Below are 144,179 nucleotides of genomic sequence, written 5' to 3'. Positions count from 1 at the left end.
ACATAAGAGCAGGAATTTAAAGTGTGGTAAGAAAAAATAAATAATCCAAATGCTCAGTTGTTGAAACCAACCAAGATCTCTAAAACAGAGGACCTTTGGTGGGCGTGAGGGGTGGGAGGAGTGGCCTGGCTCTTTATTTAGTCCTGTGGCTGGCAATGAGTTTATTCAAGATAGCCATCTTTGAAGTGGATGCTTCTTTGAAGTGGATGTCCTGGCGATCAAACCTTCTGTCAGGCACTTGCATTACAAAAAAAGAAAAACCTACTTTGGGGCTTATACTACACCATTTTAACCTTTCCAGTGTTTCTTTTCCCTTGCATGGATCCAGCCACCCTGGGAAGGAAGGGAAGGCGGAGTTAAACTTTAAAACTCTTATATTACATTCATTGATATTTGGAAATACTATATTTTGATAGAGGGACCTTCTAAAGACTGAAATAGAATATTAGCAATATAAACCTTACATGAAACTGAATAAATGAGGTCTTGGCATAATACTTTTGAGATACTAGAAAACTCTAACTTCAAGGCTCAGTGCACAGAAATCCTGTAGTGATATTGCTATGAACCCCTCAAATATACTGGCAGTTATGATTTCACAAGGACTCTCAAATTCACCCTTCCTTGCTATTTCATGGGTGCCACTCCATCAAAGCTTTCATCACACCCTTACCAGATTATTGCTGACACTTTCTGGCTAGATCCCACCCTTCTAGATCCTCCGGAAAACGAAACTCTTTCTCAAACCCTTAAAAAAAAATGTTGCTCCACAACTTGGGAACTTCCCATGGTTTATCCAGTCAATCACTTTGCCAGTAGGTTGTAACTCCTTCTGGTATCCATCTGCCTATTTGTGTCTCTCTAATGATAAAACAACAATTTCACAGATGCAAGAATGGTAAGAGTCACATTTTTCTTTTCTTTCCCCTTTTCTTTCTACAGATAAGCAGGGCTTGTATTTTCCAGATAAGTTGAGAAATATTTTCTGTATTTTCATACAGAAAATGGTTGTGCTTCAGAGAGACAAGCAGCTTACTGGCAAGAAAAGCAGGGTACCCCTGCCAACGGTGGGTAGCCAGAGCCTTGGCAATCTCTAACAACTATGGACAAGCCAGGGACCTGGCCAGAATTGAGAAACCTGGGAAACAACTAAAGTGGGGTTTGAAGTTGCAAACAGAACCATTATTTGGCCCTGGTTATCTTTTTTATATACCTGTGTTTAAATATAATTCATACAACCCTAATCACAACCTTCGACTTTCTGTCTTGAACTGATTTTCTATTTTTATCCTGCAATATTCTAAAAAGGATTTGAATCAGCATGCCTAGGTGCTTCAAACACAGCAACAATATGAACTTGTACTGTATGTAATTGAGGAAATTGGGAATGGAGGAGAGAAGGAAAATAAGAGTAAGAAGGAAAAAAAAATTGAAACCAAGGTGTGGTTATTACACTAGATGTGGACTCTAAGATAGGGTTAGTTGTCAGAGGCAAGTTACAGATTTGGATTTTAAGGTCCTTGGAGCCAAAGCAAAGAGGGAAACAAGATTAAACAATTCATGGAGGAGAGAATATAAAAACAAAACAGTTTCTTTTGATAAGCACAGCTATTCCCTGATGGCAAGGCCTGATAGACATTTCCTCTATAGTCCTACAAAGAGGAGAGATGGAAAGCAGTGACACAGCTGTCTTTAACATATCCCTATGGTAAATGCAAGTTGCACAAGACTTAGAAATCCTGTTTCTTATATACTGGCTGAAGGGCAGTTCAGCAAAAGCAATTTTGAATAGTAAAATGATCAACATGAAAATCCCTTGAGCTCACTTAATTCAAAGATAAAATCTAAAGTATCCAAAACACTAAATTAATTGAATCTCCTTTAGACATTCTTCCATAAACATTTCTCACAGATGGGCAGCTTTGACGGTCAGCTGGGCTTCAGATTCTCTGCTCTGCTGGCCAAGGACTGGTCCAGATGTTTTGACAGTTTGCTCAGTCACTCATCTAATCTGTTCTTATAAATGAGTTGTTTGGCAGTCTGTATACCTGGTCTGAATTTAGGCCGAAGGCCTAGTAGTTTTATCTAAGCTGGTACACATATGAGGATGAGCCAAACAGAGATGAGGATGCTAGGTTACACAATTCCAGGGGCATTATTCACACTATATTCTAAAATGGAGCTCAAGTCTATGGGATATTTTTACTAAGGATAGTTTTATTTTTCAGTAAAAATGTACATAATGGCGAGAAGGCTTTTATGAGATGAATTTAAATTCATCTAAGTTTTCAAAGGAGAGCTCACTGGAGGTAGGAAGTGTAGTGGTTAATACAATGGGCTTTGGAGTCAGAGATGGCTGGGTTCAAGAATCTGTCCAGTTCTGTAGCCCTGGGTGTGTGACTTCACCCTTTTGAGCACAAGTTTCATTGTCTGTGAAATATAAATAATAATAACTAACTACCTCACAGGGCTATGAAGGTTAAATAGAAAATGTATGTGGAGCATTTCACCCAGTGTCTGGCACATGTAGTGTTCCATAAATGGAAGCTAGTCGTATTTTCATTTACAGATATCCCTACATTTTACATCCTCAGCTGCATCTTTGAAGGATCTAGAAATATGAAGAAAGATGAAGAAAACAAAACAGATTGGAAGAATGCATTTGGGTTTTTGGATTAATTTTTAATATTTGAGGTTGGTGAGATTTAAAAGCCTCATCATTATAACCAAACCAGGCTGGGTAACTAAGTATTTTTTTCTTCTTTCTTTTTCTGATATAAAGTGTGGTCCTTAGTGGAGCTATTGGGTAGGTAATGCTGGATGGTCTCTTGGTTGCAGGGTCTACTTTTGATGACCCCTTTTGTCTTCTGGTTCTTTTCCTTCTGTGTCCCATGCCTGGTCCTCCCATTTCCCAACTTGGAAAGATGGGTGTCACTCTCCACTCTTTGCTCACTCTCAACCCCCTCTTCAAGTAATCACCATCTCTGGTCAGTTACTATGGACTCCATCGACTTCTTTCCATCTGGATTGTACCACTCCCATTCGGGCCATGATTATGTCTCTCCTGAATAACTGCAATAGCTTCTCCAGTCTCCCCCCTTTGACCATGCTCCATCCTTATGCAACACACAAATATGTCTTCTAAAAAGCAAATCTGATCATATTGTTTTCTTAGTTAAAACCTTTCAATAGCATTCTGTTGTTCTCAGGATACAGTTGTTACTCTTTAACATGGCTTATAAGACCTTTCTGATTTGGTTCTTACTAAATTCTCCTAAGGCACCCTTCTCTTTGCCTCTTTCCTTATGCTGGGAACCCTTCTCTGAGCTTCCATTTGCCTGTCTGACTCCTCTTTATCACGCTTGTTACAGGCTACATTATGTCCCTCCTTCCAATTCATATGTTGAAGCCCTAATCCCCAGTACCTCAGAATGGGACTGTATTTGAAGATTGGGCCTTTAAAGATGTGATTAAGTTAAAATGAGGTCACGAGGGTGGTTTTTAATCCAATATGACTACTGTCCTTATAAGAAGAGGAAATTAGGATACAAACATACAGACAGAAGACCATGGAAAGACAAAGGGAGAAAATGACAACAGAAAAGCCAAGGAGGGAGGCCTTAGTAGAAATCAACCCTGCTGACACCTTGATCTCAAACTTCTCGCCTCCAAAATTGTGAGAAAACAAATTTCTGTTGGTTAAGCCATCCAGTCTGTGGTACTTTGCTCTGGCAGACCTAGCAAACTAATACAAGGCCTCAGCTGAAATGTTCTTTCCCATCCCATCCCCCCACCTGCCTCAGACATCTGTGTTTCTCTGTTACCCACTCCTGTAGCACTTTGTAATTTCTCTATCAGACCCTTTAAAACAGTGTATTAGAATGGCCTGTTTTTCTTTTCTTTTTTAAAAATTGTTTATTTTGCTTTTATGTTTTTGGTCTGTACTGTCTAAACCATAAGCTTCATAGGCAGGGACTGTGTCTGTTTTGTTCAAGATTTTTTTTTTTTTAAGATTTTATTTATTTATTTGACAGAGAGAGACACAGCGACAGAAGGAACACAAGCAGGGGGAGTGGGAGAGGGAGAAGCAGGCTTCCCGCTGAGCAGGGAGCCAGATGTGGGGCTTGATCCCAGGACCCTGGGATCATGACCTGAGCTGAAGGCAGATGCTTAACGACTGAGCTGCCCAGGCGCCCCTTGTTTAAGATTTTATCCTTGGTGCCTCACATAGTCTTACACTTCTGGGCATTCAATAAATAGTTGAATGAAAGTAATGAATGAATTGAGGGTGATTAAAATCCTGGAGGTTAAACTAATGTTAATCAAAGGTCACCTAGACCTAGATATCCAGGATGTAATTTTTGAGTGTCAGAGTTGTTTAAAAGAATGTTAACCAGGGTATAGTTCTCAGCACAAAGATAGAAACCATCCCCTTTCTACCACTCTAGTTATAAAGCAATGCTAAAACCAAATGGAAGACAGTGGAAGATGACATCGCTGAATGAAGCAAACCACTTTATAATTCCAAATGGAGCTAAAGATAACTGATTCAGATATAAGAAGAAATATAAAGTGGCCTGTAGGTTGAAATCAGACCCAGATTCAGGGATGACGGGTGGGTTCTTATCCTTCACATTCATAATTCTTCACTAGGCATGCCTGGGTCAATTTCCAATCCTCCTTCTAAGTACCATTGCTCTTCCTCATCTAACCTGCAAGCCTATGTGAGTAGGTGGGGCTGTCAGACAGCCAGAGCAGAGCCTGGAGACAAAGGGTGGAGTCAGGAGTTATGAAGTAGCCAGACAAGGAGTCAGGACAAGTAGTCAGACCGGAATTTTACCCAACCGGTTCTTGATGACTCACTTAACCTGTGAACCAGGACATTGGAAACCTGTATGACATATTCAAGTTACTTCCTGGTTCTGCTGTCAACTGTGGGGAGATAGTACACTTGTAGTACAATCTCCTCTTTGGATCAGCAATTAGTGTACCTCTGATTTGCAAAATGTATTTACTAAACATATTAATATCTGAGAATTAAAAAAAAAACAAGTAGTGTATTTTCTATGGGATAGCCAAGAAATTTAATTATTGTAAACATGTCTTTGGTGAGCAAAACAACTTAACCAGGGCTGAGATTATCTCAGCAGATGTTTCTTTTCTTTCTTATTCTTGTTGTTGAAGATCTCTGCTCTTATTTATTTATTTTTTTAAAAAGATTTTACTTATTTGAGAGAGAGTGAGCACACAAGCAGGAGAGGAGCAGAGGGAGAGGGACAAGCAGACGCTGTGCTGAGCACAGAGCCCCATGTGGGGCTCGATCCCATGACCCTGAGATCATGACCTGAGCTGAAATCAAGAGTTGGATGCTTTACTGACTGAGCCACCCAGGTGCCCCTGCTCTTATTTATTTTTAAAAATCCTTTTGTTGGGGCACCTGGGTGGCTCAGTCACGTAAGTGTCTGCCTTCAGTTCAGATCATGATCCCAGGGTCCTGGGATTGAGTCCCGAGTTGGGCTCCGTGCCCAGCAGGGGAGACTGCTTCTTCCTCTTCCTCTCCCTCTGCCCCTGCTCATGTGCTCTCTCTCTTGCTCACTCTCTCTCTCAAATAAATAAATAAAATCTTTAAAAAAAAATCCTTTTGTTGAAGTATAGCATATAGGTGGTGCACAAATCATAAGCTCAATAAATGCTTTTGGTTTTTCAAATAACATTATTTCTCTGATTATGAAATCAATATATGCACATTGTGGAGATACTTTAAAATATGGAAAGAAAATAATTATCATTAACAATCCCACTCATGGAGTGCCTGGGTGGCTCAGTCGGTTAAGCGTCTGCCTTCAGCCCAGGTCATGATCCCAGGGTCCTGGGATTGAGCCCCGCATTGGGCTCCCTGCTCAGCAGGAAGCCTGCTTCTCCCTCTCCCACTCCCCTTGCTTGTGTTCCCTCTGTCGCTGTGTCTCTGTCAAATAAATAAATAAAATCTTTAAAACAAAACAAAACAAAAAAAACAATTCCACTCAATACAACCAGACAGGGATCCTTTTTAACATTCTGGTAAGGAAATTTCCAGCCTTTTTCTATAAGCTCTATTCAAATATGTACTTTATAAAATTGTAATTGCATAGTTTATACTGGGTTTACTATTTTTATTGTGACTTTTTCCCTATATCATCACATATTCTTCTACAGTTTGACATTTAACAGCTGCACAGAATTTTATCCGGTGATCTTACTCTATTTAAATAATTCTCTATTATTGAACATTTAGGTTGTTTTCAATTTTTGCTAATATAAATAATGCTGCATAAACATTGTTCTATATAAGCTCCTGCCCACATATATGATAAATCAATAAATGATTAGAGGATGTTACTATTCCCAATTTCCTTGGTGAAGATGATCAAATGCCCTGATTTTGTGTGTTGGATTTAGTTTATGTTTTCAAGTCCTAGGATCCTTAGTATTATGGAAACACAGGGCCACAGCAGAGAAATACTCAAGTGAGGAAAGTGGTTAGAAGTAAAAGTGAATTTACCAACTTATTTCAATTGGGATGCTAATAACAGATACAATTTTTTAAAAAATATTTTATTTATTTATTTATTTGACAGAGAGAGACACAGCAAGAGAGGGAACACAAGCAGGGGGAGTGGGAGAGGGAGAAGCAGGCTTCCCGCGGAACAGGAAGCCTGATGTGGGGCTCGATTCCAGGCCTCCCAGATCATGACCTGAGCCAAAGGCAGACGCTTAACGACTGAGCCACCCAGGCACCCCCAGATACAAAATTGTTTAAGAAAGATATCTGAGAACCTATGTAAATACTGAAAAATAAAAGTGTGGCCAGATAATATTTCAGGTACTTACCTATGTTTTTACTATTCTTACACTTTTCCCTGCCCATTCAAGCTAGTGGTCACCCTGTGCTTATCCATCTCTCAAAGAAGGGATGTTACATGTTAGAAAGCAGAAGTCTGAAAGGCTTTCTGGCTTCTAAGAGATTAAATTTTAGAATAGAGAGCAGGCAGGCAAGGAGTCTGTCTGAAATTGTAGTGAGACTTCAAAATATTGTCCTGGCTAAGGGGAAGGGAAGTGATCAATGAACAGAGATCTCTGGGGGCTTGGAACAAAGGAGGATGATAGCAAAACTTTAAAGAGGAAATAGTTTCAAGGTGCATTTGGGCATATGGATCCTACGCAGACTTGCAAAAGGATTCCTGTGCCTGGGTGTGAGGCAGGAGCAGAGAGGTATGCTTACCAGAATGGAAGGCATCTCCACTGTAAACTGGATACACTTGCGAGTTGGAAGCAGACTGTGACTCCTATTCCCCATCTTTGGCACCATATAATGTTCTGAAACAATGGCATACCCAAAGTGAGTGAGGGAAAATAATTAAGCCAAAGAATTAAGGCTGTTTCCCTGTGAGATGAGAGCTCAAAACAGAAGCAGAAATTGAGAAAATCAAGTTCTATTTCTTTAATACTTGGGCTTATAGTTTGAGATTTATACATACTATAATTTCTCTATTTTCTGTAAAAATTAATAAAATAAAAAAAATCCTAACGAGAGTACTAATGGGAAGCTATCATTCTCAGTTACACTGCTTCAAATTCAGATATATATTTTTATGAGGCATAAAGCTTTATGGGGGTAGAGTTGTAGGATACAATTCATGCAAATTCTGATAGTATCATAGAGTTATTTAGAAATATCTGAAATTCCTTCATACTGTTTCAAAGGAATGAAGTAGTGATTTGGGCATTTTAGGAATTGATTTACAGTATTTAGAAACTTTAAATTTTTCTTGAGAACTTTAAAAGTAGACTTTAGTCTTTTATATTAACTTCCAGTGCAGATTAATGACGTCACACATTTTACAATTCAGTAAAGTCAAATAGAGGCTTAGAGTCTCTAATGCTCTGGCTTAATCTAAGAGTTAAGGTTGTAGTATTTAGAGCATGATCTCTATTCTCTCCAGTTATCCTTCAAAAATCACATTTCTCATAACTGGATTTGTGATAAGGATTGGACAGAGAACACTGCAGGTTATATTATCTGGTAAATTCTCAGTGGGCAACTTCACTTTCAAGCCTTTTCACTTAATTTGATTGGCCAACTAACTCTCAGGGGACTTTAATTATTCAAACATAAGTGACCTAATGCTTTAAAAGGAGGAGATTTGGAAGTGAGACAGAAATAGAGACAGATATGAGAGGCAGAGAGACAGATAAAATGAATGGATGAATGGGTAACTGCTTTTCTAGGGAGGTCTGAATTAGAGTCTTAGCTCTTCCTTGGTACCTGCGTGACCTATGCGACCCGGGGTAAGAAACTTCTAGGCCCGGATTCCTCATGTGCCCCAAGGGTGCTAATAGTCCCTAGTGACTTCAGAGGGTGGACAAGAACTTCCTTTTTTCTTCTGAGCCTCCTTAACAGAGAAATATGGGAGATGGGCCATTTTATAATCCCTGTCTCTTCCCAGAAGAAGTGGGTTGTTTTTGTTGTCGTTATTTTTTCATTTTTTTAAGTGGCAGAAAGATACTTTATTGAACCTCCCCAGTCCTAGTTCATGTTCTGCGTAGTCTTGGTTTCTCTGAGATGCCCAGTCCCCTGGGCAGCGATGAGACCCACTTTGCGGGGGAGGGGGGCATCTTTGAAGATGGTATCAAGTTTGCCGATGTGCTGGTAGTTGCCACCTCTGAAGGGATGCTCCACAGGGTTCACGGCCACACCCCGCATGCGTGGCTAGCAATTCCTCTTCTCCTTATACTTGTGGTAGGCACAGTGTATTTCAGGATGGGCTTGTAAGTGCGGTCACCTCTGGCCATTACACGGGCCACAGCTCTATGGGCTGAGGAGATGACCTTCTTGGAGCCCGAGGGCAGCTTCACATGGGTCTCCTTGGTCTCAGGTTGCGGTAGGTAACAAAGGCGTCGTTCGCGGAGGCTCGGGCCAGCTTGCCTCCATCACAGGCTTCTCCTCCAGGCAACACAGGACAGTGCATCGTGTTTTCAGGAATGGTGTCCATTGGAGGCATATGGCCGATGCTGAGCTGGGCCTTCTTGCCGCGGTACACGAACTAGCTAACGTGGATGTCCTCAGCCGTGAAGAACAGCTCTGTTTTTTATGGGGTAGGTATGTTGGAGGACCCCCTTAGCACCAGGACTGCCTCCCCCTGCGGTGTGGACGACGTGCTTCCGGACGCCCTTGGCGTAACTGTGCGGCCAGCGACGTAGGTGCGCAGGCGCACACTGCCCTTTGGTGCTACATACGCATGCCCCGTGGGCTAGTGATTTTCTGATTCCTTGAGGGCACACGCTGCTTGGCGTGGCTCTGGGGGGTGCTTCAGGGGTATTCGTGGCCGCCCAGGCGCCCCGCTACGGCCCAGGGACGATTGCTATTCCTCAGAAGTTTCGGGGCTTCTTTTAGTCATGTATGGATTTAAAAGCAGGTAGCTTCTTTCCTTCTCCATACAGTTTGAAGATATATTTTTTAAAGATTTTATTTATTTATATGAAGGAGACAGACCACGGGGGGGAGGTGCGGGGACAGGGGGAAGGAGGAAGCGGGAAGGGGTAAAGGGAGAGGGGGAGGGAGAAGCACTCTTGCTGAGAACGGAGCGGATCCTAGGACCCTGAGATCATGACCTGATCCGAAGTCAGGCTTGATGACTGAGCCACCCAGGCGCCCCCAGTTTGACGATGTTTTGCACAGACTGACCCTACTGAGGGTTCCCTAAGTTTTGTTCTCGGAGCTATTGTAACCAGTTAGATGGTTATCGAGTTGATCATATCTGGTCTCATAGTCTTAGGTGCCAGGGGAGAAGGACAAATACAGGAATTCTTATTCCCTCTCATACTTTGGATTCTGACCAGGTGGAAGAAAGGACTGAGAGGAAGTCAAGTGGAGGTCATACCTGGAACTGGTAGTTCCACGAAGTAAATGGTAAGTTTGGCCACCATTATTTAGAGTTCGTGGAAAATTGTTGTTCTTTAATAGCAGAAAGGAGAAGTGAGGTTTTTGGAGGGCTTCCCGACTTGGAATTTTCAAGTATAAGCATCTGTAAGGCAGCGATCTTTAGATGTGTGAAGACAAGTCTGGGAATCTCTGTGGTAGAGGAGGAGGAGGACATGTAAAGTTTGAAAACCCACGATTGTATATACGTTTGGAACACCAAACATTACTATTATAAATAATAGGAGCTTCATAAGAGAGGTAGCCTTTCTAATTCTTTCTTTTTTTTTTTTAAGATTTTGTTTATTTATTTGACACAGAGAGAAAGCGAGCGAGCGAGAGAGAGCACAAGCAGGGGGAGCCAAAGGCAGAGGGAAAAAGCAGGCTCCCTGCTGAGCAAGGAGCCTGATGCGGGTCTCAATCCCAGGATCCTGGGATCATGACCTGATCGGAAGGCAGCTGCTTAACCAACTGAGCCACCCAGGTGCCCCAGTCTTTTTAATTCTTATTTAATGGGTATGTGTGTAAGTAAAGCTTGAGAAACTGCTTTAGGCTGTAAAAGAGGGTACCAAAAGTTGTAAACGAAGTTTAACCCCAGAGTTAACTAAATAGGGAATCAATAGCAGTTTAATTAACAGACCTAGCCAGACCCGAGAGACAGACCATCCAGCCAAGGGATTGCCAATAGCTCCAGGAGCCAAGTCCAGGCTGACAGCTGATTTTTTAATGACCTGCTAGCTAATAATGGTTTTTACATTCTTAAGTGGTTGCAAACAAAAGAATAGTAATATTTCATGACATGTGGAAACTACGTGAAATAAAAATTTCAGTGTCCATAAAGTTTTATTGGAGCAGAGCAATGCTCATTTGTTTATTGTTTATCCTCATTTGCTGCTTTTATGCTTCAGGGACAGAGTTGAGTAGTTGTGACAATATATAGTCCATGAAGCTTAAAGCATTTATTATCTGACACTTCACAGAAAATATTTGCTGACCCTGTTGATCTTGCTCAGAAAGAAATTAAGGCTCTGTAAAGGTAACTGGCTTGCTAAAGCTCAGATGGTTAAACAGTAGTAGGTTCCTAATATTACTCATGGTATCTCTTTTCAGTGTCTTTTTAGTTATCATTACTATGTCAGCACTTCTCCTCTCAACCTTTTCTACCTCCTAACAATTTTCTAGAGCATATCCACAACTATATTTTTGACAGACAGGATTTGTTTTGCTTTGCTTCAAATGCCCTTTTAAAAGATACTCAGCATTTTGCTGACCTTTCCAACTAAGTCAACTTGTGACCTGCCTGAAATGTTTTTATAAATTAGTTTCCAATTAATCAGAAGGCTGTTAATACCTTTAAAGAACTTTGTAGATAATTAGGAGTCTATTGCCACCAAGTGGCCAATGGCATGTTGATTATGCTTGCCAAACTGAGCCATCATAGAATTATCAGTGTTACAGGGTCTCCTGGTTGGAGGAGACCTGAAATTCCAACCACTTAACAATAAATTGTTAAGGAGATCATAATGCAGTCTAGTCAATTGTTAGAAATAAAAGTAGTTTTTTTTTTTAAAGGTAAGCATACATACTTAATTGGTCACTTTTTTTTAAAGATTTTATTTATTTATTTGACAGAGAGAGACACAGTGAGAGAAGGAACAAAGGCAGGGGGAGTGGGAGAGGGAGAAGCAGGCCTCCCGCCCAGCAGGGAGCCCGATGCGGGGCTCGATGCGGGGCTCAATCCCAGGACTCCCGGATTATGACCTGAGCCGAAGGCAGAGGCTTAACGACTGAGCCAGCCAGGCGCCCCTTAATTGGTCACTTTTAAAGCCACATATATAGACATGCAAAATTACAAATGCACTTTGGTGCTATCCTCAGTCCTCAGTTGTCATTAATCATAGATAAAACTGGCCCTGCTGTTAGACTAATGACAACTTTCTAACTCAAGCTATTGTCAATTAAATGGCCCTGAGAGGTGTTTTATTTTTATTTTTTTATTTTTTAAAGATTTTATTTGTTTATTTGAGAGAGAGAGAATGAGAGAGAGAGAGCACGAGAGGGAAGAGGGTCAGAGGGAGAAGCAGACTCCCTGCTGAGCAGGGAGCCCGATGCTTCGGGGCTCCATCCCAGGACCCCAGGATCACGACCTGAGCCAAAGGCAGTCGCTTAACCAACTGAGCCACTCAGGTGCCCCTTTTTTGCCCATTTTTATATTGGGTTTTTGGTTTTTGTTTCCTTTGATTTCTAAAAATAATTTACATGTAAGGGGTATTACCCATTATCTGTGATATATATTGCAAATATTTTTCTTGCAGTGAGTGATTTGTCATTTGACTCTACTTTTGGTATTCTCTTATGTGATGTGAGTTTTTAATTTTTTTTTTGTAGTCAAATTTATCAGTATTTTCTTTTACTGAATCTGGATTTTGAATCAGAAAAAGCCTTTTCCCACATTCAAGTTGTAAAAGAATTTACCATTGATTTCATCTGGTATTTATATGATCTTTCTTTTTTTTTTTTTAAAGATTTTATTTATTTATTTATTTGAGAGAGAGAGAGAGATAGCAAGGGAGAACATGAGTAGGGCCAGGGGAGAGGGAGAAGCAGTCTCCCTGCTGAGTAGGGAGTACGATGTGGGGCTCAATCCCAGGACCCTGAGATCATGACCTGAGCTGAAGGCAGACGCTTAACCGACTGAGCCACCCAGGCACCCCTGATCTTATTTCTTACTTTTAGAACTTCTTATCCATTTGGAGTTATTTTTGTGTATGATTTGAGGTATGGATCCAATTTTATCTTTTTCATAATGGTTATCAAGTTGTCCTCACACCCTATATATGACCCAGTGCTTTTTTGATACCACTTTGATCACATTCCAAATTTCCATATGTACATTGATTTATTTATTTGCCAGTACCAAACTTTATAGAAGTTTTATATTTTGATATCTAGTACAGCTACTTTTCCCTTATAGTTCTTCTTTTTCATTTTTAAAAAAAAGCTATTCTTGCATGTTTATTTTTCCATATGAATTTTAGTATCAGCTTTCTAGTTCTAGAAAAAAGCTTACTGGTATATTTTTGAAGAATCTTATTTAATTTATAAGTTATCTTAGGAAGAACAGATGTCTTTTTAATATGAGTGATCATATTTAAGAACATATAATGTCTTTCCATTTGTTCAAGTTAATTTGTGGGTGTTTCAAGAATGTTTCAGAGTTTTCCTTATGTTGATTTTGCACATTTCTTGTTAAGTTTATACCTTAGAATTTATCTTTTTTTTGGTTGCTGTTGTAAATAGGGCTTTTTTCCTCCATTATATCTTGAAACTGATTCTTAGTGTATCTAAAAGGCTGTTGATTTGTGTATATTAGTTTTATATCTTGCTAACTTTAGAATTCTTTTATTATTTGGTTAGTTTTACCATGGATTCTCTAAGATTTTGTGTATATACAATTATGTCATCTGTAGGATGCTGGGTTCAAGACTGAGGTGTATACATTTTATTACATTCCTATATTTTTGAGTGCTTTTTTTTTTACATAAGGAATAGGTTTTGAGTTTTGTCAAATATTTTTTCAGTCTTTATGGAGATCATCATATGATTTTCCTTCTTAGATCTATTAATATGGGGAATTATAGTAATTGATTTTCTAATAATGAACCACTCTTGTAGTTCCTGGAATAAATCCATTGGACATGGTGTATTATTTTCTTAATGTGGCATTGGATTCTGTTTACTATTTTATTTTAGAATTTTTGCATCAACATACATAAATGATATTTTTCTGTCATTTTCTTTTTTTTTAAAAAAAAGAATGGGAATGCAAATTGGAACAGCCACTCTGGAAAACAGTATGGAGTTTCCTCAAAAAATTAAAAACAGAACTATCCTGTGATCCAGCAGTTGCACTACTAGGTATTTACCCAAAGGATACAGAAATACTAATTCGAAGGGGTACATGCACCCTGATGTTTATAGCAGCATTATCAGCAATAGCCAAATTATAGAAAGAGTCCAAATGTCCATTGACGGATGAATGGATAAAGCAGTGGTATATACACACACACAGTGGAATATTACTCAGCTATAAAAGAATGAAATCTTGCCATTTGCAATGACATGGATGGAGCTAGAGAGTATTATGCTAAGTGAAGTAAGTTAGAGAAAGACGAATACCATATGATTTCACTCATGTGGAATTTAAGAAACAAAACAACTGATCATAGGGGAAAACAAGAGAAAGGCAAACTAAGAAACAGATTCTTAACTATTGAGAACAAAATGTTGGTTACTAGAGGGGAGGTGGGGGGAATGGGTTATACAGGTGATGGTGATTAAGGAGGGCACCTGATGTGATGAGCACTGGGTGCTGTATGGAAGTGTTGAATCACTATATTGTACACCTGAAACTAATATTACACTCTATGTTAACGAACTGGAATTTAAATAAAACCTAAAGATAAAGAGAAACTGAGCCTGGTACTTTTTGTGAGTAGTTCTTTGAAGAGGGAGAGGGGTAGGAGTGAAAGAACAGACCATAGCCATTTCTCATTCTGAGTCTCTCAAGCCAAAGCTGGCCTGCTGATGGGATGAGGAGAAGGTGTGATCATTAAATTGGATTTGAAATTCAAATTTTACTAATAGTAGAATTTTTAATAAATAAAAGTGACTGGAAAGACATAGATTCTGCCCAAAATGTTGTTTAGGGGTGGGAAAAAAAGATTCAGCAAAGCCTGGTCAAAGGCAGTGAGGGATGGCAGAAAAGCAAACTATTTGAGTACATAGCCCATTGTGTTTAGAATGTGTGATAAACTGGGTGTATTTGGTAACCAGAATGGGAGAAGTTAAATTTTTTTGTGTGCATCAATATAAGAAACAGAGATTCAGAAATAGAAAATTTAGAAGATTTTCTGTACTTTATTTTTATTATGTTCAGTTAGCCAGCATATAATGCATCATAAGTTTTTGTTGTAGTGTTCAACGATTCATTAGTTGCATATAACACCTAATGCTCATACCAACACGTGCCCTCCTTAATACCCATCACCTGGTCACCCCAACCCCCCACCCCTCTCCCTTCTGTAACCCTCCATTTGTTTCCTGGAGTCCAGAGTCTCTTATGGTTTGTCTCCCTCTCTGGTTTCTTCCCACTCAGTTTTCCCTCCCTTCCCCTGTGGTCCTTCACACTATTCCTAATGTTCCACATATGATTGAAACCATATAATAATTGTCTTTCTCTGCTTGACTTATTTCGCTTAGCATAGTCCCCTCCAGTTCCATCCATGTCGATGCAAATGGTGGGTATTCATCCTGAGATACCATCTTACACCAGCTAGAATGGCCAAAATTAATAAGACAGGAAACAACAAGTGTTGGCGAGATTGTGGAGAAAGGGGAACCTTCTTACACTGTTGGTGGGAATGCAAGCTGGTACAGCCACTCTGGAGAACAGTATGGAGGTTCCAAGACGTTAAAAATAGAGCTATGCTACGACCCAGCAATTGCACTACTGGGTATTTGCCCCAGAGACACAGATGTAGTAAAAAGAAGGGGCACATGTACCCCAATGTTCATAGCAGCAATGTCCACAATAGCCAAACTGTGGAAGGAACTGAGATGCCCTTCAACAGACAAATGGACAAAGAAGATGTGGTACATATATACAATGGAATATTAGCCATCAGAAAGGATTTTCTGTACTTGAAACTAGAGATTGATAATCTCCCCTACCTCTCAGGCTTTTCCTGTAATTCAGTCATTCTCCACTAGGTGGCAGCAGATATCCTGGTTATGCTATCTACAAGCTCAAATTTTAATTTTCTGCTCAGATTTCCTTGTAGATTTTAGCTGTATATTTTTCAAATAAAAACTAACAACATCATTTGAGTTTTTTTTAAGGAAAGACCTTTTCTTTTTTTTTTTTTTTAAAGATTTTAGTCATTTATTTGAGAGTGCTCACATGAGACAGCAGGAGAGGGAGAGGGAGCGAGAGAAGCAGACTCTCCACTGAGTAGGGAGCTGGATATGGGACTCTGATCCTAGGAGTCCGGGATCATGACCTAAGCCGACGGGAAGGCAGCCATTTAACCAGCTGAGCCACCCAGGTGCCCTCATTTGAGTATTTTAATAAAAACTTTAAGTATTGCTTTAATGCAAATAGGAAATGTTGATCAATCATATTTTTAAAAAAAGTCCAAGAGGCCAGCTACATAGAAGTGTTTTTCATTGTATTGCTAACTGATCCTTTTCTTATCTCCTGACTGACTAGAATGATATTAATTCCCTCTGATGTCGTTTTATAGTAATATGTCAATGGGAAATGGCTGGCACAGTTCTGAGATCAGTTAAATTGGATAACACAAATTTATTGCAGTTTCCCTCTGCTACTGGTTCTAGGATGTTGGGGTTTAGGGAATAATTTTTGTCTTTTTTTTTTAACTTGTCCATAAGTTTCCATTTCTTATTTTCAGAGTTTCATTTTTATCCTTCTCTTGGCAAAAGCAAGAAATGAAAATCTCTGACCTGCTGAGACCAAAAATCCCCATTCTACCAGGTTACTTTCTTCAATTAGAGGGCAGTAATTTTCCACTGATTCATAGAGTGACATCACTTTTTTCCCATCAGCTTTCTAACTGGAAACTCATTTAACTACTTTACATATGATAGTACTTATCTTGCCATATTCTAGCCACAACTCTGAGTTCCTACAAATAATTTTAGAATGTTCTATACAAAAGGGCGTTTTAAGCCAAAATGTAAAGTTTCTGAGCAATAGTTCAACAAACATTTATAAACAGTTCTAAAAAATAAATTCCTAGCTTTTTATTACAAAGTTGCTAAACGTTCAGAAAAATTGTGCAGTAAATTATTCTGTACCACCACGCAGATTAAATAATATTTTGCCACGTATTTAAATATATATATCCTTTTTTGGTGAAACATTTTGAAATTGCAGATACTGTGACCATTTACCCCTGAAGAGTAGAGTCACATCCCCTAAAATGAGGACATTCTCTTACATAACTGTGTTATTACCCCTAAGAAAATTAACAATACTTCCTTAATTTTATCTTATAACCAGTCCATATTTACATTTCCCAAATTTCCCTCAAGTTCAAATTTAACACATTATTTTTGGTTGCTGTTTAGAATATTGTAATTTAGAAAGGTTAAAAAAATTTTTTTTAAATAATGATACTGACGTTTTGAAGAGACCAGGACAGTTGTTTTATAGAATGTCCAATATTTTGGATTTGTCTAACTTTTCTTTTTTTTTTTTTTTTTAAATATTTTTTTAAGATTTTATTTTTTTTTAATTATTTATTTATTTATTTGAGAGAGAGAGAGAGAATGAGAGATAGAGAGCACGAGAGGGAAGAGGGTCAGAGGGAGAAGCCGACTCCCTGCTGAGCAGGAAGCCCGATGTGGGACTCGATCCCGGGACTCCAGGATCATGACCTGAGCCGAAGGCAGTCGCTTAACCAACTGAGCCACCCAGGCGCCCCTGTCTAACTTTTCTTTATAGTGTCACTTGATTCTAAGAGTATCTAGTCATATTAATTTGATGACAACCCATTCGTATTATCATGTGAAAGTTTTCAGAAGTTGCAGTGGTTTGAAGCCACAAAATGATTTTACCTACTCTTCTGTCGTTCTGGAAGACTTGCAACCAGCGAATGTCAGAGCAGGAAAGCCAACCGCAAATGACTCAGTATAATAGATTCCTGTAACTGCTGTATTGCTGCTGTAACAAGTTACCTCAAATATGGTGGCTTAAAGCAGTGCAGATTTGTTCTTAGCATGTTCTTAGATCCCAACTAACAGGGCCACTTGCATGAGCAAACAGAAAAACTAGAGATACCGTGGAATGTTTGGGAGTGAGGAGAGTGCATCACCCACATTAAGGAACCTGCAGGACAGAGGTCCCCAGCAATGGAGGGGGTCTCTAAGGAACTAGAAATACTCATGAGCGAGAGTAATCTGAAAACATCTGCTGGATACCAGTCAGTATGGGGACTTCCCTGCCCAGTTTACTTTTTTCTTCCTCTCTGTGCCCCATCGTTGGAGAGGATAGCCATATGTGTAAGGAGGAGAGGGCATAGCACCTGTGGGATAAATAGGGAAATGGCTGACCATAGCCCCTTCCCTACTAATGGCTTCTCTCTCTGCAAGAGGCCTGAGCTGAGGAAAAGGGAGGGGGACAAAATTAAGCCAAGAGCTTGACTCTTAACAAGAAACTAGACATTTGAACTACTGATTAGGACCTCACATCACCTAACAGTTACCAGAAAAGTCATACCCAAGTTTTTCACTTAGAGAAAAGAGAACTAGCTCTATGGAGCAGATTTAGGTGAATAGGGAAACAAAAATAGTTACTTTAGGATTATATCCCGTGAGTTTTGCTTTTTTTGATATGATTGTTACAGTTGTAAAAGTTCAGGACATAGATGTCTGGTGCCTTAATTAACATACTGGGGGAGAGGGGAAACGTCAGGAGACTGGAAAAGAGATTGAGGGATGCTAATAATATTGTTTGTTTTATATTTGGGTTAAAATTTACTTACCCACATCTGTATAACAAAGAAAGTGTGTTTTAAAATTATTATTATTTTTTTAAGATTTTATTTATTTATTTGACACATAGAGAGAGATAGCAAGAGCGAGTGAGAGAGAGAGAGAAAAAGAGCACAAGCAGGGGGAGCGGCAGGCAGAGGGAGAAGCAGGCTTCCTGCATGAGCAGGGAGCCCGATGAGGGGCTCGATCCCAGGACCCTGGAATCATGACCTGAGCTGAAGGCAGTCGTTTAACCAACTGAGCCACCCAGGCGCCCCTAAAATTATTTTTTGAATGTTTTACCTTCCACCTGATTTTTTTAAGTTTTTTTCTTTTTAAGATTTATTTATTTATCTTGAGAGAGAGAGTGCACACAAGTGGGAGGGACAGAGGGAGAAGGAGAGAGAACCCCAAGCAGACTCTGCAATGAGCGCTGAGCCTAATATGGGGTTCAATCTCATGACCCTGAGATCCTGACCCAAGCTGAAACTAGGAGTCTGGTTCTTGACCGACTGCGCCACCCAGGCACCCCTAAGTTTTTTTTCTTTTCTTAAAGAGGACGCGAGACAGCCTAAGCATGGGGGGAGGGGCAGAGGCAGAGTGAGAGAATCCCAAGCAGACTCCTTGAGTGGCTCCATGGCAGGCTCCACACAGGGTTCAACCCCATGACCCTGAGATCATGACCTGAGCTTCTGAAATCAGACTCTTGATTTCAGTCTTAACAGACTGAGTCACCCAGGTGCCCCACCTTCCACCTTATTTAAGATCACTTAATATTGGCCAGGATGTAGGGAAATGGATTAACACTCTTTCGTAGCTTATCCAATCAAGAATTCTGATAGATTTAGCTCAAGAGCCCATAAGTGATTTCTTCTCATCTACTGTCCACTATAATCTTGGCTTTATCAGTCCTTAAATTGTAACTAAAATACCACAGGTAAGGCTGTGTTTCTCTTTCCCTCCCTCCCCCTTTTCGTCCCTCCCTCCTTTCAGTGCTGTTATATAGCATTGCAAAAGAAAGAAGCAAGCAGACAATACTCTATTTTCCTTCCCTGTGTTTCCTCTTCTTCCTTTTCAATGAAACTTGAAACTTCATTTGTGTTATTCTGTGTGGACCAGTATTCTGTGTCCTGCTCTCCCCCTTAACATTCCTTCTAAACTTGATGATGGGTTTTGATACAGTACACATACTTGTCATATCTGTTGTTTGTGGGCTCTCCCACAATAGGATTATAGTGTAATTTCCTTAGCTGTGCCCTGATATTGGGCATCTGGATTCTTTCCTGTTTGTGTCCCAGAACCTCAGCAACGTGTGTCAGTGCTCCCTTGGGTGCAGGCTCTGGGCGTGTGGCTCAGGTGTGTTCTCATGTAGCTGGAACATGGTGCTGCTAATTAATTCATTGGATTATTTCCTTGGGAGTGTATACATAAAAGAGAAATTATTGCCACAAAGGCTGAAAAAGATCTTTATAAAAACTGTTAAACCTTTTGCCAAAGGACAATCCAGAAAATGAACCAGCCAGAAGTTAGTTTACCAAAGGGATAGATCCTTATAGAGGATGTTGGAAGATCCAGAGGGACTGGTCTTTCATCAACCTCCAAGAAGGTCTTTCTGATATGCCTCAAGGAATTACTTTTCGAACTTTGTTGTAAAGGTCTTAATTTTATTTAAATATTTTTGCTTTTCGACTAAAATTTTAGCTGTTTGGCAGACTCTCAGGTTCTTTTTTTTGAATGTTTGGTGGACTGATTTCTCTTGTGACAAACTGGGGCCGGTCAAATCACTGAAATTCTGTTGTGTGATTTTTTTGGCTGATGAATTCTTTCTTATTTTTTTTGGCTGATTTTTTAACATTTTCTATTGAAATTTTAAAAACTTAACAAAAGTAGGAGGAGTAGAAATATGGAGCCCCATGTACTCATTACCCAGCTTCACAGCCATTAACTTTCTGTTGTTTTTTCTTTTCTCCCTATATGCTTATTTCCTCCTCATGTTGTGATGTTTTATTTTATTTATTTATTTTTAAAGACTTGTTTTAGAGAGAGAACGAGAGCACGTGAGTGCGGCGGTGAGGAGGGGCAGAGGGAGAGATTCTTAAGCAGACTCTGCTGAGTGTGGAGCTGAACGTGGGGGCTTGATCTCATGACCCTGAGATCACAAACTGAGCTGAAAACAAGGGTCGGATGCTTAACCAACTGCACCACCCGGTACCCGAACACATTGTGATATTTTAAAGCAAATCCCAGACATCATATGATTTCACCCATAAATACTTCACCCTACATCACATCTTATTAAATGACCACAGTGCTTATGGCAAAGCAGGAGAGTTAACAGTAAGCAAATTTGGGTAAAGGGATATGCGTGGTCTTTGTAGTACTTATTTTTACAAATTTTCTGTAAGTTTGAAATTATTTCTAAGTAAAAGGTAAAACAAATAAAACAAAAAAACCACCCAACCAAATGAAAAACATGACCATGATGATATCACATTGGATAATCCAAGAACAGTTTTTTCTTGTTTTACTCTAAACCATGCTCTTGGAAAGAAAGTGAAAAAACTCAGATAAATATTAAAAAGAAAATAAAAATCACTCATAATTCTAACACCCAGACACAATCACTGTTTAATGATTATGTATTTTTCTCCAGGATATTAAACAGACAGATACACCCAAAATATGCCTATCATTTAGAAAGTCAAATAGTCTGATGGGCTTATAATCAAGCACATAATTCCCATCATCCCGTGCCCTCCAGTCTCCCCACCTGAAGTACTTCTTGTGTGCTCGCTCTTCTCTAATGGCAAAATACCAGCTGCAGCTGTTTTCAGAGTAGTACCTCCTTATCTGTCACAGCTGTTAAGATGAAAGGGAATCCTGTTTTTCTTGCTTTTTCTCAGGAGAATGCGTTTTTCGTTTTGTGTTTGATCTTAAAAATGCTCTGTTTGTGGGCACTGTGTACTGCAGATTGGCTTGTCCATCATCCGCTTTGACCCCCTCCTAGCAGGTCTTCCTATACTGTGGAGGCTGGACAGCAAAAGCCACATTCCCAGACTCCCTTGCAGCTTGGGTTTTGCACATAGCCAGTGGGAGGCATGGAAGGTTGATGTGAATGGAGCCAAGCACAGTGGCAGAAGGGTTTGGTTCCTCCAGCTGCAATGAAGAATCCAGTGTCCAGGTCCCCTGTGCCATGGGTGCTAAGTGGAAGGCAGGAGAAGTAGTGAGGTTTTTGCCAGAAGAACCCCATGGAGGGATTAGATATTTCTCCTGGCTGCATTGTTCCTGATTGTGTAGCATCCCAAGCTTGGATTATCATAAGTTTATAAGCATCTTAATATCCTATAACAGATCTTTTTTTTTCGCTTAAACTAGCTAGAATGAATTTTATTGTGTCCAACTAAAAAACTTGATAGAAGAAATTATTGAACTCTATGAGACTTCTTGAGATTCTAAAAGCAAAACCTCCAAGCCTTAGTCATCTGTGGTTTTAATGATTTTATATATTTTTCCTATACTCCTGAAAGGGGAGGGATACTTTTACATTAGTTATTTTATTTGGCAAATAACCAATTATGGCAGGTAATATTGTATCCTCTTTACATAAGAAACCGAGACAAATGAATTTGGACATTAACTACTTCACCTAAGGACATATATAGTTTATCTGTTATGCTGTTTAGAATCCCACACCTGGTGTTTCACTGCTCCAATACTTGACCTATTCATGACTAACAATAAAAAATAGTCCCTAAGAGTCCTGGAACCAATTATAGCGCTAGCAAAACTTTATAGGAGTGGCAACTGACCTAACTGGGTGATTCTTATCTAATATAGTTTGCTTATCGGTTTAAAACGTCACTCATGGCAATTTTAAATTCTTTTCTTAATTTTTCTGATATCATTTTGTGCTTAATGTACAAAATGTGGGAACTACAGATAACTCTAAAGAAGAAATGATTAGTCCACCACAAGCTGCAATGTCTATTATTTGAATGTTTTTCATAGGTCAGATAGAAACAAAACATTTAAAGAAAATTGGGAGGTTTTGAGCAATAACCACATCTTTGGGTTGATGTCAAGAACAACACATTCTTCCAAAAACATTTCCTGATATTTCTGTCAGGGATCAAATCCTGTACTGACCCTGAGGGTTATCCTTGGGCTTTGATCTCTTGCCTATTTCCATTATACTCACAAACATTTGCACTCCATGTGCTGGGAACTCAGTCCGAGAGTTAATTGTTTTATTGGTTCTAGCCTTCTACTCTAGCTAGTTATCCAGGTAGCTAGTGCCCCAATTTCAGAGGAAGACAGCTGGTAATTATCTCTATTGCTCCCCCACCCACTTCCTCTAAGCCAGCTCTTGGTATACACAGGTATCCTTACTTCCACTCCGAACTCCCCCCACTCTTGTGCACGATTCAGGGGAGGGGACGGATGTGGTGGTCATTCTAGCACAGGAGGTGGTCCCCTTTGCCCACTTGATGCCTGGGTCACAGTTGTCCTGCTAGTCCCTAAATATACCTTCTGCTGGTTCTGCCCAGTCTCCTGCCCCTACTTGGCTTCTTCTAGTAATTCTCCACTTATACCCCTAGCTGAGTGGCTCCCCTCAAGGCGAAAACTTTTCTCCCTGTCCTTGGAATGCACCTTTGTTCCCGTGACTCATCCTACCCTGTACTAGTTGTATTCTTGACCCCTACCTCACTCCGTGCATGATAGCAAAGTTCTCGTCCAACTGCTGGTATTTCCCCATGATCCAGGACAGGAAAGCTAGGGTTTCCTGGACACCAGTGATCTCATTACAACAACTTTCTTCCACCTTCAAGATACACCTTTATCTCCAATGGACTCCTAAAATGACCATCCAGGCTCAGACCAGCGGTGATTAACCAGCACCCCCATTAATGTTCTGTTGCTCTGCTAGCTCAGATGTGTACAAATGCAGGAGATAACAGAGGAAAACTGACTCTGTGCAGCACTAACCCACAGCTTCTAGGACTTTAGCCAGGCCTGGAGGATAAATAACATTGCCCGGAAATGCAACTTTGGGAGAAAGACGGAGGGAAGTCTGATTTCCCCAGAATTGAAACTAAGGCAGTTAGACAACTTCTGGGGATTATAGGGACTTTCAGAGTGATAATGTTACATGCTGATTGTTACCTGTGAAGTTCTCATGTAAATTATTAAAATCTTCTAGGGAACGCTTTCATTTGAGTGAAAGTCCTTCATAACTATATGATTCATTTTTATTTTCAAAAGAAAGATAAACAGTTTCCCATTGCCAGTGGACTCTAAAGAATCTTTTAAAAAAACTCTTGACTGACTTTATACAAGAGAGAAAACAAACCCTCTTTTGTTGAAGCCACTGTTTTTCCAGTTTCTGCTACTAACAGATAATAGATTGAGAGCAAATGGCTGTTAATTATCTAAAACTGAAACCCAGAAAGACTAAGAACACAAGGTTTATACTTCCCCAAATAGATTTGAAGGAATAGAATATAGGACAGAACTTTCTTTAGGGAGGAAAGAGACAGAGCTAGTTGGTGGGGAGAGCCCTAGAGTGAGAGCAGGTGGATCTCTGAGAAAGGCCTTGGCCTGTTCCCTGAGCTGAAAAAGCTCAGGAAAGGGAGGACAGTAAAAATGGATTAGTTTTCCGTTGCTTCTGTAACAGTACCACAGACTTAGTGTCTTAAAACAACATACATTTATTATCTTACAGTTCTGAAGACCAGCAGTCCAAAAAGGCTCCCAATGGGCTAAAATCAACATTTTGACAGGGCTGGTTCTTTCTGGAAGCTCTGGGGAGAATTTGTTTTCTTGCCTTTTCCAGCTTCTAGAAGCTGCCTGCATCTCTTGGCTCATCGTTCGCTTCCACATTCAGAAGCAGCAATGACCTGTGGAGTCTTTCTCACATCACATTATTCTGACACTGATTCTCTGCTTTCCTCTTCCACTTTGGAGGAGCTGGTGATGACATTGGGCCCCCCTGAATAATTCAAAATAATCTCCCCATCAAGGTCAGTAAGGTAAGCAACCTTAATCCCATCTGGAACCTTAATTCACTCTTGCCACATAATTTATCATCATAGGTTCTGGAGATTAGGATGTGGACATCTTTGGGGGGCTGTTACTCAGCCCTCAACAGATTCCTGTACAGATTTGGAGACACGTGCTCTGTTTTCCCTCTGGCGCCTTGAAAGCCAGTCTCCATGAATTCTCCACACCAGCATGGGGAGGCAGCAGTGAAGTAGAGGTCAGGAGGGAGGGGTCTGGGAGCTGCCTGGCTGTCCCCAGGCCCCGGTGTTCTCTATTCAGCAGAAAGCTGGCAGGCCTGGGAGGAGCCTAGCGGTTGGCACCAGGTAAAGCAGCTGTGCAAATCACCATGGATCCCATGACTGGGGACCATATGGGGATGCCAGGCCTCAGAGAATGCCAGTGGGGAGGCGTAACAATTACTGAGGGCCCGATAAGAATGTTCTCAGAGATGTCAGTTGGAGTTGCTGATGTTTGAGGAACACCACCTCCCTTTTCACTAAAAGCCCTCATGGAAGAGGGAGGGAAGAAATCTCTGAACTGAGCCCTGGAAATCTGAGTTGATTCAGAAAATTCCGAAGTCGCTGAGAAAACCCCAATTTAATTAAGATGAGTTTCCTGCACCAGGCTGAATGGGAATTTGAGATAGAGATGAAGTTGTTACAGAAAAATAAAATTCATGTTTTACACCCCTGATTTTGTCTGAGAGTTGTGCCTGCAGCGTGTAAATGAGGACAACGATGTCGAGTCTCCCATTCTGACAAGAATATTGGGAAATACTACTTCATTTGTAAGCACGTGGTGAAATGGAACTTAGTGTAAATGTTGCATGTTTTCCTTGATGCGCCTCCTCCAGATCAGCAACATGGGTGAGCTGCATGTTGAAGGATGAGTGTGTGACATTGTGCACAGCAAAGTAACTTTTTCTACATGGCTGTTTTGACACATAAAAACCAAGCCCTCAAACTTTTCACCTTTCTTTTTTTTGTTTGTTTTTGTTTTAAGGTGAAGTAAAATGTCAAATATAAGTCTTCACTAAGCTCTGTGCCCTGCTCAGAGGCATGACGAGGGCCGGAGGAGCAGGTGGGGCCCATGGCTGGTGCCCTTCCTGGCTCGGGGAGCAGGTACCTCACCAGCATCTTCCTGTGTGAGCCCTCCTCTGTGTCTTACGGTCACGCACCCACATGGTGCCCTTGAATGCCTTTTCAGCCAAATGAACAACCCTCACATCAACAAGTTACTTTAAAAGTCATGGAAGGGCAGCCCTTTGGAAGAAAGTGGTCAGAGGAAGAAGTCAGCAAGAACTGTGAAGCTGAGGCCTCACACAGACTTAATTGCTATATTTTGGCTTTGCTTAAGAGCAGCATTTAGAGTGATCTGAGAAACTACTGCCAAACTTTTGATGGTCTTCCCTTGGTGCTGGAACCAGAGAAGCAGAGCATGGGGACCTCTGGGGGTCTGATTGACTTTTTGGCTTTGTCACCAGGAGCTAGTGTTGCTGGGACTGACCCCTTGAACTGGGTCCCAGAGTTCTTGGGGTTATTATGAAGAAAGTTTTTGTCATCAGTGGGCTTGTCATTAAAATCTGGGTAAACAAATAAGGTTTGTTTTATATTCTAAGCAAGTGAAAAAAATAATTGCAATGTCAGTAATAATATTAACTAATATTTATTGAGTGTTAACTATGTGCTAGGCACCATGCTAAAGTACTTTTACATACATTATCTCATTTAATTCACATAAGCGCTCTGAGGGAAAAGAATGATTATTACCTCTGTGCTAGAGACAAAGAAACTGGGGCTTAGCGAAGTTAAGGTTCCCTGCCTATGGTCACCCAACTTGTAAGTGACTGGCTTGAACTCAGGTCTCTCTGGCCTCACAGCCTGAACTCTCAGAAGTATGCCATTCAACCACTTTAACCACCCATGGGCAGATTCCCACTGCCGGAGGGAATACATGTCTGGCATTTGGTGTGTGTGTGGTCGGGGGCGGGGAGGTCCTGTGAGAGCTCTCTCGGAATCACATTTTCTTACCCCAGCAACTGGTAGAGGCTAATGATTGGAAGCTTATTCTCCACAGGGTCAGGTGTGGATCTGGCTTCAGAAAGCCTTGGGGGCAGGATGCGGGGAACTTCTGGATTCCTGGAACTCACTCGGGCTTAGCTCATGGAGGTGGGGGTGGTGGGGTGGGCAAAGCTGGGTAAGGCGCTAGATAATACTGCCTTATATTAATCAGACTGTGACTTTTTTTTCAGTTTATATTGTCCATGAACTATTATAACAGAAGCATTTTCTTAAAGATAAAACTACATATTAGCAATATGAATTACAGATACAGCTCATTGGATTCATGCAGTCCCTTCCCAACAATTTGAGGTGATTCTTGTGATCCTGGAATCTAAACATGGCATCATTATCACATTCTTGACCACATGCAGTTGGTACAGGAGGGATGCTAACCTTCTAGATGTCACATGATAGCAGCAAGTAGGAGACCAAATATCTTACGGTTTTCATAAATAGGAGGAGACATGTTCACCTTATGGTTTTGAACATTTGAAGTTCTTCCCATTGTCAAGGTGCTGGACAGCACTGGTGACATTCTGTCTTTCAGACTCTTAAATCTGGTGGTGGCCAGTCCGATGTTTTGTCACTCTGCACACTTCTGTCTCTGGGCCAGGGTGTCTGCAGTGTTCAGAGCAGGCATTTCAGTGCTAAGAAAGAAAGGAGGGAACAGGTTGCTTACAGGCTTGGTTTCATCTCTGGGCTGTTGGGTGCGATAGAACAGAGGAAGAGAACAGAGAAGAGACACGAATAGCAAATCTTATTATGGTGTTCTCAATACTGTGACATATCCAACCACAGAATCACGTGGCTCTTCTTTTTTTTTTTTAATTTTAAAGGAAACATTAGTCAATTCACTGTTATTTCCAACAGTGCAACTGAGTTTGAGGTGTTTGGTGTGTCTTATGCCTCCTTCCACAGACGAAAGGAGTCGGGGGCGATTCCTCATCCCTGTCAGAGGACACGTTCCCAGGAAACCTGTGTGGATCCTCCCTGACTGGCCACCTTCTTCCATTTTACGAACGCAGTATGTTTTCTGTGACAGTGCTGCCTGCACTGCTGATGACAAAGCTTTGGGAACTGGACACGACGAGTGCCGGGGCCATGTCTTCAGGGTCTTCCGTCTCGGGTCGGCGGTCCCCCCCCACAGGCCCTTGTAGGCCTGTGTCCTGCACAGTCAGTTCTGAGTCTGTCTCCCCGCACTGCAGCGGGAGTAGTGCCTGGTGTCTGGTTAGGGTCTCGTTGCTTTTCTGGGCCTCCAGGGAGTGCTGGTGTGTGGAATTCCTGGGAGCCATGGCACTCTTCCGAGGCTCATCAAAGCTCAGTGAGAAGGTGACGGTGCCACTGCCGAAGATGACCTTCTGCTTGCATCTGGGCTGTGGCCGTAGGGTCAGGGGTTGCCGTGGCGGTGGCTCTTGCTGGGGCAGGGCCAGTGGCGGCTGCTGCAGCTTCTGCCTCTCAGGCTGTGGGAAGGGGTCTTCACTGTTGCTCTTGCTGCTGATGGAGGAGGAGGGCGTGGAGCCCGTGGAGCCCCCGAGGCTGCTGGACCGCTTGCGGGAGACGTTGCTGCGGCGCAGCGTGGCCCGGGCTGCCACCTTGAAAGCATGAGCAGCAGTGCTGCAGCGCACCTCCTCGATGGTGTTACGGGATGGCTTGACGAGGATGATGTAGACCTTGTTGAAGAAGATGCAGGCCAGCAAGCCAAAGCTGGCTGCCAGGATGGCGATCACTTCCACAGCAGAGACAAACTTGCCGTAGGTGCTGGCGTAGGCTGGAATGAAGGAGATCCAGACAATGAAGAAGATGAGCATGCTGAAGGTGATGAACTTGGCTTCATTGAAGTTCTCTGGCAGCTTCCGGGACTTGAAGGCAAAGAAGAAGCAGATGGCAGCCAGCAGGCAGGTGTAGCCAATCAAGAAGCCCAGTGCCATAAGGGAGCCCTCATGGCATGTGATAAAGATGATCTCATCCTCCAGCTCATGGTTGCGGTAGCTTGAGGGTGGGGCGGTGTAGAGCCAGATCACGCAGATGACAATCTGCATGAAGGTGCAGAGGAAGACCAGCAGGAACTGCAGGTTGAGCCCCCACCACTTGCGGTGGAAGCTCGTGGGGATCTTGGCCTCAAACACCAGGAGGACACGATTGGTTTTCACCAGGATGCATGATATGCAGAGCACGAAGCTGATACCAAAGGCTGGCTGGCGCAGGCGGCATGTCCAGTCCTGGGGCTCACCAATGAAGAACAGGGAGCTGGAGAAGCAGCAGAGCAAGGAGAAGAGGAGAAGGTAGGAGAGCTCTCGGTTGGTGGCCTTGACGATGGGTGTGTTACGGAACTTGATGAAGACACCCAGCACGAAGGCTGTCAAGAAAATGCCCAGCACGGCAAAGAGGGTGAGTGCAATCCCAAAGGGCTCTGTCCAGGACAGAAACTCAATCTCTTTGGCAATGCAGGAAGTGTGGTTTTCATTGGACCAGAAGTCATCGGGGCACTTGTCACAGGCACTTGCATCTGTAAATTATTCCAGGGAAGAGTGTTACTGTGTGGCACAGACTATAATTTGTGAGTGTGAATGTGGTGGTAAGGGTATACAGGTTATTGGATGTGGTCAATGTAAATTTTCTTTGTTGATGAAATGATTGGGATTTTTACATTACAAACATATTGAACTTTGACTTATGTTTTATAGTATACTTATTTAATTTTACATAATTATAATAGTTCTGTTATTTCTTTCCTTTGTACATGGTGGGGGGTGGTGCTACATGTTTCTTTTAGCACTACTTGCTGATGGCTTACAGCAGAGAATGATCAATCTTGCTCTACAGGTGGCTACCTACATACTAGGGGTCTAGCATCGTTCATCACCTTTCCATAGTGATTCGCACTCAGCCTGACCCATTTTGGATGTATGGATGGGCTTTGTGGACATGCCAGAGCAGACTTCCTCTTAGATCAAGGCAGAGTATCCTGCACAAATGACCTGTGCCTTCCTTACTCCACATCCGTGCCTTTCCAGTGAGGGAGGCTGCAGACTCATTCAGTCAATAGATATTTATTAAGTCTCTGCTATGTCCCAAACAGCATGCAGTTTTGGGGAGTGAAAGGAGCATGGGCTTTCAGTCAGAGATTTGAATGGGAATCCTGGCTCTGCCATTTACTAGCTATGTGACTTTGGTCAGGCTTCTTAACCTCTCTGAGCCTCAGTTTCAATCATCTCTGTAATGGAAGCAATAATCGCATTATTGTGGTGAGGATGAAATGAGAGAATAACAATAATAACAATTATAGTTAATATTTATAGAGTGCTTCCAATATGTCAAGTAAGGTTTTTATTTAACATTTATCTAGAACTTACCATATGCTATACCAATATTAACTCTTTTAATTCCCCAAACTCTATAAAATAGGTTTTTTATTCCCATGTTATAGTTGAAGAAACTGAGGCACAGGAAAAGCATAAGTAAGACAGCAAATACAATGCCAGGCACCCAGCAGGCAATATATCACGGCCTATTAACTCTGTAGTCTGGAACAGACAGAACTTTGTCTATTCAGCATTACTGAGCTGTAAGAAAAGGATTACAATATTGGAGAGTGGTGTCAGAGTAAAAGAAAGATGTCTAAGCTTTTATAGTATTACAAGACATCTAATATTTCTTTTCTGTCCCCCTCAGTGCCTGGCCCAGTGTGACCCTCAGACATACCTTGTTAAATGAGAAACTGTGCTAAGTACCTTCTCAGCCTAGCCCTTTCAGGGACTTCACTGACCCCAGGGCCCCCAAGTGGACCGAGCCTTGCATTGTGTCCATGAGGGCATGTTCCTTTACCTGTTTCATCACTGTACTCCCCATCAGGACACTCCACACACTCAAAGCAGCAGGTTGGCTCCCCCTCAATGATTCCTTTCCTGGTCCCTGCCAGGCAGTCTCGGCTGCAGTTGGAAAATGGCACCTGAAGAACCGAGAGCACAAAAGTGAAGGGCTGCAGCTGTGGGATCAGTTTCACAGCTCCTTTGACGTAAGTACTGGGGAGGAGTTTGTACACAAGGACCAGTACAACAGACTTCAGGCCCATTCCAGACAGGGGAAGCTCCAGAGATCCTTGTTCCTGTTATCTACGAAAGGGAGAGATGTCCATGGGCAAGAGGCTGCGCATGCACGCGCGCACACACGCGCGCACACACACACACACACACACACACACACACATTCATGGGATTCTGGGAGGATTAGTTGTTGTGACTTTGCACAGTGACCAAAATCCACCTTAAATAATCCCCCGTTCCATTCCCTCCAAGTCCCAGAATGGCACACCTGTTTACTTTCCATGGAAACAGAAGTTTAAGACAAACTAAAAGATATAGGGACATGGACCTACACACAGGACATTACAAGGGGGAGATGCTGAGATGAGGAGAAGTTTGTTTGAAATAAGACTTTGAACTTTGCAGTGAATTGCAATTCCTGCAATTTTATTTTAGGCTTTATAGGGAGACTTCTGAGATACTTGCCATCATTCAGCAAGGCAGGCAGGACAGGCATAGAGGGGTCAAAAGTAAATGAATCAGAAAGATATGTCAGGCAATTACTATCCAAAAGAAATCTGCAATAGCTACATTAATTTCAGATAACAGAGATTTTATTTGTTTGTTTGTTTGTTTATTTATTTCCTTCCCTAGTGGACTTCAGGTGCATGGAATTTGATCATAATCCTTGTTTTTTTCCCCATCATTATTTATTCATGTTTCAATCACTTTTATTCAGTCATTTTTAATGATTACCGCCCAAAACAAAAGCTAGGACCAGAATAACCTACATGTAACTGTATGCTTTCCTCCACCCCTTGCTCCCCACCCCCCCACCACATAGTCATACCCGAGATGACCACTATTCTGTGTTTACCACAGGAAAATAACACTAAACTTTCAAGGAACAGATGAGTTTAATCTTATGTGACTTCTGTCAAAGGTTTAAAAAAAAAAGAAGGAACACCCTCTAACTCATAAGGCCAGTGTAACCCTGATTCCAAAACCAGGCAAGAGCAGTTTGAAAAAGAAAAAAAAAATTACAGGCTTATCTCACTACTTTGTCTTCAGAGGCATACCTGAGTTGAGGATCTGTGTACAAGTAGTTTATAAAGAAAGTTCTCTCAAGGGGACCAGGAAGAGAATGGAGCAAGTCAGACACAGAAGGGAACAAGACAGCAAGGGTGTGATCTTGAGCAAAGACCCTCAAGAGAGTAGCTTCTGCCTGATCCCACAGGAGAACTCTGGACTGTAAGTTGTTCCTCAGAGCTGTCCTGACCTGAGGAAAAGGGAGCCAGAGATTTCATACTTCCACACCACTCATTGTTAAGGGTCATCTTAAGGAAATGTAAATTCCTAGGCTCTTCTGCCTCTCTGAGCCTGTGGGCAAAGTGGGTTCCATTAGCCTGCTGGTAGTCTCCTGAAAAAGAGTGGTGAGTTTTGGTTATTGGAAGCAAAAATATATAGAAGTCCTGGAGGTATATATAACGTATAGGAATCTGAAAGGACCTGGAAAGAGTACAACTATTTTTTACCACTTGAAAAAAGATGAAAAATACTAAAACAATTAACAAACTCAAAGGACATAAGACACAATATATACCATGATCATGTTGGGTTTATGCCAGGAATGCAAACAAGTTCATCATTAGAAAATCTATAAATGTCATCCCTGCATTAATAAATTAATGCAGAAAAGCCATACGATCATCAGTAGATGAAGACAAAGCATTTGATGAAATTCAACACAAACTTATGATTAAAAACTGAACTGAAAAAGGAATTAGGAAGAAATATCTTTAACTTGCAAAGGGTAATATAAAAAATTCTTAAACATCATTCTATATGAGAAAATATAAAAGCATTTATTTTAAAACAAGAATGCCCACTATCACCACTATTATTAAACATTGAGTTCATAGCTAGTGGAATAAGACAAGAAAAGTAAGGGCATATATATTGGAACGAAGTCAATAAAACTATTATTATTTGCAGATGATATGATTGTCCACATAGAAAACTTGAAACAGCAACCAAATTATTAGAAATAATTGGGGAGCTGCCCCAAGCTAAAATGCCGCAGACTTTTCTTACCCAAATTTCATTAGTTTTTCTTAAAAAGACACTTCACCTTTTGTTTGCTTTTGGTTGATTGCCAGATCCTTAAATAGTTGTTTTTGACAGTTTTGTCCAGTTTATTGCTTCACCATTTCAGAAGCTCTACTTCTGTCTCATTCCATATGATCATGTCAGATAACATGGAAGGACTCATCCTATTTCCAAAATGTCTCTTTAATAAGACTCTTCCCTTCTCTTCCCATCTACCTGCTTGGTTTGGAGACATCTTACAGAGTTAAATGCATGGAAAACAATGAAACTTCTTTGCTCTAACAGAAAAGAAATAACTGGTGTGACAAGAAGTTTTTTAAAAAACTTGAATAGAAGATGATTGGCATTATCTTCTAATGAAAGAGGGATAGAAAGGGCAGTATTGGACGTGATCTCTAAGTTTCTTGGGACCCTGGAGTCCAGGGAAAGGAAGGAAAAGAAATAATGAAGGACAGTACACATTAGCACTCTGAACCATAGTAACACAGTACTCTCAGAGATTTTATCTTTCCCAGGTTATCAACCCATTTAATCTAAGAAATTGTCCTTTTGATTTATAAGTCAGCCTTGAGTTATTTGGATGACAGGGAACTAACTCTGTGTGAATTGTCTGGGCCCTGCCTTAAATGATGTTTATGTTTGCTTAAATATTTTGCTCTAGTTGGGGAAGTTTTAAGTGAGGAAATTGTTAGTCATTTAGTCAAGGAGTCAGACTTACAAAGAATAACAAATTTTCCAATATAGTAAGTATGGGACTCAGGTTCTGAGGATTCTCCTCCGTACACTAAACACTGATGGATTTCACAGGGAACCTCGGCAGTGCAGAGTTAGTAAGTTGAGGGAAGTGGAGTTATCATTTTTCAAGTCCAGTGGTGAAGCCCAAGGCCCTCCCAAAGCCCAGCACAATTTCCTCCCCATGGTGGAGGCATCTGTTGTTCTGATGGACAGCACATACCTCCCTGGAGAACCCACTCCACAGGATTTTCTCCTCATTGATGAAGAGCCTTTCTCCTTTCTTGGCATAGACGTTGTAATATCCGACTTCCTTAAACACTATGGAGCCATCCTCTGGGGAGAGGTGCCAGTTGATGATGGAGTAGTTCCCCATCAGGTCACCACATTCATCGAAAGTCACCTGCTCCCCCATATTGTTGGTAAAGTTTAGGTGCCGTAGGTGCTTCAGGACCTAAAGAGGAACAGAGATTCTGAGAACAAGCCACAGGGCTTCCATGTATGGTTGAATATGTTGGGTACTGCACAAGGGACAGTAAACTATCTTGTTCTAACAAAGTGGAAGGAACATAACTTTTAGGAAGAGGCACCTTTTTCTAATTTACACTAAGGTACTTGCATGTGTTAGCGGCAGCCCTGGTAAGCCTTGGGCTTTACTTGGTATTCAGATGGTAACTGGGGTAAGAAACACTTTCTTGAAGTCAGGAAAGTAAAATGGGTACATCTCACTATGGCCCCTGGCCAAATCAAATCTTCTGCAGGAACATCATCAACTGGTGGTGCCCCAGGAGGGGCAGGGTTTGTAAGCCAGAGCCATTTGTGGTGTATTCTAAGATGGGTTTTGGGGAAGGAGTGGAGGCATGAAGTACTCTTATGATTTGCACCATCTTTATTCTACTGCCTCTGTGGAAGTGTCTTGCTGCCAAAGATCACAGAGGTGGTGGGTGGAAGGAAGAAATGAGGCTGTGGGTGGAGCTCTTGCTATATATGTCACATAGCTCTTGTACAAAAAAATAGTGATAATTATTATATCTTAGTAGTCATTTTACTACATTTTAGGCACAAATGCTAAATACTTTATATTCATTATCTAATCTTTACAACAAATAGTACTATCACCCCCATTTTATTGATGGGGAAAGTGAGGCATAGAAATGGAAGTATCTTGTTTAGGGTCACACAGTTAGCAAGTGGTGCAAAGCCTGCGCTCTTAATGGCTGTGCTTTGTTGTAGCATCATTAGGCTCCTGGCTTTGCTTCCTGTGTGCCCCTGACATGGATCAGGAGGAGGCAGGGGACACTCAGCTCCTTTCATGTGGGACGTGCCAGGGGTCACTGAGCCACCAAGAGAGATTAAGATACGGCCTAGCCTGTGAATGTAGAGATGCTTGCTTCTGCTGCACCTCATAAGTCACTGGGCTTTATCACTTTCCAGCTCTGAGCATGTTTCCTCACTTTTGTAAGGAGAGTGCCGGGGGGCACCTGGGTGGCTCAGTTGGTTAAGCGACTGCCTTCGGTTCAGGTCATGATCCTGGAGTCCTAGGATCGAGTCCCACATCAGGCTCCCTGCTCAGCGGGGAGTCTGCTTCTCCCTCTGACCCTCCCCCCTCTCGTGCTCTCCCTCTCTCTCATTCTCTCTCGAATAAATAAATAAAATTAAAAAAAAAAAAAAAAGGAGAGTGCTGGGCCAGAGAGGCAGCAGGGTCTCTGCAAACACTAGCATGGACTTCTCTTCTGTGGTTTGGTGGTCCCGGGAGTACATCTAGAGGCACCTCTCCCTTTTATCATTATTTTTAAGGTACCTAAAAAATCAATATCCAATCTGACACTGGGAACAAGTTTGGGTTGAGTCTGTCTAATGGATGGCCTTACTGAGGCCTAGCACTCATTATCCATATTAATATGCATGACAAACTGAGCTGACTGAGCTAGACCTTTAATGCTCCACTCCTTGAGGGCACCTTTAATGTTCCACTCCATTCCAGAACTGACACTGCTTTTTAACAGTATCTATCAGTCTTGAGTTTATTTTCAAATAAACATTTATTATAAGGAAAATTAAATGGGGAAAAGGAGTTACCTGAATTTGCTCATAAACAACTCTGGGACAAGTCAAGGGACAGAGTCTATGGGAGACCACATATGCACACAAACACACCACCCTGGGTACCTCATCTAACCTTCTGTGTGTGATTTACTCCCTTAGTGTCCTCTTTGCTACCCTGGTAGACTCTGGCTGCCCTGACTTTTGCCCAGACCTACGGTGGAGGAGGGAGTGCCTCACTCCTTGCTATCTGTTCTTCTGTTCTGCAACCAGAACTGCCTAGCTATCCTGAAAAAAGATTGAGAATGAATCCTACTAAGGATTCGTGCCACCTGTGTTCTCCAGAGCCTTCCTCAGTGGTCATCAATGTTCTATTTTTTCCTTCATTTTTACTGAGCTCTTAAACCTGTCTGCAGAAAGGTGCCCCAGATATGCTCCTTCTTTATACCTCTAGCTCTCCTTCCTTTTCCTCCTTGCTTTTGGAATGATCTGGCCTCTTCCTATACAGAGTGATGTCTGTGGTGTCACTTTTGCCTCTACCCCAATGCATCCCTGTCCTGACACAGCCTTCTTTCCCTGAGAGGAACATACAGTCCTTCTACTCTGTAAGGCTGACCCTCTCTTGCAGCACTTAGAGCCTCATTCCTCGCACCCACTCTGGAACCTTTCTGACATGGTCAATCTACCCTTCTCCATTCCATAATCATACTCTTCCCACATCCTGCTGGGGACCTGTCATGGCTCAGATGAAATATGCTTCAAACTTCTCTAGGTAGCTTCCAAAACCTTCCATACTTTGGTCCCACATACCCACCATTACTTTTCAGTGCAAGGGTTTTATCCTAATCGTACAGTTTCCATGGTCCTTTCCACAATTGTGCTAACTCTGTCTTTCCTCTGATGTGTGTAAAAGGAGATGAAAAGAGTGGAGAGGCAGGGAGCTACCTCTTAGTTATACGTCTATGTGACAGGCATTGTACTAATGCTTTACACAATATCTCATTTAATCCTCACAACAACTCTATTATTATCTTTATTTTATAGATGAGGAAATGGAGGAATAGAGAGGTCAAGAAACTTGCCAGTCATAAGCTAGGAAGTTCTTGAGCTTTGATTGAAACATGAGCTTTTCCTACTGCACCATCCTGCATCCAATATAAATTGTTTAGAGTGTCCATGGCAAGTATTTGTCAGTAATATTTCCTCATTAAATATATTTTTAAAAAGCATCACTCTTACTTGAAGAACAATTTTAAAAGCACATAAAGCAGTAAAACTAGAGTATCTAGTGTAAATTTACTTTTTATTCAGCTTTGATTCCTTGGTTCTCAATATGCCAGGCATCAAACTTCCTCTCTCCTTTTTTCTGTCTATAGGTTCTCTGCAGTGAAACTCTTTAGGCATCAGTGGGTGGATAGAGAAGGGAACAGGGACAATCATTTTATAATTAAATGGTTTTCTTCTACATTGATCAGATTGGACAGAAAAGTGACTCAAAGATCACCACTGGCTATAATCCTTTTGCATCCCATTGCTATTGGCATGGGAATGGAGATTTCTACCATAATCTTAATTTGAATGAAGAAGGAGCTAATCAAAAACCATTTTCTTAAAGTTTCCATTAAAAAACTCATTGTAAATACAAGGTGAGATTTGTATGCTCTTAGAATCAATCAACAAGTAAATATAGACTATCCACTATGTTCTGAACTAGGCTGCAGTAGTATAAGGCATAGTAATATAGTCCTCATGGAGTTTACAAATGGGTTAGGGAGATAAGGAATAAGACAAAAATATTGGATGAAGTAACAAACCATGTGAGATAAAATATAGTTAAGTGCTAACTTATGGGGTATCAGCTGTAAATACAGCTAACGTTAGGAGAGTTGGAAATTAAAAAGGACTGAAAAGGTCAATACAGGCTTGAGGCATGGTAGAAATTTGGATTGGCAAAGGACAGAAGGAAGGATGGTGTTAACAGTGAGAATAGTATGGACAAAGATCAAGTTAGGAATAAACATGAAGTGTTATGGGGGCAGTAAAGAAACCAGCTTCTTAAAATTCGTGTATGTGCTAGAGAACAAGGGGAAATAAAGTAGATAGGTAAAGAGGAGCAAAGGCAAAGAGGCTAGATTTCATTTAAAAAAAGGCACAGGACTAGATAATAATGGATTGATGAGAATGTAGAGAAATCAGAATCTTTCATACACTGCTGGTGGGGATGTATAATGGTGCAGACACCTTGGAAAACATTCAGACACTTCTTCAAAAAGTTAAAAATAGAGTTACCACTCAACCCAGCAATTCTACTCTTATGTGTCATCCCAAGAAAAATGAAAACATATATCCACACAAAAACTTGAACTCGGCTGCAACAACTTCTTGCAAGACACGTCTCTAAAGGCAAGGGAAACAAAAGCAAAAATGAACTAGTGGGACTTCATCAAGATAAAAAGCTTCTGCACAGCAAGAGAGATAGTCAACAAAACTAAAAGGCAACTTATGAAATATGAGAAGATATTTGCAAATGACATATCAGATAAAGGGCTGGTATCCAGGATCTATAAAGAACTTACCAAACTCAACACTCAAAAGCAAAAAATCCAGTCAAGAAATGGGCAGAAGAGATGGACAGACATTTTTCCAAAGAAGACATACAAATGGCCAACAGACATATGAAAAAGTGCTCCACATCTCTTGTCATCAGGTAAATAGAAATTAAAACCACCATGAGTTACCACCTGACACCAATTAGAATGGCTAAAATTAACAAGGCAGGAAACAACAAGTATTGGCAAGGATGTGGAGAAAGGGGAACCCTCTTACACTGTTGGTGGGAATGCAAACTGGTACAGCCACTCTGGAAAACAGTATGGACGTTCCTCAAGAAGTTAAAAATATTGGGGCACCTGGGTGGCTCAGTCGTTAAGCGTCTGCCTTCAGCTCTGGTCATGATCCCAGGATCCTGGGATCGAGCCCCGCATTGAGCTCCCTGCTCATCAGGAAGTCTGCTTCTCCTCTCCCACTCCCCTTGCTTGTGTTCCCTCTCTTGCTGTCTCTCTCTCTGTCAAATAAATAAATAAAATCTTTTAAAAAAAAAAAGAAGTTAAAAATAGAGCTACCCTATGACCCAGCAATTGAGCTACTGGGTATTTACCACAAAGATACAGACATAGTGATCTGAAGGGGCACTTGCACCCCAATGTTCATAGCAGCAATGTCCACAATAGCCAAACTGTGGCAAGAGCCAAGATGTCCTTCAACAGATGAACAGATGTGGTTTGTATATACAATGGAATATTACTCAGCCATCAGAAAGGATGAATACCTACCATTTACATTGACCTGGGTGGAACTGGAGGGTATTACGCTAAGTGAAATAAGTCAAGCAGAGAAAGACAATTATAATACGGTTTCACTCATATGTGGAATATAAGAAATAGCATAGAGGATCATAGGGGAAGGGAGGAAAAACCGGGAAGAAATCAGAGAGAGAGAGACAAACCATGAAAGACTCTTGACTCTGAGAAACAAACTATTGGTTGCAGAAGGGGAGGTGGGTGGGAGATGGGGTAACTGGGTGATGGGCATTAAGGAGGGCACGTGATGTGATGAGCACTGGGTGTTGTATGCAACTGATGAATCATTTAACACTACATCTGAAACTAATGATGTACCATATGTTGGATAATTGAATTAAAAAAACTTGAATACAAATGTTTATAGTAGCATTATTCATAATAATCAAGAAGTTGGAACAAGCTAAATGTCCATCAGTTGGATTAATGGATAAACAAAGTGTTATATCCATATAATGGTATACTATTCAGCCATAAAAAGGAATGAAGTACTGATACATGCTCAACATGGATGAACCTTGAAAACACGCTAAGTGGAAGAAGTCAGTCACACAGAAATATTTATATTTATAAATTTATATAAATTTGACATATTTATATGAAATGTCCAGAAATATCCAAATATATAAGACAGAAAGTAGGTTTGTTGTTATTTAGTAATGGGGGGAGGTGAGGGGAGAAGGAGTGATACCTAAAGGGTATGAAGTTTCTTTTTGGTGTGGTAAAAATATTCTAAATTGATTGTGGGTATGGTTGCACAGCTCTGCAAATGATATCAAAAACCACTTTAATAGGTGAACTGTATGGTATGTGAATTAAATCTCAATAAAGCTGTTTTAAAAAGGAGGTATGGAAAGGGATTTCAAATATCCAAATATGACTTCATTGGTGGAGCTGATATTTAGCAGCTGGAGAGACCTTGACAACAAGGTAACCATGAGCATACTTGGTGTTGAGAATTTACTAATGAGACATAGCAATTCTAGCCTCAAATGAGACAGGGAGATAAGGATAGGCAGAAAGTGAGAGAAGTACAAACATCTTACCCAGAAGAGGAAGCACCCAGAATCTTTGTGGCTAGAAATTTTATACCCAAGATTAGACAAATTTCCTCTAAAGAAGATTTATTCCTTTCTGTATCCCCAGTGATTTGTAGAGGGCCTGAATTTTAATGGATACTCAACCTATGTCTGTTGAATGTTTGGTCAATAGTGTGGGCATTAAACTAATACTGTTGCATTTGTGAGGTAATGTCAAACCATGATGAGGTTTTCACCAGTCTGAGGATAAATAAGAAAAATAAGGTCAACATGGTTTCTGTATTAGTTAAAAGAGCAAGTAGGTAGAAAATCAATAAAGATATAAAAGACTTGAACGATACTTGATCAACAGACTTGACTTAATTGATATTTATAGAACACTCAATAGAATACACATTCTGTTCAAGGGCACATAGAATATTTACCAAGATAAACCATATTCTGGATCATAAAACAAGTTTCCATAAATTTAAAAATACAAAGTATGTTTTTTGACTCCAGAGGATTTAAATTAGAAATGAGTAACAGAAAGATGTTTGGAAAATCTCCAGATACGTGGAAACCAGCAACACACTTCTAAATAACCTATAGGTTAAAGAAGGAATGAAAAGGAAAGTTAGAATGTATTTTGAATTAAGTGAAAATGAAAACATAGCATATAAAAATTTGGGGGATACAGCTAATGCAACATTTAGAGGGAAATTTGTAACACTAAAATTACTAAAGTTCTCAAATCAATGACTCACTTTCTAAGTTAAGAAACTAGAAAAAGAAGAGCAAAGTAAATTCAAATAAAGCAGGAGAAAGGAAATAATAAAGATCAGAGCAAAAATCAGTGAAATAGAAAACAGAAAAATAGAAAGTCACTAAAACAAAGGCTGGTTCTTTGGGAAGATCAATAAAATCAGTGGATCTCTACCCAGATTGATCAGAAAAAAAGGAAAAGATGCATAATTCCAAAAAAGGAATGAGAAGTGACATCACTAAAGATCTTTCAGACATTATAAGGATAGTCTGAGAATGTTATAAACAATTTAATAAACAATATTCTAAACAATTTTATGCCAATAAAGTTGACAACTTAGACACAGTCTTTGAAAGACACAAACTATCAAAGCTGTCTTCAAAGGTAACTAGAATAGCCCTGTATTTTTTTTTTTTAAGAGAGAGAGCAAGTGTGTGTGTGCATGTGGAGAGCTGTGGGGGAGGGACAGAGAGAGAGGGAGAGGAAGAGAACTTAAGCAGGCTCCACACCCAGTGGGAGCCTGACACAGGGCTTAATCTCATGACCCGGAGATCATGACCTGAGCCAAAAGCAAGAGTCAGATACTTAACTGACTGAACCACCCAGGTGCCCCAGCCCTGTAAGTATTAAAGAAATAATTTGCAGCTCAGAATTTTCCCACAAAGGAAACTGGGCCAAGCTGGCTTCACTGACAAATTCTGCCACCTATCTAAGGATGAAGTAATACCAATTCCACACAAACTCTTTCAGAACATTGAAAAGGAGGCAGTACTTGCTAACTCATTCTTTGAAGCCAGTATTAATCAGATACCAAAACCAGAACATAGAAGCAAAATTTCCTAAATGAATGTTAACTATCTACAAAAAGGAAAATACACTGTGACCAAGTAGAGTTTATCATAGGAATTCAAGGTTGGTTTATTTTTTAAAATTTTTTTATTTTTTAAAGATTTTATTTATTTATTTATTTGAGAGAGAGAGAGAGAGAGAGAGAGAGAGAGAGAAACAGCATGAGAAGGGAGAGGGTCAGAGGGAGAAGGAGGCTCCCCGCTGAGCCGGGAGCCCGATGCGGGACTTGATCCGAGGACTCCAGGATCATGACCTGAGCCGAAGGCAGTCGCTCAACCAACTGAGCCACCCAGGTGCCCTGCAACATTGGTTTAACATTCAACTACATTAACATACTACAAAAGGGAAACCATATGATCATCTCAATAAATACAGAAAAAGTAGTTGATAGCATTCAATCTCCATTCCTGATAAAAACTCCATAATCTAGGAGTAAAAAGGAACTTTCTGAATCCTATAAAGGACATCTATGAAAACCCTACAGTTAACATTATGCTTAGTGGTGAGAGACTGAATGTTTTTCTCCCAAGATCAGGATCAAGATAAGAATGTCCATTCTCACTGTGGCTATACACTGTTGCTACAGAATGGAGGTTCTAGCCAGTACAGTTGGGCTGAATTCAGCTGATTCAGACTGAAAAGATAAAGTTCTAAGTTCTATACACAAACAAAAACAAATAAACAAAAGAACTTTCAAATAAGGTGAAAAGACTTAAGATTCACTTTTTGAAAAACTTCATTGAAGACCATAAAAATTAAGGCTTTTATATAATCAGTTGTAACTTAAACCTGTTTTTAAAAGCAAAATACTTAAAATTATACTACAGGATAAAGGGCCAACATAATTTTTCCCTTTGAGATATAACTGTAACTTAAGTTCTTACATTTTGAATTAAAAAGAAAAACATTCCAGATTTAAAGAAGCAAACAAAAAATTGCACACAAGTGAATAGGGAAATACTAGAATTTGTTTTAAAATGTGCTAGAAGATTTTACTTAAGAGTGGTAGGGAAGTCATATTATAAGAATTATAGTTTTCAAAGAATAAAATGTCAACCTTGGGCACCTGGGTGGCTCAGCTGGTTGGGCGACTGCCTTCGGCTCAGGTCACAGTCCTGGAGTCCCAGGATCGAGTCCTACATCGGGCTCCCTGCTTGGCGGGGAGTCTTCTTCTCCCTCTGACCTGCCCCCCTCTCATGCTCTCTGTCTCATTCTCTCTCTCAAATAAATAAATAAAATCTTAAAAAAAAATAAAATGTCAACCTCTTCCTAGAGGGAAAAGATCCTTTTTCCCCCCGCTGTGGGGGAATATGTCTTTTGTGGTCTTTTTAGAAACCTGCAGCTAGATATTATATTTTGCATGTCATGTTTTTGATTACAGGCATATATTTAATTCTTAGTAAACATTCAAAACATGGGAAAATGGATTATAAAACTTCCACCACTTTCTTGAGGAAAAAGAAAGTTGGAATCACCATAATGTAGTAATGTTGGTGTAACAGCTGGCAGTGTCCTGAAGACAAGGGTCAGTCCCCCAAACAACTGTTCCATGTAAGACTGATGACAGAGTATGCTGGGAGGCGAAGGAAGCAGCCAACACCTGAATGTAGGGCTGACAGTCCCTTAATAGAGAGAGAACCAAAAATGCCAAAAGAGATTTTTTAAAAAAAGTTTCTTTTCTCCTTTTAGGAATATTCATTGGTACAAAGTAGGCTCAAAATTGTTTCTGATCAGATTCTTAGGAAGCCTGTGTCAATTAAAAATAATAAAATTTATGGTTTCCTTCATGTCTCAATAATCCTATTTATGCTCTTTTTTATACTCTTAAAATACTTATTGAAGTGGTATTTTCCCCATCATTTATCTCACTGTTTCAGCCCAAATTTATGAAGTCAGAATTTTTAAAAAAGATTTTATTATTTATCTGACAGAGAGAGAGAGAGAGCACAAGTAGGCAGAATGGTAGGCAGAGGGAGAGGGAGAAGCAGGCTCCCCACTGAGCAGAGAGCCCGATGTGGTGCTCAATCCCAGGACCTGGGATCATGACCTGAGCTGAAGGCAGATGCTTAACCAACTGAGGACCCCTGAAGTCAGAATTATTGTGGGTTTTTTTCACATGAGCGTTTTCTGCTGACATCTTTCAGAGCACTCACCTTCTCTTTTATCTGTGCCTATGTCTCTGTACTGTTTTGTTGTTACCCACTTAAACCCTGCCTTCTCTCAGTATTTATGATTGTCCCATTCTCTCTCTTTCTTTTTTCATTCAACAAGCATTTATTAAGCGCCTAATATGGGCCAAACAGGCACTTTTAGTGACAAGAGATACAATTATATTCAAGATGGACAGAGGGATGTTTGGTAGACTCTAATTTGGTCAGTTGTGTCCACTTTTACTGATTTGCACACTGTACTTTGTCTATGTGTCTATATATGAATCAATCAGTTTCAGGATGGTTGGTTCCCTCTGGTGATCACCCAGGTTGAAGGTAGGGACCACTGTCTTCACTGTGAAACCATTGGCTGACCCAGCAGCCGCTTAGGAGCTAGAAAGCATGTGCCCAGAGGGACAATTGGGTACATGGTTCTCTTAACAATAATCTTGGTGTTATCAGGGGAACAGACTGCCTGGGGCAGATGTGGGTTTTCATACTGGCTAGACATACGTGGGTTTTCATACTGGCTAGATATACGACTTTGGGCAAATCATTTTGGCTTCTTTGGGTCTTACTTTCCTCACCTACAAAAGAATAATACTCAAGACTAATATTTATTGAGCACTTATTATGTATAGACAGTATCCTAAGCACTTTATACATATTAACTAATGTCATCCTTATAATGAACTTATACATTTCATTATCTCCACTTTTCAGGTGAGGAAGGTGAGGCACAGGCTCATTAAGTGACTGCCCAAGGTCATACAGCTGTTAAGTAGCAATTGAGATTTAGATCTAGTTAGTTTGGCTCTAGGGTCCAAGCTGTCAACCATTACACTATATACTATCTACTCAGGTTTAGGAGTCAGACTAGATGTCTACCTATTACATTGTCTATTGCTAGTTACAACAGGTTAGTGTAAAATTTAGGTTGAGATGATGGGCTTATTTTTAAAATGGGATCATGGAGACATGGTATAATGCTTGTGGCAACACAAGAGGCCTTAATCGGAAAAGTGGTCCATACTGAACAACATCTGTCTCCATGCATGGCCTGAACTTTCGACTCCAGTGACTTTTCATTGTTTTATATTTTTAATCAACTATATTGAAGTATAGTTTACATAGGGTAAAATATGCCTATTTTAAGAGGATAGTTCTGAGTTTTGGAAAATATGCCTGTGTAACCACCACTAGTATCATCCCAAAAGGTTCCCAGATGTCCCTTCCAAGTTAGTCCCCACCCTGAGTTGGAGCCCTAGGCCACCGTGGATCTGTTTTCTTTCCACCATTAGACTAAGTGGATCTGTTTTCTTTCTATCATTAGAGAAAGGATATCATATAAGTGTAGTAATAAAAGAGTATGACTTTTTTTTTTTTTAAGTCTGGATTTTTTCGCTCAGCATGATGTTTTGGGGATTTACCTACATTGTTGTGTATTTGCCTTTGCATTTGACATTTTCTCCAAGGAACAGACCTTTTCCAAAAATCTTGTCTGTCCATCCTTCAAGGCCCATCTCAGATGATATCATTTGTTTTCATCCTTACTTCAAATCCCAACCTGCGTAGTATTGTACTGTTTCACCCTCACAGCAGGTATATAAATAAAATCATGAGTATTGAATTTTTCTAGTCAAAATTTGTACCTTGTCCATTAATAATCAATTATTTGTTTTCTAAGTCATATCTTTAAGTCATCTTTTTAGATATTTTTAATGTTTCTTTTGGCATGTTGACTTTCAAGTTTTGCCTTTGAACACTTAATTTTTCTACATTAATACCTTGCATAACAGGGAAGGTTGAGATGGAAACTGTTTCACCCTTAAAAGCAATGATAGGGAATCTTTAAATTGATAATCATTGACCCAGAAAAGAGCAACATACATTACAAAATAGCTGAAATATTTTCCCCAGAGAGAACACTCTTCTTCTGGAATTTTAAAAGAAGGCACTAATAGTTCCATTAAAAAAGAAAATATAAAATTTTCCTTGAAATTACAATCCAGTATAATATGCCTCTAAATTATCTTACTTGGGGAGAAATGTGAGAAAAATAAGAATAAATGAAGGGGAAGAGAAAGGAAAATGGCTAATGGAAAGACTTAAACATAGAAGATAATATACAGACAGAAACTAGCTCATGAAGAAAACTAAATACTGCGAAAGATGTAGTAAAAGAGGGACAGGTACTTACAACGTGCACACACTGAGATGGTCATATACTTTTATGTGGTACTATTTCCATCTTGTGGCCTTTTAGGGTATTTCCTCTAAAGGATTTTAAAGTCAAACCGTTGCTCATTATAAGCGTAAATGGGAACCACCTCTTGGCACATACTCTAATGTTTAATTGAAATAAACCAAAGATTAGAAGAGACTAGAAACCCCCTACTGTTGTCTAGGATTTCCAACTCTTACACATGGCATCATAGCACAGAGGGAAAATGGGATGGGATGTACAAAGCACCCCATCCACACAGGGGTGAATGAGGGATGGTTTACACAGATAAGGAGACTATTATTTCTTGCCCATTTCCTGTACTAAGAGTGTTGGGACAATCCAGGACCAATTTCCTTCTCTAACCTCAACCATATTTCTTTATCTACCCTCCATCTCTTCTGATTTTCACCCCAATTCACTCCCCTCTCCAAATCCCAATAGTACTCGCAATTCCTGGAAAGATCAATTCCATCTGACTTCTGTTATCACCATGGTTCTGTCATTATGCTTACCTATTTTTTGACTAGTGAGTGGTTGGTATAAGGTAGGGGAAAGTGGGAAGTATGCCTTATGTACAATCATCCTGAGAGAAGGAAGAAGGTGGTTCCACACTTCTTTACATGAAGTTCCATACAAATTTGATTGTTGGGCATGTGACACAGGCTTATATAATCAGAGTCTAGAGTACTTGGACCAGAGTGATTGATTCAAGGATGAGTTGTTGGGTTGAACACTTTCCTGCAAGGACTCTAGTTGTCAGGCCAAATCAACTAGATTTCGATTCTTTCTTTCATTTATTCTACACATACTCAGGTGTCAAGTGTTCTGGAATAGTGCTGAACAGCACAGTGGAGGAGTCAGAGTGAAGAGAGAGCTGAGGAGCAGTGAGAAGGACTTGGGTTCTTTGAGGAGGTCAGGAGGGAATTGCGTGTTGTGTGCTCATAAATTATTTGTTAATGATACTTTAAGGCATATGAATTGATGGACAAATTTTAGGGGGAGCAAAGGTCAACAAAAGAAAAAACTTGTGATTGACCTAATTTAACCAGAAGTTTAATTAATAAGAACCTATTTCAGTCAACTGAAGAGTTGTGGAAGCTTAAGTTGAGTGTGTAAGTGGCAAAAATGAGGACGAAAGAGTGGCCATAAAAAGTGTGTGTGGGAGTATGACTTGCAAAGACTTCTAGGAGAAAGTCAGTTTTGAGAAAGAGTTAAAACTTTGTGGTAGACAGTGGATACAGGAAACAAAAATTGATGGCCTTTCAGGTGTGGGATATGATCTAAGCAAAAATACTATGCCAAAACCTCATAAATGCTTTTGTGGGGAGGTGCTAGGCAGGTTGGCTTAAAGGAGAATTGAGAGAGATGGGGGTGGAATTCCAGGCTGAGATCTTTGGATTAGATTATATATAATGTACAGGTGATGGGTTTCCACGTAGGTCTTCATAATGAGAGTGAATAATTGTCGGTCCATCTCCTGATAGTTAGAGACAAGGCTTAAAGGAGACTTACAGCAAGTACACAGGACGTTTTGGCCAATGACCACATGTTATTCCTCCCTAGAGCTGCGACCCTATTTTCCTATCTGTCTCCTCTCCTGGAGGACTTGTGCCAGACTGTGTGTGAGCCAGGATGGCACATCTTAACCTGTACTTAACCTGTCAGCTGAGGTGTCTATGTGTTGGATCTTAATTTTGCCTGCTTTGTCTCTCCTTTTTCCTCCTTTTGGTAACAGCATCCTGATTTCCCTTTGGGGATCCACTCCCCTTCTTACTCTCAGTCTATATAGTTTGAAAGGATTCCACTCCTAGCTTCAGGGATGGATATGTGATTCTGGACTGGTCAATCAGTGTGGTTTCTGGGACTTTTACAGGAGATCATGGGAAGTAAGAGCCTAACAGTAAAGATTTTATGAGCCTGAAGCTACTATAGAGGCTGAAAACTGCTAACCATGAGGAATAAAGAACAGAGATGGAGATGAAAGCATCTACTTGTATCTGGAATACTTCTCCAATTTTCAATATTATGAACTGCTAATAATATGAGTTTCTTCTGTTTATGCCAATTTGGTTTGGGTTTTCTACTGTATGGCACTAAAAGTCCCAGTCTTGACTATAGCCTCCTTCTTACAGCTTTTTTCACGTATGCTGAAGCTTTGGTCTTGACCATCTGGATCTTACTTCCTTGTGTGGAGAGGAGCCACTGAAGAACAGAACTGTCAAATTATGTACTGGAAGTCTCTTTCCCCTTCAACCTCACCCTCATCCTGTAGGCTTTTCAAGAGCTGGAGTCTTCCTTTCAGGGGACATGGAAGGGAAGGGAGGAAAGACAACAGTATTTACTAAAATATTGTCCTTTCATTCCTCCCTCTTAAAACCTCTCCTTATCATTATGGCTCCTGAAGTCTTTTTTGTTTTTGACTGTGATTGGAACTCCCCGCTCCTTTTTTTTTTTTTTTTTTTTTTTTTTTTTGCTAGGGTGCAGGAAGCGGGTGGTGCAGTGCAAGGAAAGAAACTTTAAGTACCTCACAGAGATGAGAAACTTTAGCCAACAATGACATCTGAATGAGATTTTCCCTACACAAGAAGGGTTAAGAAGTACTTGTGGTCCTGGCTCATTGTACCACCCTAGACAGTCACTCCTGATCCCATGAGAGTCTCTAAAATGACTGACATAGGTTGTACATTCTTTGTTTCTTGGTATCTTTTCCCAAGGGTCTGTGGTAGTTGGTTTCTACATACACAGTTGTTGTAGTTACCATTTTTTAACCTAACTGATAGCTTAATTAGAGGCATACTGAAATACTACTATAATAATCACCATCTATTTAAAGCTTGAAAATTTATAAATTGCTCTCACATATGTCATCACATTTCGTAGGCTAGATATTAGGGCCATTTTACAGATGAAGAGACTGGCTTAAGGCAGTGGCTTGCCAGGGGTGATGCAGTTAGTATATGGGGAAGCTGGAGCTGAAGCTGGAGGCTGGGCCATTCAACTCATGTTCAGGAATGTCCCCTTCCCCTCTCCCTAACAACCATGCACTCTCTGATAGGTCAGTTTAGAACTGAGAAAAATACAAAAAGTATAAGACAAGGTTTGGTTGAAAAATCATGGTATGCAAGACATGGACAGCTATGTAGGATTTAAGTCAGGCAGACTTTTATCCTCAGAAGTTCTGTGAAATGAAAAAGATTATGATGTCTCTTTTATGTGTAATTCAAGTCAAAAATACAAAATAAAACTAAACCATAAAATGAGGGTAGGAGTTCCACCTTCACCTAACCATTTTCTATGATAACTACTTCAGTATTTCTTTTTGAAATATCCAATATCCAATCTTTTTAAGAAGAGTTTGTTTTTTTTTTCCCATGCCGTTGATTTGCTAGTGTCTTAAGCTTAGTTGGCTTACTGGGTTGTCCAGCACATTATATTGTAAATAATACTATGGTAATAGTGGCTAAACACAATAACACTAGTTTTATGCCCCTTAGTGCATGGAATATAATAGGTACTCAACAAATACTTGTTATAAGGGAACAATATCTGTAATTTAAGCATTGTAAAAATACTCCACACAGTATTAAATCTGTTCCAGGATATTTAAAAGCTTTTAGGGGCCATACTCTAGGTATTCTGAACCACTGGGCTAAAGATCCAAGGCTTTAAACAGATAATCAAGTTAAATGACTATTAATTTTGCAGAAGTCAGTTGCTCAGATGTTTGAAAAGGCAATTTGAATTCAAAGCTACGTATAGCAATGTCATTTAGATACTGCCTTTTTGAGGTAACCACTTTATCTGTCTTGCCTGGATCCACCCAACTCTGCCAAAATAGACAGTGAACTGCTATCTAAGTGAAGGATGTACCTGCCAAGCCTCAACCTTCTTGATATCTGCACAGGAACCGTTGGTGAAGAGCCCTCTTCCAGGTAAGCATGTGTATATATCTTGCAGGGCATGAGCAATGGAATAGACCGCTAAGTAGACATTGTAGGATATTCGTAAATGTGTATAATCCATGTAAGGGGTCTCCACGCTGCTGATGTTCTCATCCCCTGTACAAAGAGGTCGGAAGGCAGTGGAGCTGTTGCTTATCCTGCCACCACCTTCTTCATGACCTCTCAGGAAAGTGTCCATGGACAAAGGCCCTTTAGCACCTTCTTGGAGGTGGCAGTTAAATGTTTCTTCCCAAAACTCCTTGGCAAAACCATTGTGGATAGACTTCCTGGGATGGACTTTCTGCAGGAATTCCCGGAAACCTGGGATCTGCCCAGCCTTCAGAGCGAATCCAATGGTGCCCCCAACCACATGGAAGTACTCGGGCATGGCAATCAAGGAAGAACTGGCCCAAGCCTCACTGGCCAGCCAGATCCTCCCTGTGATATTGCGCCGGACGATCTCCTTAATGAGGGGTTCAAGGTCTGGGCCACTGGAGAAAACAACAATGACTTTGGCTGTGGAATTCTGGATCACCTCCACCACTTGCTGGATCTCTTCCTCATCAGAATACTGGGAGATGAGTTCACTGAAGTCGATGCAGATGTCCCTCTCCTCCGCTTCCTCGCGAAACTTCTCAATCCCTGGCCGTCCATAGTCATCATCAGCTGCAATTGTGCCCACCCAATTCCAGCGGAAATACTCAATAATGTCTGCCATGGCAGTGGCCTGGTGTTCATCATTGGGGATGGTACGGAGGAAGGACTTGAACTGATTCTTGTTGCTGAGGAGTCTGCTGGAGGAGGCATAGCTGACCTGGAAAGAACACAGGATGAATGAGTGCGTGAGGTACCAGTGAGGGAGGCTATGTGGAGGTGGTTTTTTGAGCATTCATGAATTTAATTTATCAAACATGCTGTTCATGGCAGTCAGGATGAAAGGGGGAAGACAGCCAGAATCTGTTATCTCCAGGGTGAGCATGAGCACTCAAGCATCTGTCTTTCAGGGAGCACCATAATTCCCAGTGGATGATTCTTCACAATGCTACCTTCAGAAATGGGTCTGGCCATAAAGTCAACCCAACAATAGTGGAATCTACTTATACTTTCAAAGAGTCTTTATACACTGTTCCATAGTCGCTCCTAACTTCCTCTGTGCTGCCTCATTGGTTATAATATATCCATGTACACATCTTTTTCCTGTTAGGTCCAGGTTCTGACCTAAACGTTTTAGCTTCCCCTTCACTATGATGAACACTTTGTCCATGACTCACTTCTGGAAGGAATGAGGTTCTTGAGAAACCCAAGGCTCTTCAGAGGAGCCCCAAGTGTCCTCTTTCCTATTCTGCCTGGTTTCTCTCTCCCAGCCTCCAGTTGTTCCCTCTCTTGGTAATGAAAGAGTGTTTAATATCTCTTGTTCTCCAGTTTTCTAGAGAGATTTTAAAGGAAACCAAGTTGAAAAAATTGGGGGGAATGTCCTTTTAATATCTCACCAGTTGAAATAATTAGTTTTCTATGTTCAGTGTTTTAAAATGAATTTTCCCTTTTTTAGATCTTTTTTTAAAATTTAAATTCAATTAGCCAACATATAGCACCATTAGTTTTTGACGTAGTGTTCAATGATTCATTAGTTGCATATAACACCCAGCGCTCATCACATCATGTGCCCTCCCTGATTTTTCCAATATATTCCTTCTTATCAATGAATAGTTTCTACATCAAAAATACGAAAGACATTGGTGTATGAAAGATCAGGGCCAGGGCACCTGGGTGGGCTCAGTTAGTTGAGCGTCTGACTCTTGATTTTGGCTCAGGTCATGATCTCAAGGTTGTGAGATCTTGCCCTGCAACGGGCTCCATGCTGGCCATGGAGCCTGCTTAAGATTCTCTCTTACCTCTCCCTCTACTCTCCCCTCTCCACCACCTCTAAAAAGCAAAACAAAACAAAACAAAACAAAACAAAAAAAACAAAAAAACCCCACCAGGGCCAACTTTGCTAAGGGGGCATGATTTTTCTGATAAGAGCTTTTGATTTTGGAAGTTGTAATATGAAATTGACAATTTTTTCTTTTATCAGAATAAGCCTCTTCTTGCTGTTATGAGAGTTCATGAGGTGTAGGTAGTTAGATTAAGTAATTTGTTGAGAGGTTATTGTTTTTACAGAGCTCTACTTGCAGACGCAAACAGCAGGCTTCTGAATCAGATGTTTGCAAATGAAAAACCTACTCAAATGTTTTGTAAATTCATCAATTATTGCTTACTTCTTCTTTTGAAAAGTGGGCTGAAAAGCACTTTAAAAGGATTAAAATTACAAACAAATATATCTACTATGGATATGTTTCTCTTAAAATAAAGTGGGGATAAGTACTACTTCATTACCTGTTCTCCCCACCAAAAAACAAAACAAAACAGAACAAAACAAAAAACCCTTAAAAGCACACAAAACTTTTTTTATTGTAAGAGGGGAGAATTTCATGAACGATTCAGAGAACTTCTAACCACAACTGTTCTAGCTGGTCTGCTTATTCCATCCACTTGGTGGCATGAGTGGCATAAGAAATACCGCTGGGCCTCTGCCCCCACGCAAGAGTGACTCCCAACTCTGCTGCAGATTAGGATTACCTCAGAAGCTTTCTAAAACTCCTGCCACCCAGGCTGCATCTCATATCAATTAAACCCAGATCTCTGGGGTGTGAAACCCAAGCATCGGTATTTTTAAAGCTCCCTGTATGATTCCAACATGCAGTCACTGCAGAGAACCACTGCTGTAGATACAAGTGACATTGTTTTGACTGAGACTTATTATGGTCTTCACTTTTGTAATTCAAATTTAGCTTAACCTCATCTTTCATCCAAACCACAAAGAATGAAAACCTTTACTTTGGGTTCTTTATTTACTTGGTGGCAATTACATCTTATGCCTGTTGGCTACAACAACTCACTTTAACTGTGTATTTAAAAAAGTTCTGTACAATATACCAAAATTATAAGATGTATATTTGCATATTGCCCAGCACATTTACTGATAAGAGCATTGTTAGATCATTTTGAGAAAAAGTTATAGAGCCAGGGCTTCCCCATGGGAAACACCTTTAATTCCCTGAAGTAAGGATTCGGGAAATGATGACAAGACTTTTTTTAGTTGCCATATGTATATAAATGGATAATGTCTATCACCAGAGAAATGGAGACTCCCAACATATAAATGTGAATTTATGAAAGGTACTCTTACAAATTTTAAATATTAAACATTGAAAATGATAAATCAATTATTTATAATTGAATTTAAAAAATTGTTATAAAGGACATTCACAATTGAGCTGATTGTCCCATCCGTGGACATTTAGGTTGTTTCCAATTTTTCACTATTATAAAATGATGTCATAGATCTATGAATATTAACATGCAAAAAGGTTTACTTCATGGGGGGAAGTATGCAACCTTGAATAAATGTTTATGATAGCACTTGTTTTAGTGAACTGTTTACTAGAATTTGAAAATACAGACATCTCCTCATCGAGGCTGAGTTCCTGCAAGGTGGACACTATTCATAGATGGTCTATAAGTATTTGTTGAATGAAATAGAGTACTTTCCATTTCTAGAATGTGCAAGACAATGATTAAGTTCCTGTTCTGTGAGAACATACACTCTGCTTCCCCCTGAGCTAAACTCTCAGCCAGAAGGTAGAGAGGTAGACTTTTAAGGGAATAGGATTAGGGACAGATATTTTGAGTTTGAAAGGTGGGATTTACATCACGTGGTCTCATTCTTTTTAGTATAGGCAGAAGAATGTCATTTACTAAAGGAAGGGAGTGAAAAATAAATAACTGAACACTTTGATAAAAAAGACAAAAAGTTTTATACACAGTATGTTTAAAAGAATTTTGGAAGAGTGTTGAAGGTTTAGTTGCCATGGTTGATGTTGGCGTCTCAGAATTCTGAAATGGTCATGGTACAGTGCCCTGACTAGTTAAAAGGTCTTCTATGCTAATGTAGAGCCGGAGGTAGGAAAATAGCAAGCTGCATGGACAGTGGGCATGGCAGCCCTTTGAGTCCTGATCCCTGCTTACACTGCTGCCCCATCTAAGAAGGCACGTATACCTGGGGGATGTAGAAGAGGCCCAGCAGGTTTGCCACTGCCGTGGAAATGCCTGAGCCAGTTGCTCCCACCACAGCGATGGTAGAGGGGATATGCTCTGAGCAGTTGCAGAACTCGTCAAGGTTCAGAGAATCAATTTTATTCTGTGCCACAAAACTCAGGGTGGCCTCCAAGGCTTTAGAAACGGTGTTGCAAGTGTCAAATATTCTGTATCCCAGTGTCATGTTGGGAAGAAGGGCTGGGCTGCTGTTGATTTCCTCGATGGCAAATATCATTGCTTGTAACCAACGAAACCCGCGGAAATTGTACCTGGAAGAAAGAAGAAATGGAAGAAAATGGGAGGCTTTCTGGTCAGTCGCTTGAGAGTAGGGACTGGGCAAAGCTGGGTTTGAATCAGGCTCTATTACTCTGGTTTCATGATCTGTTCTTTGAGACTCAGAGTTCTCTCTGTCAAATGGGGACAGTGCCTACCTCATATGGTGGCTGTGAAATGAGATAATTATGCAAAATTCTCAGAATGGTGCCTTACACAGAGGGAGTGATGATAGCAAAGACTGTTACTAGTAATAGAATGAATAATTTGTATCTGCTTCGTCCAGCAGAGTTTGAAGTTGCTGATGTGAAGTATTAAAAATAATACAGAGATTAAAAGAAAGGATTAGGGAAAATATAAGTAAGATTAGGATTTTAATAGGTGGGAGCCTAAAAATAACTTCAGGTTGGCCGAGTCACAAATTTAGATTATGACATTACTGGAGGTCAAAGGGGAAAGGGAAATGATGGGCCTCATCTTTGTAAACTAACAAACATATATAGGAGGGCTATTTACAAACAGTGGTTATTCCTGGGTGGGGGAGCAATGGGTTTTAAAATTGTGAGCTTTTGCTTTATTTATGTATTCTGTTTTTAAAAAATGAGCATGTATTGCTTTTCAAAGAACATTATTTTAAATAAATATCAAGCAAATTTAACAAAGAGAAGTAGGGTCAGCGACATAGTTTTCAGTCTCCCAGAATTAGGCTAGGTAAGTGTGAGGGCTAGACAAGTGTGCTGAATCAGTGCATCAGTGCCCAAAGCAAGAAATGGAACAACTCCGCAGGTTCCTTCTCTACCTGGTAAGTTACAGTGACTCAATGACAGGAGGTAAGAAGTACAGTTTGCTATACTCCACTGTATTGTTTAGGTTCCTAACTTTTAATGTGACATTTTCTCCTAGTCATTTTCTTTATGTTTCCATCATTTTTTTTGGTTTAGCTATTTGTTTTAAACATGCAAAGAGAGATTATAGAATATTTCTTTACATAAAACACTTATACTGCTTTTGCTATCTTTCTTTAATATAATTTTAAAAATATAGTATTTCAGGGCTTCTTGCTTGATCTTACATATATACGTAGCACACACACAACTCTGTCCAGTAGGGCACAACAAAAGGATATTTGTCCACATGGGTTATATGAGGGATATAATCAGCATAATGGAAATTCTGTACTTAGTTTTTCTGTATTCATGAGAAAATGTGAAAATGTTATCTAATTTTCCAGCTTCCATTAGAAACATGAACAGAAATCAGTTTTGTTGGTGTAATTGTATTTTTCATTTTCATTTTACAGCAATCAGGAAGAGCAGGAAAAAAATGCTGGATCCCTTCTGAACATTGCAAGTCTTAGAGAGAAAGTGGTATTTTCTCTTAGAAATGGGGTAAAAACTTGGGGTGCAGTCATGGTCTCCAATATCCTGGTGATGGGAGGTGATATACAGTCCATTCTACTCTGCAGAAGTCAGATCTTGTTTGAAGGAATTGTGCCTAATTCTAGATGCCGTATCATAGTCATGATAAATTAGGGAGCATTAGATGGAGGGCAATGAGAATGGTGAGGGGTCTAGAAATCATGTCATGAAGTAATTGTTCAGAAAACCGAGACTCAGGCCTGGAAAAGAAGTGATTCAGTGGGACATGTTAGCTGTCTTCCAATGGCTGAAGAGAGAGTTCAGTGAGACACTTAAGATAGATTCTGTGTTTTCTTCATTGGTGTCAAGCATATTCTGTGTTAAGCAGCAGGATTTCAGCCTTCTATAAGAAGGACTTCCAAAATCCTGCAGGCTGCATTTTGAAGATGCCTGGATCATGCCAACCACTGAGGTTTCTTTCAACTTTAAAATCCTTTTTTAAAAACAGTGAGAGTGACGCAGCCAACACTCAGGTATTACTGACCTTAACACCTAGGGCACTTAAGGTAAATGGGAGATTTTACTACTCAGGTTTGCAAGCCCTATAGTAAATTTCCTTCTAGGTCCTTAGTCTTTCATTCGGCAACACTTCTGCCAGATGAACAATGACAATTCAGTTACCAAGTGACTGGACACATACCCCAGCAGGCCATGGATTTTTTTTACTCAACATTTTTGACATTTTACTATTTGAAAAATTTCTTTTAGAAAGGGGTGGTGGTGGAATAATTTCAGCATGACTACCAATCACCATTTTTGAAAAGAGAGAACCAAGTTTGAAAAAATTACTTTGGGTTTGGTACAGTTTTTCTACAACCACCAGAAGAGAAGAGACTCTTTGACTTGGCTCCTTTCTTTACCTGATACATTCCACAGACTCCGGCCTTGACTTCAGATCTTGATCTTTGGCTGCTACTCCAAAATGAATAGGAAAGAGTCCCCCGAGGATAATGTCCCCTTTCTTCTGGGCTCGTTGGTCAGGCCCATAGGCAGAAGTGCACCAGGTGATTGCCAAGAAGATCAAACAACATCTATTAAACGCCATAGTTATGCTTTTTCTCCGGGGGGTGGGGGGGGGGACAAGAGTGCTGGTGGTTTGGGGGCCCCTGGAACTTTGCCCCTTGGTGCGGTTCACTCTCTGTAGTGGGGGCACATGTCTACAGAGTGATTAATAACAGAACGGAGGCTGTGGGGTTTGAATATCCATTTCTGCCTTTCCCATTGCAGACTAGTAAGGTGGGTGGTCCTTGAGTCTTTAGAAGCCACATCATGGAAAGGGTGTCTGCGATGCTTTCTAAAAGAAAAGAGACAAAATGAATTCAGCTAAGCCTAAATCCCATCTCATTATGATGACTGCAACTGACATGGCTTAGAATTTCCATTTAGAGAGGCTGAGGGGTAGCAGGAGGGGAAGGCATGACTTAGAGTCTCATTTTTATAGCACTTAATGTAAGATACAGAAAACTTTACTTGCAATATTGGAGAAGGACTGTGTTCAGTTGTGAGGCCACATTTTAAAGAGGTCATTGATAAGCTAAGGCCTCCACTGATGTTGCTGGATTTTAATTCATTCATTCTTCTGCGTGAATAATGCATGGAATTTTCTTAGTAGAAGCAGTTCCTTGCATTATTGTAATATAAATGATATTTTATTCAGCACCTATGTTCTTATAGAAAATACAGAATGAGTCCTATTTATGTTTAAATCTGGCTTTGAATAAAAAAAAAGTCAGAAAAGGCCATTTGTTCTTTATTCTTTACTATGGTAGACTCCCTTTTTTGTACCTTCTTATCACAGATCTCTGGTTTCAGTTTATAATATGACACTCCATAAACCTTTGAGGAATAGTTCTTGTAAAGGATGCAGATAAATCAAAGGTCAGATTGTGTTGATAAGGCTCAACAGCTGGATCGGGGGAAAAGTTCTTCTGTTAGGAAATCTTTGTTCTTCTCTACACTCTCTCACTCACTTTCTGGGTCAATTACCAACGATATGTTGATGTTGGGTAACTATACAGCTTCTCCTGAGTTTCAGAGCCAGCACTGAACTGTCAGCTGGCCATCTCCACCTGGATGACAGGTGTTTCCAACTTGAGAGGCTCTAAACTCACCTTCCTCCCAAACTTGTTACTTCATTGTTTTTTAATCTCAGCAAAGGATGCACCATCCACAAAAACACAAAATAAGGAGTCATCCTAGCCTCCTCCCTCTTCTCATCATTGCCTTTCATACTCAGACAACCTCCAAGACCTGTAGATTGTGCTTCCCAAATCTCTGGAATCCATCTACTCCTTTCCATTTCCAAAGCCATCTTAAGCCTGCCAGCATTTTGTATCTGGATTTCTACAACTATTTCCCAATAGGCTTTCCTGCCTCCAGTTGCATCCCTTTGCAATCTGCCTTTGCAAATCTTTGGATGCCATGGAACATGTGGTTTGGAGCCCAGGCTCTGAAGTTAAATCTGGCTTTGAATCATAGTTTCACTGTTTTCTAACATATGACTTTGGTAAAGTCATTTTCTTTGATCTCAATAAAATAAAGCATGGAGGGCCATTAACATAGTGTAATTAGTAAACTCACAGAAAATGCTAGCTGTGATCCAATTTCACTCTTGGTGATCTTCTCTTTGAACTCCATGCTCCAGTCATCCCAAAATTCCTTCAGTTCCTCAAGTGCACCAGGCCTTCTGTAAAATCCCCAGACCTCACATATGCTGTTCCCCCACCTTGGTCCCTCTGGCCTAAACTTTGCCTGGAAAACATCTATTTATCTTTCAGTTTTTAGGTGCTCATAACCACGGGCTGTAGCTTCGCAAACTGGAGCCTTTGTGTGAATGGAGGAAAGAACTCCTCTGGGCCAGACACAGCCCTGCACTAAGGCATCCATCTTGGGAGTGGAGCATAGCCTGGATCTCCACCCACACTAACCCCTCAGTTGTACAGTGAGCAACTTACAGGACTCTTCAAGGAGGCCTTCCCTGGACCCTCAGACTAGGCAGGTCCACCTGGTATAATCTTTTACATCTTGGATCTTGGAGTTCTCCTCTTAGGAGATTTTTCATATTTGACTGTAATTACATGCATAAATGTCTGATTCCAGAGCCCAAACCCTTAATCATTGTCACATGCTGCCTCTTGCCCTTTAGGCACCCCACCTCCTCCAATAGCCATTCTAGCAGAAGCTACTGGGCCCCATGTGGAAGAAGTACCCCCACAGACACTCAACATTCATGGAATTGTCTCCAATAATGTCTGAACATCCATGATCCATCCAGAACTACCTGGAGTAGTTTTCTGACTCCAGGCCTGCATTTAGATTTTTGGCTTCATTTCTTGGACCTTGGTCATGCATTCATTCATACATTTAATAAGTACATGTGTTAAGGACCGGGAATATAAAGGTAACAAACATATGCATGTTCCCTGCCCTCAGGAACTCCCAGTCCAGTAGGCAGGCACACTGGTGTAGAGGATCAGAATTTACCTCAACATTCAGAAGTGAAAAAAAAGATATTATAACTTTGGTTTCAAGAACTAAATGTAGCTGTGCTCCCTAGCACTTAGCCCAGTGTCTGCACTAGTAACTGCTAAATAAATGTTTGAATGAATGCATACAAAAAAGAAAGCACTTTGGAAGGAGACAGAAACTTGCATTTATTGGACCAGGCCTTGTGTCATGTCCTTTAAACATCCAATGTATTTTAAATTTCGCAACTGCAGTACCAACTCCATTTTCTAGATGGGGGAATAGATTCTCCATATATTCAGCTTACTCAAGTGAGAAATTCTGGCACTTGAATTAAGAATGCCTCAAGAACTAAGAATTTTAAGGAGTCCCGAGTAGTGTACTGAATTAGGAGAGGGAACATTATTACTGGTTAAGGTAGGTCACTAAGACCTGTAAAATTTTCCTTGTGAAAGATTAACTACTTGGAGTTTATTAACTTAATTAGTCCATTCAAAAGAAAATTCATGGCAAGAAGTAATAGATCAAGGAGAGATTTCAGGTCAATTTACAGCAGTTAACTCCACCAGTCTAATGCAGTCTCCAAACTGCCCTTTTTAAGTCCAATTACGAGGGCCTAATTTGCTTTAAAGCTAAATCATTCTAGATCCTCCCTCTCCCTTTCCTCCAATATCCAACCACTTTGTCCTGCTGATTCTACCATCTTTCTCCCCCCTGCCTTCCCCTTTTGACTGCCGTTGCCACTGCCTTACCCAGACTCCCACTGCCCCTTAATTTCCTTATTGCAAAAGCTCTCTTTTTCTTCTCCCTCACTCCTGTGAGGAGTGACAGAGCAGTGACAGATAGTGTCATTGATAGTGACAGAGCAGTACCAACTGTGATCATAGCACAGTGGATTAACAATTGGAGTTCATCATTGTGACTTCAGCTTGCAGGAATCAGAATACAATAGTCCTTGAAGAGTCAAATAACACTTCAGTTGCAGTATCTGCAGTGGAGACATCTGATTGTATTGCTAGTGTCTGTACTCCTTTTATGCCACACTAAAATCGTTTTTAGCTGGACATGTCGTTATCCAAAATAAAAACCATTTTCCCCAACTTCCTTTATAATCACGTGTGGCCAGTGGGATGTAAGCTGAAGTGCCTCTGGCAGCCTCCAAGAAACTGCTTAGGAGTTAGTGTTTGTCCTTTGTCCCTTCATCCCTCTTCCTTCGTTCTGCTGCATGGAGGTCTAGGTGACAGTTGGAGTCCATCATGACCCAGGCACCCTATCTTAGGGAATGATGGTACCATGAGCTGATGATTTCATGGAGCAGAACCTCTGTATCAGACTGTTTCCGGACTTTTACATGACAGATAAAAAAAGCTTCTAGCTTGTTTAAGCCATTGTTATATTTCTTCTTTCTGTAGCTATATTAACAGTATCTATCCATGAGTTGCAAGTAAACTCATTTGTTTTCCTTACTATAAGTTCATTTCATTTAAATCATATATAATCATGTTTGCCCTCCTGCAAAAAGTATTGTAAACACAAGCTGAAGCTAGTATTTGTTCTTCATCTCAATGGCAAATATATTTGGAAGAAGAAATGACCCGTGTACCACCTGGTTTTACATTTAGAAGGTCCTTGAAATCACGAGGAGTGTTGTAGTGCTAACAGATGACTGATCGTTGAGTTCCTAATCCAAGAGATGTGGGATGGAAGGTCAGGGCAGACTGGTCTATGGCTCCATAGGTTTATTAATTTGTAAATCCATGCAATTATTTATTCATTCAAAAACATTTATTGAGCTCCCCTATGTGTTAGACATTAGGGAGTGCGAGGCACCCAGGAGAGAAAGTTGAGATTGTTGTCTTCAAGGTACTCATGGTTTAAAAGGAGACAAGGATATGTATTATAGGTACAGTGATGTAAGTGCTAGAAAGAGGCATGAAGTAGGTGTTGAGGGAGTACAGAGGCAGGAGATAACTGCCAGGAGAATAAATTCAAAGTGGGGGCCAGAATCTTCCTGAGGGTATGGCCTGTCTCTTCTCATCCCTGTAGCTTGGCACCCAGCACAATGCCTAGAACTTAGTATGTGCTCCACAAATATTTGCTGAATGAAAATGAATGAAGCATGACCAGTAAAAACCAGGGGTTGGTTAGGCAATTGTAGGACAAAACAGAGAAGGGGTGGCGTTCCCAGCACTGAACAGGGAACCTGGTACTGAAAAGTGTCAATATCTGTTGAACTTGCATTTGTCCCCAAAGTTCCAGAGTCAAGGGTGAATTGACAGGATAGAAGGGCAAGGTTAGAAGGCAACATTGCAACATTTCAATTTCCATCAAAGTAAAAAACCACCTTGGCTCTTGCCCCTTGGCTTTAACATTTCCAGAAATTGTGTAACTCTAGAGAAGAATGATTTTACCTACATTTCAACCAGATAAAACCGAAGCATAGACCTCTAAACATAAAACCACTCAGAAATAAATAATAAATAAATAAATAAATAAAACCACTCAGTAAGTTAGAGGCATGGCAAGCTCAAAAACTACAATTTGTTGATTCCTAGGCTGCAGACATAAAAATTCTAAGTTGCCTAGAAAAAAGGTGGTTATGAAACCAAAATTGATTTCCAGTAGAAATCATTTATCTACATAGGGTGAGTACATTGATTTGTCTGTGATTTATTGTACTATAACCTTTGCCCTCTTTTGTCATACTGATCATAAAGAACAGTAACAGTAAGGTGCAAAGCCACCATTGCAGAAAGGTGAAATGTGTATATTTTAATGAGGGTGAATAGGGAAAAACCTGAGAAAGTTCAACCAGTAACCACAAAACCCGTGTACGTGGCTCTGGTTACAGCTTTACCTCTTGCTGAGGACACATCCACAATGTGGATTTTTATATGCACCTGGTGTGCATTTGCTGAAGAATTAGGGACATCTTATCTGTCATCATTAATGTGACCATCCTCAGGTCTGTGTCACACTTCATTCCTTCTGTATTAAAGCAAGGGACATCTTGTTTTAAAATGAGGGCCCTCTTTCAGCACTGGTGGGAACATAAGCTGCCGAGTCACACTCGGCTGCCTCCCTCCAGCCGGGCTTGCTGTTCGCCCTCCAGCTGCACAGGTTCTTACCCTCCATCTCCCTGACGACAGGTGTGACTTTTGGAGAGTCCATGCCTCATTTAGCCCTGGTAATGGCTTAATTGAGTCGGAAAAATGCAAGGACAGGAGCGTGATAAAAACCAGCTGAGCTGGGTTCCTGTTAGTCACTGGAAAAAGCTATCAAGGAAGGGAGGAGAAAGGATGAACAAGAGTGGGGAGGAGCAGCATGGGGTGTCAAGCAAAATGGGGAGAAAGAACCAAGACAAAGCAAATAAAGGAGATAAGTAGGAGAGGAAATGAACACTCATTAATGTTGTACTATGAGCTCCGTGACAACATGGCCTGGTCTGTCCCGTTCATGGCCCAGAACCCAGAGGGGCTCCATAAATGATTAGGTGAATGAATATATATGTGGGCTGCCCACATCACAGTAAACCATCTTAGGAGTTTATAAAGCTATCTCAAGAAGAAGGAAAAAGACAGAAAAAGAAAAAAAGAAATAGAATGGGAGCTGAGGGAAGGTGAAAAATTCAAGGTTAAAAAATGACGAGAAATGCTTATTCTCTGCTGTAGAGTCTTATGAGTTGAAATGTGTGCTGGCTTTGGGATTTGACATTGTCAATGCCTGGTTTTCAAAACAGGATGGAGTGAGTTCCTGGGGACACAGGCCATGAGTTAAGAAATTTCTTGTCCTGAAATGATTCCCTGCATGCCTTAAGTAAGCTCTGCTGATGGATGTGTGGACACCTTTGGACTTAATTAAATGATTCAGGTGAAAAGCAAAGACATGCAACTCATGTTTTTATAAAGAAAAAATGCCAGAGCTTCAAGTCCTATATGAAAAAAATATTTCTGTGGAATAATGTCCTGGTATTACCTTGCAAAACTGCAAGGAACCCTGATTAGCCAGGTGTTTTTCAGCCTGGTGTCCCAAGATGTGCTATTACAGTGTCCTTGGGTAAAGTAAGTTTGGGAATTGATGTACACTCTGTGCCACAAGGACACATTTGCCTCCCAAAGGCTCTGAAAAGTCCTGCAGTAAAGATAACTTTAATCCACTCATTCCCAAATTTATTTCAGCATGGAACTTTTGTTAACAATGCTGTGAAACACAGGTTTGGGAAATGTTAACCTCATGGAAAGCATAAAATCCTTCACTGGAGCTTCCCCGGTCTCTCTGGATGCATTTTTGAATGGGGAGGTATGTCTGTCCCTCACTGGGCATAGCATTTCTTGTAATCCCAGGAATGAAATTCCAAAGGGTAGGATTGGAAAGGAAGGACTGAGGGGGTGGGGGTAGATAATGCTGATGCATACTCCAGTCATTTTCTGATCTCAGGCATAGATGTTTAGGCTCTCTTCTCCTGCAGGATGTCTCTACGGCACTCAGCAAGCTTGTACACCAAGGCTCTCTCCCTCCCACTTGCAGCAACTCTGGCCTAGAATAGTGTTCTCCTACAAAGACCTTTAGAACATGCAGGGGTGTGCTGGTAAACTGGCTCTCTGGAGGCAAAAATAAAAGAGAGAGAGAGAGAGAGAAGGAAAAAAAATGAAAGAAAAAATGACCTGATTTGTATATCTGTAATGTATTTGAATATTCCCACCACGGCAGATTTCAAGCTACCAGTGATTTAACAACCAACTTGCAAAACTCCTTGCTATGTAACCATTGGCTCCCATGGGCTAGTAGAGGAAGCCCGTTGCAACATACTGTTGGGACACAGCTCCACGCAAATGGAAATACGGTCTTTGGAAAAACTGGCCCCAGTTATTTTATGGGCATTATGAATCTTCTCTTTCCTCCCGTTTCCCTCTCTGCTCCGCCTGCTAGGAAAGCTGAAGGCAAATTTGACGCCCAGTTCTAGATAACATAGAAACCAAAGAGTGCATTTTTGTGTTCTAACATTACTCAACATACCACTTTTTCTTCCTGTGCTTATTTCACCCCCATTTCCTCACCCTATTACATCTTTCATTTGTATAAGCAATGATAGAGTTAATATAAACACAAAAACAAACATATATCGGGGGTTTTGCTATGGGGAATAAGAAGCGTCCCCAGAGAAGACTCCCTGTGCAGTTAGGAGGAGGGGGTCTGGGAAAGCCATTCTTGCCTCAGGAACTGAGTGGGTAGATTTTAGCAGCTGTTTTGGGAGACCAGGTCATCAATCTACACTGGGTGTTATATGCAACTAATGAATCGTTGAACGCTACATCAAAAACTAATGATGTACTATGTATTGGCTGATTGAACATAATTAAAAAAATAAAAAATAAAATGTGGAATTTTAGAGGTAGAAGGGACCTGGGAAGCATAACTGGTTCACACTGAAACCTTCTGACACCTCCGTGTTTGGATCATGGTGGCCACTCTTATCAAGTGTAAGAGTTGGAATTCAGAACCCACAGAAAAACCTGTGTGACATTCAGCAATGAAAGGGAAGGGAAGTCATTTTCTTGTTTCCTCTGATTTGTCAGTGCACCCTAGTGTTGTCTTAATAATAGCATTTTAGGTTTTTAGGAGACAAAACTTACTTTCATTTTCAGCATAAAAACTATTATGGGAATTCCTGGAGTTTTAACTGGCCCTTAGATGCATAGAGTTGGATTAATCATATTCCTTGGTTGGTGAGATATCCTCACCATTGGTCCGTGCCTGCTCCATTTTAATTTAAGTTATTTTTATTTTTATTTATGAAACATTTTTTCTGTTCCTGTATCTTTCCCATTATTCTATCAGAGTTTTGGGCTTTCTCCCGTCAAATTTGAAGAGTTCTTTATATATTGTGGATATTAGCCCTTAAGCTAATACCACACCTTAAGCTGTGAGATATGCTACAAATATTTTCATCTAATTTGGCAGTTATTTGACTTTATTTTACCATGCAACTTTAAAAAACATTTTTATGTGGTCAAATTTATGAATTATTTCCCTTATTGCCCCTGGATTTTGAATTAATGTTAGAAAGCTTTTCCCTACACTGAGTTTATAGAGGAGCTCACCATATTTTTTCCACTTTAATTTATTAATTTATTTTCTACCTTATTTATTTATTTATTTATTTATTTATTTATTTATTTATTTATTTTACATTTAGTTTCCTGATCAGTGTGGAGTTTATTTCTGTGTATTGGTATGAGATATGGGTCTGGTTTTACCTTTGTTTCCAAGTGGCTACCTAGTTGTGCCAGCAACATTTATTAAAAAGCTCATCTTAAAATAAATAAGAAAATAAATAGCCCATCTTTGCTTCTGTGGTTGAAGATGCCACCTTTACCTATTCTATTCTTGTCTGTGTGGCTGTTCTTATGGGCAGTGGCAGCAACACCCTGTTTTTGTTTTTGTTTCTAAGTAGGCTCCACGCCCAACATGAAACCCACCATGAGGCTTGAACTCACGACCCTGAGATCAAGACTTATGCTGAGATGAAGAGTCGTACTCTTAACCTACCGAGCCATGCAGATGTCCCAGTAGGACCCTGTTTTAATGATGGGGACGCATAGTATAGTTTAATACCTGGTAGGACTAGTCTACATTTATAGTTTTTATTTCTTAGTGTGTTCTAGGTTAGTCCTGCATGCTTGCTTTTCCTTATAAACTTTGGCATCAACTTGTCCAGCTCCATAAAAAAAGCTTGTAGATATTTTTATGGGGATTGTGTTATATTGACATCTTTATGGTGTTGAGTTATCTTATCCAAGCACTTTAAGGATGCCTTTCCTTTTGTTTCAAGTCTAATTTCGTGTCTTTCAAGAGTGTTTCCTCTCATTGGTTTTGAACATTTTTGTTAAATTTATTCCTAAGTATTTAATTATCTTTGTTGCTATTATAAATGGGGTTTTCTTTACCATTATGTCCTCTAGCTGATTATTATTTGTGTTTATGGAAGCTGTTGATTTTTGTATGTTGATTATATATATTGATACCTAACTGAGAGTTCCTTTATTATTTATTAGCTCCATTGCTCATTGATTCTCTGGTATTGTCTGGAGATATTTTTACTTTTTTTATTGAGATAGAATTGACATATAACATTGTATTAGTTTCAGGTGCACAATATAATGATTTGATATTTGTGTGTATTGTGAAATGATCACCACAATAAGTCTAGTTAACATCCATCACCACACATAGTTACAAGTTTTTTCCTTGTGATGAGAATTTTTAAGATCTACTCTCTTAGCAACTTTCAAATATACAATACAGTATTATTAACTATAGTCACCATGTTGTACATTACATCTGATGACTTATTTATTTTGTAACTGGAAGTTTATACCTTTTGACCACCTTCACCCACTTTTATTTCTTTATTTCTAAGTTATTTTTAATAGTGAATAAGCATCCCAAAGAACAATAGTAGTACCCTACCTGTAGGTTCCCCTCCTGCATCCTGAGCTCCTGCGTCTTTCCCACCAAAGAAACATCATCCTGAACCACACGTTCATCACTTCTTTGCTTTCCTCTCCATCCCCTCCAACCCCTGCTTTAAAAAATCTTTTTAAATCATGATAAAGACTGGGAGGATACACATCAAAATGTTGAGTGATTTGTTCTCAGTGGTAGAATTATGGATTTCTTTCCTGTTTTGATTTTTGTTTTTGAAACTTAAAAAAAGGTATTATTTTTTAAATCAGAAAAGATGTTACTGCAAAACATTATTGAAAAAGTTGGGATATGGGGTGCCTGGGTGGCTCAGTCATTAAGCGTCTGCCTTCGGCTCAGGTCATGATCCCAGAGTCCTGGGATCGAGCCCCACATCAGGCTCCCTGCTCAGGAGGAAGCCTGCTTCTCCCTCTCCCACTCCCCCTGCTTCTTGTGTTCCTTCTCTCGCTGTCTCTCTCTGTCAAATAAATAAATAAAATCTTAAAAAAAAAAGGTTGGGATATGCTTATTTAAATTTTCCTTATCCCACATAAATTCATAATAAAAATAAGGTTGCCTAAGGAAGAAAAAATAAAAGGATGGCTATGTAAATAGACATAAACATTAAACATGAAGGTAAAACATTGCAAAAATGATTTTACTATCTAGTCATACTATATATACTTTGAAATACATTTTGAAAAATATGCTTATGGGTACTATTTCTTCATATCTTCCATTCTTTTTAAATAAAATTTTTACCTCCCTTTTCTCTTTTCTCTCTCAAACTTTTAATTGAAATATAAGACATCAAGACATATACACAAGTGAATTTTCACAATGTAAACACATCCATGAAGCCAGCATCCAAGAAACTAGATTGAGAAATAGAACCAGAGCCCCAGAGGCCCCACTCATGCCTTCTCCCAGTCATTATCCTCATCCAAGGTAACCAGTAGCCTGACTTTTACCATCACAAATCAGTTTTCCATGTTTTTGAACTTTATATACATGCAATTATGTAGTATATACTCTTTTGTCTCTGGCTTCTTTTTTTTTTTTTTCAAGATTTTATTTATTTATTTGATAGAGAGAGACAGCGAGAGCGGGAACACAAGCAGGGGGAGTGCGAGAGGGAGAAGCAGGCTTCCCCTGGAGCAGGGAGCCCAATGCGGGTCTTGATCCCAGGACCCTGGGATCGTGGCCTGAGCCCAAGGCAGACGCTTAACGACTGAGCCACCCAGGCGCCCCTCTGGCTTCTTTTTTTCAATGTATGTTTGCAAGATTCATCTATATTGTTTTGTGTAACCACGGTCTGCTTTTTCTCACTATTGTATAGTATTTTTATATGATTATATTGCACGTTATATATCCATTCCCCTGTTAATGAACAGGTTTTTTAAAAAAGATTTTATTTATTCATTTTGAGAGAGAGAGAGAGCACACAAGCAGGGGGAGGGGCAGAGGGAGAAGGAGAAAATCAAGCTGACTCCACACTAAGCACAGTGCCTGATACAGGGCTAGATGCCATGACCCTGAGACCATGACCTGAGCCAAAATCAAGAATCGGACGTTTAATCGACTGAGCCACCCAGGTGCCCCACAGTTTGGGTTTTAATGAATAGTGCTGCTGTGAACATTCTTGAATATGGCTTTTTGTGAAATATGTTGAGTACATGCCTGAAGTGGGATTGCTGGGTCATAGAGTTTGTATATGTTTAACTTAGTAGGTAATACCAAAAAGTTTTTCAAATGGTTGTAACCAGTTTATCTTCCCGTCAGCTGTATATGAGAATTTCCACTGATCCATATCCTTGCCAGCCTGTGAATATTGCCAGTCTTTTTCACTGCAGTCATCTGTTTTCCTTTTATATGGTTATGTTGTATTTACCTGTATTCTTAAGAAGCATTAAAATTTTTTAGTTGTTTTAAACATTATAAAAGGGCATCATGCTATATGTAATCTTCTGAGACTTACTTTTTTCACTTAGTATTATATTCATATGATTCACCTATATTATTATCTGTGACTATAGTTCATCATTTTGACTGCTATATAATAAATAGCCCACTGTGTGAATATATCACAGTTTATTCATGCACTTCCCCATTGATGGGCATTTGGGCTGTTTCAATGACCATGGCAGTTCTTTCCTTCAGGTTCGCTCCTGTCTGTGCTGGAATCATGGAAGAGTTCTATGAAATTCCCAACTGCTATTAGCTTCTTGCAAAATCCAAGGCCAAAAATGACATACCCCCGTCATCCTATTTTAAAGAACATTTTGCCTTAAAGTTAACCAAAATCACAAATATTTTAAAAATTAGGGCCATTTCCTTTTGCTTACTTTATCACTGCAGCAAAAGACCAGAAGCAGAAAACTCTAATTCATTTAAAGGCACAACAGAGTTGCCTTCCTTTTTTTTTCCAGGCTTAACAACCCAAATTTCTTTCAAGCCTTTCTGCTGAGGGCTATTTCATATTTTTCTAGAGATATGTTACTGTCCTGTGAACTTTTTCTAACTTCTTCATGCCATTATCTAGAGTATGCTAACAAAAATGGGACCATGCTTGAGAATGACTTGAAGTTGAGAGGCATTGTGTCCCAGCCCTTTTGTGACAGATCTCAGGACATATTTGTTGCCTTCTGTCCGTCCACACACTATAATTTGGCTGACTCGCATCAACATTCTGGTCATCTAGGTTCTCCTTGTTTTTCTAATATACATTTGCTTTCATAGTCCTTTCAGAACCTAAAAAAATCCCCAGATATATCCCATTGCAGTTGTTCCAACTGAATTTTATTTCTGAAGAACTATTGCCCCCTGTTAAATTCATTTTGATTTTTGTTCCCATTTTTGAAGGACTATGTCCCCCAGGCAAGAAATGTCAGGAGATAACTGGCCTCTCCAACTTTGTACTTGTTGGAGAATCATGAATTATCATTTAAAAACATAAATCCTGGAACATGCTACATTCCGTTGCCCCCCTGAGAAGACTCTCCCCTGGACACCTGCCTGCAGCTGTTCTGGAGGAAGACTATCTCAAAGTATAGTAACCCTTCCCCCAAATAAAGCCATGTATGTTTCCATAAGCCTGACTTTGAAGCTGTATCCAACATACGCTCACACATGGTAGAAACCCATCTAATTGATTTCCTGCGATGTGGTAAATCTCAGGCAGATATGTAGTGTTATTGAACAGATTCTCGTATCTTTCAGGCAAGGGCTGGGTGCAGGGCAGTGGGTTTCAAAGTAAAGTCCCTGGACTACCACGACCAGCCATATCATCCCCTGGGAACTTGTTAGAAATACAAATTCCTGCATCCCACCCTTACCTACTGAATTAGAAACTCTGGGGGTGGGTCGAGCAATCTGGTTTTAACAAGCTCTGTATCTAATGTACACTCAAGTTTGAGAACCGCTGCTAGACTATCGTAACAATTCTTTTAATCTGCATTGGCATAGGTTAGTAGTCTGTTCTTGGCTCTGAAAAATCTGGTTCCTAAGAATAATTTCAAAATGAACCTTTTTTTCCCAACACTATAACTTTTCTTTCTAAGCATAACCTAGCAAGGCAAAAATGCACAATAGTGTCCTGTCAAGGTCAATTTATTCTTCAGTTTCTCTGAAATTTTTCTCGTATAATAATTGTTAACATCTTGTGACAGCAGTATTCCAGGAATCATAGTTCATAAATCATTGCTCTGTAGCTAAGGTAACTTTCTGAATCTATAAAGAGTATGCATGATTTGTGAACTAGAGAAAATGGCCATTAACCCCAGATTGGCCACTTCTTGCCTTCTTTCCCAGCCAGGGGATTTATCTATCTAGTGATCACTCTCTTCTACCTTTCTTTGGCAGACTCTTGGGAGCTCTACTTTTAAACTCAAATCCTTCATTACTAAATTCCTCTTTCAAATTTGCCAAATGGATATATATGCCTTGCAACCAGGGGATTAGCTCTGGATAGGAAGGTCCAGGATCCTGTTTACATGTGACCATTAGAAGTCACTTTCAGAGGGGCACCTGGGTGGCTCAGTAGGTTAAGCGTCTGCCTTCAGCTCAGGTCATGATCTCAGGGTCCTGGGATCAAGCCCAGCATTGGGTTCCCTGCTCAAAGGGGAGCCTGCTTCTCCCGCTCCCTCTCCCTCTGCCCCTCCCCCTTGCTCGTGGTTGCACACTCTCTCTCTCAAATAAAGAAATAAAATCTTAAAAAAAAAGTCACTTTCACAAATCCCCTCTGTCCAGCACCCCCTGTTCTCATCTGCTCTCTCTGCCAGCCCTTCTGGGGGCTCAGAAAGGCCTCTCCTTTAGGAGCTGGAATGGTCCTGAACATTCTGTGATCTGTGGCTATCCAGTGTACTCTGTGTGGCTCGGCCTGCTTCTGAGCCTGTGTGAGAGGCCCCTGAAGACCTGGTCGTAGTAAGAGGAGGCCACAGAGGCCTTACGAAGAACTCTTTTCACTTTGATGCCTCCATTCCTCTTTTGAAATGAAATCCTATTTTATTCTGATTTTCTTCTCTCTTCTCTCCCTCTTTTGCTTTCTTTTGTCTTTCAGAAATTTTCAAACTTTTTTTTTTAAGACTTCTCCCAATCGCTCCGATGAGAAATAAGCTCTTTTAAAAGTAATGGTAAAGGTTAGTATGTTCCTATCTAGATATGCCCATGTGCTGACTATATTAGACCAGGAGCAAACTATGGCCAGATTTGGCCCACCTCTCTTTGTCAACATTTTATTGAAATATATGCATGCCTATTCACTTGCATATTATCTATGGTTGGTTTTATGCTACAAGGGCAGATCTGAGTAGTTACAACAGACATTGGCGCACAAAGCCTGAAGTATTTACTATTTGGTCCTTTACACAGAAAGTTTGTTGAGCCCTGAATTAAACTGAACACAGAGAAAACTCCATCTCTGCTATGACTGTATGCTGACAGCTTCGGAAATAGTTCTCTGCCTGGTGTGCACGATGGTTTCTGCAAGTTCAAAGGAGCTGATGCCATTAGACTTTTCAGTTAGAGCAATGAGTCCAACAGCCTGTTTTGTGACCAGAGGAACAGGTCACTTCTTCTCCTTGGATGCCATCTGACTCAGGAGGCATCAGGGGTCTTGTTTGCCATTTTCTCACATGAAGAGAACAGAGTGGGTTGTGTGGTAGGGACTCCCTCCAGTGAAAAAACTGCAGCTAAAGATGGGAAGTCCAAGATGAGATGCTGAATCACCAGCAGCAATAATTTTTACCCCCTTTGATGCTGCCAAATGAGTCAGTTCCCTGGGAACCGGCTGCCTTCCGATGAAGATGACCTTAGAGTATGATTGGTGTGGTTTGGTTGGGAAACAGAAATACCACTACCTCCCCTGTAGCCCAGGCATGGTCTGGGCGGGTTGGAGGCCTGAAAGGAGGAGGCCCAGCACTGCAGGTGAGGGCAGGAACGTTTGCTCCGGAGAGATCGGAGAGATTGCTTTCATTCTGCTCTTATCATTGGTGGAGGTAAATTCCCCTGCGAAGTTGTCCCCTTGCATTTCTCTCATTTTCTTCTCCTCCTCCACTTTCCAACATCCTGAGACTCAGAGTAGGGCTCTTGATGTGAGATTAGAGAGCATCCGGAAGGGGAGGGGACTTCTGTCAATGCCCTTCAGCCAGGCACCATCCGGACAGAGGGAAGGGAGGCCTGTAGGGTGCAGAATCGGAGAGGCACCGCTTGTGGCCGGCCCTTGTCCTGGCCCTTTGGGAGGAACAGCCCTATGGTTGGACAAGTGTGGTTTGTTACTCACTGCAGAGAAGTAGAGCTGTGGGTCATCTCAGAGAAGGTAGTAGAAAGAACGACAGGGCTGAGGCTTGTGTGAGGGGAATTTGGGGAGGGCATCTTAGTGACTCTTGCCTAAAGGGAAGGAAGACTAGAGTGAGGCTGAAGCTGTAACTGGTAAAGACGCAGTAGTCATCTGAGCCAGGATAGGGCGATGTTCGGTTGTTTTTGTGGTTTGGATAATGGTAAGTTTTTTCTTTTGTTAATCTGTGCTGAGACATGATTGTGGAGTGCTTTTATTTCTGTCTTTGTCCTTCACAGTCACAAAGTGGTCTTGTTTGATGGTGATGTTCTATGAAGTTGCATATATTCAGCAGGAAAACATCAAGGGCTCACTGACAGTACCACCCAGCGCCCCGGTATCAGGAGCCAGTTTTCTCTTTCTCCCTGACCAGTTAGTATCACCGACTCACTCCTTTTCACTTTCCTTAAAGTCACCAAATCACAAGATAGTGGAGCCAGAAAGGACTTTAGAATAACCATCTAGTTTAAACCTTGCATGTTTAAGTTAAGGAAATGGAAGATCAGAGATGTTGCCTGCCTTGCCAACATCACCCAGCGAGTTAGGACTGTGTCACACACACAGCATCACACAGCTGGTTCTGGGACCCATGTTTCTTGACTCTGGGAGCCCTGCATATGCTGGCCCTACCTCCTTCAGCAGCCTCATTGTAGGTGCAGGGACAGCCTATGCCACTCTCCTTCCTCCAGGCTGCCCATCCCTTCACTTCCTCCAATGGGCCAGGTTCTTTATTGTTTCAGGCCACAAACTGACTCCTCTGCCTAGAAGTGCTCTTCCCCCTCTCTGACCTGCCCATCTTGCTTAATCCATTCCTATTCATCCTTCAGGGTTGGCTCAAATCCCATCACCTCACAAGGAAGCCCCTCCTGACTCTCTAGGCCTCACTCTTCCTAGTGCTCCCTGCATCTTCCTAGCATTTCCCTGCTAGTCCCTCTGACTCTCCAGGCAGTCAGGGATCTGGTCTCTTTCACTGCCATATGCTCTGGACATAGCAGGTCCTCAATAATGAATGGACACTTTACCCCAAGCCTGGTGGAGGTTCCACCACTAGGATTCTTTTTATAGTACAATAAAAAAAAAAAAAAGCATTCTGAAATTTTTTCTTGGTGCCTCTGTATAAACTTAGAGTCTGGTTGCAAGTAAAGAATACAACAGGCTAAAGCAAAAATGCTGAGGTGTTGCAACTAGGTGGAGGATGAATTTGATGATCCCATCCCAATGTTGTCCTTCCTGTGATCACTATCTGGACATGCGGGTGTGCTGGAAAGGCCAGCATGCAGCCAGGAGCCCTTCACATCCCTGAACCAGAGGGGCGTTCCAGAGTCTGAGGCTGCTAGTGCATGATTATTTAAAATGTTGTAAGACGGTGTAGAATAGGCCGTTTGGCAAGAAAAAGGCTATAAAGATGAGATAGTCCCGACAGCTTATTTATATGGATCTCTGTGAAATGCTGATGAAAACTATGTCTGCTCTTCCCAGAAAAATGCACATCTGCACATCATTCTGTATGTTTCAGGTGTTTCATATACCTGAAAAGCAAGATTATGTGATTTGAGGTTTTTCTCCCTGTGGAAAGGTACTTCTCTGTTACCTCTGTGAAGAGGCAGGGCAAGAACGGAAGCTAAATTTCCTTATTCCCCGCCTGCTATCCTTGCCCCTAACATCAAAATGTTCATTCCATCATGAGACACAACAGGGCATAACAGTTGAAGGCACAGGCTCTGAATGAACCCGGGGTTCAAATCTCTGCTTTGACAATGACTAGTTGGTAACTCGGGGCAAGCTGTATAACTTCTGTGCTTTTGTTTCCTCATCTGTAACGCAGGAATAACGATGGTGGGGTTGCTGTAAGCATTACATTAAAATAATCTTGTAAGAACTTATTACAGAGCCTAGCACGCAGTAGACACTCGATAAACGTTAGCTCTTAACGCGATGATAGCAATGGCCCCCAACTCTCCAGTCTTACTCGAATTGAGCAGAGAGGTCACTTTGCTGTTTCTTTCTGGTCCCAGAATACACCTGGGTTAGCTCCCCCACAACATGGTGACCTTCAAATAGCAAGTGTATGATGATGAGACAGGACTGGGGCAGAAAGTCAGGCACGCCACCTAACGGATTAGAGATGCAGTTAGCATCCTGTCCACAGGGTGGATATTAGCTGTATGACACACTCCTACAGTGGGATCACCATCGGGACGTTTTCTGATGTCTCCCAGGGTGACCACAGGCCAGAGCATGACACTGAGAAAGCTGCAAAAGGTCTGAGCTGATGGCAAGGAGAAAAAGCAAGGAAGGTCTGCTGTAGATACCCTAGGGAGAGATGGGTTTCAGGTTTCAAGTGTGCAATCTCTGATCCTTTATGTATCAGTCTGATAGGTCAGTGCAACAACTTGGAATCATGTTTGTGGAGAAACCAAGAAGCCCTTTGGCTGAAAAACCCTGTTGGAGACAAGAGGAGGACTCTAAGGGGTCAGGAGACCCTGAGACCCTGGTTCTAGTCTCGGCTTTGCCACTCCCCCTGGGGGACCAGCTGTTGTCCTTCTCTGGGCTTTGGCCTCTTTATCTGTAAGAGGATTGAGTTGGGCAGCACGGATTTGGGGAGTCCCTGCAGGCGGAGCCTTAGTAGGGGGCTGGGCTCAGAGGTGGCCACTCTGCCTGTCCCCTCCCCTCGCCTTCTACGGGGGCGGGGGGGGGTTGTCTTCCCTCCTCCCTTCACCCAGCCCCGCGGGCTCAGCGACTGTGCTGTGGGGGCGGCGGCGGCGGGGGTGGGGGGTGGATAGTGGTGGCGGGAGGCGCGGGGAGAGGATGCCCCTCGCGGAAGCCGGCTCCTTTCTCCGCGGTCAGCAGCCCCCGCCGTTCGCTCGGGCGCAGCCCACCGTCGTTCCGCCCGCGCGTCCACGCGCCCGCATGGGCTAGGGGGCCGGCTGTGCTGGAGCAGAAAGATCGCAGATCGATTTCCAGCCCCAGCCCGGCCGTGGCGTCAGCAGGGAGGAGAGGTTGTTTTGACTTGCAATGCGTGGAGCTGGGGGAGAGGGCCTCTATGGCCTTGGGCGCGGGCCCCGCGGCGAGAGGGGACGCTGCCTCTGCACTCTTCTGCTCCAGGCAGGCGACTCCTGCAAAGGGCCGCCCCTGCGCGCCTCGGACCGGCTTGGGGGGTCGCGTCCCAAGGCCTTAGGCTCCTCCAGGAGTTATTAATAATTTAAGACTAGAGACACACTCTGAGCAAAATAAGACATAATCGGAAGCCAGTTAAACCCAGGCGGCACGTCTATGTTTCGTCTAAATCTGCCATTTACAAACGGGTTAACTGAGGCTCAGGGAGGGGAGGCGACTTGCCAAGGGCACATGGCCAGACTTCTAGGAGTAGAATGTGACTGTTCATTCCCTCACTTCATAGAGCTTACTTAGGTAGGAATGGAAGGCTTCTTATTTTTAATTTTTAGTGTGTAAACTTTTTACAAAAGAAAGTAAACCACAAAGGAAAGATCCATCGCGCTGGAACATTAAAATATTATGCCCAAATGATACAGAATCTAAATTCTAAATTCTAAGGGTATTAGAGGTCTCTTAGCTCGCTGCCTCATTTTAGTTATCAACTGCTTAGTATAGACACCTGTGGACACCGTCGGATGCCACAGCTGTTATTAAATAAACAAACTCACCTTAACAGAAATGCAAATGAACCCCATAAGCACACTCCAGTAGGAAAGTAGGAAGTTTTGCTTCTAGTATGTGTCCTGATTTTGAGGGTGGGGTGGATCTGGGAGAGAGAAATATAGAGGCTGGCAAAAAACGTCCAGCAGGCTTAAAGTGTCTATTTTAAATTTAAAACTGTTTACAATAAAATAAACATTCGGCATAGATTATCTTCATAGTATTGTGGGATTATTGAATTTTAACAATACTTTCAGAAAAACAGGAGTTTCTCTGTCTTGTAGGCACTTCATTGCACATAGGCAAGGCTGTGTAAATCAACTGTGGTAACCCAAAGAATCTGAGAGTTAGATCATTTATAATAATATGTGAAATATGTGATTGGGAATTCCAGATAGGATAAGTCAGTGGGTATCTGGGGATGTACCTGAGAGGAGTAGGGCACTGGGGGATGGAACACGTAGATGGGGGAGGGAAGGGAGGATACCTGCTGGGGAGTAGAGTGGGGGAAGGCACAGGAACCAGGGGACACGGCGGTAGTTCTGGTCCCCTCTTAGCTTCCTCTCTCACGCTGGTAGCCATGAGAGCAGATTCAGTTCACCCTTGCTAGGGCAGCTATAATGGGGACAACCCTTATCTCCCAGGGTTGTTCTAACAGACATGAAAGTGTCTGGTACCTCAATTCCCAATAAACAGATACATACAGCTCCTGCCCTGTTCTCCTGAGCCTCTTCCTCTCTTCTAAGTGACCAGTCCTTCAGTCCTTCCTGTCTTCGGGGTTTCAATTCCAGCCAGGGACAGATGAGTCTATAAGTAGCACACAAGATGTGCGATCTCCATTTGAGAAGCCCAAGTTCTTTCCTTTTCTCTGCATTTGGCAACACTCTCCCTCCCTCCCTCCCTTCCTTAAGATTTTATTTATTTCTTTATTTGACAAAGAGAGGGAGAGAGCACAAGCAGGGGGAGCGGCAGGCAGAGGGAGAGGGAGAAGCAGGCTCCCAGCTGAGAAGGGGGGCTGATGTGGGGCTCCATCCCAGGACCCCGGAATCATGACCTGAGCCAAAGGCAGACACTTAACCAACGGAGCCACCCAGGTGCCCCAACACTATTTATTTCTAATAGCAAAAACGGAACTCTGTGTACAACAAATGAGGATTGGCATGCCAAGATGCTACAATCTCAGAAGACAGTGCAGTCCTTAAAAACAGGTAATAGAACCACCTAAAGACTTAGGACAATACTCATGCTGTTAAATAAATTAAAAAACAGATTTACAGAACAGCATATACAGTAACCAACTGGTTTTAAAAATACGAATAGACATAGAAAGAAAAGATGGAGCATTATTAACATCTCCATGAGCTAGAGAGGGAAGGGATTCCTAGTGTTAAGCCCATAATGCCGAAAACAACCAACCAACCAGAGCAACAACACAATTACCTGAGACCGAGGCAGATTAAGTGATTTGCCCAATATCACACAGCTGGTAACTGGCAAAGCCTCAGCCGGAACCAGATTTCAGATTCCCGATTCAGGGTTCTTCCACTGGACCATTCTAATCCACTCCTTCCTCAGAGAGCTGGTGTCCCTCATAGGTATATACATTTCAAGAAGGACTTGTTACTTTGAAGTAGTCACATTGGCCTGGTCAGAGAGTCATTTAGATGCCAATAAAAAAACAGTTTTGTTTTTGTTTGCTTTAAGAACTGATAACAGTAATGTGCTCAACAGACATCCTCCCCGCTTCCTGAGCCTCTCATGGGCAAGTGGTGTAGGCAAGCTGCCAGGCACTTTATGCACACACCCTGGGTACCTGGGCTATCAGAGCTGGTAGGGACTTTGGGAATTACTTAGCAAACGAGAAAACCAAGGGCCAAGACAAAGCGAATTGTCTTGACCCCCAGCTGGGCATGGATCCTCCCAAGGGCCTTCATTACCTGAGACTCTGTAGAATCTGTTCTGAAGTAATGATGTTGGCTTTTAGAGGCTTTCTCAGAAAAAGACCAACCCCACTTCAGTCCTAGAAGAAAATGGCCAGCCCAGTTCTCCCTGTCTGGTAGAATTCTCAGTTAATGTGCCTGTGGCAGGAAAGAGGGGTTTGAATAGCTGTGGATTCAGGTGTTTGTGTGGAAATGTGCTAGCTTCCTGGATCTAAAAGGAAGTGGGAGAAGATGGGAGTTAAATGACAGATAAGAAAGAGGTGAGTAAAAGGTATTTTATATTTGCCATAGTTGTTCGTTAAGATTCACTGCGTTCAGGGTTCAGTTCTCAAGGTGGCTTAATAAAAACTGCAAAAATAGAGCCTTTTCCATACCACCAGGTTCATTCTTCATATTCATTGAATGAAAGGTTAATGAATTCAGAGTTCCCTCTGAACCCCTGTTAGATCCCCATTCTGCCCCATGTGGACTATTTAGGTGAAAATTTGCTATGGGTAGAGATGTCCTAAAGCTGGGGTAGGGAGAGGCTGGGGCTGAACCTTTATAGCACCAAGACGGCAGCTGGAATGGTGAGCTTTGATGATTCTCCAAGGAAGAAAATGAGGGGGAAAAAAAAATGATAGCCTTAGAGTACAATTTCCCCAAGTGTTCTTGATCAAATATATAAGGAAACACTGTGTGAAATAAAAGTAAACATGTCTGTTGACTGTAGGACTTATCAGTGTCAGTAGTCTAATGTGCATTATAGAATCTCCAAAAAAAGGACACAGTAAATAAAGTTGAAAGGCAAGACAAATATAATTTCTTTCTGTCACTTTTCTTATTCTTATTTTTTCACTTCTCCTGGATCTCAAGTTCATAGTGCTGTAAATCCTTGGTGTTCTATGATTGATTTATTTATTTGTATTTAACTGTGATCATCAGGGATACTGATGATGACTAACAGGGATGCTGCTCTGTATTTCTCTAGAAATTTTCAGTCTGTGTCACGCTGAATTCCCAATAGTTGGAAATAATCAGTACTATCTGACACTTCACTGGACCTGGCTTATTGTCATAAATTGCCAACCTTTCTATATGTTGCTGGGTACTGTTAACATTGGCTGGGGATTGGGACTGGAAGCAGGGCAGGAAGGAGTGGTCAGATGCCAGCAAGCTCTGAGAGGAGACACATTGCTGCTCCCTGGGATTGATACCAGAATGGACCATCCTTCTTTTGTCTTGTCTGCTTTGGGTTCAGGTATCTCTTCTATTTCTCTCTTTAATAAAAACATTTTTATTGAGGCATGACTTGCATATAATCAAGTTCACAAATTATAAAACTACAACTTGGTGAATTTTTACAAATGTACAACAGCCATACAAACACCATCCAGATCAAGACATAGAACATTCCGAGCACACCAGAAGACTCCCTCATGCCTTCTCCCAATTACACCCTCGAATTCTATTCTGATTTCTATCACTCTAGATTAGTTTTGCTTATTCTTTAACTCATAGCATGCATGGAGATGCTTGTTGCCCTGCAAGTTAATGCACCTGGATGTAGCCCCAGCTGCCACACATGCTCATCATGGTTAATATAATATGTGTCTATACATATGTACATGCAGACACAGCAGTATGGCAGCACTGAGCTGAAACTTGTCACAGAATTCTGAATATTTTACCTTATGTGCACAATGCTGTTGAGATGGAGAGAAACGGAGAATGGGATCAGGGAGGCAAGTAGGTTCCTAGTGAGGCTGCCCAAAGGCCTCACACTCTAGATCAAACCAAGGCTGTAAGGCAGGAACTCCTCTTGTCTAAATCACAAGAAGCTAAACAACAATGAGATCATAGTATTTGGTATTCTACAATAGAGCTCACATGTCTGAATCATCCACTAAATGTCTCATCTAAAGTGGTATCATAGATGGTACCTCTTTACCCCTCTAACCTTGAACTGGTGGGTTTGCCACTCTAACCTTCATGGTTGGCCCAGCCCTGACCCAGGTTTTGAACCAGTTCCTGCTTCTGGCTCCGGGAAGGCACCTTTTGTATAGACCTAGCTCAAGAGATTCCCCCTTCATTTTGGGCTGCTGTGACTTTGGTGACCTTAGTCTTGGTGAACCCTGATCCCAGTTACCCTGGTGCCAATTTTGGTCTCTGATCCCTGATCCAGGCTGGGTCTCCCTAGTGCCAACAACCTGCTTTTCTGGATCTTGGACAAATGCAGCCCCACCCTTGCCTGGACTCAGGAGATGAATTGTAGATCCGTTTCTATAGGTAGGTTACACCATCCTGACAACCTCTGCAGCTGGATCAAGCCACCACTGCTTTAGGGGCCATTTAGAACTTAAATGAAGCTAGTTGGATTTATCTACAAAAGTCTGTGCACCTCTTATCTGTCTACTTCTCCTTGGTTCACACCCCTAGTCCAGGCCATCATTTTCTATCATCTGATCCTATCTGATCTCCCTGCTTTTACTCTTGCTCTAACATCATCCAGTTTTCCCCATTTTTCCTATATCAGTTAATCTTTTAAACCCTGACAATGATCTGCTTCTGTAGCCCCATTTTGTATGACTCCCCCTTTGTTCAATATTTTTAATCACCCTAGTCTCTTACCTGTTCCTGGAACACACCGAGCTCTTTGGCCTCACTGTTACCTCTACCTGGAATGCTTTTCTCCTGGCTGCTTCCTTCTCATCCTTCGGGTCCAACCTTAAATGTCACTTCTATTGGTAGGTCTTTCCTGATTACCCTATGAAAAGTTGCCCTCACCCCCACTGTCTGATATCCCTGTGTTTTTTCTTCATAGCACTTATATCTGTAATCACACACTCTGCAACATGTAATTATAATTTGCAAATGCAAACGTGAATGTTCGTCTGTTTGCTTATTCTCAACTCTCTAGCTCCAAATCTAGATTGTAACCCCTTGAAGGTGAAGACCTGTCTGTCTTGTTCACACTTGAATCCTCAGTACTTAGCACAGTGTCTGAAATTTAGTAGGGGCTCAGTAAATATTTATGATGAATGAATGAGTAGATTATTCATACTCCCCTTTCCTACCCTCTATATCTAGTTCATCATGAGATCCTGTAGATTGTACCACTTAAATAACTCTTAATTCTTTCCACTTCTTTCCAGCTCCACCACTACCACCCTAGGTCAAGCTACCATCAACCCTCATGTGACCTGCTGTGATGGCTTCTCACATTGCACCCCTGCTTCAGTTAGCTCCCCTCCATTCCATTCTTCTCCTTGCAGTGGGAGTGATCTTTGAACACAGAAATCTGGTCATTTCATGTTCTTGCTTAAATGACTTCGGAGGCTTCCTTTGCTGTGGAGGTCAACACCACAATCCTTGTAGTGGTCTGCAAGGCCCTGCTTGATTTAGTCCCCTCCAGTCTCCAGCCTCATTTTCTGCTCTACAGCCTATTATTCTCACTACTCCAGACGTGACTATGCCCTGTTCCTTCCAGCCTCCAGGCCTTTGCATCTGTTCCTCCGCTGGGAATCTGCTCCTCCCCGTTCTTTGCTGCATCAGTCCTGTTCATTATTTGGATTTTAACTCACGTCATTTACTTAAGAAAACTCTCTGAATCCTTCTTGTCCACTCCCCCTTCATCCCCACAAGATTGGTTCCACTGAGCTATCTGACCTCATAGAATTATACTTTCCCATCATTGCGCTTAAAACAAGTTCTAATAGGACGTTTATTTCCATAATTATTTGTTTACTGCTTGTTGCCTTCATAGTAAGCTCCATGGGGATGAGGGTGATGTCTATTTGGTTCACTGTTGTATGTCCAGTGGATGGCACAGTGCCTTATATATAGTAAAAAGTCAATAAATACATGTTGAATGAATAAAATATAAATTGTAAAACAATTCCAAATGGTGAAATTAAATCTATATATATGAGTAACATTAGCTCATTATTGCTGAGGTACTCTTTAATGTGCCAAAAGTCACTGATAGTGTGTCCTGACATCTTTATAACTTAGAGTCTATAAATTCCAATCTTTGTATTAATAATAACACCAAAAATACTAACATTTATTGAGCACTTTTTATGTGCCAGATATATAAATAATGTCTAAAATTTAGTCCTCCCAACCACCTATTAGGATGGTGCAGTTATTCCCATTTTTGTAGATGAGATAACTATAGTTTTTAATCTTTCTTGCCCTTTTTAATGCCTCATGGGAACTCCTGTTTTCAGATTCCCTTGTTCTGTGAGAGATAATGTTAAAAAAAAACAACCTTTCAGGTAAATGATAAATTGACCAGATCCTTTGAAAATTCCAAAACAGACATCCCAGACTGAGATCATTTACCACTCCCTTCCCACCCCCCCTGCCCAGACCCCTGAAAGCTAGAAATGCCAGTGGTGGTGATTCAAACTATGTCCCTCCAGTTCTTCTCTGATTTCCTTTGCCCACACTCAGGTACTGGGAAAATCCGGTAAAATGATCATGAGGTCCAGGGCAAGGCAGACTTGAAGGGATAAATCTGCAGCCGAAGGAAACTGGAAGGGGAGAGAATAGTCCTATGCACTTACGCTTTGATGATGTGGCTGTCCATGGAAACTGTGTGTGTAGGAGGTGTGCCTATCAAGAAACAAGATTGATTTGACACACATACTTAAATAATAGTGCCTTACATTTGTACAGGGCTAGGCAGTTTGCAAAAGTGCTTTCATGTCCATGATCGAATTAGATTCTCATAACTGCTCATGAAAAGTGGACATTATGAACATCCCATTAAAGATGAGCAAACAGAGGCTCCTCACAGGTAAGGACCTGACTGAGGCCCATAGCTCTCAAGGGACACAGTCCTGGCTCAGTTTCAGAGCTTATGGTTCCCAAGGCTTCTGCCGCCCCATGCATACATCCTGCAGAGACAGAGGGTAGCTCTTGTTGGACTTCAGAGCACTTCTGACACGGGTGCCTCTCTTAGAGCCAATTTCTGAGCTGTCCAAGAAAACCAATTACACCTGACTTGGCACCAAAATCTTGTCACTCAGCTTAATCATTACCTTATTCACCAGACTTAGCTGGCTCCTGGCAACTTTGACCTATTTCCAAAAATCTAATCCTTCCTCAAAGGTAGAAACTTTGTCAAAACTAATGATATTCAAAAGAATGGGATATATAGAGAAATTCCTGGAATCTCCACCAAATATTAACGATGGACTTTGAGGTGTTTAAAAAACCTTTCAATTTTTGTTCTTTTCTGCATTACTTGAAATCTCTATAATAAGCCATGTTTTGCTTTAATAAGAAACAACAGAAACAGATTTCTTAAAGAAAGATATTGGAAGCAAATATGGCAAAATATTAGCAGCTAAGTCTAACTTGTAGATATAGATGATTGTCATTTGTGTGCATGTGTATTTTCCTGCACCCAACTCTCCCCAAATTTTTTGAGCAACAGAACCGTCATGCAATACGTGGAAAGCCTTTCAAGGAGCTTTACTTAAAAGGAGACCATACTCATGTGGCTGTGCACACACCAGTGTGTTGATTTAAAATAAATTAGTAAGTCGTTTTATGCCTCGTTCATAGCCCAACTGTCCAGTTGTGCCTTTGGCTCACTCCTGGAGGCAGGGGGCTTTAATCATAGCATGGCTCAGCTTTCTCATATGTGTGGGCAAAGACTCTCTATCCATCTGTTATTCAAGGTAGTGAGGCAGCTATATTTGCAAGTAGGATAAACCTACTTCCTCCTTTCTTTCCACCCTCCCCCTTAGTGGTCCAGAAAACTCTGGTTTATATCCTTCCAGTGGCAAAGATTAGTCTCTTGGTGATGCATTCCACACTCCTGAGGTTAATAAATGACTTGGGAAAAAAGCAAGTCATTTATCATGGACTTTTGTGTGACCCCTAGTCCAGTCATTGAAAAAATACTGTGCTATGGGTGCTTTCAAATAAGGAATTGGCCTTACTACTCTGTTGCCATGTGTCCAGTTAGGGGACATGGTCTTTTCTTTGTTACTTTCATTCCAACGACTCCTTAGCAGCCAAGAGAGATTTTATATGGCTAAATTCTCACCATTAGAGTCTAGACTGTAAAGCGTTCCTGTACAATCCAAGTACAGAGTGAATGACAACTGAGATTACCTGAATAGTAGTACATCTTTCTCTGTTGGGCCAGAGTTGGGACTCAGATGTGTTCAGCGTGTGTCATTCAATGATCTTAATGTTTCCAGTCCATTCTCACCCCTCCTGCCTCATCCACTATCTCCCTGGGGTTTTTGAACATTCTGAACTAAGAGAGAACAGTAAGGTTGCATCCTCTTCTCTTAGTCATACAATGAGAGATTAGAGAACTTGATTCTCTTCCAGCTCTGAAACTGCTTGTCTGTACCCCCTTTTAAGATACTATAAGGCTACTGTGGAATATTTTTAGAGAAGTTCTGAAGAAAGCTTTTTTTTTTTTTAGAAGCCAGCACAAATCAAAGACTTTAATGAGCAAAATGGATATTCTCCATTAAAGACTCTTAAGAGGATCTTCAAGTGGATACTGTAGGCAGAAAAAAAGAGAGCAGAGTCATAAAGTAGAATCAACAAACCTAAAAGAGCAAATGAAAGAATCTGGTAAATGAAAGATCAGAGGGACAAAGGGATAAAGAAATAGTATATGACAACAACAAAAATGCAAGTACTTCCAAAAGTCACCTTGGAGTTTTCAAGAAGAGGGGATAATGCAGGGTCAAGTGTTGAGGAGCTAAATGTGGGCAGACAGTGCACCGATTATAGGTCCAGGGCAGTTGGCAGAATTTGGCCAAGAGGAACAAGCACATGGAAGAAATGAGAAAGATATCTTCAAGTGGAGGGCTTGCACCTCTTAGAAACCACAGCTGAAATAGTCAGGAACCAGCTTGTGCAAGTCATCTTAAATTATGTTTGACCTCTCTTTGCTATGGTTGTCAAATTGACAGATAAAAAATGAGTGTTGATTTGAGTAATTTAGATAGGTGTTTTTGATACTGGCTTAGCAACTATCCTCAAATAGTAAGAAAAAAGATAGAAGGGGTCTATAGTGCCTATAGGCAATATATGAGTCACAGGGTCAGGTGACTACTAAAGCAGTGGGTTGTTAACAAGGACCAGGAGGACCGAGAACCCTATCCTACCTAGCCTTGGCCTACACTTCCTGTTACACGGTGTCCAGATATGTGTATTTCAGTCTTAGAGAAGGGGTTCCAGACAAGCTGGCTTATGTCCAGAGAAGGCAAACGGGACATGAAAGCTTGAAAATGAAGCCATGGGGCTCCTGGGTGACTTAGTCGGTTAAGCGTCCAACTCCTTGTTTCTGCTCAGGTTCTGATCTCAGGGTCACGAGATGGAGCCCTGCGTTGTCAGGCTCTGAGCTCAGTGGGGAGTCCACTTGTCCCTCCTCCTCTGCTACCCCTGCCCCCCAAATCATGCTCTCTCTCTATCAAATAAATAAACAAAATCTTAAAAAAAAAAAAGAAAGAAAGAAAGAAAATGAAGCCGTAAGGAGGAAACAATTGTGGGAACTAACCCTGATAGTTTGTTGGGAGAAAAGAACTCTTAGTTGGAACATGATTGGAATCCTCAGGATGCTGAAGAGGCCTTAGGTTTTTTTCTTGGTGGGTACCAAGAACAGGACTGGACAGACAGGCAGAAATTCCAGGGAGACAGATTTTGGTGTGATGTAAGAAAGAATTTTCTAACTATCAAAACTGTACAAGGTACAAACCTAGTAGGTTTTCAAAGGCATGAGAAAAGTTTCCTATTACAACAGTAGGACGATGCAACAATGGAAATATATGCCTCCCAAAGTGAGGGTATAAAAGTGTTCAGGAAGAGGCTGGAGGAGCAGGTGTGAGGGAAACAGAAGGGACATCTGGCCATGGGTGAGTGTGGACAGGTGATCTGCATGTCCCACTGATAAGGGAAATCTGTGTCTTAAGATGGCCAGCTGAGCCAGCAAGGGAGTCCCAGCCCCTGCCCTGGGGCTCTTCAGGGTTCTTCTTTCTGCTCTGCTTCCCTCGCGCGCCAGTCCGGGTTCCTCTCCCTGCCCTGCTTCACGCACGTGCCAAGAGTACCCAGTATGTGGAAGTAGAAGTGTATAAATTACCCCCTTTGTGCTCAGGGCTCAGACCTTTGGAGATCACTCTCCTCTGAGCCTGCTGGCATTAAATAAACCTCCTTTCCTCCAAGATCTCCGAGTGTTGCTTGGTTCTTCCATCGGGTGATCCAGTCCAGGTTCCATAACACCACGAGAAGAATCTACAATGCTAAGAACTATCTTGAATTTATACTGCACCTTTCTTTCTTGGAAATTAAAGTGCTTTTACTTCTAGCCTCACAAGAGCAGTGAATCACAGAATAATGAAGCAACTTGCTTAAAAATTGTTTGAGCTAATTTGGGATCAAAATCCTTCAAAGGGATATAATTCTTTCTAATGGTTTCTATATAACTTCTACACATGAAACTACTTGAGTTTACCTAGAGGCAACATGCTACATATATCCAAGGAAAGCTTTTCAGATTTTATAGGGTAAATATGGAGATACTGATTTATATGTTTCAATATGTAAATAAATTGAATCAAACAGTCCTAACGACAAATATGTAAAATAAAGTAAACGAATGCATTTACTCAGGTTGACTTTTGGTTAATCACTCCTGCTGTACAGGTCCAGCAGGTGAGGACCACCTTTGTGGTTCCTTCCTTCTAGCTATGAGATGTTGTACACTATCAAAGCCAGAGACAGCTTTAAAACATGATGTCCCAGAGAGCCAGCTAGCTCTTGACAGGAAGTTGGCTGGCAGCAGGTATGGAAGGGGAATGAAGAACTTACACCCTTCTTATTTTTTATCAGTTGCTTCTTTACACTATAGGTGAGTAAAAGCCCAGTATCAAAAGCATTGTATAATTCCAGTCTTATGTGCAGAGTTAGCCTTTGGCTCTCCCTGGCACCTCTGGTATTGCTTTCCCTCCAATAGGGCAATGAATCCAACTTCTTCCTTATGTGATTCTCCCTGTCCCAACCCTGCCACTTCACTGGCCCTGAGCCCAAGTAAAAGCATCTCCCTTAGGGACTGCAGCTCCTGAAGTGATGAACATGAATTTAAGGCTCGTCTGCTTGCAGTACCTTACCTTTTCTTATCTACTTTAAGAATAAACCCAATTTATCTGCTTAATAGGATACTTGCATTAAATCTGTTACTTCCTGGGGCTTGGGTTTCTGATTTATCCAGCACTTACTATCTTAGTTGGCAGGGGCCCATCTCTTTGTGGAACAGATCTTAGCAAGGAATTGCCACTTAAATGGCCATACTGTTACTGCCCCTCCCAAAAGCTATGCAGGTCTCACTGCCATCCTTCCCCTCCATGTCCTTTGTTGAATGGGGACTGAATAATCAGCCCCACCTGATTATTTGCTTATTTGTGGTCTTCTTCATACTTTCCTATGAGTTCCTTTCATTGTTCTGTCCCAAATCTCCCATTTCCTTCTGTGTTTCCCTCTTCTTTCATTTCTCCCATAGTTGGAGTGGCCATCTGTCATCCTCCAATCATGGAGTCCAGGGCTGGTACTCATAGTTGCAGTCTCCCTCCTTTCTTCGCACTTTAATAATTTTGTTTCCTTGTCTCTTGATTGTCACTGTTGGGATGTTTTAAGGAGATGGTATTACGACAGTGTTTTGTTTTTGTTTTTGTTTTTAAGTAGGCTCCCCGCCCAGTGTAGGCTTGAATTCACAGACCCTGAGATCACGACATGTGCTGGGACCAAGACCAAGATATGAGCTGAGATTGAGAGTTGAATGCTTAACCACCTGAGCCACTGCGGCTCCTCTAGGACAGTGTTTTTCTAAGTATGGCTCTAAGACCTGCAGCATCAGCATCACCTGGGAACTTCTTAGAAATGCAAATTCTCAGGCCCCACCCCAGGCCTGCTGAATCATAAACTCTGGGGTGGGGCCCACCAATGTTTGATTCTGATACCCACCCACTGCATTAGGACGTGGTTTTGGCTGGGACTCAGAACTACTCAAATCCTGCCCCAAGGTTTCAGAGGAAAACATTTGTACAGAGAATATGGGGCTTTGGCTCCAAACCCCAATGTCAAATTCTAGTGGGCCACGGAGAAAATCCTTTTTCTGTACTACATTAGCCTAAGTAATGTAGATCTAAGGCATATGATTTCGCCTCTTGCTCCAAGGCTAAACTTGAGTTGAGCTCTTCCTAATCAAGTATGAAAAAAGTGTGCTCCAATATATAAGGCATCTCCATGCTGGGGTGCCAAACACTATATGTAATGATGAAATGTTAAAAGCCCTCCTTTCAAAATTAGACATAAAAGGGAGCGCCTGGGTGGCTCAAATGGTTGAGCGTCTGCCTTCTGCTCAGGTCGTGGTCCCCGGGTCCTGGGATCGAGTCCCACATCAGGCTCCTGACTCAGCAGGGAGCCTGCTTCTCCCTCTCCCTCTGCCTCTCCCCCTGCTCATGTACTCTCCCTCTGTCTCAAATGAATAAATAAAATCTTTAAAAAAAATTAGACATAAAACAAGGGTGCCCCATTATCATTTCTCTTGAACATTTTCTCAGAGGTTTTAGACAATTTAGTAATACAAGAGGGAGGTATCAAAAGTGTAAGATTTATAAAAGAAAAATAAAATTATCAATTATAGACAATATAACAATCTTAGAATCTACATACATATAACTAGAATTCATAAGAGAATTTGGCAAAGTTGCCAGTTATATAGTAGATAAAAGTCAATTGCATTTCTATTAATCATCAATAACAGAAATACATACTTCATAAATAAATACTACTAATAATAGAAAAAAGTAAGTTTTTTTAAAAGATTTTATTTATTTATTTGAGAGAAAGAGAATGAGAGAGAGCACGTATGAGAGTGGGGAGGGTCAGAGAGAGAAGCAGACTCCCTGCTGAGCAGGGAGCCTGATGCGGGACTCGATCCCGATCCCTGGACTCCAGGATCATGACCTGAGCTGAAGGCAATCGCTTAACCAACTGAGCCACACAGGCACCCCCAAAAGAGTAAGTTTCTTAAGAAGAGAATGAACTAAAGATGTGCAAGAACTTTTTGGAGAAAATTTCACATTATTGAAAGACAGGGAAGAAAATCTAAATAAATACATCTCTACTGTGTTCATGGAAGACTCAATATTGCTACCATGTCAATTCTCCCCAGACTGGTCTATAGATTCACTACAATTCTAATAAAAATCTCAACAGATATGTGTGTGTGTGTTGCATGTGCACAATTTGACAAACTGCTTCTATAATTTATATGGATGAACAAAGGCCTAGAATATTCAGTATTCATTCAAAACAATATTCTGCTGGAATAATTGAGATAGTTGATAATGGCAGGGAAAACAAATAGTATAGAACAGAGAACAGAGAAAGAGATTCATGCATACACAAAATCTTGATAATTGAGATGGTGTTGTATTGGTGGGAGAAAGAGTGGGCTATACCAAACAATATTGAGACAACTGGTTAACCATGTGGGAAGAGTGAATTTGGACCTGTACTCAGATCATACACAAAAATCAACTGCAAATGGCTTGAATATTTAAATGTGATAGGCAAAGGACGCAGGGCAGCAGAGTCCCACACCCCTGTCCCTACTCCCGCCACCACCTGTACTGCTACTTCACCTGCCACTACTAAACCCACTCACTCCAAGTTTCCAGGTAGGCAGATGCACGGTTGAATCTCAAGCCAGAGTAACCTTGAACTTGTGGAATCTTTTAAGAAATGAAAGCAAATTCTGCCACCATGTTGCAGCTCAATACAATGTGAATCCACTTTAAAAAAATGTGATTTTCTCTGCCATTTTTAAGATAAGACTTCCATTAACAAGGCATTCCATTTTCCATTAATAAAGTTTATGGTGCGCAAAAAAATTTTTATTTATTTATTTTTAAAGATTTTTGTTTATTTATTTGAGAGAGAGAGAATGAGAGAGAGAGAACACGAGAGGGGGGAGGGTCAAAGGGAGAAGCAGACTGCCCGCTGAGCAAGGAGTCTGATGTGGGACTCATCCCAGGACTCCAGGATCATGACCTGAGCCGAAGGCAGTTGCTTAACCAACTGAGCCACCCAGGCGCCCCCGCAAAAAAATTTTTAGAAGAGAATATAGAATGTCTTATAACCCCAAGTATGGAAAGATTTCTTAAGCAAGTTTAAGAAAAATACAAGTAATACAAGAAAAGATGACAAATTCAACTATATTAAACAGAACTGCTCATAGAAAGATCCTATAAAATGAAAAGATGGACTGCAAACAGGAAGGGGATAGTTGCAGCAATGTAACTGAAAAAGGAGTAGTATTCAGAATGTACAGCATTCCTATTGAAAGAAAAATAGAAGCCTCCTAATGGAAAAGCAATGGCCAAAAGACATGAACAGGCATTTCAGAGGGAAAAACATATGAATAGAAAAGGAAAGAAACACATATACACATTGGTAATCAAATTAAAACCACAACAATTTGGCAACAACTCAACTGTTGGCAAGGACGTAGATAAATGAGAACTCTCATACACTAATTGTGGAAGTTTAAATTGGTAAAATCACTTTGGAAATCTATTTCACATTGTCTAGGAAACATGAAGATGTGCATACTCTAAACCTAGCACTTTTACCCCTAGGTAGAATGCCCTAGAGACTCTTGCATATGTGTCAAGGAGTCATGTACGAAACTGTTTATAATAACAATTTTAAAATAACACCAGAGAACTGCAAATACCGACTGCTGATCAACAGGAGAATAAACTTTGGCACACTCACAGAGTGAAATTCTATATAGCAGTGAAAATGGATGAACCACAGCTGTAGTCATTAATAGGGATTACTCTCACAGATATGTTATTTTTAGAAATGCGCACTGAAGTATGAAAATGGCATGATTCCATTTGTACAAAATTCAAAACAATGCAAATTAAACAATATTGTTAAGGGATACAGGTGTCTGTGGTATAATGTAATATATGTATTAAAAAACCCTCATTCTGTAAAACCATGCAATAACAGTGACAGAGATTATGGACTATTTTCCATGGAAAAAATAGAAAAAAAATTCTAGATAACTTTGTAAACAGAATATCAATAAAACCAATAAAAATCCTAAAAAAAACATTAGCATAGTTGTAAGGCATATTACATTCTTAATAAATAAAGATGTAGATATAAGAATTGATTTTAAATAAAAGAGGAAGATAACTTAGAAGAAGGCTGAAGGAAGGTTCAGGAAGCTGCCTTGGGACAAAGATTCTAAGCCTGTGTAATAAACACTTCCTAGATAGGTACAAGGACTTCCCAGACAGAGTGAGGCTAAAATGAGCCAAGAACTTGGGGTAGGTAAGTTTTGTGTACAGAAATTCACAGCTTGCTGAGTTCAGCCTTGTGTGTACTTTGCAATTAGCTACTGCTCCTTAGTAGTACAGGACATTTATGTGGGGAGAAAAATATTATATAAACAATGCGACTTTTGTGTATATTGACATAATTCCCTTATTTACTCATTACATATGAATAGTGTGCATTAAAGTAACACAAGTTGTAGCATAATCAACTGAACGTATATATATTTCATAAAACTGTAAGGTAAGGGAATGTGAAATACAAATTTGGGAGTAGTTACCTCTTCGGAGGAAGGAACATGATGGGCTTGATTAGAAGCACAGAAGGGTTCCAAAGAATTAATTTTCTTAAGCTGATTATTTTATTATTTTATTATTACTCTTTAAACCATACATGTATATTACATATCTCTAGTATGAATGACATATTTCATAAGTCAAGCAATGTTTGATATTGTCATCGTAAAATGTTAGGAAAATATAAAAGGAAGAATAAAAAATTGAAGTTAGTTATGTAATCTACTAAGAAAAGAAGCTAGAAAATAAAACAAAACGAAAAACCCAATACTTACTAACAGTAAAATATATAAGCAGTGTACAAAAGCATAAATAAGACATCAAAAGAAACAGAAAATTAAAAATCACCCCAAAAGAGCATCACCAAGAGACCTCCTTCTGGTGACTATATACACACATACATGTATAATTTTACAGAAAGGGATCATGTTATACATTCTGGACCACAACCCAGTTTTTTTTCATTCAACAAATGTATTTGTTTCCATAAATACATAACAATCATATTTAACAGCTTCATAGTGATTAATGGTATAAATGAGTTAAAATTTATGTAACCAATCATCTGCTGCGCATTTAAGATATTTCTTCTTTTTCTTCTATTACAAACAATATTTCAATTAACCTATCTTCAAATACTTCTTTAACACTTGTCTGATTATCTCCTTAGGATTAATTCCTAAGGAGGTAGAAATACTGTGTCATGAGCTTTTTTTTGGTCAAGGATAATTTGCTCTTTTCAAAGATGACTTGCTTTTTTTTTTTTAAACCAATATATACATTTTTTAAAATACAGGGAATGCCAACTGATGTTTTGTTTTGGTATTTTATTTTCTAAGGTTAAACTATTCCTCCTACAATTGATTATGCTCTGAAGAAAAAGGCATGAGTCAGAAAGCTCCACGTACCCTTCAGGAGCCTGAGTGGTGGAACTTGTTTTAAAAATATCTGAAAAAACACTTCAGAGAAGGTCCAAATCAAAGGCTGAAATGATTAGACTAAGGATTACCAGCTGAGTGGAGGATATAAATAGATGAGAGACAGATAGGTGGATTCTCTAGAAGCAGGCATGGGGACTGCTGAGCGGTCAATGAAAGAAGTCAGCAGAGAGATGATCAAAGCGATGAGCGCAGCAAGCAAGCAAGAATGGGAGGTGCTTTCCAAAGACACCCTGAGACCTGAAAGAAGGGGAGGCAATGTAATGAGGCTAGGAGACGCACACGAGTCAGCGGCACAAGGCAGTTAGGAGGTGACCTGGTTAGGAAACCAAAGTGCGCTGAGTCAAAGAAAAAAAAACATATGAAAACTTGCATGAAGGAAAAAAGTTACGAAAGAAGCTGAGAAGATGGAACTCGAGTATCTGTAGAAAAGGTTGTTTGTGGAGGAAATTATAAATATAAAAAAAGCACTGGTAAATATGAACAGCGGTCAAAGATCTTGTCATAAAAAAAAGCGGGACATTTTCTTCACAGTGTGAGTGAAGGTAAGGAAAGGTGGCTGTCTCCTGCTATACAGGAAAAATAAGAGCTGCCTGGCACAGGACCAGGTAGCAGAGGGAAGAGGAGAGGGCGTTTAGTTAGTTTAGACCAGAAAAAGGATTTGGACCAAACAAGCTATAAATTTGCTACCTGAACCACAAGGTACAACACACCAACAAGAGCTTAGTTTCCTGCAAATATTTCCAGCACGTATGATCAGCTCCCCAGCTCAGCCCTGCAGGGGGGTGGGCAAAAAGAACAATCCAAGAAGTCTTTAGCATAAAAGCACTAACAGAGGGAATGACCAAGATGCAGTTCCAAAGACTCTACGTCTTCAAACAACACACAGGCATTTTTCCAATTAAAGAAGAAAAATAAGTTTAAAAAAAAACCCTCCATGTCAATTTAAAAAGTACACAAAACGATAAGAGAAGAAAATAAAAATTAGTCTTAATTCTAACCCATTAATCTCACAACTCTTCACATTTTTTATATATACTACATATCTGTGTCTCTAGCTCTGTATCATTTGTTTGAATCTATTTTGTCATACCTGTTTTTACAAAAATGGATGTAATCTGAAATCCTATAGTAGTTACTATATCATGAACACTTTTCTATACCACTGAATATTCTTTTTCCAAATAATTTATAATGGCCACTTGTATTTCATTACCTCTATGTATCATACTTAATTCCCTTTTGTTGGACATGGAACCTATTTCAAATTTTTCATATTATGGATATTGCCTCCCTAACCTTCCTTAGGGTTAAATCTTTCCTTAGTATAAATTCAGGCATGGGAATTGTTAGATTAAAGGATAAGAACATTTTAAAAGCTCATGATATGTATTGCCAAACTGCCTTCCAATAAGGGTGTTTTCATTTACACTGTCATGGAAGTACATGAGAGAGCTTTTGGCAAAATCATCATATTTTTTGAAGAATGGAACAAAGCTCCGAGAAACTAAATTTTGACTATGGGCTTTGGAATTATGTGACATAGGTTTGAATCTAGGCTGTTCCACTTACTGGCCATGAGACCTCAGGCAAATCACTTATCCTCATTAAACCTCAGTTTTTTCATTGTATCAGGATAATACCTAACTAAAGTTTTTGATAGGATTAAACAAAGCAAGGCATAAAAATGCTTAGCGCAATGTCTAATACATTGTAAACAGTAAATGGTATTTCTTAGAATTTTTTTTCTTATGGTTTCATACCAAAGGCTACCAAAAATAGCACATGGAATGTGGCACCACGGAGAAGGAATTCAGATTACAGGGAATACTAAAGGAAAGCGTCAGGGCCACCACGAAACTGGCTCATTAATGTGGGCCAGCAAAAAGCCTTCTTCAATTAGAAAACTAATTGGCTCTAAAATTATGTCCTAGTGGTGTCATTTTAACAGCATAGCTGCATGAGGCTGCAACACAAACACAACGAGCACTTTCCTACTGATGGACGGGGAGGAAATGAAAGCGCTATGGGAAATCTCACCCCTTTGCTATGAGGCCCAGCTGCTCTGCAGACCCCTTACAAGGAGATAATGACAAGTTTTGGGAAAATTACAAAAGGAAGATTTTAAGCCCCGAGATGTGTAAGCTGTCATAGTGGGTTGACACCACTCAAGCAGTAACAGGAATATTGACCTCAAAAAGAAGGAGGAAGGCAGGAATGGAAAGAGGCAGGGAATGAGGGGAGAAAGGAGGGGAGAAAAGAACCAAAGTGTGCAGACCACCATACTGGCCCTAATAGGCTTCATTAGGGGGCAAGTAGCTCCACAGGTGTACAAACTGGGAGTGGGCAGTTGAGAACGCCTGACATACTTGAATGAAGACATTCAATGAAGGATGCAGAGCGAACCTGGGAAGTAAAATAATGGAAATGGAATTTGAATAAATATGGAAGGAGAGGAGGGGTGTCTGGCAACCCTCAAAAAGAACCAAGGGTCACAGGACATTGCTAGTGTTTTTCTGCCAAACACAGGGTCTCAGAAAAGTTCCTTCTCCTGATACTATGGAACAACAGGGCAAACACTAGCAAGTCACCCACAGCTGCAATGCAGGGAAGGGGGAAGGAGGGTTAAGGTTGTCTTATTTGTTGACTTCTTGTTGATGTGGCTTGATTTCACCAAATTAGGAAGGGACAAGGTAGAGATAGGGGGCTAGGTAAGGAGACGAGTAGGAAGGGGGGTGTGGGTAATGGGAGCAATCAGTCCCCACAATGGCTACTTGAAGGGGAACCCAGAGATGCAGGAGATGGGCCATGCCTTCAAGGAGTTTCAAATTCAGTTAGGAAGACAAAATCCCTTGATATAGAAAATGCAAACATATATGATAAATGGCCAGGTAAGAACCTAAGATGTGGTGGGGTGTTGGCTGCGAGCAGGTTTAAGTTGGGAAGGCTTCCTGGCATAGCAGGCCTGGATGGGTCCTGGATAGATGATGAGGAGAGAGGGGTTTCTAGACTGGGGACTTGGCAGGAGCTAGGCAGCTGAGGCAGGACTGAGAAGGCATGTTGACTGGAGACCTGCTGACATGTACCACCACGGACAGGACAGTAAAATGGAAAGAGATTGGGCGTTGGGGCCAAGAGGACCTGTTCCTCCCACTTACTAGGAGTCCTAGGACCTTAGTTTTCTCACCTTTAAAATGAGGATTGTTGAAAGGATGAAAAAAAAATAATCTGAATAAAACACTAACAGTTACTGGAGGTTCATAAGTGCTTAGAAAGTGATAGAAAATTTTATGATATGACCACTTCTGGAGATAAAAGCACAGCATAGGAAGGAGAGGACAGGAGAATGATAACATAAAAAACAAGTTGAAGATTTCCAGAAATGTAAATGTTCAAATAAGAAAGGTACAACATAAGGAGTGATAAAAGTTAAAGAGGGAATGGATCCGCGCAGGGCTACCTAAAGTGTGGTCCATGGATCAGCATCCCCAGCATCACCTTGGGAACCGGTAAGAATTCCAGACATTTGGCTCTACCCCAGAACTACTTAATCCGAATTTCTGGGGGTGGAGCTCAGCAATCTACATGTTAAGAGTATCCCCAACCTTAAAGTTTGAAAGTCCTGGGCTGGAGGAATCAAAAATTTCTTGGTCAAGAGATTGGCTCAAAGTAGATACACCTGATTCCAGTTAGCTTTGACCTCAAAGTTAATCTTTTCACAAGTCCATGAAGGTTATTAATTTATAAAGAACTTTAGAGATCCTGTATGGAAAGTAAAACTATGGAAAAAGGTTAAGATAGATGATAGTCACAGAATATGGGTACAGTAAGTGGGATTAGGTTATGTCAGCGCAACTATGTGTTGTTGGTAATAAAGTTATAAAAAAAACCTTTAGCCCCAAAGGTTTTTAGGGCTTTGAGGATTTTGGGATTGTAAATGATACTGATTCATTTAAGCCACAAAACAAGCCTATGTGGTAGGTACTCTTGTCATCCCCTTTGTGTAGATGAGAAAAGTAAGGCACAGAGAAGTTTCCAAGGTTACATGCTAATACGAGGCAGAGCCGGGATTTGAACCCAGGTGGTGAGACTCCAGAATCCATGCTTTTAGCTGCTAGACTATGCTGCTTCCCCCACCCCACCCCCTGCCCACCATAACTGGTATAACCACTCCCTTACTATTGGACATATAGGTTGTCTCCAGCATTTCACTTTCATAAATAAACACTGTGGAGGACCTCTTAAGGTATAAGACTCTAACCATATTCCTGATAATTTCTTTAGGACAGAATCCCAGAAACTGAAATCCTTGGTCAAGGGCCACAAACAATTTTAAGGCAATTGTTTTCCAGATAATGTGTTATGAGGGTAGCCATTTCATCCCACCCCACCTATATTATCTTTAAAGTCTTAGTATTCTTTTGTTTCTTTTTTATTAACAAATAATGTATTATTTGTTTCAGAGGTACAGGTCTGATTCATCAGTCTTACACAATTCACAGTGCTCACCATAGCACATACCCTCCCCAATGTCCATCACCCAGCCACCCCATCCCTCCCACCCCCCTCCACTCCAGCAACCCTCAGTTTGTTTCCTGACATTAAGAGTCTCTTATGGTTTGTCTCCCTCTCTGGTTTCGTCTTGTTTCATTTTTCCCTCCCTTCCCCCATGATCCTCTGCGTTTTTTCTCAAATTCCACATATCAGTGAGATCATATAATTGTCTTTCTCTGATTGTAAAGTCTTAGGATTCTTAATAAACAAACTAGTATATCATTTTAAAAAATTCTTATTTCTTTTATTCATGTAAAGTTAAAATATTTGTATATGTTTAGCAATCACATGCTTTTCTTTATTTGAAAACTGTTAAGTCCTTTGCCCACTTTTTTGAAACCACAGTTTTAATGTTCTTCGTAATAAATTCCATGTGCTCTTTAGATACTGAAGCTTTTAACATTTTGGCATATTTGGTATGATTTGTTTTAGTTTTTTTTCCTTTTAATTTAGTTATGACTTTTATATATAGTATTTTAAATGTTTATGTATAAAATCTATTAATATTTTCCTTCATGATTCTCTGCTGCTTTCATACTTAAAAAGAATTTCCTCATTCCCATAAACAATCCTCTGCTTTCCTCCCCACACCCCCATAAGGAAACTTTCCAAACTTCAAGTTTAGCTTGAAGTTACAATTTGAGGGAGTATATTTATAGTAAGAAGTTCATTTCTTCGGAAAGCTAAAAGAGCTATGTGTGTTCCCTTTTGCTGTTAGATATCCGTTGAGTTCCATGAAACCTGCATACGATCAAGAGACAGCCAGATAGTGGGAAGAGTCGAGGGCTAGAAATAAATGCACTCAGGAGCATTAATCCACTGTGTCATCTATGGTCATGTTTTCTCTGGCAAGTCATTCCACGTTGCAGTGCCCTGGTTTTCTCATTTGTAGGATGGAGACGATGATACCTGTCCTGTTCATCTCCCTTTTTACCTCCTGAGATGTTCTGAGGATCATATGAGTTAATCACCACTGAGTGCTATAGCAGTCTACATCTTGAGATTTGTTCCTTCATTCAGCTCCTCCAATGTACTAGGCACCGAGCTGGACTCTGGAGTTTCTACACTGAATAAGACCTGCTGTCTGTGCTGGATGAGGTTAAACAAGGTGTATTAGATCTTTTAAGTCTTTTAACAACCAACGAGTGGGCAAAATGAGGTGGGTGAAATGGGTGAAGGACGTCAGAAGGTACAAACTTCCAGTTATAAAATAAGTAACGGGGATGTAATGAACAGCATGCTGACTGTATTGCATATTTGAAAGTTGCTAAGAGAGTAGATCTTAGTTCTCATCACAAGAAAAAAATTGCTTATGGTGATGGATGTTAACTAGACTTATTGTGGTGATCATTTTGCAATATATACAAATATAAGATCATTATGTTGTATACCTGAAACTAATATAATGTATGTCAATTATAACTCAATTAAAAAAAAACCCAGTGAAGTAGGTGATATTAATAATTCCAGTTTATAGATAAGGAAACCGGAGCACAGAGAGGTTAAGTAACTCGCCCAAGGTCTCACAACTAGAAAGCTGTAGAGCTGGGACACAGGCCCAGGCAGTGTAACTCCAAAGTCCAGACTTTTAACCATGAGGCTATGCTGCCTCTCAAAAGGTGAGGGTGATAATTAGATAACTGCAGAGTGAAACTTTATTTGGAATATTTTCATTTTTAAGAATACAGGAAGAGAAGGCCATATGGCCTCCTCACTAGCTTTATCTCTTGATCTCTCCATTGACAAACAGAGCAAAAGGGCTCCCTTGGACAGGGGTTTGGGGTGTAGGGAGGAGCAGACTAGAATCTTGACCTGAGGGAGCTCATGAGCTGATGGACTGGGGGTCTGAAGCTGTGGTAGAGAACCTTGGTCTGATGGTTGCGCTCTCACTGGCTCTCTCTGATCAGCTGCCACGTCCCTTCCTCTCCCTTCCCACCCTCTTCCACAAGGGCTACCAGACTGGAGATCTGCGTATCAAGACTGGCCTATCTGAGTTTGTACTGCTAACTGAATGCCTGACATGCAGTTGGAGCTCAACCAATGCCTGTTGAACTAAACTAAAGGCTTATGTCAAATTACAGAATATTTAGAAGGACTAAATGGAGGATATGGTAATTTTTTCAACCATCAGCTTCTATTAAGAGGAGAAAAACAACTTTTTTCCTAAGGACAGACAGCTCACAATTATTGTTGGGGGGTGGGGGAAACAGTAACAGTATCTTTGAGCCTGCTTCTTTCTTTGTACATGAAAAACAAAAAAATAAACAAGAAACATGCTTGTTAGGAACTCCACCAACAAAAAACATGGGAGAAAGAAGTCAAATCACTTCATTTTCTTACTGCTAGTAATTTTGCTTGTATGTATGTGAAAGACTTGTTGAAAGAATAGCTAAAATTAGTTTTCTCCCTGCAGGTATCATATTACCTTTGCCCCCATCATACTGATAAGCATTCCCCTAGGGTGGAGGAAAGGAGGGTTCCACCCCAGTTCCTAGGGAAAAAAATCAATTATAGATGAGAAACACGTAAAAGCCAATTAATTCAGGTTACTTAACCTATGAAATCTTCATTCTTCCTGCTTTATCAGTGTAAGGAAAGATCTCAGACAGGAACTGAGTCAAAGGATGTGGACCAGTTAAGCAGCTACCATATGCCAGGCATTGTGTTAAGCACTTTCCACATATAGTTCATTTAAACCTCACAACCACACTTTGAAGGAGACATTACCTCTGTTTTACAGATATCCAAAGGAATATCCACCAGTAAAAACTGAGGCGCAGAGAGGTGAGATGTGTTGCCCAAAGTCACAGAGATGGACGATCCACTTTTATCCAAACTCTAGACTGTCTAGGGCAGAGGCAGACCTTATTTTTCCTCATTTTACTTTCCCACCTCACTCATTGGCCCTGCCTAATTATAATGTCTGTTCATTTCTGTGGCTTCAAGTAATTATACAGTTGTTCAAGCAAGTGAATTCAACATTCAGTCAGCATTTCCTAGGATCCACGTTTGGGGGAAACAGGCACAAAGTTCCCAACCACTGTTCAGCAAACGTTACCACACACATCTGGATTATTTTCCATCTTATGAACGGATGATGTGGTTACCAAGACTACATTGCATTATAAAATAGGAACCACCTAAATCCTCTGATTCTCAATAGCTTTAATAGAGGCACCTTAACCTGTGCATACTGAATTGTGAGAGGGCATTTGAGAAAAAAGGAGAAAAAATTCAATCAGGTTAGTGTCAGGCAAGAGTAAAAACAAAACTACCAGGCATGAGTGAGTGTTGTATGTGCCACTTATGACAATGGCAAATGGATGAAATCTAATGTTCACTCACCTTGAACTAAAAGCCTCCAGAGATGAGAGAGACAGAGAGAGAGATAATGGCTTTTATTTGTTATGGATCAACTAAGCCTTCCTGATACTATTTTATGTTGTAACACAGAAGTTGTCAAGGAGTCTTCTCAATTACAAAGACAGCTTTTTTTTTTTTTGGTTCCAATCATTAAGTCCTCTGCACAGAAGCACTTCCTAGATACCTGATCCCTAGTCCTGGTTGATACCTGGTTTCCTTTTGTTATCCTAAAACCATTTAGATGACAGAACCAAAAAATGACAGACTAGAATCCCACTCCCCACAAGTAATTAGTAATTGAGTTTTGTGGAGTTTACCTTGCAGACATCTCAAGCCTTGGTTCCTTCTCTCCATGGCCACTGCCATGGCCACCATGGTTCAGACTATCATCATCATCATCTGAATGGGTATAATTACTCTAAGTGGTTTCTCTGTTCCAGACTTGCCCCCCTTTAACTCAGCATCCTTATGCAGCCAGAATGATTACGGTCTAAATAAAAATGCTCATTAAGTCACTTCTCTACTTAAAACCCTACAGTGGCTTCCTTTGCATTAGGATAAATAATGAAAAAAAAAAGCGCCAATAATAACTAGATGCATAATCTGTGCTGGGTACTACATGACCTATCCTCAGTTCTTGCAGGAACCCAATAAGGGAGGTACAATCTTCATTACCATTACTTATTGAGGTCAAGTTACTTAACCAAGGCCCCACAGCTAGAAAGTGGCAGAGCCGTGACTCAAACTTGGGTCTATATGTCTTCACAGTGCGTATTTTAAAACCACCAACTACTGTGTGATGGCATGCAGGTTCTCTGTGACCTGGCCTGCTCACCACTCCAGCCTCATCTCTTCATGAGCCCCTTTTTGCTACTTATGCTTCAGCTCTTTGAGCCATGTGCATGTCCTGGACCTTGACATGCTGTTTCACACTTCTTTTTTTGCACACAAATCCCTTCTTCTATAATGCCCTCTTCCCTTTGTTTATCTTGTGGAATGTCTCTCGTCTTTTAAGATTCATCTCAAGTGTTAACTCATCCATGAACCTTCCCTCAATCCCTCCTCTCCTTGGTGGAACTGACCCCTCCGCTCCCTGTGTATCACTGTCCCCTAATTATGCTTTCATTATGGCAACCACAATGCTTTCCCATCCTTACATGAATAAGTATGAGTCCCCTGTCTTAGACTTCTATGAATTCCTTAAACACTGGGACCATGTCTTACTAATCCATTTTATCCACAGTATCTAGCACAGTGCTGGGCATATAGAAGGTTTACTGCAAATATTGTTGAATAAATGAAAATATTTGTGTGCATGTGAAGTAGGTTGCTTGGTCAGAGCACCCCATGCCAATATATTGTGAGATTTATATTGCTTTTACTTAGAGCATCAATGCAATTAGTAATTTTTTTTCTTAACTAAAGGACTGAATATGAAACTCTGAAGAGGTACATGCAGCTTTAGAGTAACTAAACATTTTGACATCCTACCAATTAGAGCAGTGGATGAGTAGAGAGAAGATATTGTAGTCTACCTGCCACACTTCTTTTCACCTGGGAAAGTACTGGGAAAGTGATAACAATGAGTTGTCACTGTACAAACCAAATTTGGTATGACAGTTACATATATATATCTACCTTAGCAATGGGAATATGGATGATTCACATTTGAACCACAATGCACATATTTTATTATGCACAGTAAAAGAAACTGATAAGAATGAAATTAAACATTTAATTTAAAAGTAAGAATAACAGCAATGGAAAACCATGACCACCTCAAGACAGCACAGATGATGCTGTGATAGCAAGGAATCCTTTCCCCAAATTCCAGAAATGCCAATTCTACGTGTATACACATGCCGTATGGCAAACACTACGTGGCAGCCAGACTTCTTGATTACTAGCAGCCAAATGCAATTTCTAGCCAATACATTCTGCTCCTATCTCAAAACCATATATATCTTCAATATTTCCACCTACTCTTGAATCTCAGCTCAAGGGAAACCTCCTTGAGAAAGGCTTCCTTGGTCTTTCAGTACAGTCTGTATACACCCTCAAAGAACTTGATTTCTTTCCTTTAGGGAACTTATTTTAGTTTGTAATTACATATTCAGTACTTTGTTATTTTACTAACAGTTGCTTCTCTAAAGCATCTATAAGCTCCAGGAGATCAGAGATCTTGCCTGGTTTTATTCACTATTTTTCTTCCAGTGACTGACACATAGCCAGGCACTCTATAAACATTATGAATGAATGAATGAATGAATGAATGGATCATTGCCATGTCTTAAAAATTATACCTGATTCCTTATGAGACTCAAGCTGGTACTCAATTCATTCCTCCTCATTATTTCCCTACCCTACCACAAGGATCAGTCCTTATTTTCAAATCTACTCCCCTACTAACCTCCATTCAAAAAGGCTTCTTACAAGTGGGGGCTTCTAACCAACCTGAACTTTCTGACATGTGTGGGATCCAGGTCTAGGTCATGCAACATGAAAAAAATAAACAAAATAAAGGAAGTGTAGTGACTTAGAGTACTTATTAGGTTATTTTATTAATTAGTTAATTAATTAATTTATTTTTAAAGATTTATTTATTTCAGAGAGAGAGCAGGAGGGAGGGGGAGAGGGAGAGGGAGAGAGAGTCTTAAGCAGACTCTGCACCGAGCACAGAGCCCTACTAGGGGCTCCATCCCATGACCCTGAGATCTCGGCCTGAGCTAAAACCAAGAGTTGACTGCTTAACCAACTGTACCACCCAGGTGCCCCCTATTAGGTTATTTTAAACACTCTACATAACTCCTAAAAAACCTATTAGTTCCTTAAAAATAATTTAAACTACTTCTATTTTATCATATAGATAAAAATGGGTTTATTTGCTGATTTTCTTTCCATTTCTCAATATATTTTGGCCTTGCGTAGTAAAAGCCTTGGAACAGAGTTGCTTGTGCTAATTGTTAGCAAGAAGTTAAGCCACACGTGTGGTCTTATAGCAAAATTATCTGGAGATTATTCCTAAATGACAGGGCCCCGTGCTTCAGGATTCTTCTCCACTCAAGAACCTGGCCTGCTCCTCCCTTCTTACTTCTGTGTTCCTCTCTAACTCTCTAACCCTTCTTCTACGTCTCTCCCCACCACCTCCCCACCTCCGTTGTCTGCCACAAAGCTATGTCCCTGAACCCCTTCACGAGTATAAAACATCCATCTTTTGAGGTTCTTCCAGAGGAAGAATCCTAAGCCCGCCACTCTGCTGGGCCTGGGTGGAGAAGGAAGAGGCAATGCAAAGCTGTGATCGGCAAAGTTCTGCTTTCAAGAATAGGAACCCGTGAGGTGTTAATTCCTGGAAATCGAGCGCATTTTAGGAAATACCCTTCATTAATTCCCCTCAGTACCAGACTCTACTTAAATCACACTTGGAAAGTCTAGTTTAAGGGAAAGAACATAGTATAGCATTCATCATGGACTCTTCCCTAATGCTGGGAGAGTTAAGGAAAGTAAATGAAGTATCCTCTCAGTAGTGGGCTCCCTACCCCAAGGGCCACCGCAGTGGAAGACTTTGAAGACAGCAGGGGCGGTGCCAGTGGGCAACGCTGGAGATTATGGGATGTGGGCAGTGGCAGTGATGTCATTTTCTTCTGGTACTTTCATTAGGCAGGAGGTGGGTTAAAGAATCAAAAGGAGGGGGAGCGCCTGGGTGGCTCAGCCAGTTAAGCGGCTGCCTTTGGCTCAGGTCATGATCCCAGGGTCCTGGGATCGAGCCCTGCATTGGGCTCCCTAACTCGATGGGAAGCCTGCTTCTCCCTCTGCCTGCCACTTCCCCTGCCTGTGCTCTCTCTCTCTGTGTCAAATAAATAAATAAAATATATAAAAAAAAGAATCAAAAGGAGGGGACAGAGCAAGAGTAAGAAAGGACATGTGTGTAAAAAAAGAGCTATAAACTAGAAGATAAACTTTTGCATTATTTGATTTTAAAACCATGTGCACGTGTTATCTGTTAAAATTATAATTTTAAAATAATCTAAAAAATAAAAAGACCCCACCTGTCTGCTACCTTTTTTTTTTTCTCCCCAAGGAATGTGGCAGCTGGTGATCAGATCTGACACCCTAATTTGGTGCCACGGATGCAGTGTCCTCAAGGCACCAGGAGGCTTGGGCCGAGGAGGATGGGTGCTAACCCTGTGGCCCTCCCTTTCCTTTGCGAACACACTAGAAAGCTGCCCGTTCCCTTGTTAACACGCGGGGAAAGGGAATTCTTTCTGACGGCGCCACAGACAGAAACAAGGCGCAGGCACAACACACTACGCACAGCCCGTGTCTCGGTACGCACTCCCGTTCATCCGAGAGGGCGACCCCCAGCAACTTCTGTGGGTAACTCAACAGTCCGGTCCTTACCTGGAAGTCTTTGGTCTTGTAACTTTGCCCTGACTACCCCCACGCCGCGCCCCCGATGCTCCCAGGGCTGAGCTGTTCCGGCGGGCGCCCTTCATTTGGCTCCTGAGCCCGTGCGGTCCCTGGACCCCGCCACTGCCCATCCTGCATTGGGGCGCTTTCCGCCCGCCCTCCTCGCGTACCTTGATCCTACCTGTCGCCCTGGCCCGGGCTCCCTCACCAGGGGCAGCGCCGGCCGGTTGGCTGTAGATCTACCAGAAGATGGGCTGGAAGTTGAGCTCAGGACGCCAGGTGGACCTAGCTCCCGATGCCAAGGTCACGGTCTCGGAGAGGCACCAGCTGTTAGGGCCGGCCACAGCAGCCCCCGCCGACCAGCCGCCGCGGCTCCGGCCTCGGAGCTCCGCCCCTCTCCCGCTCCCCGCCCGCCTGCCCCCTGGGGATCCCAGACTGCGGAGCCCAACTCCCTTCGGAGACCACTCTCCCGCTGCTCTGTAACCTCGCACCCCCGGCAGCCCCAGTACCCTCACCGTCTTCCCAGTCCAGATCCAGCTGCGCTAACTTCTCTGGAGCCCGGCGCCGAAGGGGCCCCTTCTCTCCCCCGCGGGCCACTCGTTGGGTCTGGTTCCCCGGGGACAGCGGGCCCCGCGCTCGGGTCCTCTCCTGTCCTCTCCGCACCAGGAATTCCCAGACCCCAGATCCTGCTCCTGCAGTCAGAGAGAACCCCTTCTCTCCTCCTTGGAAATGGGAAGAGGCTTTAGACGTTGGGGGCTTACGATTCCACCAACGTTCTCTGTGCCAAGAGTGGGAAACTTTTTTTTGGTAAAAGGCCAGAGAGTCATAGTAAAATAAATATAGATCCCATGCCCAAACTCTTACTCATTCTGCAAGACTCGGGTCAAGCGCTGCCTACGCGGCGAGACTTTCTCGGTGCCCGAAAACCAGCTCCCTCCTCTCTTTGGTCCACGCTCCTGCGCCAAAGGGCTCTCGGTCCTCCTCGACCAGACGCAGGCACCTGCTGCGTGTGGTTTCCTGTACCCAGCCGACCCTGCGCTCCTTGAGGACCGGGACCCATGCCTTGCTCATTCCAGTCCCCAGACCCTGGCATGGCGCCCGCCACCTATCAGGCGCTCGAATATTGTTTGAATAGGAAAAATTAATTTCTTTTGTAGAAAACCAGTGTTTTTCTTTTTATCTTCAAACAACACGTACTCCTTTGGGTGGGCAGTTTGCTAGTATCTATAAAGAACCACAAAAATTATTATCTCTTTGATGCAGTAACTTCATTCTTGGGGAAATTTCCAAAACAAAATAATGTTCGTGTGCAGATGTTCGTTGCAAGATTATTATTTTTTTACATAAATTAATAGTAATAAACACAAAAAGCAAACAAAGCCAAACTGTCAACAATAGGAGATTGGTTAAATAAATTATGGGAGGATAACTTGAGATATTACACAATCCTTAAAATGAAAAACATCAAGGCAAGAGTGCCTCAAAATGTTTTTAGAACAAGAGGGAATATTTATTTTTAAAGGAAAAAAAAAAGGAAAATGTGAAGTAACATGATGAAGTGTTTGCAAAATAACATTAAGCCAAAAGAGTAAAGAGTTGCATAGTTACTAAGCTTAACTAGCAACTTCAAGTAAAAAACACAGATTTCTTCTCTGTAAAATGGGGATAACACCTTGAGGGATTCTTGGAGTATTAAATGTAATTAAATATTTGGGGGAAATGTCTGATACATAGTGGTTACTCAGCAAAAAGTTTCCATTTTCTTTCTTCAAAGGAGCACAGACTCACGTCTGGTCTCTCAAATACATCCTCATCATAGCCAAGTTCTGCCCATTGACTTACTTCCCCTCAAATGCAGCATAAGGGGGGTCGAACAAATGTTCAAACACCAGGATAAAGTGAAGAGGACAATCTAGTTATTAAGAATAAATGCCGAGTCCTGCCTCAGGCCCAAATGCCCAGCAAAGCAAGTTCACAGTGGAGGATTTGGCTCAGTAGCAGTCCATATCCAAAATGTCTTAAAGTTTGTAGTTGGTTACAAGCACAACGGAGTCAGTGCCTAAAGGTTGAATTAATTCCGCCCCCAAACTGAATGACACTACAGCCTTAGGCTGAATTAATACTTTTCAGTGATCAATTTACACCTGGGCATAATGTTCAAAAGTCTTTAAGAAAGTGTCACTCTGAAGAGCTATTATCACATTTTAAAGGTGAAGAAACCGAAACTTATGGCAGTTAGGAGGTGGCAGAAGCTGGGCGCCTGGGTGGCTCAGATGGTTAAGCGTCTGCCTTCGGCTCAGGTCATGATCCCAGGGTCCTGGGATCGAGTCCCGCATTGGGCTCCCTGCTCCTTGGGAGCCTGCTTCTCCCTCTGCTTCTCTCTCTCTCTCTCTCCCCCTGTCTCTCATGAATAAATAAATAAAATCTTTAAAAAAAGGGGGGGTGGCAGAAGCATGACCTGACATCTGATTAGTTTGACCACAGCCAAGGTGTTTGACCCCTTTGCCAGTGAGTCCCGGTGTGTACATCTCCCACTGGGGGTACAGTAGATGGTTTTGGGTGGTATACAGGTGATGACATTAAATAACAGTGGATCACATAGTGAAAAATGTTATGTCCTTTTCAGTTCTCTTGATTCTATGGATTATGTCTAGGAAGAGCTATCATTTTTGTGATTCTCTGTCTTTACACCTCTCTAACACTTGCCAATCTGTTTTTAACAAAGAGAAAGTCTGCCTCAGTCTCAGCGCCCTTGCTAGGCAACAGTTCCTAAGTAGAATTTAATATCATCGCTTTCTCTTCCTTCTGATATTATTCCTTACAGTGTTAATTTCTAACTGATACAGGTTTTCCACTTACAAGGTGTTGTAGTTTTCATTTAAGGTAAATTTACTTACATAAGAAAATTGGGTAATTTCAAAGAAAGATATTAAAGAACAAATAAGACCAGTGATATTTGGATATGGTAGAAATGGCAAAATGATGAAGGTGGTACACAGATGCCTGACCTTTGGGAAATACTGCCTCACACTCCATTATGACCAGTGGATGGAAGGTATGGAGGGGCAGGTTTCAGTTCAAAATGAACGGGAATTTCCTGACAATCAGAGCTGTGTGGGAAGATTTGAAAGGGCTGCCATTGGGGTATTTACCACATTGCCTTCCCTCCAGGAGTTGAAGCAGAGTTTAGATGCCTGCTTGTCACTAGTGATGGCACGGGAAGTCAGACACACTAGATAGGCTATAAGCTTTGAAGTTCCTGCCAACCAGGAGAATCTGAGATTCTTTTTTTTTTTTTTTAAGATTTTATTTATTTATTTGACAGAGAGCGAGACAGCGAGAAAGGGAACACAAGCGGGGCGGGGGGGGGGAGTGGGAGAGGGAGAAGCAGGCTTCCCATGACCTGAGCCGAAGGCAGACGCTTAACGACTGAACCACCCAGTCGCCCCAAAGAATCTGAGATTCTTGATAGCAGAGTTTCCCAGAGACCAGAACACTGGAGAGACTGCATTTTGAAATAAGTTACATTAACGCCTCTTGAAGACAAATTCCAAAGAAGGGTTCCAAGTGAGCTTTGAGCCACAGCAGCACCAATGTGACAATTGTATTATGTATGGAAGAACACTGGCAGATTATTCTCAAGGTAATTGACTTGAAAGAGATAATGTTTTGGGGGGTTTGAAAATGTTAGGGTGTTTGTTTACAATTCAATCATTTGCTCTTTAATTGCACTTTCTCCTGGTGTAGGCTGTATTCATAACCATCTCCAAAGGCCGGGAGGACAAGGCTGCTCTTCCTTCTTTCAAGTATCAGCATCTCCCAGCCTCAGGCTTGTGTGGTGTCTGCTTACCCCAAAGCAGCTGCCCCTGCTGTTCATTTTAACCCATTTTGACAAGTATAAAAATGCATGTGTGGTGGAAAAGGTACACAGCAGTTAAAAAGTTACTTCGATGTAGGAAATTTACTTTGCAACTATATGGGCTAAACATTCATGATGTACAGGATCATGATCGGACTGCCTTAAAGCTCCAGAACATTTGACATGTGCAATATCTTAGAGGTCACCAGGGCCTATTGCCTCTAAGGGCAGCTATGCTCTCAGGATCTTATATGACAGGTAGGCTAGAAGGAAAAGAGCATTCAGATAGAATGAGTAACTGACCACATTAGAATAACTGCATTCAGGGAAGCTCATTCAATAGACAGCTCTTTAGGTTAGAGTTCTTTCCTAAGGCATCCCTGAAAGACCTCTCTTCCCCTCACATTCCATACCCAATCCATCCGCAAGTCATGCTGGCTCTAATTTCAAAATACAGCCAGAATCGACCTCTTTTCTTCACCTCCACCACTACCAGCTTCATCCAAACCAGAATGTCTTAGAAAACCTAATTTTTTCTGCGTCCACCCTTGCCTCTCTGCAATCTATTCTTCCCACAGCAACTGGCGTGATACGTTTGATACAACTTGGATTATGTCATTTCTTTGTTCAAAACCCTGTTTGTAATGACTTCCTATCTCACTCAGACTAAAATCCAGTAAAATTCATGGCCCATAAAAGCCAGCATTATCCGGCTATTTCTCTGATTTCATCTCCTATAATCCTTCTTGGCTCCCATACACTGGTTTCCTTGTTGGGTTTTGAATGTGCTCAGCAGATCCTGCAATCAGAGACTTTCATTTACTTTTCCCAGTCTGGAACATTCTTTTTGGTCTCTATTCAAGAGTTACCTTTTCAGAGATGCATTCCTCTGGGATTCCTATCCCCTAATAGCATAGTCCTTCTTTCAGCCCACATCATACCTGTTTCTTTATTCTGTTTTATCATTTTTTAGGGTGTTGTAAACTTTATTTATGGCTTGAAGGAAATCAAGTTGAGGGGGGGCGGCGATGGGGTCAGAGAAGTTAGAGCAAATAGCAGCGCAGAAAACAACTTAAAAATGACTATGTAACATTCTGTTCTTTACAAACATGTAGGAATCCAGATGCCATGAATTTCTGCTTGGCCATTTTTCCTCCTGGGGTCCTAGTTTCCTGTCTCATTGCCAGAGGGTGTTCTCACACTCTCATCTCTAGCCCACGTCCTCTTCACCCTGATCCCTCTCAAGAGGCACGAAGAAACTCAGATGGAGCCTAATCATTTTGTTTTTGTCTTAACTAACAAATTTGATTGAAGTGGAACACACGTTTAGAAGTGCGTATGACTTGATCAGCACTTGTACTTTTTTCCATTCTGTAAAACCCTTAAAAAGTAACCATTGTCCTGACTTATAACACCATATTTATATTTATATTAATGGAATCATTCACTAACTTTTTTCACTCAACAACTTGTGACATTCAACCATATTTTGCAGTAGTTTGTTCCCTTTCATTGCTGTAGGATTTTCTCCTGTATGATTGTATCACAATTCATTGATCCATTTCACTTGATGGGCATTGAGTTGCTTCCAGTTTTGAGCCACTATGAATAATGCTGCCATGAATATTTTTTTGGTGTACATGTGCTTGCATTTCTGTTGGGCAAAAACAGAGTAGAATTACTGAGTTAATAAGATAAATAAGAACTCTGATTTACTGGCCAACAGACACATGAAAAAGTGCTCAAAATCCTTCAGCATCAGGGAATTCCAAATCAAAACCTCCATGAGATACCACCTCACACCCGTCAGAATGGCTAAAATTAACAAGTCAGGAAATGACAGATGTTGGCGAGGATGTGGAGAAAGGGGAACCCTCCTACACTGTTGGTGGGAATGCAAGCTGGTGCAGCCACTCTGGAAAACAGTAGGGAGGTTCCTCAAAAAGTTGAAAATAGGGCTACCATACGACCCAGCAATTGCACTACTGGGTATTTGGCTCAAAGATACAAATGTAGGGATCCGAAGGGGTACATGCACCCCAATGTTTATAGCAGCAATGTCCACAATAGCCAAACTATGGAAAGAGCCAAGATGTCCATCGACAGATGAATGGATAAAGAAGATGTGGTATATAATGGAATATTATGCAGCCATCAAAAGGAATGAAATCTTGCCATTTGCAACAACGTGGATGGAACTGGAGGGTATTATGCTAAGCGAAATAAGTCAATCAGAGAAAGACATGTATCATATGATCTCACTGATATGAGGAATTCTTTTTTTTTAAAAAATATTTTATTTATTTATTTGACATAGAGAGAGAGACAGAGTGAGCACAAGCAGGGGGAGTGGCAGGCAGAGGCAGAGGGAGAAGCAGGATCCCCACAGAGAAGGGGGAGCCCGATGTGGGACTCGATCCCAGGACTCCGGGATCATGACCTGAGCCGAAGGCAGACACTTAGCCAACTGAGCCACCCAGGCACCCGATATGAGGAATTCTTAATCGCAGGGAACAAACTGAGCATTGCTGGAGTGGTGGGGGGTGGGAGGGATGGGGTGCCTGGGTGATAGACATTGGGGAGGGTATGTGCTATGGTGAGCGCTGTGAGTTGTGTAAGACTGTTGAATCACAGACCTGTACCTCTGAAACAAATAATACATTATATGTTAAAAAAAAAAAGAAGATAGTTGGAAGGGAAAAATGAAAGGGGGGGGGAATTCAGAGGGGGAGACGAACCATGAGAGACTATGGACTCTGAGAAACAAACTGAGAGTTTTAGAGGGGAGGGGGTGGGGGATGGGTTAGCCTGGTGATGGGTATTAAAGAGGGCACATACTGAATGGAGCACTGGGTGTTATACGCAAACAATGGATCATGGAACACTACATCAAAAACTAATGATGTAATGTATGGTGATTAACATAACATAATAAAATTTTTAAAAAAATAATAAATAAATAAATAAAAAAGAACTCTCATTTACTGCTGGTGGAAATAGAAATTAGTACAACCACTCAGAAAATTCTTTGGTAATCTCTTCTAGTGCTAAACATTTGCATACCTTTTATATTCTAGGTTCTTTGCATTTACTGATACTAAAAATGTCTTTTCCAATTCTGTAGTTTGCTTTTTCATTCTCTTAATATGCCTTTTCATGAACAGAAGTTCTTATTTTTAATTTAGGTTTTTCCTTTATGGTTAGTGTGTTTGGTCCTGCTTAAGAAAGTTTGCTTACACCAAGTCATGAATATATTCTCCAATGTTATCTTCTGGAAGCCTTAAGATCTATGATCCTCCTGGAATTGATTTTTCTATGGTCAACTTGCATTTTTTTCCAATGAATATCCAATTGACGTGGCACCATTATTGAAAAGATCAACATTTCCCTCCCGTTCTGTGTGTCATCTTTGTCATAAAATACCCAGTTATGTATGGGTCTGTTTCTGGACTCTCTATTGTGTCCCATTATGTATTTGCCTGTTGTTTTGCCGAGATACCAAACTGTCTTTTTTATTGTGGCTTTATAGTAAGTTTTGAAATTTGGTACAATAAATTCTCTAACTTTATTCCTCTCTAGGATCATGTGGGCTGCTATTGGTCCTTTGCTTTCCCATATGCATTTTTAGAATCATCTTGTCTACACACACACACACACACACACCCTAGATTTTTTACTTGTATTACATTGAATTTATAGATCAATTTTGGAGAAAATTGACATCTCATAGATGTGCAATCTACAAACATGAAATATTCTTCCACTTATTTAAGTCTTCTTTAATTTCTTTTATTAATAATTTAGAGTTTTCTGTTTGTAAGTTTTGCACATGTTTTATTAGATTTATCCCTGGGTATTTGATGCTTTATTTTTAAAGATTTATTTATTTACTTTGTAGAGAGGAAGCGAGCAAGTGGGGGAGGGGCAGAAGGAGAGGGAGAGAATCCTCCAGCAGACTCCCTGCTAAGCACAGAGCCCCATGTGGGGCTCGAACTCAGAACCCTGAGATCATGACCTGACCTGAAATCAAGAGTCTGCTGCTTAACCTACTGAGCCACTCAGGCACCCCTTGATGGTTTTTGATAAAATTGTATTTGGCATCATTTTAAAATTTCATTCTTAATTGTTTGTTGCTGATACTTTGCTTTATTTCCCTTCTTAGGATACATCATCACTTCATCACCTGACTTATTTATGTGTTATTATCTATCTCTCTTACAAAATGTAAACTTTTTGAGAATAGGGATTTTGTCCATTTTGATCACTGCTTTATTCCCAGTGCCTCAAACAATTCCTGGGGTATAATAGGGGCCATAAATATTTGTTGAGTTGAATTGACTTATATTGAACTGACATCTTGCAACTCATACTTCCTTCCTCTGGACAATGCAGAGTAAGTCTTTTTTTTTTTAAGATTTTATTTACTCACTTGAGAGAGAGAGAGAGAGAGCACAAGTAGGGGGAGAAGCAGAGGGAGAGGGAGAAGCAGGCTCCCCACCGTGCTGAGAGCCCCACGTGGGGCTGGATCCTAGGACCTGGAGATCATGACCTGAGCCAAAGGCAGACGCTTAACAACCTGAGCCACCCAGGTGCCCCTAATAAGTCTTTCTTTCTTTCTTTCTTTGAGAGAGAGAGAATGAGAGATAGAGAGCATGAGAGGGAAGAGGGTCAGAGGGAGAAGCAGACTCCCCGCTGAGCAGGGAGCCCGATGTGGGACTCGATCCCAGGACTCCAGGATCATGACCTGAGCCGAAGGCAGTCGCTTAACCAACTGAGCCACCCAGGCGCCCCTAAGTCTTCTTCTTGTACATGCTGGCTCTTCAACTATTCCCCAGCAGCACTCCCTTCTCAGAGCCAAGTTCTTCAATTCCTTCAGCAGTTCCTCAAAGACAGGTTTTGAGACTCTCATCATATTGTCTTCTTTCCTTAGCTCTGGTTTGCTAAGGAAACTTAGCAATGTAGCTTCTTTCCTCATAAGCTCTGGTTTGCCAATGTTCTCTTTCCATCTGGGCTCCCAGACTGATTTGACTGATGCATATGGTAAATTTAGAATATTACTTGCCTGAGCTCTTTTTTTTTCTTCTATCACAATATTGATGCACAACAAGATTGTGGTCAAACAATATCCCCAGCTTGTATTTTTGAAATAAATTTCCATTATTTTAACATAAATGCAGAACTTTTGCCAGAGGTAGTTATACCTTGAAATGTCAGGCTCCTTCATTTGTATGGCCCCTGTGAATCAGCACAGGGATGCTGGGTATTAAATAAAGAGACCTAACTCCAAGGCTGTGGTGATTTCTTTATCACACTAATAAATATTCACTGTATTTTTTGTATTCATAATGTTGCATTTTTAATTTAAAAAATCAATTTAATTTTATTAATTTTTTCCATTTTTAAAGATAAAATTGACATAATATTGTATTAGCTTTAGGTGTATATACAATATGATGAAGTGACATATGTGTATTTTATGAAATGACTACCACAAAAGTTTAGTTAACATCTATCACTATATATAGTGACAAATTTTTTTTCTTGTGATGAGAAATTTTAAGATCTGCTCTTCCAGCCACTTTCAAATATATAGTACAATATTTTTAGCTTTAGTCACCATGGTGTACATTACATCCCCAGAACTTATTTATCTTATAATTGGAAGCTTGTAACCTTTTGACCACCTTTGCCCATTTCATCCTTCCTCATCCCCAGCTACCCCCTGCCCTGCATCTGGCAACCATCAGTCTGTTCTCTGTATCTATGAGTTTGGGAGATTTTTTTGGTGAGCTTTTTTTTTTTGCCTCTAGATTTCATATATAAATGAGATTATACAGTATTTGTCTTTCTCTGACTTACTGCACTTAGCATAATGCTATCAAGGCCCATTCATGTCACAAATGTCAGAATTTCCTTCTTTTTTGTGGCTGAATAATATATATAATAATAATATAATATAATAATACGTGCTGGTGAGGAGTTGGAGAAATTGAGATTCTTATAAATTGCTGGTGGGGATGTAAAATGGATATAATCACTTTGGAACACAGTTTATCAGTTCCTCAAAATGTTATAGAGTTATCATATGACCCAGTACTTCCAGGTGTGTATAACTGTATATACCTATATCCTAGGTATATGCCCAAGAGAATCGGAAAACATATGTCCACCTGAAACTTATATACAAGTATTCATAACAGCATTATCATAATAGTCAAAAGTGGAAACAACCCAAATATCCATCAGCTGATGTATGGAAAAATGACATATGGTATCTCCAATTAATGGAGTTTATTTGGCATAAAAAGGAGTTCAGTTCTGATAACATTCTGCAACATAGATGACCATTGAAATCATTATACTAAGTGAAAGAAGCCAGACACAAATGACCATGCATTGTATAATTCAACTTATATGAAATGTCCAGGATAGGCAAATCCATAAGACATAAGGTAGATTAGTAGTTGCCAGGGGCTAGGTGGAAGAAAGAAATGAGGAGTGACTGTTAATAGATATGGAGCTTCTAATTAGGGGTGATGAAAATCTTCTGGAAATAGTGGTGATCAGTGCACAACTCTGTTAACATACTAAATACCATTGAATTATACACTTTAAAAAGATGAACTTTATAGCATGTGAATGATATCTCAATAAAGTTGTTATAAAAGATAATCAAGACAAAGTGAAAAATTTGAAGATATCAATAAAAATAGAATAGAAAAGTAGTCCAATAAATAAGTAAATGGAGAGTGATGCCATTTTATGCACAGAAAGATTTAATATTATTACCAGGGTATATTATCAAGGTGTATTATTTATCCCCAAATTAATATATAAATTTAGTGTAAATCAATGAACAATAATTGCTTTTTAAAAAGGTAATCCTTTTCTAGGTGATCCTAAAGTTTACTTGAAAACATAGACAAGAATAATCAATAAAATTTTAAAATAGGAAAGAAATCAAGGAGATATTTTCCTCTAGGAGAATAAAATCTGTTACAAAGTTAATAATTAGAGAACATAAAACTCAATCCAAGAACACTATGGATTTAGTTTGTGATAAATGGACAACTGCTCATCTATTTTTAGAAAAATAAAACCACACTTAGCAGCATATACAAAACAAAATTCCATACAGTTTAAATAGCTAAATATAAAAAATTATTAGAATAAAACTTTTGAGAGTATTTTTATAATCGTTGGGTGAGTAAGACCCCCCTAAGCTAGATAAAAACACAGGTGCCAAAAGGGAGAGACAGATGGATTTGACTATATAGGAAAATTAAAATTTTCTGTGTAATAGAAGGCATTAAAGACAAAGAAGGCAGGAAATATTTACAATATACATAATAGGCAATGTATTTTGATAATATTTAGAGGACTTCTGCAAATCAATAAGTAAAATATGTACAACTTAATAGAGTAATGGCAAGATAGGTGAACAGGCAATTCACAGATGAAAAAGCACAAGTAGCTAATAATTTGAAAAGATAGTCTCTTTAGCAGTTCTGAAAATGTAAACTAAAATGATATGATATTTTTGACCACAAGATTGACCAAAAATAGTTATTTTGAGTTTTATAGTACCCATGTTCTGCAACCATGGGAGGAATGAATATTTTCATAGGTGGTCAATGTATGAACATTATGGTTGGGAGTTTAAATGGTAGATCCTATTTGGAAGGTGATTTGGCATTGTCTCCCAAAAGTTCAAATATATGTACTTTTTGACTTAGCAATTTTATCTTTAAGAATGCAGCTTCTAAAAATACCTGTCAGTCTAAGAACATCTCCCTCCAGGGAATAAACGGAACTTAATAGAGAGCGTCCCTTGTGCAGAGAAACTGGCATCCCCATCAGTATTGATGCAAATAAAAAAATACATATCAATATTTATCAAAAGTTCAAAAATTTCGTACCATTTGGCCTGGTAAATGCCATTGCTGATAATGTACCATCAGGGAATTATCCTATGATAAAAAACTTTATTTTATTATTTTTTAAAGATTTTATTTATTTGACAGAGAGAGAGAGAGACAACTAGAGAGGGAACACAAGGGGGGAGTGGGAGAGGAAGCAGGCTCCCTGACGAACAGGGAGCTGGATGCGGGGCTCGATCCCAGGACCCTGGGATCATGACCTGAGCGGAAGGCAGATGCTTAACGACTGAGCCACCAGGCGCCCCTGATAAAAAAATTTTATACAGAATGATATTCATAGTATCATCATCCTTTACAGCTAAAATTTTGAATTTATTTAAAAGTCTATTATAGGGAAATATTAAGTAAACCATAGCACATCTGCTCAATAGACTATTTTGAAATCATTGGAAATGATATTTATGAAGAGAATGTATTATTATTATTTTTTTAAGATTTTACTTATTTGTTTGACAGAGAGAGACAGTGAGAGGGAACACAAGCAGGGGGAGTGGGAGAGGGAGAAGCAGGCTCCCTGCTGGGCAAGGAACCCGATGCGGGGCTCGATCCCAGGACCCTGGCATCATGACCTGAGCCGAAGGCAGACGCTTAACCGACTGAGCCACCCAGGCACCCCGAAGAGAATGTATTATTAACGTAGAAAGTACTTCTGAGATTATATTTTGCAAAAAAGTCAGGGAACTAGATTATACATGAATTATTACCACAGATTCGTTAAACAAATAAATGTCTACTATTTGGAAAGCCCCTCACCATATAATAGCCCCCAGGCCCTCTACCCTCACCTACCTGTTTCTCCATTCCCTCCCCCCTTTTCTTCAGGATTCTCTTATGTCTACTTCTCTCCGAGTTTGTCCACTCTGCAGTCTGCCTCTACTGTTTCCTGGCTTCTACCATTTCTTTCCGCATCTGTGGTCCTTTCTCCCCTGTGCTTCATTTCTCATAGGCACCACCCTTCTTCCTCCATTCCTTAAGGCAGCAGGAATATTAAGGTTGTTGTCTATATTAGATTCTGACTGAGGAGTTAGGGAGCTCAGAGGGGAATTTGTGAGTAGCATTGAAAAGAGTACCAGAAGAATACATTACTGTTGCTAGAACTGGTTGGTCTCTTCCCTCAGTAGAATTCCATGCTAACTCTTGAAATAGTAATGTGTTTTCCTTTCCTAGTGAAAAAATAATATGAATTTGTTGAACTGAAGAACTATATGGTGGTTTTAATCACACATGCCTATTCTGGTTGGCGGGGCTGCCACGAATTCTATATTCTGAGGCTGGGCTTAGGTTCAGTGAGAAGGATTAGTGCTGCTTTCTGCCATGGCCCAGGGAGGGCCCCCAGTCGGCCATCTTACTCAGGTTAGTGTTAATAATCTGTGATTAAATAGGATCAGATACTGAGCCCATTTCCACAGACAAGAGAGGAAATCAGATTCTCCAGCCTCAGAATAAGGACAGCTTGTGCTGTCCCAGAAGCACATTAAACAATATAAAACAAAATTGTCCTTTCCTGTGAGAGGGTGCTGCCCTCATATCCATATGCTGGAAGATAGGTGAATCATGGCTCTGTGCCCTGGTCAGCCACGTCCACAGGCTGCTGCCAGGAGTCAAGGACAGGGCAGGAAATGACTCTGAGTTGCTTACCACAGTTTGTTGCTAGAGAGGAAAGCTGCCAATGTTTTCAGGATATTTAAAGGGGGATGCAATCTTATTAAGCTCTTGTTAATAAGCACAACTTCCTTATTTATCAGGATAATGCCGTCTGGGATTAGAGAGAGAGCCTAGTCTTTAGCTTTCAGGAAAGAAACTTTTTTTTTTTTTCTGTTTTACCCCACAGCTGTGAACCCAAATTAACCATTTTACTGTCACAAGACTGACCTTAACCATGATGTATCAAACTCATATTTGAGTGTTTTTGTCTCCAGTTTTGATTTATAAAATTGTTGCCAGCTGATTCCTAAGAAACCCGTAATTATAAATATCAAACTTCCTTTCCAAAAAGTAGCTTAGGCTCTTTTGAGAAGAAAAATTCTGAGCTTATTTTTCTTTGTGGTAGGAGTACATCTCCTTGAATTTTAGATGATTTATTGGTTAGGTCCATCAAATTTTCCATAAAAATTTCTAAGGTGAACTTTAGCCTTTCAGGTGGGGAGCCCTGCAGAATGTCTCTCCTTCCCTGAGAATCCCTTCTTATTCTGTGTCACAGACTGGTTTGGGACCAAGTGCTGTTCGGTCTCCTTCTACCTTAGGTACCAGGCCCCCAACAACAGAGTTTCCTGTAGAGCTGAAGTTTCCATTAAATACTCAGGGAAGCAGCCAGATGTGGTGACCTTGCAAGCAGCTCCTACCCCATCCTCTGACAGTTCATGATTTGGCATTTTGTAGCTATGGAAGTGAAGCAGGTGACAGAATAGAGACGATAATTTCTGCTGCTCCATTGGGAAGGTTAAAACATATGAGCTGACTGAAGACCCCCAGGGTGTGGAATAAAACTCTGGTCAGGAAAGAGGTGTGGGACCTGGGACTGAGTCAGTGGTCTGCTGTGTAAAGCTAATACCATGCAACTGTTACTGGTAGGAGAGTCTACATTGGGTGAATGGAGGTCTTGGTTCTTGGATTCCCCATGAAAGGTTTACATGAGGATCTGTCCTTGAATAAAGACAGCCAGAAGGAAAGTAGTAAGCACAAAGCAGTTTATTAAGGACAGTACGCTCTCAAGAAGGGAGAGTTGGCAGGCCCCTCAGGTGTGCCCTGAGGCTACAGGGGTCTTTTCCTTTTATGTGAGCTGGGTCTTGGGTCATGGAGGGTGGTCTCTAATGAAGGCTGCTTCCAAGTATTTGGGGCACTCCTCTCACAAGTTGGGAGGGGGAGTTCTTGACCCTACAAGGTTTGTACCAGAACAGTCATGACAGCCTTCCCCCATGGGGGGACTAAACTCACAGTGCAAATGCATTATAATGACTCTGTGGGTTACCCTGGGGCAGATATGGAAGGGGAGAGTGCATGTGCTGCACCCGGCGGCTCTTGGTCTGTTAGTCCTGGGGTCTTGGAAGGCACAAGGCCAGGATGTTGAGGGGTTTTGAAAGCCACAAAGTCAGGATGCTGTGCCCTCAGTCTTCTAGTGGGTAACCTATTTATCAGTGTTCTTGGCTGCAGCTCATGTCTAACTAACTGCCTACTGTATCAAAACCTTACATGTTGAGCAGATGGTTGGCAAAGCTCCTCTAGTCAGTTTGAGTTTTCCTTTTAGCTCAGCTCAACTAAGAATATTTATAAGCATTACCCAGTGTTATTTATTTATTTATTTATTTATTTAAAGAATATGCAAATTACTCTGTTTCTGTGACCATGTCTACCAAGGGAGGTGGAAGATAAATAGGTCAAGCAAGGTACCTGGCCTAGGTAAATGGAGGAAGTCTTTTCTTTTCCATGCTTGGGGTCTTTCCATGCTAAGACCCCAAGGCATGGAAAAGGGCATCTTGGAATGCCCCTGTGTCACTCTTTGCAGACCTGGTCACCAGGCCTCTGATAGCCTCTGTGGGGCTGCAGAGACCACCTACTCATTTATCTTAGAGATGCATCCTCACTATTTGAGAGAGGCCCCAATAATAAAAGTACAGCTAATAGAACAATAAAACATTTATTGAGCTTCTAATATGTGCTCAGCACTGAGCTGGATGCTGAAAAAATTATATATTATAAAATTATAATGCCTATTATATTTTTATATAATAAAAAAAGCCTGAGGATATAATGGCTTATTTTCCAGACTATGATGTTAGGGAAAATGTGAATTCATTGACTGCATGTTCAGTCTTCTCTTTTTTCACAGTCCAAATATTTAGGTTTGGTGTTGTCATGAGATCTCTATTACTGTGAGGGCTTTTCTCAAGGCACAGGAGGTATTTATGAGCCACTGTTTCAAAGAGTACTCAAAATGTACTTTTATTTACTTCACTATCTGTTTGCTCATCTAAGCACAGAGTATTTTATCTGGATCAGGTTCATCTGACAACTCCAGAGTGATTTTTCCACCCCTACATGCTCCAAATCCCTTACGCTAGGAGTTTTATTTTTCTCTCACCTCTTCATTGGCTCAGTTTTCTCAGAACTTTGTTTCTCAGAGCAAGAGTGACTCATGCCATGCTAGGTCAGCAGGGCGGCCAGGGGAAAGGGAAGTCAAGTCAAGCTTGGGTGTGTCCCTATTAGGGATGATGGCTCAGAGAGGAATAGTGTCAGACAAAAGGCAAGTTGGTAGCCAAGGAATAATAGCCACAGGTATCAGACAATTACAATAAATCATGATATGAGCTTTCGAGGAGGTAAATGAGGCACAGTGGAAGTTCCAACACCCATTCTCTCTCCCAACATTTTTTCTTTTTCATCATATTTACTACTGTATGAAATGAATGTTCAGTTTAATTACCTCCTAAATGTATGTTTTTTCTACTAGACTGTGAGCTCCATGAGGGTAGGGGTTTTGTTTGCTTTATTCACTACTGTATATCCAAGTTTATTCATCCACTGTGCCTGATACATAGTAAGTATTCAGTATTAATTAAATAAATGAATGAATGAATGAATGACAACCATTCTATTCTGAGAAGGACCAGGAATTGCATAGTAGATACAACGTAGAAATGTTTAACAACAAATTAGATATAGGTAAAGACATAGTTAGTGAATTACAAGATAAGGCAGGAAAAAAATGTTTAGAGGAAAAAAACAACTGGAGAATACAGATGAAAAGTTAAGAGGCAAGGAGAATGGTATGGGAAAACCTAAATCAGTTAATCAGAACTGTAGTAGGAGAAGAAAGAGAAATTTGGAAAAACAATATATGAAGAGATAATGGATCAAAATTTATTGGAAATGAAAAAAGAAATATCAATACAGCAGTTTAAGAAGCTTAATGAAACCCAAGCAACATAAATAAAAAGAAATACATACCTAGACACATCATAATGAAACTTCAGAACTCTAAAGACAGAGATTTTAAGAGAAGCCAGAAAAAAAAAAAAAAAGGATTGCTTTCAAAGGAGTGACAGATTGTCAGTTGAATTCTCAACATAACAAGGAGAGCTAGAAGACAGTGGGATAATATCGTCAATGCACCAAAAAAAAAAAAAAAACCCCCACAAAAAACAAAAAACAATGCCAACATAGAATTTTATATCTATCAAGAATAAGGGTAAATAAAACAGAGTTTTCAACAGCAGATCCTCACTGAAAGAAGGTCTAATGCATATACCTTAGAGAGACTGAAAATGATCCCAGAGGGATCCTTAGAGGGAAGGCCTACAGTTTAAGAAGAAATAAAGAACGTAAAAGTAGTAAATATGTGGGTAAATTGACTATATAAAACAGTGATGATGTCTTGTGATATTAAAAAAAAAGAAAAGATATGGTTAAAGTACATGAAAAAATAATATGTAAGTTGGAAGAGGTTTAAATGGTATTAAAAGTGTACTTGGGCTTTGTATTTTCCAAGGAGACAGTGATTAATTGTACACTTTGATAATTTTGTGTATTGTTATTTCTATAGAAATCTTTAAAATAATGGGAACAAATATTTAATTTCACACTTAGTAGAGAATAAAACTAGAATACTGGAAAATAATCTAAGAGACAGCAAGAAAGGAGAGAAAAATATACATAGAACAGGTGGAACAAATAAAAAGCACAAAATAAAGCAATATATTTAAACAAAATATATCAGCAATTACAATAAATATAATAATAATTGATAAACTGGATTTATAAAAACTAAGAATAAATGTTTAGACACATCTAATACCTAAAGACACTAAGAGGTATCTTAAAAGGATGAAAAAAGATACAGTGTGCAAATACTAACCAACAAATATGGTATGGTTAATTAACATAACACAAAGTATACTTAAAGACAAAAAGAATTACCATATGTAATGACAATCACTCTATAACAATAAAAGGCTTAATTCATCAGGAAAACATCACAATTTAAAATTTATAAATGCATCTAATTATATAACCTGAAAATATACAAAGCAAAAATTGACAGAATTATAAGAAATAGAAAAATGCACAGCTATCATGGGAGAATTAAAAAGCTTCAGTAGTTGGTAGAATAACAATACAAAAAATAAGGATTTAAATGATTTAACTAACATTAACAAATTTGACACAATGAATTTGTATAGGACACTGTACCCAACAACTACAAAATACTTCCATTTCAAACCCATAAGGAACATATTAAAAAATTTGACCATATGCTGAGCCATAAAGAACAACAAAACCACAGACTGGGAATCATGCAGATCATGTTCTCTGACTATGATGTAATTAATCTAAAAATTGGTAAAAACAAACCAATAAAACCAAAACCAAAAACAAACTAGAAAATCCCTAAATGTTATATAGATAATGAGAAATACATTTATAAGTAACCCATGAGTTATATAAGAAATCACAATAGAATTTAGAAACTATTTTGAACTGAACAATCATGTAAATGCTGCATAGCATAATATTGGAATGTAATTAAAGCAGTTTTTAGACAGAATTTATAGCCTTAAGTAAGTAGATCAGAAAGGAAAGATACCTGAAGATCAATGGATGAATTATCTATTTAAAGAAGTTGGAAAAAGCATGACAAAATAAGCCAAAAGAAAGTAGAAGGAAAGAAATAACAAATAAGAGAAGAAATGAGTGAAGTAGGAAACAATATAAAAGAGAAAGGATCAATGAAGCCAAAAGGTAGTTTGTTGTAAAGTCTAATAAAATTGACAAATCCCTGGTGAGACTGAGTGCAAACTCTTTTAGAAAATAGAAAAGGAGTAACATTTCTCAAACTTATTATTGGAAACTAATATACTTTTGATACCAAAACTGGACTAGGACAAGAAAACTAGACAGGAAAGCAAAATTACCAGACATCTGACTCATGAAAATGGGTACAAAAATCTGAAGCCAAACATTTAGCAAGCCAAATCTAGTCAATATAAAAAGGATCAAGACTAAATTGCATTTATCCCAGAAATATAAAATTGAATACCTTTAGAAATACAATGAATATAATTAAACACATTAATGGAATGATATAGAAAAATTCTATTATTGTCCCAAAAGATACAGAAAACCATTTGATAACATTAAATTTCCATTTATAATAATAGGATAAAAATCTCTTAAACTAGGAATAAAAAGATATATAGTCTGGGGCGGCTGGGTGGCTCAGTTGTTAAGCATCTGCCTTCAGCTCAGGTCATGATCCCAGGGTCCTGGGATTGAGCCCCGCATCAGGTTCCCTGCTCTGCGGGAAGCCTGCTTCTCCCCTTCCCACTCCCCCTGCTTGTCTTCCCTCTCTCGCTGTTTCTCTCTCTGTCACATAAATAAATAAATAAAATCTTAAAAAAAAAAAAGATAATCTGATAACAAATATGTACAAAAACCTACTGTAAACATTCTTAATGGTGAAACATTAGAAAGCATCTCCTTTCAGATCAAGAATAAAACAATGCCTGCTATCACTTCTAATCAGTGTTGTACTGAAAATCCTAGGAAATACAGTAAGGCAAGGAAAGAAATAGATGGTATAAAGATTGGAAAGGAAATAAAACCATCATTAGTCTCAGATGACATGACTGTGTAAGTAGAAAACCTGAAAGAATCTACAGATAAATTAGTGGAATCAACAAGAGCATTTAGGAAGTTTTCTGGATACAAAATCAATGTACAAAAATAAATTGTAGTTCATTCTAGATAACAGCAACAGTTCATTAGACGTGAAATAAAACTAAAAATATCACATCAAATGCCAAGGATCATATCTATCAAGAGATGAGCAAGTGAGCATGGCTACCATGGAGAAAATTTTAGCATTTTACTGAAAGACATCAAAGAACATAAATGATTGGAGAGTTCTACCATATTCACAGGATGGAAAATATGATTTGGTGAAGATGCCCATTCTTTACAAATTGATTCATAGATTTAGTGTAGTAGCAGTCAAAATTCAAAAAGATTTATTTGTGGAATTTGGTAAGCAAATTTTAAAACATATATGAAAGTGCTAATGGCTAAGAATAGTCAAGATAGAAAGTGGAAGAACTTGTTTACCAGACTTTAGTTTTAGATTTCTTGGTAAGCCCTAATCAGACAGTGTGGTGGTATTGGTGTAAAGATGGAAAATAGATAAACGGATAAAACAGAGAGTCCCCCAGCAGATCCATGCATATCTGGACAAGTGACTTATGACAGAGGTAGTATATCAGAGCAGTGGAGAAAAGGTAGATTTTTTAGTAAACAGTGCTGGGAATATTGGGTATCCATACTGCAAAAAAAATTATTTGGGACATATACTTCATATGATACACAAAAATAAATTGTAGATAGTACTTATATGTGAAAGGAAAAGACAAAAATATTTTAGAGGATAACACAGGAGGTATCTTCATGACTTTACATGTAGGGACTGATTTCTTAAACAAGATATAAAAAGCACTGATCATAAAGGAAAAGATTGATGCTTTTGACTACATTAAATGAAGAACTTCTGTTAATCAGAAGATACAATAAAAAGAATAAAAAGACAAGCTATGGAAGAGGAAAGGATATTTATAACATATAAAACTGATAGAAAAAACCTTACTAGTGATCAAAATACATAAAGAACTCCTATGAATCAAAAAGAAAAAGGTAGATCTAATATAAAAACTGAATAAATGGGTACTTCATAATAGAGCAAATTTAATTAGCTAATAAGCATATGAAAAGATGTAATCAAGGAAATGCAAATTAAAACCAAACAACCACAAGTGAAATGTCATCACATACCCACTAGATTGGCAAAAATTAAAAAGACTGACAATACCAAGATTTGACAAGGATATAGAGTAGGGAAAACTGTCATACATGTTGGTGGGAATTTAAATTGGAACAACAACTTTGGAAGAGGTTGGTTTTATCTAATAAAGTAGAAACTAACCATAGCCCAGGACCTTATGTATGAATCCTGGAGACACTTGTTCCCATGTGCACCAGGACATGTGTGTGAGAATGTCAGCAATGGTATTTTCCATAACAGCTGTACTTGGGAAAAATTCAACTGTCCATCAAGATGAAGTGAATTTTCAAAACCATGCTGAGTCAAAGAAGCCAGTGACAAAAGAACAATACATACTAGTTATAGAATCACTATGTTGTATACCTGAAACTGATGTAACATTGTGTGTCAGCTATACCTCAAAAATTTTTTTTAATTAAAAAAAGGAATACATATTGTATGGTTTCATTTCTGTAAAATTCTTGAAAATCAATCTATCATCTATAAAACAATCCATAATGACAAAAAGCAGATCAGTGGTTGTCTGGGGGACAGGATGGAGGGAGGAGTGGACTGCAAAGGACATAAGGCATCTTTTGGGAAATGTTCTGAATCTTGGTTTTGGCAGCAGCTTCCTGGACGTATAAATATGTCAAAACTCATCTAATTGTACATTTTTAAAAGTTTCATTTATTAATTTTAAAGAGAGGGGCAGGGAGGGGCAGAGGGAGAGAGAAGCCCAAGCAGACCCTGCACTAAGTGCAGAGCCCCATATAGGGCTCCATCTGATGACCCTGAGAGATCACAACCTGAGCCAAAACCAAGATTCAAATGCTCAACTGACTGCACCACCCAGGCACCCCTAATTATGCATTTTTATATGGGTACAATTTTTAAGGTTTGCAAATTGATTTAAATAGTAATGGACAAACAAACTATAGCATCAGGGCTGGCCACATCATTTGCAAGGCCCAGTGCCAAATGAAAACGTGGGCACCTTCAAAAAGCAAGAAGAAAGCTTTTTCCTTTTTTCTGTGGTTTCTCTCAACCTGTCATGGTATTTATGATTTGTTATCTAGTGTCTTTCTCTCCTAGGTTCAGGGACATTCATGGGGCAAGGGCAGATCCTCTGGTACAGGCATGAAAGCCACCAACTCCTGGGTTACTCTTCCCAACAGCTTCCAGACCTGGCCCCCAAAGTTGAGGCAGTCATCTCCCCTTCTCACCCCACAAAGTACTGTAACTTCATGCCTGGAAGTGCTAGGTTCCTGGACATGGGTGGATGAGAGGTTTGTCTCCATCACGTCACCGCTGAATTCACCATGGCATTCCCAGCCTAGGACAGGGACGATTGCCACCATAAATCCCTTCCCCCAAATACTGTAGGACACTATCCTGACCCTCTCTGTGCCCTTGCCCAGACCTCCAATAAGGGGTTAGCCATTGCTGCCTGGGGTTGGGACCAAGAAGCCTGGGATTACTGGGGTGGGGAGTGGTTGGCTGAAAACCTACTCCAGGAAGATGGCAGGAGGTAGGATCATTCTTGAGCCAAGTCTTCAAGCCTGCAGCACATGCTTCATTGTTCCATCAGAATTCCCTTACAAAACTAAAATTCAAAGATAAAATTATTAAACCAAGAACAGGTCCTTCTGAGTGTGGGAGCCCGTATGACTACCCTGGTTGCATGTCCCACAAAACAGACCTTGTATAGGATATTCATACGATGGAATAACATGGAGCACACACATAATATATATAAATCTCACAAACATAATATAGAGTGAAGGAAACTAGTCACACATAAAAAACCATGTAGTATAATTTTATTTATATAAAAGTTGGAAACTGAGGGAAACTAAATTATATCGTTTAGGGTACATACATAGGCTGCAAAATAATAAACAAGAAAAGTTTTATCACAAAGATAAAGATTACCTCCAGGTGTGGGGGGATGGTGGGCTTGTGACCTCAGTTTTCTTATCTGTTCTTGATCCTTTGGTTACATATGTTAAACAGGACCCCTGAGGGTGGCCCATTTCCTTGCCCCTAGGGGTACCATTTTTATGAGTCATCTCTAGGGAATCACTGAGGCCCCCTGCCTACTGTTCCAAACTTGCTGCCCATCACATTAATTATGCCCATTACCTCTGATGTTAAAGTGCTGCCCCTGACCTCTAGTATTCCAGGGTCATGTCATCCTCGATATTGTAAATCCCACTCTATAACAGCATCTTCTACTGTCAGTCCTCATCTACATAGGACAAATATTACTGGATTTTCAACAATGCTTATGTCCCCTCTCACCAGCATATTTTTTACTGCCTTGGTTAATGAGGTGTCTTCCAGGCCCTCATGATCAATAGACAGTGATAGGTTTTCCGGGTTTATATAGTAGGCTCATTTTAGCATCTTGAATTCTCTAAGCCTTCTGAGCCTTTTCTCCACAGTTTACCATCACAGTTCTGACACCTCTACTTCATTTACACTGCGCCATGTTTTTTTCCAATCTTCAAGTGCCGTTTCAGTAATATATTAGAACGCTAGGACCCTTTTACAGCCAGGTGTTAAATCCTTTACCTAGATTTTCATTCTTCCTCCCTTGATCCAGCACCCAGGACGCACTCCCAGGAGTACTTTCCCAGTTCCTGCCAGTACATGCCAGCCAGGTCCTTCAGCTCTTTTGGTGTATTTTCTCTTCTGTTTCTTTAGCAAGCCTCAGACTTCCCAGTCAGGTTTTACTTAGATTTGATATTAATGATGTGTCCAGTAGCTAGATGGAAGTGGGGGCAGATTATAAGAGGGCAAGCATTGCCTTAAAATTAGGGTTGCCAGGGGTGCCTGGGTGGCTCAGTCAGTTAAACGTCCCACTCTTGGTTTTGGCTCAGGTCATGATCTCATGGGTCGTGAGATTGAGCGCCACGTCAGGCTTTTGGGCTGGACATGGAGCCTACTTGGTGATTTTCTCCCTCTGCCCCCACCAGATGAATAAATCAATCTTAAAAAAAAAATAGGGTTGCCAGCTTTAGCAAATAAAAATACAGAATACAGAAGACTGGGATACTAAAAGATTATTCATTATTGATCTGAAATTCAAATTTAACTGGACATTTTGCATCTTCTCTGGCAACCCTCCTTGTAAAGCACTGCCTCATTGAGGTCTCCGTGTAGTCTTTAAGCAGCAGGAGGGCTGTATCTTTCAACAAGGGAGAGTTGGTCTGTTTTGTAGGCCTAGAGGGTTCAGGCAATTCAAAGTTCTTGATCTATCCTCAGCCTACTCTTCAGCCATGCTTCCCCTCCAGCTGTAGGAAATGAGCGTCTCTTTAAGTGTTGTCAAGGAGATACTCTGACAGTTTCCACTGTTTAAAATTGTTCATTAATAAACTTGAGCCTGTGATTTTTCTCTCTGCAAGGAATTAGTACCAAGAGCTATCTGATTCCACAGTCCTTTCTCACGGTCACTATTGCTCCCATACTCCACAATTGCCTGAGACAGTAGTTCCTAAACTTGTCAGCACATTGAAATCACCTGGGAGCTTCTAAAAATATTGGTGCCTGTGTCCTTCCCCTGAAGAAATTGTGATGTAATTATCTTATATGTGGTCTGGGTTTAGGAATTTTTAGAGATTCTAGGTGACTTTAATGCTAGGATATTGTACCAGTTAATGCATCTTCTTGTGTCCGGATCACATAATAGCTCACTACAGGTAAATTTTAATAATCTACTACCACAGCATCCAGGCAGTATCAAAACCTAGTTCTCTTTGTTATCCAGCTGGTGAGTAATTGAACTACAGAAACTCACCTGTAGTGTCTACTTTCTAGAACCCTTCCTGGTATCAGTTGTTTTAAGTAGGGTTCCCTGAAGACAGGGATTCTTATCCATGTCACTTGCTGGGAATGCTCTCAAAAAGAGAGACTGAGGAAAGCAGAAATGGGGCAGGAATAAAAACCAGCGGGAATGTGGTCCTAGCGGGAGACTAACTATAGGATCTAATCCCATGGGAAACTCCTACTGCACAGATAGCCCTGTTTTGAGGCAATGGGGCCAAACTTTTGTACCCTTATATCAGTTAGTCATTGACTGAGGTCTAGCCCCAGAGGGGATGATGGAGGGCTGGTGATAGCTTCTTAGCCAGGGCCAGGACTACGGTGAGGGGAGCAGGGCAAAATTTGAAGGGTGGCAAAATTTCAATAATCAAGATGAATACTATTTTAATGCAACATTTTAAGTAAATCAAAATTAATAAAAAATCATAATGAACAAAATCAAATTTTAAAGAGAATTAGGGGAGGAAGTTCCTATTTGGCCAAGGGCAAGTCTCAGAGAGAGAAGGCAGCTATGGGTTGTTTAGGGTCAACATTCACAGCTTCCAGGGGATGGGTGCATTGGCCAGATAAAGGGGTCCTGAGTGGGGCACCCATATCCTTTACACCACTTTTCCCCATACAACATTTTGTTGTATTCCAGTTTGAGTTGACTCCACTCCCCTGGGATTTTTGGGAGGGAGAAGTGAGACCAATACTTGGACCTGTTTAATAAGGTCAGAAGTCCCTGGCCATGGTGATTGGTTCAGGGATGAAATTGTGACCCAAACAAACCCAATCAACATCCTCTCAAGAGGATGTTTCTGCTGGAGCTAACAAAAAAAGATTCTCCAAAGAACATAAGCTGGAACTTCTTCCGACCATCTTTCCTACCTGTATTGAAGGAATCTGCCTGTAATAGGAGAGGCGGTCAATATACAAAGAAAATCCAAGCCAAAATGAAGCAGGGGAGAGGAAGAGAGTAGCTTGAAGATATTGATTATACCTTTGGACTCAGCTGGACCAAGCCTTTCCATTCTGTGATGTATCAATTAAGAATAGAGAGTCTGACTTAAGGAATAAAACCAACTTGAGGAATAAAAAAGGATGGGAGGAGGGAAGAAGAAGGATATATAGAGAAAACTATTGGCTCACATAACGAAAGTTGTGGCTGGAAACAGGGCCTGCATGACATTGCCATGATCTATCTGTCTCTTGGATCTGCTTTCTTGGGACTGGCTCCATCTTCAGGTTAAACATGAATCAAACAATAAGCTGGGGGAGAGGTAATCTGATTTCCTCAAAATCTACTTACTCTTTTGGCAATAGTTCTGTGATTCCTGAATATTCATACCTGAATTCTTTCTTTAGGAATTATTTCCTAGTATTATCAGTTTTCTTTGCCAGTTCTGTCCTCATGATCACTTATATCGGACTCTTAAGGTAGGCCTACACCTCGGCATCCTGCCCCAATACAATAAAATAACTTGTTCATTGCTGCTCTCATACTTTTCTCCCCCTTCTCTAAATTCTGATACTATTTTACTTCACTGTGCTTTCCTTTTGGTTCTCCCTTCTCAAATGACTTCTTAAACTTCTGCAAGATGACGCAGCCTTTCTTCCTTCTTCCGAAGATAATATACATAAACTGGTTAACATAGTGCCTGACCTAGTGTAGGCTCAATAAATAGTTATGATAATGACGAAGATGAAGACGACAATGACAACTATGATGCAGCATCCCCTCCTTACATGGTTTTGGGAAGATTTGACCAAAGAAATTGTTAAGACCCTGATGCAATGTTTTTTTATAACTTACCTATACTTCCTACTACAAATAAACTATATCTAGTAAGCAATTAGTCAGGGAGAATGAAATTCTTAAAATTTTCATTGACCTGTCACCTAGTTTCTTTAAGTCTTGCCACAATATTTATTTTTCCAGTTAAAACTCTTTAAACCCTAAAGACATTCACATATGTTAATATGCATACCTGGTTTAGACACAGGAATAGAATTTAAAAATAAATTATTTTTAACATTTAAAAAAGCATTCCTTTTTCTTTTCCTTCTAAATTGATGAGAGTCTCAAACTCAGACTTAACTCTTAAGAGTATTCAACAAATAAATTGAAAACCACAGGAAAAAGTAAATCAGTAAAGAAACCCACTAGGTTTTGATTGTTTGGGGTTGGCTTTATTTATTTTGTTTTTTAATGGAATAGACTTGATGTTTTCTCATCAAGTGGATACAGCTCAACTGTTCTACAAAGGTTGTGAGGCCTGAAGCCTGAAGGCACATACTTGATGTGTGCAGTTAAAAAGTGGCAGGTGGACTGGTGAAAACAGCATGTAACTAGTTTGTGTTGCCAGTCAGCATGGCAACCCTACCCTGGCATGTTCTAATAAGAACCTTCAGGTATATGCTGTGGGTTGCAAATATGAACCTAAAGAGTTTTAATTATTTGGCAGCCAGTGCTCTGGAAGCAAAGAGCCTCTGCTTCCTGCTCTGTGTCTTTTGGGTCTCATTTCGGAAATCACCTTTGCCCTACCCCCATACTGGATCTATGATATAAAAAAGGATCTTTTTATATAGGTGACTATATCAAAGACTGTGATTTGTTTATTATTTTTTGAAAGATAACAGTTTTATTACTGAATATTTAATGTTTCCATTTTATTAAAGAATCTAGTTTTTTTTTCTTCTTTAAATTTTAATTCTAGTGTAGTTAACATAGTGTTATATCAGTTTCAGGTGTACAATATAGTGATTCAACACTTCCATGTTTTATTCAGTGCTCATCAAGATAAGTGTATTCTTAATCTCCTTCACCTATGTCACTCCTCCCTTACCTCCCCTCTGGTAACCCTCTGTTCTCTATAGTTAAGGGTTTGTTTTTTGGTTTGTCTCTTCTTTTTCCTTTGTTCATTTGTTTCTTAAATTCCACATATGAGTGAAATCATGTATTTGTCTTTCTCTGATTGGCCTATTTCGTTTAGCATTATCTGCTTGAGCTCCATCCATGTCATTGCAAATGACAAGATTTCATTCATTTTTATGGCCAAATAATATTCTATTATACATATATACATATATATATATATATCTCACATTTTCTTTATCTCTTCATCTATCGATGAACACTTGTGCTTCTTCCATAATTTGGCTATTATAAATAATGCTGCAATAAATAATGCCTCCATCTTTTTGAATTAATGTTTTCATTTTCTTTGGGTAAATACCCAGTAGTGGAATTACCGGATCATATGGTAGATCTATTTTTAATATTTTGTGGAACTTCCATACTGTTTTCCACAGTGACTGTACCAGTTACCAGTTTGCATTCTCACCAACAGTGCGTGAGTGTTCTTTTCTCTCTACATCCTCACCAACTTGTTTCTTGTGTTTTGGATTTTAGCCATTCTCACAGGTGTGAGGTGATATCTCATTGTAGTTTTGATTTGTATTTCCCTGATGATGAGTGATGTTGAGCATCTTTTCATGTGTCTGTTGGTCATCTGGATGTCTTCTTTGGAGAAATGTCTGTTCATATCTTCTGCCCATTTTTGAAAAAAGATTTTATTTCTTTATTTATTTGAGAAAGAGAGAGTGGAGAGAGGGGCAGAGGGGGAGGGAGAGTGAAAATCTCAAGAAGACTCCACTCTGTGTGCAGAGCCCAACATGGGGCTCAAACTCACGACCCTGAGATCATGACCTGAGCTGAAATCAAAAGTTAGCTGTTTAATGGACTGAGCTACCCAGGTGCCCCTCTTCTGTCCATTTTTAAATTGGATTATTTGTTTTTTTGGTGGTGAGTTTTAAAAGTTCTATATTTTGATACTAATGCTTTATCACATATGTCATTTGCAAATATCTTCTCCCATCCATAGGTTGTCTTTTAGTTTTGTTGAGTGTCTCCTTGGCTGTGCAGAAGTTTTTTTATTTTGATGTAGTCCCAATAGTTTAATTTTGCTTTTGTTTCCCTTACCTCAGGAGACATATCTAGAAAAATGTTGGCTACAACCGATGTCAGAAAAATTACTGCTTGTGTTCTCTTCTGGAATTTTTATGGTTTCAGGTCTCATATTTAGGTCCTTAATCCATTTTAAGTTTACTTTTTTGTATCATGTAGGAAAGTGGTCCAGCTTCATTCTTTTGCTGCTGCCGTCCAGTTTTCCCACCACCATTTGTAGAAGAGACTCAATGCATATTCTTGCCTCTTTTGTTGAAGAGTAACTGACCATATAATTGTGGGTTTATTCAAAGACTATGACTTATATTACTATTTTTAGTCTGGTAGCTGTGCCTGAATCATCTCACCTTTCCAACATAGTTTAGGATTTCTTTCATCCCATTCTGATTGAGTGCAGAGAACTCCTGTGGTCCATCTCTCCTAAAGCAGCTCCCTTACGTTTCCTTTTCCCTGTCATTTGGATTTGCTTCTGTAGTAGAGTATACTTACCCTGTCCCTGATCTGATGAGCCCAGGGACCAGGATCCAGTCTGGAAATGTAAGGAGGCTCTTTTAGTTCAGCAACTTAGAAATGCCAAACTTACAGGGGCTAATTGTGCCCGTTTTCTAACTGGTTTTCCTGCCTCCAATTTGTACACCCTTACCGTCCAAAACCATTTTCTGCATGATTGCCCTCTAAGGCAAAGGTCTCCCAAAATCTGGACTGGGAGCTCTTGGCCCTTGAGAGACCTCCTTTGTCTCTCAGCCTGACTGCACAGAATTTCATGTTGTATTTAGTAAGGGCAGAACTTTCTGCCACCTTGACAGAGAAGTAGGTATTCTTGAGTCTGGAAATAATCTTGACAAAGATAGAGGTCTTAAAAAGATGACTTTGGCTTCAGCAGTAAGAACAGAAAGTTCCCATGCATATAAGGTGATTGCATGGATCATCTCAGTCCCTGGGTTCAGATGTTGAGCGAGGGAATTCGCTTCAAGTGAAGCTGATGTAGGAGGAATTGTAGGAGCATTTCTGGCTTTCAGCAGGGTGTAGAGGGACTTCTGGGCTGAGTGTTATATGAAAGAATCCACACCCACCTCTATTAGTCTATGATGGCTTCATGTTCCCATCCTCCCACTACTAATGCTCATTCACCACCCCTAATCCACCCTACTGCCACAAGCGACACATTGCTTGTGTCCTGGATTCTTCCCCTTTCCTCCCCTCTTCTCCCCATCTCTCCCCTTCCCTCCCTGCCTTTTCTCTTTTTCTCTCCTCTCTTCTCAACTGTATAATCTTTATCTTTTTTTAAATTTTTTTTAAATTAATAATACCTACCTACTTCATGAGATCAAGTGCACTTGATCTCATGAAGTAGGTAGGTATTATTTACCCTATTCTACACATAAGGAAACCTAGAATCAGAGAGATTACGTTGCCCAAGGTCACATGCCAACTATAGCAGTGTCAGGTCTATCTGACCCCAAAGTCCATGCTCTTGCTGTATTATCATCTGTTGATACCCATTCCCCAGCTCTTCCAGCTAGCAGGAAGCACAGAGGGCACTATAAAGTGGAAAGCACCAACCTGAAGGTCAGGAATTTGAGTTCTGGGGCTGGTTTTCTTTGATGTTTGGTTAATCCCTCTCCTCTCTGCCCTTGTTTGCCACCTGAAATGGAAGAGCTCTACTGGATGCTTCTTATATTTCTTCCATGTCTAATGGACTGTAAGGACAATTTAGTGACTTTTTACTTTGTACTCTCTATATTTTGGAAACCTATGGGTTCACAGTGTGTAATCTCAGGAACAGTGCCATACAATCAGATCATGGGAAAAGAGACCACTTTGCCTCATGCAATGGGTAGGAGTAAGCTGATACTACTGCCAGGGTGGAGAGCTACTTTCTGAAATAACTTCACATATATTTTTAAAGGCCTTCTTTTCACAATAAAACATTTAAAAAGTAGTAACTCCTCTAATCTTTATCATGTTACACTTGTTTATAAAAAAAATACTACATTGTTCTTGTGTGTCTGTGAATAGGGAACAATGTAAATGGTGCTAGGATGAAGAAGGCACGGGTACTTAGTTTTCTCTGAAAACATCATTAGTAAAGAGCCTTGACCCAAGACACAGCATCTATGGTTCCCCGACTCTGTGATTCTGATTTAGATTTTACAGGTGTAGGGCCCTACAAAAACTGAGATGTATTCTCCTCATTCACTAAAGAAAATTTATTAATTGCTATAAGGAAAAGTGTAGGTTAATAGGAAGTAATTTGAGAAATGGGAAATCTCATGTGCTTTTTCATACGACATGTAAACTACTGATTCTGATCTCTTTGCCGTTTCATTCATTATCTGTGCCTTTTATCCTTAATGCTTGTTAATGCACGTTTGCAGACAAATATTTTCTTAGGAAATGTATAAGGAACAGACAAAAATAACTGCTCACGTAATTAGAAATATTTTATTACATGCTGGCAAACTTAAAGTGTAGCAAGGTTCAGAAATGTTGCTGTAAACAGACAATTTTCCTTTTCTATTCTACTTTAGCCTTGCCACCACCCTACCCATCTCTTTATGAGTCTTCATTTTCTGTTTGCACATCTCTCCAGACCCTCAATTCCTGTGGTATCCAGCTTCCACCTCCCATGAGGGCCAAGGACTGTTTGAGTTCTTCTAAGCTCTAAAATTATATGATTCCATGAAATGAGAGGTTTTACTTAAGTTAATGAGGATGTCTACTAAAATTGAGGAGTAGATACAGGGCACACGTTTACCTCCTGTGTAGGGCCATGTGACTGTAATCCTGCTTCCTGTTGGCTGGGAAGATCTGATCTGGTGTGACTGCTCTGAAATAATGGGCTCAGAAGGCTGAGATGGGTCAAGGGATGATTATGCTGGGTGGTCAGAAGCAGCTTTTTTAGGAAGTGAATCCAAGTCATACTTGAAGTGGGGAAACTAAGATTTTAACCTGGAAGAAGGAGATGATTGTCAGGTCTAAGTGGTATGGCAAGGACAGGAGGCAATCGGATGATGAAAAGCCAAACCTAGGATGGTTGGGAGAAGTTGGCATGTAGAGCATCAAACTACCCAGACCAAGTGGTTTAAGACTAAAGCTGTGTATAACAAAATAACACTTGCTTCTTTGGTGGCTTGAAGTCCCCCTGGGAAACTTGGAGCTCCTCTATATATTGGCCAATGGCCAGAATCATGGTACTTGGTGGGGAAGGAATGTTTTAGGATAAGAATGAATTATTGCTGGAAGGGGTATTCTGTGATCCAAGGGTATGGTGTTACTACACAGCCTGGGTGGTGGTTAGGTATGTGGCCCAGCAGAGGTAGTGGTATTTGAGCCAGGCTTTAATGGTGAACAAGAGTCCAATAAACAGAGGAAGATGGGGGAAAATATTCCAGAGATGCAGAATAGCATAAATGGAAACAACCTGGATAATAACAGGGTATATTTCAGAAACTATTAGTAGCTAAATCTCGCAGTAGCATGGTTTTCCAATATGATGAGGAGAGGGGAAAAATAAGATTGGTAAAGAGCTGAGTTAGTTTCAAGTCACACTGTTGATGACTTTGGATGTTAGACTGAAGGCCCTCAATGGTAGAGTCCTAGAATGGAGTTCCAGGTACAATGGTAGGTTAAATACACACATCTAATTCCATTACCTTCTGAAATTCCACTAAAACTAAAGAAAAAAAAATTTTTTAATTTAAGTGGAAAAACTTAACAGTACAAAAATAGGAAAGAAGATGACAGTTTGGAGTCTGAAAAATAGATGGATGAGTGGTAATTAACTTAATAAGGCAGGACAGCCAAGTCTTACCTGTCAGTGCAGAAACCCAAGAAACAATCCAGTTTATACTCCAGAATCACCAAAAGCCTCAGGAACTGGCAGGATTGAGAACCAACTGAGGGTGCAGTTTGGGTGGAAAGATAAGGGCCAAAATAAGGAAGACTGGGTAAAATTCGTTTGATAGTAAGTTATAGCTGAGTTCTACTTTCCCACTCCACACCACTTTAGGGCTACCCTATGATCTAGTAATTGCACTCCTGGGTATTTACCCCAAAGACACAGATGTAGTGAAAAGAAGGGCCATATGCACCCCAATGTTCATAGCAGAAATGTCCGCAATAGCCAAACTGTGGAAAGAGCCGAGATGCCCTTCAACAGATGAATGGATAAAGAAGAGGTGGTCCATATATACAATGGAATATTACTCAGCCATCAGAAAGGATGAATACCTGACTTTTACATCAACATGGATGGGACTGGAGGAGATTATGCTAAGTGAAATAAGTCAAGCAGAGAAAGTTATGATCATATGGTTTCACTTATTTGTGGAACATAAGGAATAGCATGGAGGACATTAGGAGAAGGAAGGGAAAAATGAAGGGGGAAATCGAAGGGAGAGATGAACCATGAGAGACTATGGACTCCAAGAAACAGACGATTTTAGAGGGGAGGGGAGTGGGGGGGATGGGTTAGCCCGGTGATAGGTATTAAGGAAGGCACGTAGTGCATGGAGCACTGGGTGTTATACACAAACAATGAATCATGGATCACTACATCAAAAACTAATGATGTATTGTATGGTGACTAACATAACATAATAAAATAAAATAAAAAAGAATACAACAGAAAGTTTGGAAGATAAACTTGAGGAAATCTTTAAGAAATAGAACAAAAGACAAAAAGATGGAAAAGAGGAGAGAAAGATAAGAAAATGAGAGGATCAATCTAGGAGATCCAACATTGGAATCCATATCCTAGAATGAAAGATCAGTGAAATAGAGGAGAAAAATTACTCAATGAAATAATTCAGGAAAATTTCCCTAGAGTGAAGGACATGCATTTTCAAATACAAAAGGCTACCTCAGTGTAAATCACAGTAGATGAATAGGCATTTCATTACAAAATTTAGCAACACTGGACATAGATCTTAAAAGCTTCCACATAAAAAGATAAGGAGTCAGAATTTCTTTCTTTTTTTTTTTTTTTTAAAGATTTTATTTATTTATTTAACGGAGAGAGACAGAGTGAGAGAGGGAACACAAGCAGGGGGAGTGGGAGAGGGAGAAGCAGGCTTCCCTGCTGAGCAGGGAGCCCGATGCGGGGCTCGATCCCAGGACCCTGAGATCATGACCTGAGCCGAAGGCAGACGCTTAACGACTGAGCCACCCAGGCGCCCCAGGAGTCAGAATTTCTATAGCTTTCTCAAGAACAACACTGGAAACTAAAACAGTGGAAATAGTTTCCAATCCAAAATTCCCTATCAAGGCAAATGATTAATTAAGTGGGAAGTAGGATAAAGACATTCTCAGATACACAAAATCTTTTAAATTAATTTCCCATATATCCTTTCTCAGAAAGCTATTGGGATATATGTACCACCAAAGTGAGGGAGTAAATCACGAAAGACAAAAAAATGATACACAGGAAATGGGAGATCCAGTTCAGGGTGACTATTGTAGACCAGACCGAGGGTGTAACTTGTTCAAATTGGAGTAGGCTCAAAAATTTGTGTCTAAAGGGATGCCTGGGTGACTCAGTTGGTTAAGCATCCGACTCTTGGTATCTACTCAGGTCATGATCTCAGGGTCGTGAAATTGAGCCTCACGTTGGACTCCTGTGCTGGGTGTGGAGTCTGCTTGAGATTCTATCTCCCTCTGCCCCTTCCCTCCCCCAACTGCTTGCACATGATCTCTCTTAAAAAAAAAAAGTTGTGTCTAATGATAGTGCAGGACTCCATATCTGTAAGTATTTTTTCTTACGGAGTGAACAGGCAGCCATGGTGAAAGCCAATGGAATCTCACTTTTATTATAAGATCCACAATAATGCTGGTATATGGATGAGACTGAAAACTGATACAGTAATGTGGTTTTAATATGAAAGATTATACTGAAGGCTGGTTTCTCTCTTAATCGTCTTAGCAGAAGTTTTATGTTTAGGCTGTTAGGTTAGGTGTAGAATAAAACCACATCTACCTGAATAAGGGGAAAAATATGTACACACACACGCACACATACATTTATGTATGTATATGTATATACGTATGTACATTATTTTTATGTACGTATATGTACACACACACACACACGCACACACACACACACATAGGCATAGTGTGTCTATGGAAAGATATGTAAGAACCTGGAGATCATAGTTGTTTCTACGTGGCTAGGGAAAAGGAATGTGAGGAGACCTTTTTTCACTATTTATCTTCTTGTTCGTTTCGATGTTTTAGACAGAATGCAGGATAAGGGGACAGTAGACTGGGATCAGTTGGGTAGTGATTGTCATGCTCTTGGACTGAGGAAATAAGGACCTGAATGAGAAAAGAAAGGGTGGTTGTTGAAGTCAGAGAAATATTTGCTTGGTCTTGTGATAACCAAGTATGGCAGGGAGGTAGGTAGCAGTGGGTACTGAGGGAAAGGTTGGAGGGCAGTAGTCAGAGCTGACTCTGCTTTCTAGCCCAGGTTAACAAATGTGAGACCACTGAGTGGATTAAACTGGCTTCAGAATGGCAGAGGGAGGAGGGTGGATTGCAAAAGAGTAAGTGGTACGGGTGGAGGGGGAGGAGTTGGAAGCAGCCATTGTAGTTTGCTTTCCCTCTGAGCAAAAACTCATTTTTTCTATTCTTCCCCCCCCTTTTTTTTTGGTTTGCCAGTTTTTCTTTAATGATGAATAGAAAAGTTTTCCACATCTAAACTTGTAGCATGGCAAATAGTTTCTTCCTAAATTCATTGTCTCAAAGTCCATTTAGTTATTCTACCCTTTGGGGAGGGTGGGGAAAATATGATTAAAATTTCCCCATCTATGCAAGTTTTACTGTGTTCTTTTTTTAAATTTAGATTCAGTTAATTACCATATAATGTATTATTGGTTTCAGAGGTAGAGGTCAGTGATTCATCAGTCTTATATAATACCCAGTGCTCATTCCATCACGTGCCCAAAACTCATTTCGGCTGATCATGTCATGCGCCTTATCATCCACAGCTTTTGGCCTTATGAGATGATGGAATGGCTTCTGGAAAACTCACTGGTGAATCCTCTGGAGGCACTGCCTCAGAGGGCTGTTAGTGCAGGATGTGGTGTAGACACTCAACCTACAACCAGCCAAAGTGTTGTCTCTTCTATGGCTGGGAAACAAAGGGGTAGAAAGAGTGATACTTTGCAAAATTTTCCCCAGCTCTTTCTGTCATTAAGCTAGTGACCTTGGGTTAATCGCTTTGACCTGTCCATGTCTAGGTTTCCTCATCAGCAAAATGGTCATACTATCCACATATCTACATCACAGGGTCATTGTGAGGAATAAATGGGTTAATGAATTTAACAGTTTAGAAGAGTCCCTGATACAAGGTGAGTACCAGGAATGTTAACTAGTACTGTTATTATACTTAATGACCTCTTAACTTTCCTTGGCTTTTCTTTCCCCAGATTTGGAACATAGAAAATCTAGAGAATTTAACATACAAAGGAGGGATGTTTTCACCAGAGGGCACATTAATGCTTCATTCAATCTTTGAACAAATAGCTTTTAGGTACTCTTAGGTGCCCAGGATTCATAGGACATATTGTTGCCCTCACAGAGCCTGGAATTTTCTTTCTTCCAGATTTTTCCTGGGTCTTCTCACATGCCATATATATATATATATATATGCTACATGTAGCAATATATGCTAAGTGCATATATATATGCATTTATTTATTTATTTTTAGTTGGAGTATAATAGGCATATAACATTGTACTAATTTTAGGTGTACAACATAATAATTTGATATATGTATATATTGTGAAATGATTGACACAATAAGTTTTATTAACATCTATCACCACACATAGGTACAAATTTTTTTTTCTTGTGATGAGAACTTCTAAGATTTACTCTCTTGGCAACTTTAGAAATATACAATATAGTTATATGCATTCATTTTATAATCAAGGTATTTTAAGGAATATTTTACATTAAGTTTTTGTTTAATGTACATATGAGCACATAATTTAAAATTACAGAATATAAAAAGTTACAAACTGAAAAGCAAGTATCGCTTTCTTAACTCCAAATTTCACAGTTGTCCTCAGAAAGGACCTTGTTTGCTTGATTTTTTTATGTCTCATAACTGAGATAAACATTTAGAATCATATAAGCCCCCCTTTCTTATATAATGGTTAAGAGAAAAGGGAAAAGGAGAGAGTTTGGGATGAGTCAGAGGCATCTAGCCAGGGTGACTGGAGAATGAAGCTTCCATGGAGACATTAAGAGGGAGGAAGTACATTAGGAGGACAAAGGAAGTAATGTCGGACTACGAGAGTTGAGTAGTGCTGTTGAAGTAAAGCAGAAAATGGAGACTTTTAAATCAATTTAAGAAAAATTTATTAAGAGCTCACTGTATAAAACATGTTAGGAACCAACAAGATGCCTTGGCTTAATGAAGGCAGAGGCAGGGCACGTCACACGAATGGTAATATTACAAGGTAAGCATGGCTAGCACAACTGTCTACAATCTTCTAGGTTCCTTTTTGTAGAATAAGAAGAAATATTTCTGTGTGTTGGACCTCCCAAAGTTCTCTCTCGGTTTGGACTGAGGCTGCTCCATCCATTAGTGATGCTGCTTTAGAGCCAGGGTCACCTGACTCATTTCTACTGGGCTAGCATAGTCCTCTTGTGCATCCAGTTTTCCCATCGTTGAGAATGACATAGACAGTATCAGACACAAATTTGCAAGCCCTGCTCTGAGCCAGCTGATCCCTTCCTAGGACACCTGCCAACTATGTTGGCCTCTGGATGATTTGCATCTTGGTCCTACTAATTTCACTCTAGCTCCTTCTTTCTCAGCCATGAGTTGAAAGAATCCTAAGCCTCCTTCCGTTTATCCCGTTATCAAGATGATAGCTCTCCCTCCCAGCTCTGCCTCCAGCCAGATGGAGCATCACGGTAACTTGAGTATTATCCAGACTTCTCACCAACCACCAGGGAAGGTGCTGTCTGTCTGAAGTTCTTTTGGACAGCCTGTTCACCTTTTGCTTGCTAGAGGGCTGGACAGATAGGACATTCATGTGCATCTCTGTCGGTCAAGAGCTTTCCCTTTTTTTTCTTTCTTTCTCTCTTTTGAGTATTGTGATCTCTCATGTTGGCTCTTGAACAATTGCCCTGGACCATCATCTCAGTCACTTCTTTCAAGAAGAGAAGTAGGGTTCACAGTGCATAGTGCTTTCCTGCTTTACACAGTGCTCTCTGCTAAGGCTTATCAATAGCTTGTTGGGCAGGTGGATCCTCCTCAGATTAGCAGCAGCCCAGATAGAAGTGGCTCCAGGATTCAAAGCTGGTTCTATCTCCATCATACCTAATTTTCCAAATTTTGAGTTGGTCTGCTCATTGTTGTCAGCACACCAAGCCACCATTTTCCTACTGACCCTCACAAAGAAGTGGGTAAATTTTCTCAGGGCATAGTAATTACATTATTATAGTACACATCTCTTTATGTTTCAAAATATTAATAACAACACTATAAAGCCATAACATACATAACTCCCACCCAGACTGAAGAGGTAGTCACAAATATACAAGATGGAATGAGGTGCTGTTTTAGAATTAAGCATAGATAAAAGCCATTATTCCAGTAACTGGGAGTTCTACATAAAACACAATTTATAAAATTAAGAAAAGAAGGCTGAATCTGAAACAGGAGGTGTTAGTCTTAAACATTAGTCCTGAGCCAGGAACCAGTCAGGTGAGCTTGGCCTACAAGTGTGCTCCAAAATGAAAAGAAGCAGTTAAAATCTGCTCCTGGCATAGGGAGCAGAACTGGCATTATAGGGAGGTCATCTCACTTACAAGGAGTCCTGGAGCCCCTGCTATTATTAATGGTAATAATAATATTAATGGACAAGAAAAAATGTAAGCCAAAATTTGAAAGCGAAGGCATATAAACAACGGATGGTCATATGGACTTTACTCTTTAATTAAAAATGTGTAGTACTTTTGTCGCCTGAAGTTGTCTCCGAAATGTTAACACACTGAGCTTCATCAGATCTTTCAGGTACATGGTATTGTACTCTGGAAAAACAACAACAGAAAAGGAATTGGGTGAGATTTTGCAATAGAGCCACTTTCTTTTTCTAGATTTCAGTGATAGGGCAGAATACAGGGAGCCATTGAAATAGCAACAAGGAGAAACAAACTGTTGAAGAGAGAGGTAGAGATGTGCTGTTCATGCTTCCTTCAATTAACGTACCTTTATTTTTGACTGGACCTGCCCCTGCCATATGTTGATTACTTGCTGCCTTCTCCCTGCAAGCTCTTCTGGACCATACCTGAACTGAGTCTAAGAGGGCAGGCAAGAACTCAGCACCTGCGCTCACCATCCAGGATGCCTGGCCTCACAGCAGCATGCGTATTTGGGTAGATGCTGGGCACTCTGGGGCTGTTAACCCTGGGCTTATGACTGTATCTTTGTGACCAGGCTTTTGACTTAGGATTGCCTGACCCTATGACTGTGTGGCCAGAGCCCTGATATATTCTTGAGATCCCTGTTCCTTGGGGAGGATGGAGATACAGATAATCTGATTTCATCACGTTGTGAAACAACTGATGACCAGGAATCTTTATGTATTCCTTCATGCATACATTCATTCGTTCAACAATTATTTATTACAATAACCAAGGTATGGAAACAACCTAAGTGTCCATTGATAGATGAATGGATAAAGAAATTGTGGTATACACATATAATGGAATTATGATTCAGCCATAAAAATGAATGAGATTTTGCCATTTGTGACATCACCGAAGGACCTTGAGAGCATTATGATAAGGGAAGTAAGTCAGACAGAGACAAACACCGTATGATCTCTCTTATA

At 40.4% G+C, this 144,179-nt stretch overlaps 2 protein-coding genes and 1 pseudogene across 7 annotated transcripts in view; all 3 read right to left on the bottom strand.

Moving 5' to 3' along the window:
• Window positions 1–8,541: 8,541 nt before the first annotated feature.
• On the bottom strand, window positions 8,542–9,280 carry LOC112819451 (large ribosomal subunit protein uL2-like; annotated as a pseudogene).
• A 16,953-nt stretch (window positions 9,281–26,233) lies between these two features.
• CASR (calcium sensing receptor) lies at window positions 26,234–105,903 on the bottom strand. 3 transcript variants are annotated; one of them, XM_073894279.1, is made up of 8 exons: window positions 105,462–105,488; window positions 105,128–105,185; window positions 56,522–56,955; window positions 53,933–54,239; window positions 49,763–50,647; window positions 33,703–33,933; window positions 30,442–30,565; window positions 26,234–29,122 (listed from the first exon to the last, which is right to left on the bottom strand). In XM_073894279.1, the coding sequence occupies exons 3-8, from the start codon at window positions 56,704–56,706 to the stop codon at window positions 27,630–27,632; spliced, it is 3,225 nt and encodes a 1,074-aa protein (XP_073750380.1). In that variant the 5' UTR covers window positions 56,707–56,955; window positions 105,128–105,185; window positions 105,462–105,488; the 3' UTR covers window positions 26,234–27,629. The 3 variants fall into 3 exon arrangements, with proteins under 3 accessions (XP_073750380.1, XP_025724709.1, XP_073750376.1); XM_025868924.2 differs by lacking the exons at window positions 105,128–105,185; window positions 105,462–105,488 and adding an exon at window positions 105,811–105,903; XM_073894275.1 differs by lacking the exon at window positions 105,462–105,488 and having other exon boundaries at window positions 105,117–105,269.
• Window positions 105,904–141,669: 35,766 nt separating this feature from the next.
• CD86 (CD86 molecule) overlaps window positions 141,670–144,179 on the bottom strand; it is a 65,867-nt gene continuing 63,357 nt past the window's right edge. For all 4 annotated transcript variants that reach the window (XM_025875074.2, XM_073894269.1, XM_025875066.2 and 1 more), the window contains one exon: window positions 141,670–143,376. In XM_025875074.2, coding sequence (XP_025730859.1) covers window positions 143,283–143,376 — 94 coding nt within the window. In that variant the 3' untranslated portion in view covers window positions 141,670–143,282. The remainder of the gene's footprint in view (window positions 143,377–144,179) is intronic.

This window comes from Callorhinus ursinus, unplaced genomic scaffold (genome assembly GCF_003265705.2).
Source record: "Callorhinus ursinus isolate GAN/ISIS: 27379988/994484 unplaced genomic scaffold, GSC_fseal_2.0 scaffold1, whole genome shotgun sequence".
NCBI classification, from domain to species: Eukaryota; Metazoa; Chordata; class Mammalia; order Carnivora; family Otariidae; genus Callorhinus; species Callorhinus ursinus.
The sequence above is the reverse complement of the archived record's forward strand: the minus strand, read 5'-3'. Positions and strand labels throughout refer to the sequence as shown.

Excerpts from the sequence above, each read along its gene's own strand:
- CASR (XM_025868924.2), bottom strand. The coding sequence starts at position 56,706 with ATGGCGTTTAATAGATGTTGTTTGATCTTCTTGGCAATCACCTGGTGC. Across the intron at positions 30,566-33,702 it reads GGAGTGGGTTCTCCAGGGAG|GTGCCATTTTCCAACTGCAG; the intron begins GTATGTGCTGTC and ends TCGGTTCTTCAG. Across the intron at positions 29,123-30,441 it reads GGAGTACAGTGATGAAACAG|ATGCAAGTGCCTGTGACAAG; the intron begins GTAAAGGAACAT and ends AATAATTTACAG.